The 144179-nt window shown below is 36.7% G+C and overlaps 1 protein-coding gene and 1 pseudogene across 6 annotated transcripts; one reads left to right on the forward strand and one right to left on the reverse strand.

Moving 5' to 3' along the window:
* Positions 1–19507: 19507 nt before the first annotated feature.
* Positions 19508–21054, reverse strand: LOC147917347 (uncharacterized; annotated as a pseudogene). The gene is made up of 2 exons (XR_015552024.1): positions 20532–21054; positions 19508–20244 (listed from the first exon to the last, which is right to left on the reverse strand). The product of XR_015552024.1 is annotated as an uncharacterized LOC147917347 (transcript).
* On the forward strand, positions 20725–89977 carry TMEM161B (transmembrane protein 161B). 5 transcript variants are annotated; one of them, XM_087430074.1, is made up of 14 exons: positions 20727–20836; positions 28332–28477; positions 40731–40834; positions 52752–52835; positions 55015–55112; positions 58891–59047; positions 77445–77596; positions 78133–78193; positions 78695–78835; positions 81515–81628; positions 86121–86295; positions 87368–87464; positions 88284–88336; positions 88666–88814. In XM_087430074.1, exons 2-13 carry the CDS (start codon positions 28427–28429, stop codon positions 88298–88300), a joined length of 1251 nt encoding a protein of 416 aa, XP_087286200.1. In that variant the 5' UTR covers positions 20727–20836; positions 28332–28426; the 3' UTR covers positions 88301–88336; positions 88666–88814. The 5 variants fall into 5 exon arrangements, with proteins under 5 accessions (XP_004420440.2, XP_087286200.1, XP_087286199.1 ...); XM_087430073.1 differs by lacking the exon at positions 88284–88336 and having other exon boundaries at positions 88666–89977; XM_004420383.3 differs by lacking the exons at positions 28332–28477; positions 88284–88336 and having other exon boundaries at positions 20725–20836; positions 88666–89977.
* The last annotated feature ends 54202 nt before the right edge of the window (positions 89978–144179 follow it).

Here is a 144179-nt window from a genome sequence, read left to right on the forward strand (position 1 = left end):
AGCTATGCCACCAGTATTTCAAATACCAGGAGGGTCATCCATGGTGGACAGGTTTCAGCAGAGCTTCCACACTAAGACAGACTAGGAAGAAAGACCAGCCCACCCACTTCTGAAAAACTGGCCATAAAAACCCTATGAATAGCAGCAGAGCATTGTCTGATACAGCACCGGAAGGTGAGAGGATGGCAGGGTGCCACTCTGCTGTATACAGGGTCGATAGGGGTCAGAATCGACTTGAGGCACTAACAACAAAGTGCCAGCCCATCTCAATTAAATGTAATTAACTGTTTTTGTGATTTTTACTAAATATAAGGCCTTACAATGAACATTTTTTATCTCTTTACAAGTCTGTTTCACTCACCAGATTTTAAACTCCTGCAATCAGAGGACAATAACTTAATCATCTTTCTAAAGCCTAACATAGACATTTACACAGAGAAGATGTTCCATAAATTTGTGACTTCTAAATGAGTGAATCAACTTAAAAATCCCTATTTGTTTGTTGGACTCTGCTTATATGGTTACAGACTCCCAAAATCTTATGAATTCTAATTATGACTATCTATAATTTAGCCCAGAGTCAACATCAAGCTATTCTAAGGTTTGTAAAACACATAACCCTTTCCGACTTTGAATCAGGTAAAAATTTGTTAATATGGGTTCTGTATCTTCTCTCAAGTCAATGAAATGTAGTGTTGACCCAGATAGAGACTGTAGTTCTACACTAAAAATCTCTGGAGAGGCTGACTGCCATTCAGGAGTCAGTACCCTTTAGGTGTCAGGTCATTCCCTGAAGGTACTATCATCTAGCCCTTTTTCCTCCCCTACTTACTCATAAGTATATGATGAAAAATGTCAATAATGCCTGTTGGGCACAGATACATATTGTCTACTGCATTTTATTGGTGTACTAGTCTAGCAACCCTGTCAGGAAGAAAATAAAATTAGACAAATTCTGGTTGGTAAACCCATATTGTATTTGACTGATTACTGCTTTCTCTTATAGAAGATCCCAGAGCACCCTTTTAAAAGTTCCTTTTAGATTCTTGCCTAGGATCAGTGTGGTCCTGGTGGGGAATTAGGGGTGTTAGGGACTCTCAATTGAATGAATAAAGTCCCAGTCAAGTAAAGATTGAAGGGAGGCTTTCCAAGTGATATGGATTTCCATTCTGTATCACTGGAACCCCTTAGTTGTCCATGATCCTTTCTCTATTTTTTTTTTTAATTTTTTAAAAAATATTTATTTATTTATTTATTTATTTATTTATTTATTTATTTAGTGTATGTGTGTGTGTGTGAGGAAGATCAGCCCTGAGCTAACATCCATGCCAATCCTCCTCTTTTTGCTGAGGAAGACTGGCCCTGGGCTAACATCAGTGCCCATCTTCCTCCACTTTATATGGTACGCCGCCACAGCATGGCCTGACAAACCGTGTGTCGGTGAGCGCCCGGGATCCGAACCCGGGCCATCAGCAGTGGAGCACGCGCACTTAACCGCTAAGCCACGGGGCCGGCCCCCCTTTCTCTATTTCTGAGGGTTTGAGATTGCCAGGGAATACTGAAAAAGCACTTTTTCCTATGGGTAGTTTGGGTAGGATTGAGTAAAGTATTGGCATCCAGTCAGCTGTTACTCTTGCTACAGATCAAGAAGGTGGGGAGTGGAAAGCATTTGTCAATCAAACAGAAGCTCTCTCTGATGACATGAAATACTCTTTGGAGGCACTTTGAATATTGGATTGACTACCACACTGCCACATGGGGTCCTGGTTCTGGCAGTGCATAGCAACCCTGTCAGATCTCTTTCAAACTCTGACAATCTCTATGAAAACAGAGCCTGTGTGGTCTGTAACTTGCTAACTCCACTCTGGTTCTCCCCTCCAAGGCGTCCCTTAGACCCTCTCCACCCTCCACCATCCATTTCACAATCCCCCATTCCCTCCAACCCAGAAAAACCTAATCTACCAGAGATATTACCAGATTCTCTTTAAACTCTGTGTATTAACTTAGTAGGGCTGCCATAACAAGTGACTACAAATTGGTGGCTTAAACAACAGAAATTTATTATCTTACGGTTCTGAGGCCAGAAGCCTGAAATCAAGGTGTCAGCAGGGCTGCATTTCCTCTGGAGGACCTGGGGGGAATCTGTTTTTGCCTCTTCCAGCTTCTGGTAGCTGTCAGCATTCCTTCACTTGTGGCCTCATTACTCCAATCTTAGCCTCCACACTGCCTCCTTTTCTCTGTGTCTTCTCTTCTTATGTCATATAAGGATACTTGTCATTGCACTTACAGCTCAGCAGACAATCCAGGATGATTGATCTCATCATCTCAAGATCCTTAGCTTAATTACATCTGCAAAGACCCTTTTGCAAATAAGGTAAGATTCACAGGTTCCAGGGATTGGGACATGGACATATCTTTTTTGGGTGCCACCATTCAACCCACTACATCTTGCTTAAGGATACAATTTTTTCCTTCTTCTTTCAAACGTTACCTCTCCAAGCTTTGAAGAAATTCAAGAAACCTGTTCTTTCTTTATCACTCTAGCTTTCAAGACTTGTGTCTTCACTTTAGATACTTCTTTGGAAAATTCAATCTATTCCTTTGTTTCAGTTGCTTTGTTATGGAATTCCCCCTTCCCTGGGCAAATGAATACTATACCAATGGGAGGGAACATCACTAAGTCAAAAAGCAAATAATTCCAGGTTTTAGAGGTCCACTTTTCACCTGAAGGCAGACATTTGCCCATGTTTAGTGTTCTAGCACCTATTCTGTTACCCATAATTCCTCAAAAATGAGGACAGTTGTTCTCAGGTCTCAATTATACTTCCCCTCCCAAAGACTGCAATATAAGCCTTTCATATCAGATGATACAATCTAAATTGGAACTGTTAGGTACTTTCTTAGATTTTCTTCCCCTATTTGGGAAGAGTATTGCTTCCTGTCAATATTTATACTACTCTTTTGAGTAATAAGTTGCTATTTATTGTCACTACTGTGAGCCTGCCTCAGCATTTTGAATGTGTTACTTCCATTACTCAGAAAAATCCTAAGAGAAATATATGGTTATCTTCATTTTACAGATGGGGAAAAGGAGACCCAGGGAAATATAACCACTAAGTGTTGAAACAGAGAATTAAACCCAGGTTTTCCTGACCCCACAAACACACATAGTTCTTTCTATAATGTCAACCTACTTCTCAAGTTTCCTTTCCAGAGAATGAAGCAAAATAATATTCAGCGAGTTCTGCTTTTTCTGTCAGCTCTGACCTTATACCAGAAACTGCAAATGGGCTTTTCCCTTTCCTGATCATCTTCTGGCTCTGGACCGAATTTTAAAAAGCCCGTTCTTTGTCCTCTCTTAGCATTTTTTGCAAGTCTCACCTCATTTGGGGGCTTCAGGTTTCTTGACACTATCCTTTAGGGCCCATGTTACCTTCTTATAATTATCCTTGGTATGTGGTTGTTTTCTCCCAAGGTTTCTGTCACTTCCAATTAGCCAAGCAATTCCTCCTTGTTGGTCAGAATTAGGTTCCCCCAGTTGCTCTGCTGGGACATCAAATCATGAGAAAGGCAAATCAAAAATGTTTTGCTTTTAGCCCAATGAAACTTTTAAAGGTGTCCAGCTATTTGAATTTTCTTTTTTGATTGTTGCATTGCTACAGGAATTGACAGATAGTATACTGTAGGGCACTGTGGTATCAATAATGAATTCTTTTATGAATAATTGCATGTGGCAGTACATGTTTGGAACAAGTTTTAAACCTCTCAAATAAAACACTCTAAAGCAGTTTCAAGCTTCCCATTATCTATATGTACACCTGGTGATTCCAACACATTCCTGTTTCTCATCCCCCACTCAAGTTTACCACGTGGAGAAATACTTTTTATTTCTAATAAACTAATTTATTTGTGTATCTCATTTTGAGTGTAATCGCAAACCAGAAAGTGGGAGGTGGGGTGGGGAATATGACCTCTCAGAAGTAAAATCTGTCATAAAGTCTATGAATTAAGGTCATAAAACAGAGAGCTGTGAATTTCAATGGGAAAAACATTATACCTTAATTTTTGCTAATCTCTAAGTGAAATTTAGTATTTCTTTCAATTGTGAACATAGGCAATAAACGACAGTGTTATTAGAAGTGGTGGTGACTTTTTCACCAATAAAAATCACAGATTTTTCTCATCACATTATTACAGTTGTAGAAATCTCAAGATAAAATTGGTGTTCACTACTCTAAAATTATACGTATTATTAGACCTTCTGCTAGATTTTGTTGTTTGATGCATTAATGAAGAAGCACATATATAGCACACTTCTGATGAACTTACTGTATTTTAGTGTAATTGGTTTCATATATGATCCTATGCATATTTTATGCATTTAAAAAACTTGATTCTAAAAAGAGCTTTATAGACTTCACCACACTGTCAAAGGAATCCACGGCACAAAAAAGATTAAGAATGTTTATTATGGACTTTGGCATTGTGGTTAAGTGCATGTAGTCTGGTGTCACATTGCTTGTGTTCAAATTATCTTCTGTCACTTATGGTATGACTTTGGTTAAGTTACATATACTTTTTGTGCCTCAGATTCTTCATGTGTAAAATGAAGATAATAATACCTACCTAAAAGTCTCGCTATGAAGATGAAGTAATATCTGTAAAGGGCTTAACACAATGCCAGGCACGTGGTATATTATTTATCTCCACATCCACCCAGATGATAAGGGTTTCATTCAAATCCTATTTATATTTGTCCTACATACAGATTTTGTTTTTACTGTGTTGTCACTGGCTAAAATTTACAATTATATTATTAAATATTGGCTAGTTTCAAATGAACAGTTACAAAATACCTGTGTGATATAATGAAAAATGATACAAGGAAGATCCATATGCCCTCAACCTAGATTAAAGGTAAAAAAGTTACTTTAAAAAGGATGAACATAAAATTTATTATCCGAACCAGCGACACTTCTGAGAACGAGAGTGCTATTAGGTACTATACCGGAAAAATAGGCAAATCAGGACTGTTGCAGCTAAACCAACATGTATAGCCACACTTTTATGTTCCTTCTGTGCCCTTTCATTATTCTATCTCCTCTCTGCAGCTAGAGAAAATAACTATCTCGCTTTTGTAGTTACCATTCTTTTGTGTTAATTTACAGATTTACTTTTTATGTTTGTACCTTAAACAAGATATTTACTTTTATTGGTTAATTTATAGAAGTGGAATCCTACTGTAATATTCTTTTGTGAATTGCTTTTTTGCTCAATGTTGTTAGAGATTCATCCATGGCCATGAATTTGTAATTCACTTTTTTCCACTGTCGTATTCTACTGTATGAGTATACACAGTGTATTTAACCACTCTACCGTCGATGGACAGTTGGGTTGTTTCCCATTTTTGCTATTACAAATAATACTGTTATGAGTTTTCTTGCTCATATATCCTGGTATACATTTCTCCTGGGCCATAGAAGATGTGCATCTGCACGTTTATTAGATAATAGCAAATTGTTTTCCAAATTGAATATATCAATTTATACTCCCACCACTAAGGTATAAATGTTCTTGTGATATTGTCTGACTTTTAAATTTTTGCCTATGTGGCGGATGTGAAATGGTATTTCCTTGTGGTTCAACATCTCTTCAGGTTTCCTTCTCTATGAATTACCTGTTTGGGGGGAGGGGTGGAGAGCATTATCTTTTTTTTTAAATTACATTGTAGTAGTTCTTTACACACTCTGCGGTGGCGTAGTGGTTGGGTTTGCGTGCTCTGCTTTGGTGGCCCGGGGTTCACAGGTTCGGATCCCAGGCCCGGACTGACTCACCACTTGTCAAGCCATGCTGTGGTGGCGTCCCATATAAAGTGGAGGAATATGGGCACAGATGTTAGCTCAGGGTTAATCTTTCTCACACACACACAAAAAAAACAAAAAACAAACAAACAAAGAAACAAAAACACACTCTGAATCCTAATCCTTTTGCCAGTATTATGGGTTGTAAAGATCTCCTAGTTTGTGGCTTGTCTTCTACTTGCCTTATGGTGTCTTTTTTTTTGACAAAAAATATTAAAAATATATATAAAAGTATGCAGAATAATGAGCTCCCATTTACCTATTACCCAGCTTCAACAATTATCAACTCATAACCAATTTTGCTTCATTTATACTACCACCCACTTTCCCTACCTCTTATTATTTTGAAGTATATCCCAGACATTATATCATTATATTGCTAAACATTTCAATATGTATCTCTAAAAGATAAGGGATCTTTAAAGATTACTATAACACAAAAAATAATCTACAATATTTTCCTAATATCAAATATTCAATAAGCATTCAAATTTCTATTTATCATAAATGTGCTTTTTTGTGTGTTTGAATCATGATCCAGATAAAGTCCTGTGGTAGCTGGCCTCCAAAATGATACGCAATGATTCCCATTCCTTGGTGTTCACAACCTTGTGTAATCCCCTCTCACATTGTATCTTGGTTGGTATGTGTGATCAACCTGTTGGTCACATATCTGTGTGATGGTATGTCACTTTTGAAGTTAGGTCAAAAAAGACACAAAAGATATGGTGGCTTCTGCCTCTTTCTCGTGGATTACTTGCTTTAGGGAGAGCCAGGCAGCTCTATGGAGAGGCGTATGTGGTAAGGAACTGAGGTACTCTGCTAAATAGCCAGTGAAGAACTGAGGCATCCTGTCAATAGCCATCAGAGTAAACCACTTGGAAGTGGGTCCTCTAGCACCAGTTAAGCCATCAAATGATTGCAGCCCCAGCTGACAAGCTTGAGTGCTACCTCACGAAAGACCCTGAGCCAGAACCACTCAATTAAGATGCTCCCGGACTTCTGACCCTCAGACACTGCATGAGATAAGAAATGTTTGTTGCCTTAAATACTATGTTTTGGAGTAGTTTGTTATAGAGCACTAGAAAATTAATAAAGATTTTGGTACCTGGAAGCAGCTTGCTGACATAACAAAAATCTAAAATGTAAGAGTGGCTTTGGAAGGGGCAGTGGGAAGAAGGTGGAAGGATTTGGAAGAGGGTGTTAGTAAAAGTTTGAAGAGCCTTGAAGAAACTATAGATGCATAACTTTGAGGAGGCTGCACATAAGGTCTTAACAGATGAGAAAAGTCTAATTGGAAATTGGAGGAAACTGGCAGAAAGTTTAGCAAATGTGTTGCCTGCAGTTATGTGCAAAGTAGAAAATATGCCTAAAGAACCGGGTGATCTAGCTCAGGAGATTTCCAGCCAGCATAGTAAGATATCACCTGGATTCTTCTTGCTGTTTATAGTAAAATGTGAGAAGAGAGGTAAGTTAAAGGAAGGACTGTTAAACAAAAAGGAGCCAGAAATTGTGGGATTTGAAGATTCCCAGCCTCTCCAGGTGACAAATGATGTTAAAATTAGGAAATGGCTCAGAACGAAGAACAAATCCAGGGCACTAACAGGAAAATACAAGGTTGAGGGTATAGTTGTAAAGCCCTTTAATACCTCAGAAAGATGTAGTGTGGTGCCTCAGAGTATTTTCATTCAGACACAAAGGGTGTGCCTCACAGAACCTCTCAATCAAATTTCAGGGCTTCTAAGAAGTTTATGGGTGTGGTGCATCAAAATCCCAAGGTAGAGGTTTTATATGGAAGAGATTTACAGGTGTTGCTTTGTCTAATTGTGTGAACTCAAATAAAATTCACAGGAGACCCACAAAGTTTATAAGAGAATTATATTAGCAGAATATAATTTTTTAAAGAGACTTTTTAAAGAGAATTATATTAGCAGGCTGTTTGTCAGCCTGGACCGAAAGGGACAGAGTACCAAATGAAAAGAGGCTTTTGGACATCCAAGCTTCTACTAGCAGAGACAACTACACATTTGTAAACATGGAAATGGAAGGATGACTCAGTGGGTGGATCCAAGAGCCCAACAGGCAGAGTTATGAGCCATGGAGAATTACTCTTGGGCCTTGAATCCTAATCAAGTAACTGCCAACCTGTGCCCAGGTGGATTTCAGAATTTCTGTGAACCTGTGTGCCTTATTTCTCCCTTTTTAAATACACGTCTATAGTGGTTATTGTATCCATTTTATGTTAGGTGTGTGGAGGCAGATACTGTGTGTCTTTAGTTTACAGGTTTTCAGATCAAGAGGAACTCTATTTAAGGAGCTGTGCCTAAGGAAGTACACCTAAAAAGCCTCATCCACACCTGGACTTGATTTAGATTTCTAGACTTTGAGCTAATGCTGTAATAGGATGAGAATTTTGGGGAACTTTGGGAGATGAGTGCATTTTGCATACTGGAAGATCGTGAATCTTTGGAGGCCAAATTGTGGTAGCCAGCCTCTTGGTATTCATGTTTTTGTGTAGTTTCCTTCCACACTGTTATCAGGGATCATCTGTGGGACTAACAGAATACAGGAGAAGTAATGGTGTATCACTTTGAGCCATTTTGGCTTCTGTCTCTTTTGGATCACTTGCTCTGAGGAAAGCCAGATGTCATGTTGTGAGTACACTCAGGCAGCCCCGGGACTGACTTATCTTGGAAGCAGATCATCTATCACCAGTCAAGCCTTCAGAAGACTGCAGTTTAACTGCAAACTCATGAGAAACCCAGGGCCAGAATACCTAACTAAGCCACTCCTGGATTCCGGACCCTCAGAAACTGTGAGACAAATATTTTTTAGTTTTAAGCTGTTAAGTCTTGAGATAGTTTGTTATACAGCAATAGATAACTAATACAAGTTAACACATTGCTTCATACGTATTTTGAGTAAGCCTCTTTTAATCTAGTTTTCTCCATCTTCTCTCTCTCTCCCCTGCAACATATTTGTTGATTTGTCTCATGATTTTCCATAGACCGGATTTTCCTGATTGCATAGCCATGTTGTTTAACATGTTCCCTAAATTTCCTAGTATCAGGTTCAATTTTTGGGGCAAGATTTTTAAACAGGTGATGGCATGTTTTTCCACTAAGAGGCATAAAGTTTCCTTGTTTGTTATGTTAGCAGCTGTTGATGTACAATGAATAAATCTATTTACTCATTAGGAATCTCAAAATAGCAATTTTCTAATTCTATCATTCCTTCTTGATTTATTAATATATGTATGTAGAGAAACTTCCCCTCATTTACTATTTGGTTACCTGTGGTAGAGCTCATATAGGAAAGGAAGGACAAATGCTTGATTAGTTCATTTCTTTATAAACTTGTTTTTGAAATAATGAATTTATTCCATGGCATCCTCTCAGAAGCTTGTTGCTAGTTTTACTATCATTATGAACTCATAGATTTAAGGACATTTGATAATTTGATATGTTCTAATCCACTGCCTTTGATATGTTCCAACCTGTGCTCAGGTTGATTTCAGAATTTCTAGGAACTTGCATATCCTTAGTGATACTCAGATTGTCCCATCTTTGGCCAGTCGGATGTTTTTCAGTTGCCTCCTGAGTCCATTTGGCATGATCCTAGCAGCCTATGATAGGTTCCTTGCTATCTTACACAATAAAAGGTTACAGGCTCATCTTGTACATTTCCTATGCCTAACTGAAATCAACTACTACTCTAAGGGCTTATGGTGTCCTTTGAACAGAGGCTTTTAATGTTTTTGAATATATAATTCCTTTTTTCTGCATAGAGTTTGCATTTCCTTACCATAAGGTCATAAAGATATCTCGCTATCTTGTCTTCTGAAGGTTTAATAGGTTTTCCTATCATATTTCAATCTTTAATTCATCTGGAACTGATTTTTCTGTATGTGTTAAGTAGGAAGACCAATTTCACTTCCTCCCATATGGATATCCAGCACCATTTATTGAAATGCTCTTGCTTTTCCTGCTGGCCTGCAATGCCATCTCTGACTGAAATCAAGATTCTCTATAAGAGTGCATCTATTTCTAGGGTTGTATTCTAGTATAAATCATTTTTTTCCCATCCCTGAGACAATACCACACTATTCTAATTACTATAGCTTTAACAGATTTATTGAGATATAATTCACACACCATACAATTCGCCCCTGAGAGTATATGATGAGATGGTTCTTAACTTGTTCAGATATCTGCAACCATCACCAGTCAATTTTAGAACATTTTCATCACCTTAGAAAAAGACCCCATATCCTTGGGTTTCACTAATGCCCCCATCGTCCTAAACCTCACCATCCCCAAGCAATCACTAATCGACTCTCTCTATAGATTTCCTATTGTGGACATTTTGTATGAATAGAAACATATAATAAGTGGTCTTTTGGGACTCACTTCTTTCACTTAGCATAATGTTTTCAAGGTTCATCCATGTTATAGCAGGTACCAGTACTTCATTCCTTCTTACAGCCAAATAATACTCCACTGTATACATATACATTTTGTTTATTCTTTGATCAGCTGATGGACATTTGTGTTATTTCCACCTTTTGGCTATTACGAACACATAATTAATATAATTTTATAATAATTCTTGCTATTAGACAAGTCAATTCTCTCCATCTTAAATCTTCTGCTTCTCAAGTATCTTGAAATTCTTGACCCTTTGCTCTTTCATATAGACATCAGAATTAGCTTGTCAAGTTTCTGGAAAAACTCATTTGGGATTTTTATTGCAGTTTCTTTCACTGTGTAGGTGAGAACTGCCATCTTAACTCTAGAGTCTCTTAATAGTTGAACATGGTGTATTTTTCTTTTTATTAGATATTCTTTAATGTCTTTCAACAACATTTTGTGATTCTTTTCTCCTAAAAGTCTTCTATAGTTTTAAACTTATTTCTATGTAATTCATATTCCTAAAGCCATCTATAGATTCAATGCAATCCCTATCAAAGTTTCAACAACATTTTTCACAGAAATAGAACAAAGAATCCTAAAATTTATTTGGAACAACAAAAGACCCCAAATAAGTAAAGGAATCCTGAGAAAAAAGAACAAAGCTGGAGGTATCACACTCCCTGATTTCAAAATATACTACAAAGCTATAGTAACCAAAACAGCACGGTACTGGCACAAAAACAGACACACAGATCAATGGAATAGAATCGAAAGCCCAGAAATAAACCCACACATCTATGGACAGCTAATCTTTGACAAAGGAGCCAAGAACATACAATGGGGAAAAGAAAGTCTCTTCAACAAATGGTGTTGGGAAAACTGGATAGCCATATGTGAAAAAACGAAAGTAGACCCTTACCTTACACCATACACAAAAATTAACTCCAAATGGATTAAAGACTTGAATGTAAGACCTGAAACTATGCAACTTCTAGAAGAAAACATAGGCAGTACGCTCTTCGACAATGGTCTTAGCAACATCTTTTCAAGCACCATGTCTGACCGGGCAAGAGAAACAATAGAAAAAATAAACAAATGGGACTACATCAAACTAAAAATCTTCTGCACAGCAAAGGAAACCATCAACAAAAAGAAAAGACAACCTAACAATTGGGAGAAGATATTTGCAAACCATACATCTGATAAGGGCTTAATCTCCAAAATATACAAAGAACTGATGCATCTCAACAACAAAAAAACTAACAACCCAATTAAAAAATGGGCAAAAGACCTGAACAGACATTTCTCCAAAGAAGATACACAGATGGCCAACAGACACATGAAAAGATGTCCAAAATCATTAACTATCAGGGAAATGCAAATCAAAACTACAATGAGACATCACCTCACGCCCGTCAGAATGGCTAGAATTAACAAGACAGGAAACAACATGTGTTGGAGAGGATGTGGAGAGAAGGGAACTCTCATACACTGCTGGTGGGAGTGCAAACTGGTGCAGCCACTATGGAAAACAGTATGGAGATTCCTCAAAAAATCAAGGATAGAACTACTACATGATCCAGCTATTCCACCGCTGGGTATTTATCCAAAGAACTTGAAAACATCAATGCGTAAAGATACATGCACCCCTATGTTCATTGCAGTGTTATTCACAATAGCCAAGACTTGGAAGCAACCTAAGTGCCCATCAAGGGATGAATGGATAAAGAAGATGTGGTATATATACACAATGGAATACTACTCAGCCATAAGAAACGATGAAATCCAGCCATTTGTGACAACATGGATGGACATTGAGGGTATTATGCAAAGTGAAATAAGTCAGAGGGAGAAGGTCAAATACTGTATGATTTCTTTCATTAAGTAGTAGATAACAACAACAATAAACAAACACATAGAGACAGAGATTGGATTGGTGGTTACCAGAGGGGAAGGGGGGAGGGAGGAGGGCGAAAGGGATAATTCGGCACATGTGTGTGGTGATGGCTTGTAATTAGTATATGGGTGGTGAACATGTTGTAATCTATGCAGAAATAGAAGTATAGTGATGTACACCTGAAATTTATACAATGTTATAAACCAATGTTACTGCAATAAACAAAAAACAAAAAAGAAAACAATATGGTAAATCGTATCTTAAAAAAATCATTTTCTCTTTTTTTATTAAAATTGAGGTAAAATTGGTTTATAACATAAATTTTCAGGTGTACATCATCATATTTCGATTTCTGTATAGACTACATCGTGTTCACTATCGAAAGTCTAGTTGCCATTTACATTATTCTGATGTACCCCTTTACCCCTTTCGCCCTCCCTTAATTAAAAACATCATTTTCTAACAGTTCATTTCTGCTGGAGAGATGCAACTCACTTTTGTATATTGTTATTATATCCAGAATCCTTTCAAAGCTCTTATTTTAACAATTTATCTGTAAATTATGTTTATTCATTTCTAATCTTTATATCTATTGTTTTTATTGCCTTACAATGCTGGCTGGGGTCTCCTGATTCTAATGGACTGCTTCAAAAATTTCATCTTTAGATATGTTTGTTGTAGGTTTTATTGACTTAAGGAAGTTCTGCACAATTCCAATTTGGCAAAAAGGTTTTATTCATGTCTATGTTAATATTTTCAGAAGTTTTTTTTTGGCATCTATTCAGATAACCATATGGTTTTTCTCCTTTAATCTTTTCACATGTTAAAATACATTTCTCGATTAAATTCAACCTGATCATATTTATTATCACTTTTATACATTTGCTGAGTTCTGTTTGCTATTTTATTTAGGACTTTTGCCTTTATCTTCACGAATATGATTGGACTTTCTCTTACTGTCCTTATTAAGTTGCAGTGGCGAGGTTACAGAAGCCTAATAAAATGAATAGAAGAGTGTCTTTTCTATTCTATACTCTGAAATGGTTTGTGTAAGATTGAAATGATTTGTTCTTGAAATGTTTGGCAAAACTGGGCAACATGTTTTCTCTTTTGGAAAATTTCTATTGACTTAATTACATAGCAATCAGACTACTCATATTTTCTATTTCTTCTTGAATGACTTTTGAAAAGTTACATTTTTCTAAAAACTGCCTACTTCATTTATATTTTTCCATTTAATATAATACAATTGTTCATGGTATCTCAATCTCTACAGCATTTGTAACAACTTCATTTTCATTTCTAATATTCATTGTTTCTGCTTTCTTTCTTGAGAAATCTTGTCAAAGATTTGTCAATGTTATTATTAAAAGATACAACTTTTGACTTTGTTGCCCCTCTGTATTAAAAATTTGCTTTTCATTGCATTCATTTCATTAATTTTATTTCCATTATACTTTTCCCAATCCTTGAGGTTTAGGACAGATTATTAGCTCCTTAATTTTCAGTCTTCCTTAAGTATTTAAAGTTTTCAATTTCCTTGTAAGTACAGTCATGCATTACTTAACAACAGGCATACATTCTGAGAAATGTGTCTTTAGGCGATTTTGTCATTGTCAGAACATCACAGCATATACGTACACAAATCTAGACGGTATAGCCAACTACACACCTAAGCTACATGGTACTAATCTTATGTGCACCATCATATGTGTGGTCTGTTGTTGACTGAAATGTTATGTGGCACACGACTGTACTGTTTTAGCTACATTTTATAGATGTTGATATATAGTATTTTTGTCATTGTTCATTTCTGAAGACATATTTTCTATTTTTCATTGAGAATCCTTATTTGTTTTTTTTTTTTTCAGTATATATTTTTACCTTAATTAAATATATCTCCTATTTTGGTAGTATGAGTGGGGGGAAGTTTTCCTCTTCCAAATAACCAATACTTCATTCCTTTTTTTAATACCTTTAAATAATAAATATATAGGTACTTTAGAAATGATTTTATTTTATGTGCAAATAATGGACAGATGCTCTAACAATAAATTCTATTTTTCAAAAACAATTAGGGGCTTTTTAAAAGAAAACCACACAACAAATCTTAAAAGGTACTGGGATTCCTCTGCTGCTAAATCATTGCTAAGCTGGAAAAATAAAGCTGGTTTTATCAGGAATCTCAAAATAGAACTGAGTATTTACCACAGTGGAAATTACAGAACATAGTGCCATTTCAGGAACAGAAATTAAGCTCTCACCTCCAGCATCCAAAGTGCCTCTCAGAACAGTTAAACCAGGTCAAACAGTCCAAGATAATGAGGCTTCAATATATGAGGCCATTATGTGAGAATCCTTATGTGAATCTGACCCATCTTACATGGAAATGGGTTTCTTATTTTCCAAATATATGAGGTTTTCTAGATTTCTGTTATTAATTTCTAACTTAATTATACTGTGATTAGAAAATGTGATGTAAATGATACCAATCCTTTGAGATTTTAAAAGACTTTTAATAGTTAAATTTTGTAAATGGTTTATTTACAATAATTATTACTTAAAATATTTTTTATTTCTATTTTTAGTAATAACGAACTAGGTAATTTAGACTAGTCCTTCTTCTGAGAACAACTAGAAAAGTTGGGCAAAATATAAAACAAACATCTGAAGGCATTAGAGAGCTAATGAGGCAGTGGAAAATCCAGAAGAAAAACCAGAGTTGTTGAACCCAGCATTTATGATAGCTTTTCCTCTCAGGTATTTGCTGATTCCTGAGAAGATGGCTGAGAAGCTGAACAGAGCTTCTGACTAACTAATGGAGTTAAAATGACAAAAATTGGAATAAGGCCTGCTCTGGTAAATTCTACAGGCTTCAAGTTGAGACCTTACACGGTATGAACTAGAAGTAGACCTGCTCAGATTCCAATCATCTCGATCACTGTCTAGATTAAGGTGATTTTAGATTACCAGTGCCCAAAGCCCCTGCCAGGAGACATAAACTCTTTCTGCAGAAAACATCATTTTAGACCTCAAACTCTAATTTCTTCATATACTAGTTCTGACACTCAATCAAAAATAACATAACATAAAATAACATAAATCAACAAAATTTTATAAATAAAAATAACATAAGTAATATAAAATAAAAAAATAACATAACAGAAAAGTAAATAAGACAATATGATAAACAGCAACCACAGCAAAGAAGTTTCAGGCAATAACAGACCTCACAGCTACCAGACACAGGTTTTAAAACAATTATGCTTAATATTTTGAGAAAATAAAAGATCAGATTGAGAGACATAACTAGATAGATAACTGGAAACTAAAACAGAACCAAACAGAAATGCTTGAACTGACAACAATCAAAAAGATAATAAACTGCAACAAATGCTCCAACAGATATGTTTAACAGAGGATTAGAGACTATTAAAAAGAAAACAGTGAGCTGAAAGAAAGGTAACAATTATCCAGAATGAACCATGGAGAGACAAATGAACAGAAACATAAGGGATAAAATGAATGATCTAACATACATTTAAGTGGAGTACCAAATAGAAAGGAGAAGGGAGAGAGTGGGGCAGAAGCAATATCTGATGAGATAAGAGCTGAGAATTTTCCAAAACAGAATAAGGACATCAGATCCTAGATTTAAGAAGCATTACAAATCTCAAAGAGAAAACAAACAAACAATAACAACAAAAACAAAGAAAACAACATTTAGTCACATCATAACAAAACTACTTCAAATTTAAGACAAACATCTTAAAGGCAGCCAGAGGAAAAAAGAATTAAAGGGGTAAAAATAAAACTGACGTTATTTCTCAAAAAAAATTATGGAAGCCAGAAGCAATGGAATGTATCTTCAAAACGATAAAACAGTTGTTAATTCAGTAAAAATGTTCTTTGAAAATTAAGGTGAAATAAATAGTTTCAGGACACAAAAACTGAATTCGTCAACAGCAGACATTTACAAAAGGAAATACTAAAGCATGTTCTTCAGAAAGAAGAAATATGAGCCCAGATACAAGCTCAGAAACTCAAGGAGTCATGAACCACAAGAGACAAAGTAAATATCTGAGTAAAATATAAATGCACATTAATTTCATAAAAATAATAATGTCTTGAGGAATTTAAGAAATATATATATTAAGTACACACACCGTATACAACATGGGTGGGGTGGTAAACGAGGTTGATGTGTTCTCAGGTCTTGACATTGTCCAGGAAGAAGTACAATACAAGTTATCAAAATATAGCTGTCAAGCTTATGAGGTGAGAGAAATAAAATAATTGAAAATACTCTAAAAGAAGGCAAAAATCAACATAGAAGAGATGGGATAAATAAAGAGCAAATAATAAGACAGTAGATTTAAATCCAAGTATATTAGTAAATGTGTTACATGTAAGCAGACCAAACACTCTAATTAAAAAGTTATCAGACTTAAGTTTTAAAAATATATTATTTCATATCACTCCTCAGGCAAAGTGCTTTCTCCATGGCACTTAGAATAAAATCCAAACCCTTTCCTGGCTTTCAATGCCAACATAACTTAGCCCTTTCCTACACCCAAACTTATACTTTTCTCTTATCACTATGCTCCAACCAAGCAGGCCTTCTTTTGCTTCCTAAAATAGCCCAAGTTAGCTCATGCCTTAGAGTTTTGTGTTATTGTCCCCTCTGCAAGTAACGGTTTCCCCAATTTTTGTAAAGCTGGATTCTCCTGTCCAACAGCAGCTTAAATGGCACCTCCTTAGAAGCTTTCCTTAGTCACCTAATCTAAAATAATCATCTATTTTAATTTCCTGCCTAGCACTATTACTATCTTATATTTTTCTTGTTTATTTATATACGGTCTATTACCACTAAAACGTAAATTCCCTGATAGTAGGGACAATGTCTGCTCTATTTACCAGTCTTTCCCCAAGTCTAGAACACAGTAGATACTCAATAAATATTTAATGAATGAATAAAGCCAATTTAGGTTTTAAACAGATAGGTACTTTTTTTATGGCTTTGCGTTTATTGCTCTTGGTGGTGGCTGTTTCGACTTTCCTGACACTAAAAGGTATCAAATGATCAAGATCCCATTTATATGCGTTAGTGATCCTTGAAAATGTACATTGTAAATTTGTGTAAAATTTGCAGGAGTTATTCCACCAATTAATCAGATATGTGGTGTAGTCCTAGATATAACTATGGTAACATGTAAATAAAGGAAATATGCAGAAGAAGGATACTGAATTACTAAAGGTTTGCAATATACTTCTGAAGAACCTGTTTGTTCGTTTGTTTTTCCCAAATCAGAAAGATGAGAGTAATATAGATGGATGTTACAAACCATAATTTTGAAAATAAAAACACTCCTTTCATCCATTCTTAAGTAAAAGAAAATAAACTTTTTAAAAATTACCCCCTTACAGAAAGTTTTCGCATGGTAATTCCAGGAATGGTGATTGATATACTTTTGGTTACTTCCTTTTTTACTTTGTTCTATGCTTAGGATATTTTTCTTGTCAAAGCAATCATACTGGTCACAATTTTGTATCCAGCTCTTTTAACTTAGAAAATAAACATTTTCCATTAGAAAGACTAGTCTGATGACTTTTAGAAAATAGATAATATTCCACTAAGTATATGTGATAGAATTTGATCAATCTCCAATTGCTAAAGATTGTTCCTAATTTTTTACCATTATAAGTATTGCTACAACTAATATTTTTGTCCATAAAGCATTTTAAGGGCAATTTAACTGAAGTGATTTTGTCCACAACGTTCATTTATTTAAACGGCATTTCTTATGGGGGAAAGAGCGGGCAACACAAAAAGAAGGTTTCAGCTCTCCAGGTGTTTATGTATAATTGAGAAAATAGGGGCAGGCCAGGTGGCGCAAGCGGGAGCCCGGGGTTTGCCAGTTCGGATCCCGGGTGCACACCGACGCACTGCTTGGCAAGCCATGCTGTGGTGGCGTCCCATATAAAGTGGAGGAAGATGGGCACGGATGTTAGCCCAGGGCCAGTCTTTCTCAGCAAAAAAAGAGGAGTATTGGCAGATGTTAGCACAGGGCTGATCTCCTCACAAAGAAAAAAAAAAAAAAAGAAAAGAAAAGAATATACATTGGGGGGGAAATTACAAAGACATTGTATAATAAAGCATATAATAATCATATTTATTAAAGGTAAGAAAAAGTAGTGGGAATTTCTTAGAGGAGCTAATCAGGAAAACATTTTACAATCTCTATGAGGCTGGACTTTGAAAAAGTGGTAAGTCTTAATGGGTGAAAATGTTCCAGGTCGCTGTGGGTGTTGAAGGAGGAGGTAACTTTTTGCTAGTGTTCTTAAGCACTTGAGAACAGTCTCACTTAGGATATTGCATCTCATCACAAAGCCCTAATAGTAAGCAACCAAGACTTTTATCAAAGATTGGACTCCTAACTCCCTTGCCAAACTTACCAAATTTCTTTTTAATCATCATCCGTATCTTTTTTCCCCTTTCATAATACTCCCCTTTCTCTATACCTATGTCAAAGACTCTCATCTATTTTAAGTAATGGAAATGGGTAAATCCCTCTACTTCAAGGCATGTAACCGATACAAAACATTATTCTGCGGGATAAAAAAGACTGAGATGCTGCCTTAAAACATTTTTGTATGTACTTTAATCTTTAAAAGAACATCACTTATAACAGATTTTTCACACTGTTAATAGAAATAGGGACACTAAAGGGTATTAACAAAGAGTTATTTATCAACTTGCCATATACCAAATAAGAAACATCGAAGCCCATGATCTATTAAAAATAATAAGCAGGTAACAAAATACTGACTACAATTTCCTTTTGTGGTTTTACTCCGGCAGGAATGGATTCCACCCTGATAGTAACTTCAGTCTTACTGTCACATAGGAGATGCTTTGTGAACCTCAAAGAGGCTGCCAGGTTTAGGATGGATGTAAGAACTACAGTGTCAGAAATGAAAGAGTAAGACTTCACAGGATGTGTTGTCACTGACAGACAGATAGCCACTTTCCTTCTCCACCTTTTCTTCCTCAAGGACCGAAACTGCTTCCCACAGGTACACCAGCAGATGACTCCAGTCCCTCTGTACTACACTTAGCATCTGCGGATGCCCTGGGGCTTGTTTATTTACAACCTTGTCCCTATACAGCAGAAGTGGCACCCTCAGGGAAGTTCTGGATTCATCCTCAGCAGGATGTTTCACAAACTACTTCCCAGCTCCATCCCTCCGTTAGCTGTTTTCAATGTCAGTACTCCTTAGGGTTCCCATAACTTCTCCGTCATGCTATTCATCCCCTCCCCCCAACCCGCCCCCAATTTAAAGTAAATCAACTCATACGTTCAGTTTCTAGCCCCCTTTCTAACATAATGCAACTTCCCTGTGCATGCTTCTTTTGGGTGGCTCAGAACTCTGACTCCCAGGGTTTTTCACCATGCGTAGCATGGATGTCATGCTCTCCAGGTACTTTAACAAGGACGGTGAAACTTAACATCTACAGCCACCTCTGCCTGCCCAACCTTCTTAACTTCTTCCGAAGCTTCCTAATTTCCCTTCCCAATTCAAGTTTTATGGTAACACTAGATACCATGGCAAAAAGAGATCCCATAGATGAAACTGCAGATACAGTGACGACTTAAGCAAGGATTCCCAAGTTGTGAGATTAATTTTTGGGTTAAAGTTACTCTGTATATCCACTTCAAGTTTGTCTCCAGTACTATAACTTATTATAGCCAAATAAAAAGGCAGAAAGAGTTAACGGGTACAGATTTTGGAAAAAAACAACCACCCCAAATTAAGACTTATAGGGGAGTTTCACTTTTTTCCAGCTGATGATATATATTTTTTAAACTAAAAGGAATTCGTCCGTTTTGGAACGTATTAAATAGGCAGAATTCTCGTTCTGGTTTCTCTGCTCTTGGTAGATGTCCTTCTGGCTTCAGCTGGCATCTGTGAATAGCGAAGAAACTTCTCACGATCAAATTCCATTGCCCTGAGGAAGGGAAGGGCTGGAGGACCCACTAAAGCAGGAAGCAGAGACGACAGCGGGACAGGTCTGTGGAGATCCGTAAAGTCCCCAAGAAGGGACAGCCAGGAAAACGAGAAGGTAACAAGAGAAAGGGCGTGGCTGAGCTGAGGCAATTACTGTGTTGTCTCAGCACGAGCCCGGCTAACTGTGGTTTTCTCCCCTACTAAATCCGCTCCGTGTGGGGTTGTCTCCCACCCCATTCACCAACCTGCACCTCCACCACCTCCCGGAGCGCCGACGCGCTCCGGCCCAGACCACCCACCTACCTCAGGATCCTCGCAGGCGCGACAAAGGCGCGCAGCCCGCCCACCTACCTGTGCTGCGCCTGCGCCTCCCCGGCGCGCTCTCAAGGTCAGCACCGCCCCCAGACTCTAACCTAGACCCACGGAAGCCGCAATCGAAGACGCCCTGCGTATCCTCACCTCTGCGTGGCGTGGGGTCGCCGGCGTTCAGGAGAGGGCGGGACTTCCTGTCCCGCGCGGGCAGAACTTCCGGCAGAGCCGGAAGATCTTCTCCTTCGCGGTGTCCAGAGGTTCCCGGCAGCGGGGTGGCGCGGGGAGGTCCGGGAAGGTCCCGGCGACTCCAGGCGTGTGGTTCACGACCTGTCCTTGGCGCCATGGTGAGTCCTCCTGTGAGGGCTGGAGTAACAACACTGGGGAGGAAGGGGCCGGGAGGCCAGTCCTGTGAAGGGAGCCGGTCGGGTGCCCAGCTGAGGATGGAGCGGGCGGGAGCAATGAGATGAGCCGCAGGGCAGGACCCACCACCTGCCCCAGAGAGAAGGAGCGCCTGGGCCCCTGAGGAAGCAGCATCTATTCTGTCCAACCGCGAGATCTGTACGGGAGTACGGAGTAGGTAGCCGGAATGTTCGTGGCCCATTCACTGTGTACGGCCCGTGGCTCCAGGTGGTCGCGGAGTTGACCTTGCCCGGTTGAGCCTCTCCTCCCCGCCCTCCTTAGTTACAAGGCAGTGGCCAAGAATTTCGGATCTTAGAGCCCCTGTAGCCTTTCCACATGGACACAACGGATCCTCTTCTTGTGGAAGATAACACCTGTCACTTACTTAAACGGCAAAGCCAGCTTGTCTTTCATACTCAGCCCTTCTGGAATTGGAAAGGGTGTCAGATTAAAAAGTCTGGACTTAGTAAGGAGAGGCTTTATTCGAAAGGAGTATTGCGAGGGCATGGGGAAAGGGACTGTTTCACTAGGGAGACTGTAATAGGGAGATGTTAAGGAGGAGTTGTATGCTGTTTCAAACTGAAGGTGCGCCAAGGTTCAGGGACTTGGAGAAGAGGATCTTAACCAGAATTGGGGTACAAATATTTTGTTCTGATTGATCTGTGGGGACCATCATTTCAGCTAATCGTTTATGAAGCAAAGAATGAATTTTCAGGCTCTATGTCTGGCCTTGTCATAGGTAAACAAGGGGAGCATCCATGAGGCTTACCTAAGTCCAATGGGGACTGGCGGTTCTTTGCAGTAAGCAGTTTCCAGAACACACAAGGGTGGGCATGGCGGGATTTCTTAACTTTTGTTGCTTTCCAAGATCACAGGGGTCCTGTAAAGTTCAACATTGTCAGTTGCTTGACTATAAAAGATTTCAAATCCTTATCTGAAGGGGATTCTGTCTTGGAATTTAGCTTCAGTTTGCCGTGCTTTTTCAGGACCAAATGTTGACATCGTTCAGCTATCGTGTATGATTGAGTTTTGAATGACTTTTAGAAACTTAACTGCATGTGAAACAGAAGAACTTCAAAATAATGTGGTTCCTGGTGCACTCTGCCAGTTAACCTAGGACTCTTTTGAGCACTGTGTGTGTGTTTTTAAACCTCAGTGAATAATACAGGTTGTATTCATTAAGAGGTTTTCTTTTTTTCTTCTCCATTTGTATCAGTGAAATTAGGCAGAGATAGGGAACAGTAGAAGAAGAAGAAACCAAAGATAATAATTAGCCTAACCTCCGCCCACCCTCTAATTTTAGGGAATGAAGAATCTAAGGTCTAGAAATAAGCAGTGATTTACCTAAGGTAACAATAGTTTCGCATAGTAGAGTAAAAGTCAGATCTCCACTTCTTAAATTTAAGCTCAGTCTTTGAATTCTTCAAAGACTTTGAAAAGTTGAATAGACTTTCAACTTTGAAAAGTTGAAAATAAAGTGTAATTAATATCCTTAAATTCATGATAGTCACAGAGAAGTTGAATGTGAACTTATTCCCAGTATTCTGTAATACTAGAAATCCTCTCCCCCGCCTGCTCAAAAGAGGTAGTTTTGTTTTAAGCTAAGGTAAACAAACTCATGCTGTTTCTCAAAATGTCACTTAAGAGAATGTCGCCAGGGGCCAGGTAGTTGACTCTCTCCATTCTGGTATTGCTTATATTTCTGAATTAATTAACTCCACTTTAGATTTCCCAGCTGTGAAATCGACTATGTCTGTACATGCAAGTGTGGTCAATGCTTGGAATCCTTCAAAAGAAAGAGTTTAGCCATTAAATGAAGTGAACAAGGGTTGAATTTATTTAGGATTCAGCTTGCTTGAATTGAGAACTTTTGCACTGCTTACTCCTAATGATATAAAGAAAAGAGTGTAATACTTGAACTCAGAAGACCCGGATTCTGCCCATTATTAGTTGTATGAGTTTGGCAAAATCACCCAACTTAGATAAGTTTCTTCCTAGATAAGAGAAGTGGGACTTGGTGGGGATTAAACACCTTCTAACTCTTTTATTTATGATTCTATGACTTCACTCAGGATTTTTTTCAGCATAAGTACATATTTGTGATTAAATAAAGTTAGTCTGATTTCTACTCTTTTTTCTTTGCCGTTTGATTTAAGTTTGATTTCTTTTATCATTCTCCTTTTCATTTTTTTATACATTATGTAGGTAATACTTGGAATGTTTGTCCATATGTTTGTCCAGGTTTTTCACTACTGTCTTAAATACTACTTTGGAGTGGAAAGCAAAGCCTTGGGACACCTTTATTTTATTTTTGTTTTAATCAATATAAATTCATTCTCCTCTCATTCTCTGATACGTTATGTAGATCAAAACTCAATAAATGCCTGTGCGTGTAATAAGTTTCTCCTATTGTGAGCAAATGACAATAGGATTATGTATTCACTCTTATTTTTTTTGCTTTCATGTTGTTTTGAAAATGGATAGTCCGAAGAAAATTTACTAAAGGAATAAAACTATTTGTTCTATTATACTTTTCTTTTTGAAAATTGCAAATCAACTTTAATCAAATAGCTATTGCCACCATTTAGGCTGATTTGTGGGAGAAAAGTAGATTAGAGCTAGCTCCTGGAATTGCAAGTATCTCATGGCTTGTTTTATATATTTACCATTCTGTGGTAACTTTTGCTACTGGGGTTGAGCTATGGTCTGTTGGAAAAAAATGTTGTAAACGTCTTAGTCAATCAGAGTTAATGAGAAAGTTTTATTTTTAGGGGGCAAAGAAGAGTGTTGGGAAGAGGATGTGGTCAGTGTTATAAGAGAAATACATGTAATGTGCTCAAAGAGTACAGAGGAAAGAAATTAATTCTGACTGGGGGGAGGGGGTCATGTAGTAGGCGACTTCAACTGGGTTTTGAAAAGTGAGTTAGGACACTAGTTCTCAAACTTGAGTTTGTATAGGATTCACTTGTGAGCCTTGCTAAAAATGCTTATCTGGGCTCCATTATTCGGTGGTGGAGTTTCAGAATCTTATTTTTAAGAGTTTTACAGTTAAGTCTGAAACTGGTGATCCTTAAACCACACTTTGAGAGAACTCTAATGCAGACATTAGAGACTTTGATAGAGATATTGGAGGTTTGTTGATGTGGATTACTTTAATTGATTTTTTTTTTTTTTGATAAGGAAGATTAGCCCTGAGCTAACATCTGTTGCCAATCCTCCTCTTTTTTGCTGAGGAAGATTGGCCCTGGGCTAACATCCATGCCCGTCTTCCTCTACTTTATATGTGGGACACCTGCCACAGCATGGTTTCACAAGCAGTGTGTAGGTCTGTGCCTGGGATCCAAACCTGTGAACCCCAGGCCGCCAAAACAGAGCATGCGAACTTAACCACTACACCACAGAGCCGGCCCCTACTTGATTTTTGAATGTTGAATTAGCCTCCTATACCTGAAATAAATCCTACTTGGTTGTGGTTTATAATTATTTTTATACATTGTTGGATTTGATTTGCTAATATTTTGTTTAGGACTTTTGCGTCTGTGTTCATGAGAGATATTGCTCTGTAGTTTTCTTTTCTTGCAATATCTTTGCCTGGTTTAGGTATTAGGATAATGCTGGCCTTATAGAATAAGTTAGGAACTATTCCCTCTGCTTCTGTCTTCTGAAAGAGATTATAGAGAATTGGTATAATTTCTTCCTTAAATATTTGGTAGAATTCACCAATGAACCCATCTGGGCCTGGTGCTTTCTGTTTTGGAAGGTTATTAATTATTGATTCAATTTCTTTAATAGATACAGGCCTGTTAAGATTGTCTATTTCTTGTGTTAGTTTTGGCAGATTGTATCTTTCAAGGAATTGGTCATTTCATCTAGGTTAAAAATTTGTGGGCATAGAGTTGTTTGTTGTGTTTCTTTATTAGCCTTTTAATGTCTGTGGGATCTGTAGTGATGTCTCCTCTTTCATTTCTGATATTAGTAATTTGTGTCCTCTTTTTTTCTTAGTTAGCCTGGCTATAGGCTTATTGATTTTATTGAGCTTTTCAAAGAACCAGCTTTTGGTTTCATTGATTTTCTCTATTGATTTCCTGTTTTCAATTTCATTGATTTCTGCGCTAATTCTTATTATTTATTTTCTGCTGCTTACTTTGTATTTAACTAGTTTCCTAAGATGTAACCTTAGGTGATTGATTTTAGATCTTCTTGTCTAATACAGTCATATATTGCTTAACAATGGGGATACGTTCTGAGAAATGTATCGTTAGGCCATTTTGTCATTGTGTGAAAATCATAAAGTGTACTTCCACAAACCCAGATGGTATAGCCTACTATACACATAGGCTATATGGTACTAGTCTTATGGGACCACCATCATATATGCAGTTTGTCATTGACTGAAACATCGTTATACAGCACATGACTATATATGCATTAAATGCTACAAATTTCCCTCTAAGCACTGCCTTTGCTGCATCCCATAAATTTTGATAAGTTGAGTTTTTGTTTTCATTTAGTTCAAAATATTTTTAATTTCTCTTGAGATTTTCTCTTTGACCTATGTGTTATTCAGAAATGAGTTGTTTAATCTCCACATATTTGGGGATTTTCCAGTTATCTTTCTGTTATTGATTTCTTGTTTAATTCCATTATGATCTAAGGTCAGACATTGTATAATTTCTATTTTTTTAAATTTGTTAAGGTGTTTTTATGGCCCAGAATCTGTTCTATCCTGGTTAATGGACATATGTATCTTGAAGGATGGATTCTGGTCAGGTTTCGTTAGTTAACCACAACTTGGCAGAGATGTGAGCTGCTTCTCAGTTCTCTGACTTTTTGTCTGGCTTCTCTCCCTCACTACTTCTTTCCTAAAGAGTCTTAGTTCAAATAATAGTAGAGACTTGTTCTCTTGGTTAGCATTTGGTTGATTCAAGGTTGATTTTTTAAGACTGGTTTATACTTTGGGCTTCGGCTCACTTTTCAAAATAATTTAGTTCTTTTGTTTGCTCTGGAATAAAAGCTTAAAGCAAATTTAATTGATTTTAGAAAATCAGAAGATTTTCTGAAGTGTTCATTTATAAGAGAGAATTTATTATTTTCTTACTGTTGTGCCATGTTTTTGCCCATGTTGCTAAGTCAAGAATGAACACAACTTGCCACAAAGGAACTTTGAAGAAATAAACTTATCTGTAAATTGCCTTCCTACTTCTTCTATACCGCTTACCGTTGAGTTACAGTAAAATATAATCTTTAAAGTTCTGGTGAAATGAACATTCTCTTGGTTTTGATTGAAATGATTGTACCTTTTGTTTCACCAAACATTTAAAAGTCATGCTCTCATCTCAAAAGCGTTTGTTCAATCATTCATTCACTTTTATTAAGCACCATCTGTAGGTCAGGTACTGTTCTTGGCAACAGGGATATAACTTTTTATAAAACAGAGACAATCTTTCCTTTGTGGAGCTTGTGTTTTATTGGGAGAGTCTGATGATAATCAAATAAGACATAATATATGTTAGTCATGGTAAATGCAACAAAGAAAGTTAAAGCAGAATAAGGGATAGAACGTGATTGGGGTGTTTATTTTAGATAGGGCATTCAGGGAAGGCCTCAGTGAGGAGATGACATTGGAACAAATATGAATTCATATATATGTTCAGCCTATATGCCTGGTACCTATGAGTACATATTTATCAATTGCACCCTAAAAAATTATTGTAGTGTCAGACACAAAGCTCATACTGTCTTTAGCTATATAAATCTTTCAATGAAGTTATATGTTATCATTTTTCTAAACAGTGAAGGGAAAATCAATAAAAATGTGTTTTTGAAAACCCCTATATAGCAGGTGATACTATATTTTATTTAATATATTAATTTTTCTGCCACATATTTTTAGTCTTGTAAATTATTACAGTTCTTGAGAGAATACAACTCATTCACTCAAAATATCCTAATTTTACATGCGTATCTTTTGCTTAAAAAAATAACACAGACTTAGTAATACTCTTGTTAAAGTAAATTAAATATCTTTTGTGTTTTGGCCATAAACAAGATTTAGCTTTTTGATATTGAGACTTAGGATCTTAATGTCTGATTATAATGTTTTGTTTATTTTTTAAAAATCTTTAGATATTATGAAAACCAATCTACCCATACACAGATATCCTTACAAATGACTTTGAGAAAAGTACAATAGATGACTTTGAAAGTCTGCTTGAACTAGAACTAGATGACCTTTATAGTTTGACTCAAGGTTCTGTGATTCTGAATATGTGAATTTGTGAATATTGTAAATGTACATTTAGTTGAATATACATCAAGGGGACAAAGGAGTGAACAGTCTGTTTGTGTGGAGTTCAAGAAGAGTTTCAGAAAGGATTGACTGGACTAGGTCTTTAAGTATATGTCAGATGGATAAGAAATTGAATTGTACTTTTCCTCAATAACAATAATAGCTACATTTACTTAGCAGTTAATGTTTATCTGCTCATATTAACTCATTTAAATCCTTATGAAGTAGTGAAATCTTGGGGTTTTTTTTAACCTCCTAATATTTTTTTACCTTCATTTTTTACCTACTTTTTTTTTAACTTCTGTTTTACAAATGTAGAAATGGAGGCACAGTGAGATTAAAGTAACTTGTCCAAAATCATGCAGCTAGTGGTTTGTGGAATTTGACTTTAACCCAGGCTGTTGGCCACCATACTGTTGTCAGTCTTATTGTTTATCTTTGATCAGTTTCAGATTATGAAGGGATTGAATTTCAAAAACATTTTCCTATAGAAATAATATTATAATTAGTGATTATATTTCTAGGAAATCCTTCCCAACCTAGTTAATACCTAATATTACATCTTATATAGTGTTAGAGAAATTAATTATTACTGTCATGCATAGCACCAATGACTGGCCTTTCTAACTCGGGTGCCAGACACATCTGACACTGCTGCAGTAAGTCACAATAAGGATTCCTTCATATTCTTTCCACCTTAACTGCATCCATTTAAGGCAGACCTTCACACCAAAGTATTAATTTCCCTTAGGCCTGGGGATGGACTTCTAGTAACACTGATGAGGTGAGGAGCAGTTAGAGAACTGGGGATGAGGAGCTGTTGTGAATTGGAATTTCTTATCAGTGTAAGCATTTAGTGTGTCACACTTGTTCCAAGCCTGTCTCACAGTTAGCCCATTTCTTTTCCTGAGGGCTCTAAGGATTGGCTTGCTCCTTTTCCTTTCGCTTGGACTACCTATTGCTTGCAACTAGAACTTGGTTTTCTCCCTGAGTTGCAAAGAAGAGTGTAGGCTTGTGGAATACCTTGCCTTCCCTTCCATGCATTCAGCAAACACAGTAAAGATTTTTACTGCTGGGCGATTTTTAAAAGTCATCTCCCCATGTTACTTCCAGCTAACCATTAACTAACTTTGTATTTATTTATCATAAAGGTCCTTTAGGGAAGATATAGATGCTCTAGATAATGATGAGCCCTTGCAATAAATTCTTGGAAGTAGAGAGGTTTGGATTGTGAAGAAGAGATGAGATGGAGATACTAAAGGCCATTGGAGAGAGAAAGGAAGACATTTCTCCACCGGTAGGCATTACTTATGAAGAAGGAACTTCAACAAGCTGTTGTGCTCCATATTATAAATATGTGATTATAGATTGCCATCAGTTAATGTTATGAATAAGGCACTATAAGGTTATAACTTTTTCTTTCTTAAATAAGCTTAATACTTTTATCTTTGTGATAAGTAATAGAAGGCTTTTGAAATATTAATCTGAATTGCTTATTTTTTATATAGTTATCTATGTCTGCCCTTTACACGGTGCTCAGCTGATTTTTGTTATCTTTTACCTGTTGATTGCCACTGTTTGCCCAAATGCAATGATCCACTTAGAACAAGCAATGCCATAGTTTCCTGCTTTCTTTTCCCGAAAGAAAAAGTCATACGGGAAGATTCTGCTGCACCAAAACTTCATTAACTTGAATGTTTAAGTGTTTCTGTCTTTTCAGATTTTGGCCATTGTTATGATGAGTATAAGTAATTAGGAAATGGTTCCAGTTCTTTATGGTTTATGGGCATATGTGTTTAAGTGTAAGTGTTCCATGACTAGAATCACTTGCTTCTGGATACAGTCTTGCTAAAAAGAGAAGCCATGATGTTTTTTCCTCAAAAGTTTTGCTTGTATTAGTAGTTAAATTTATTAGTAGAATTTACTTCTGTTTAAATTTATGCTTACTGCCTCACCCCTCCCTTTCCTTATTAGATTAATTAACATTAGGACAATGAAGCCTCAGTGTATCATTTATTACTGGACAGCTTAGTTGTTTGAGTAGGTCAGATGTTTCATATTGAATATACCAATCTTTTCCTAATTCAATTTGTAAGACAAAAAAAGGAAGTAGAGAAGAATCTGGATAACTGGAATTAGAATTAATTGCCAACAAAATATGTTTTCTAGTCAGGAGGGACAGATAAGAAAAAAGCTTTGGTAACATTTATTTTAACGTAAGTCATAACTTTGAGACGTTAGTTCATTAAGACTCAAACTATTTTCTAATTTGATTTCAGCTAACATTTATTCAGTGCTTATTCTTGATTTTGATAGAGGGTTTCTCAGTCATTCATATCAGAAGTATTTAAGGTCATCATAGTTCTTTCTCTTAATAATCACTAAAAATTTTTCAGATCATAAAGAAAATGAATCATTTAATAAGAGAGAATTGGCCAGATATCTGAGATAAATTTAAAAAAAAAAAAACACAAAACAAAAAACTATCGCACTATTGGCACTCACAAATCTTCTGAGAGAAATTCTCACAAACCACTAATTGAGGTGAGAATGCTGGGCAGTGGGTTAGGTATATTGCTTTACATTAACTTGAAGCAATGATTTCCTTTCAGGTCTCCTGTAAATGTTAGCTCATTTAATCCTTATGAGGAAGGGATAATTATTTGTTCCCATTAGCAATAACTACACATCACAGGCTTTGATGGTGGTTTAGAAATGGTAAATATGTGAATTCCAGCAATCTATTGTGTATTTAATTAAAATATTGCAGTCGTCAACAATGAGATCTAAGATTTTGGAGATCATTTGCCAACTCTTGTCATTTTGTAGATAAGGAATGAGTCCCAGAGACGGCTTGTCTAATTGCTATATAGCTAGTTAGTGACAGAACTGCTGCGATCCTAGTGTGTTTAATTATTCAACACATTAAAATATTCGCAATGAATGCATCTTTCTAATAGTTAACATTAGGAGTGCACATTAAATTTTCTTGGCTTTTGTATATGCCTTAAAATTTAGAGTTAAGCTGAAATTTTTATTTTAAATTTGTTTAATGAATCTTGATCAGTACAATACCAAAGTTGTAATTTTTAGTTTGTTTAAAAGATTATTTGTAACACAAATACCTATTACATTAAATAGAGAAGATTATCTTGTAAAAATAAATAAACCTCTTCCTTTGAGATATGTAGAAAGCACAATACATTGTCTTTGATTCTAAAGTGAAAAATTTTCTTCTTTATGCTGAAGTTCAGTGTTTGGCACACAGTAGGAACCTGAATGTAGTGAAGAACAGTGGGCAAATTTATGCTTTATCCTTTTATTTCATATAAAAGGTAAATATTCAACTTGTATTGAAAGCTTGCCATGCTAGGTACTTTCCTGGGAGTGGAGTTGGGGCTGAAGAAATATGATGAATATATAGTTTTAGTGGTGGAGAGACCCTTAAGTTGGTGGTTGAGCATGATAAAGGCTATTTTGGAGTTACGCATATGTTTATGTTTTTTTTTTTTTTAATTTTTTGTTTATTGCAGTAACACTGGTTTATAACATTCTAAAAATTTCAGGTGTACATCATTATACTTCTATTTCTGCATAGATTTTATCATGTTCACCACCAAAATACTAATTACAACCCATCACCACACACATGTACCGAATTATCCCTTTCACCCTCCTCCCTCCCCCCTTCCCCTCTGGCATATGTTTTTTAGCAAGGAACGTTTTAGAGGAACTGAATGTTGAGGAATGAGTAGGAATTAGTCTGAATAAGATGATTTGTAAGTGTCAAATGTAAATTTATTAGTTTTGACTAATAGCTTCTTTGAATATAGATCTGTAGGGATATTTCCTATAATGTCAGAAAATACAGTAAAGGAAGGGTGGCAGAATTTAGGGATGCTTTCTTCCATTGAACCTTTTGTTACTTATCAGTACTATAATGAAACATTTATGCATGTCTTGGCTAGAGATAAAGTGGCTTGTTAATATCTTTAAAAATATTTCGTTCTTCATCAACATTTTAATGACTGTGCAGTGTTGCTTTATATGAGATATTGCATAATTTATTCAACCTACTGTAACTGGAAAATTATCTTTTAAAATAAACAACTATTAATTTCAACACTAATATGTTAAAATAGTTTATGAATTATATTTAATTAGATTGCCCTCTATTCTTGTGAAAAAACATCTGTCCTTGCCCTCTGTTTGTTGTTGGTCTTCCACTTTGCCTTATCAATTTATACTGAGGAAAATGTCTTCTCTTAAGTTTATTTCTAAATTTAATCAAATTCCGAGAAATGACTTTATATCATCATTTTCATCAGAAGGTCTGGAGCTGCTGTTTTTGAATATAGTTATGTCAGATAACATGCATTCTACTGTGTTGTCAGTCTAATGAAGATATTTAGGATATACCTAGGCATTTTACTGAGGGTTTATGATTTTTGATCTTAAAGTCCTTTCTTGTATTTTGTGCTGCAAAACATTGATGCTGGCAAACCAAACATCCTACAAAGTTAAATTTGAAAACCTATGTGCTTGAGTTAAAATCATAGTTGTTGATAATTGTGTTTTACTATTCCCTTTCTCTCATTTTACCTTTTTATATATATAATTCTATTTGTAGTAATAATTTGAACTACAGTCATACGCTGCATAATGACATTTTGGTCAATGATGGACTGCATATTCGATGGTGTTTCCATAAGATTAGTACCATGTAGCTTAGGTGTGTAGTAGGCTATACCATCTAGGTTTGTGTAAGTACACTCTATGATGTTCTCACAACGATGAAAATCACCTAACAACACATTTCTCAGAATGTATCTGTGTTGTTAAGTGATGCATGACTGTATGAAATTGCAGTTTTTTAGGTCAAAACAAATATATGATTCAGTCAATAAATATATATTAAATATCAATAGGTGGCCGTACTCATTTTTTAGCTGCTTTCCTATCAAAACCTTTTGTTATTTTTATTTCATTTATTTAGCAAAGTCCTCCTCTTCTTATTTTCAGGCCTGTTTACTGTGTCTGTAAGGGCTGGAGCTAAGTTATAAAACCAGATAAAGGCCAGGATAGCCCGTATAACCAACCCTGGGATTCAAGAGGTGGTCTGTGGGCAGAAATGCGCCTTGCCCTGTCCGTGATTGTTTTATGCTGCTTTTACCTGCTTTGACATTATATGGAAGACTTTATCTTCTGGATTAAATCTAGACAGCCCTCAATCCTATTAAAGAAGCTATTGGAAGTAACCATCTTTAAAAACCCAGCTTGGGTCTGTCAATCATCCACATGTATAAGTTCGTCAGACCTTTCTTCTCAAGTTCTAGACCTCTTCTCAGTCACATTGACAAGATCCTGACTTTGGTGTGGTTATTCTTCAATGTCTCTCAAACTTGATCCACTCAGTTTTTAAATTTAATATGTCCCTATACCTATTTTTGCTTCAGTTCAGTAGGATGAGGTCATAAAGTTGTACTTTCAATTTATGCCTTTGGTCTCATCGATTTCTGATTCTTAAGCAATTGAATTCCCACATTTAACTTCTTTCTAGAATATTCAGTACCCCCAGCATTGGTTCCTTCCCTTTTACCTTAAGCATGTACATTTTCCCCCTTATAAAAATATGTTTTCATGTGTGAACCATTTTAGTAACCATCGGATTTTCCTCTTATTGCTTAGTTTCTCTAAGGAATAATTATGCCCATTATTTCCATCTTATCTTTACATAATCACCTAAGTTTTATCCTTACCTGCTGATACTTTCCTTGCAGAGATAATTACTAATCTCATGCCTAATTCCTTTTTTTCCCCTCTAAAAATCTTCTTAATTCTTTTTGATTTTGCTCTTGTGTTTGAAGCTGTTTTAATTCAGGCTTTTATGGTGTTGGTCGGGCTTTTTCAGCAGATTTCTAATGTAGTTCTTTGCTTCTAATTACTTTTACCCCTTCACTTAATTTTTTCCACTGTAGTGGCAGAGTTATCCTTTCAAAAGATATTTGGTTTGGTCTCTTCCAGGCTTAAGATCCCAGACTTATTTCTAAGTACCTGCAGAAAAGTCCATTGTGTGCAACCCATACCAAAGTCTAGCCCTGTGGAACTGCTTATTATTTTGGATCATGTCATTTCCTCTCTTTGTACACATAGGTCTATCTTCTAAACTTCTCTTCCTTTTCTGACAGTGGGATCCTTCTTTAACTTTGTAAGACTAGTTCATATGTCACCCCTGTGAACCAGTCTTTCCTGGCTCTCCCATGTAGATTTAATTACTCCCTTTCTTGGAGTGTTCCAATAACATTGGCACTGACCTCTACCATACCACTTATCACATGTTATTTGTAGGTGGCCGTAAGGCGTGGTTAACACTTTAAGAGTTTGATAAAATCAACACATGATAGAAGAAATGAGTTGTCCTCTCACCTTGAACTTAGATATGAATTGGTTCCAAGACCTAAGGTAGACTAGACTGTAGCCAAAACAATGGTATTTACATATCAAAACACAGAATAATTTTTAGATAGATTTTTGTCTAAAGAAAGCGTGTATCAATTGGAAAGTAGTTTTATCAGTTGAAAGTCTAGAAAAATAGTTTAAATAGCCAGAGTTGAACGTATTTATCCAGAACTATTTAGGGTTGAGAGTATTTTACACTCTAGAGCTCTATTCTGTGTATTCTTCAGACTTCAGCACTGCCTGAATGAAATATTCCCTCAATGCTGTCTTTTGCTCTAAATCACTACTCACCAAGCAGCCTGCTTATCATTTGAGTTCCACTGTATCATTAAGGCAGTAATCGAATGGAACACTTAGTGAACTTGAACATCTGATCCACTTAGTAGTTATGTTGCACTGTAAATTAATTGATAAAACTGTTACAAGCCTAATTATTGCCAGTCTGTCTTATGTAAATTGATTGTACCAGTAAAGCATGTTTTCTGCATGTTCTGAAAAGCTGAGGATGCAGCCAGGGGGCTGTCCTTGGGAGGCCTGTCTGAGGCTCTTAGGCCCCTTCCCTTGAGTTTCCTTCAGTCTACAAGTTCCTGTCAGTGTCTGTAGGATTCTGCCAATCACCCAAATGAAAACATCCCAGAATAACCTTTGAGACATTCTTCAGTCTTATTCCATGGTTGTTTTCCTTCATGTTCAGTCACACTCAAAGTTTGATTGGTTTTCTTTTGACGTACTTTTATCTTTGTTCTTTCTTTCCTAGTTTCAGCCAAGTCTAGGCTTTCTCTAATTGATCAATATATTGCTGTGTTTAATTTTCTTTATATGTTATTGGCATTATTTCATCCTTCTACCGCTGCCTGTTTAAAAGTCTTCCAAGGTGCTTTTTAAACACCTCAGCTAGATGTGTCCTCTTGGTTTTAAAGACTCACAACAATCTAAAATTCTGTCTTCATCTTATTTCTCAAAATTCTTTGCCATAAACTAAAGTCTGCTTTGGTTGAGCTAGGCTTTTCGCTGTCCTATGGTTACTCTATGTTCACATTTGTCATTTAGCCTGGAATTCCCTTCTCTTTACTCTTCCCTCTGTGTGATTTCAATTTCCATCTTAGGTCTCATCTGCTCTGTGAAGCTTTCATATCCAGTTTTTTGAATTTCTATAACCCTTTGTTCATAGTCCTATGCAATTTTTTGCTCCAATATTGTCTTTTTTTTAATTTTTTGTTTATTGCAGTAACATTGGTTTATAACATTGTAAAAATTTCAGGTGTAACCAATATTGTCTTAATATATTTGTTTTTACCTAATACGATAATCTTGGATTTTAAGTTCTGTTAAGACAAATTCTTCTGCACTAATGGCATTTATTCATTCATTCGACAAATACCAACTGCCCTACTGTGTACCTTGAACTATACTAAACGGCATTGCTCTAAGTATTTGAGATATACCAGTAGTGAAACACAAAAATCCTTTGCCAAATTCCTGATAACAGCCAGCAAGATATTGGATGCATGTTAGGCAGACAGCCTATACTTGTTAGTTAAATTTTTATTTGCTTTTCCTATTTATAGATATAAATCGTTTCTCTAGGGACATAGGACATAATTTGGATTTACAGTGATTTTTAACATTGACCAAGAACCTAACTTATATGTCACATAACATATAGTGATATGTAGTTCTTATCAGCACAGTAAGAGAGGCTGCACCCCTGCTTCCTGCAGTACTGCTGCTACCTTGTGTACAGGTCCTCCTGTCATACCTGGGCAGTTGTCTTAGTGCTGCTGGGCTGTCATCCCTCATCCATTCTTTACACCGTGTCCAGAGAGATTTTCTTAAATACTGATCTGATCGTATTACTTTTTCATGGGTTTCCTGTTGCCTTCAGGTTACATTTAAACCCGTTAGTTTTGCCCTTCAGTATCTGGTTTTGATCTGCTGTCATCCCATCTGAAGTAGATATCACTGATGGTCCACCAAGCTGAGTCCGCTGGGTCTTGACTCATGCTTTACCTTCCAAAATGCCCTTTTCACAGTTTTTTGCTGCTAGTAATTTCTCTCTCCTTTTGCTGTGTTCTCATAGAATCATCTGTCTATCCTCTCATCACTTTGTATTTGAATGATTCATTTACATTCCTAGTGGACTGGCTGCTCATTGATGGCAGGGACTGTACTGTTTCTCCCTGTTGCATGGAAGTAGTCTAGTGCTCAGCATGTGTAGTTTGTTTCTTAATAAATGTTCATCAAATGCACTGAATCAACTTAGTGGAAAAAGCGTTAGGTTGGAAATTAGGGGTCTGGGTTCTGGACAAGTCTGTAACTGGGTAGTTCTGTGATCTTGGTTGTTTGGACCCTGATTTCCTCACTTGTAAATTGTTCAGAGATAGTTTATATAAATGCTCATAGTGTGAATTCTAAATTTTATGTGAATCTAGGTTGAAATAACAAAGTTTACACCTTTAAATTATTTGAGCTTCTCAAAGAAGTCTGTCTCAACATGTCTAGCTATCACTAAAACCTGTAAACAGCTAAGAAACAAAAAATAGGAAGGTCATCAGGTAGTATCCTCTTTCCTTTTTCTCCCTTCTAACTTATTCAGGAAGATGAACTTGAAACCATTTGGGGTGGTCTGAGCCACGAGTATATATGCAAATATGTCTTCTAATCGTGAACAATATATGCTTTGTTTCAGTCTGCTTATCACCAGCAGAGCTAGTTTAATGAAACAAAACAAAATGTCAACTCCACTAAGGTTGACACAATATTCCAAGTTTGAATTTTAAAATTACAGCATGTTTGTATTTAAGTTCTGGGAGTTTTATTTCCAATATTGACAAGCAAGATAAAGTATTATTTGATATATTTTATTTCTTGGAGAGTTGTTTAATTTTCCTTGGTAAGAATTTTTTTAACCTACCCAGGAACAATTATTGACAAAAATTGAAATGATCATTCTTCTAGAGACTAAAGGCAAATAACTTTTTCTTGCTCTTCATGGCCTCAGGTTAATAGATGTGGAAACGTTGAAACCTAAGTTGCTCCAGTGTTTCACCCGTCTTGAGTGCTTATGAGCTATTTCATAAATGACTTTCTGCAGTTCTAGTTATCAAGAGAGTCAGGGCCTAGAGGCGATGAATCTAGACAGAAACCATCTCTTTAGTAAAGTTATTGTTTTGAAGCTTTAATAAAACCATTAAGGCTACTTGAGTCAATGACCCATATGGTTGTATGTTTGAGACTTCAGCCACGATGGACTTTGTAGCTTCACTGCATCTCTGCCCAGTTTAACAGTTTTGTGTTGTAAAATTTATGTTTGTTTATGGTTAAATTTATTTAAGCCTTCTCTTTTAATTAGAAGTAATGAAAAATATTCAGGAAATTTGATTTTTAAATGAAACATTTCAAAAATTCTGCTTTTGTATAAACTGAGACATACATAGACGTTAAGTTGGGCAGTGAAGTCTGGTTATTAGAATGGTTTGTTTTTAAATTTCAAATAGTTGTATCTCTTAGTTAATGAATTGAATACTTTATATTTTAATATGTTAATCCCTGGCATGTGCACTGTAGTTGTCAATTGAATAGTAATGTCTCAAAAGTTGATCTAAGTTTAGTATTAATAATGTATTAAATTGATAACGTATAATTCTGTAATATGATTGTCATTTTGAAAATATATTCCAAGGACTCTTTCCTAAATCCATATAAAAATGATTAACTTTGGTGAAATATTTTTTCACATAATTTAAAAATTACCTCTCCAAAAGATTAGGTAGATTCCTGTATTGGGGTAAAAGTGATATATTTTCTTTCAATAGCATGTGTATACATAGTCATCTAACAGAAGATACATTCTAGAAAGATTTCTTGACTTCTATTAAGAAGTTGGAAGAAGACTTCTATTATATAGTAATATATTTAGCACAGTATGTAGATGAAGTTTTGAGAAAGTACTTCAACTTCATTTAAAAAGCTAGAAATGGCATAGAAAAGTAAAGGAATGGAGTGAGGTTACACTTTTGCATTGAATATTTTCAGTCGAACGTTAACTACAATACTGAGAATGTGCCAGCTATTCTGTGGTGTTTGCCTTTCTCAGGGTTGGTCTCTAATTCCTCGTTTGCCTCCATATTTGATCAGTTTCTGAATTCTGCAACAATATCTTTAGAACCCATTTCTCTTCTGAGTACAGACATACCACTGTAATGTAAAGCTTCATTATTTCTGGTCTGGATTATTGCAGAAACTTAATTGATATTCCTATTTCTAGTCAATCTAGTTTTCTAATTTTTGTTTTTGCCTTCATATGGTTTACATCTTCAATAGTTGGTCTATTAGCAATATCTCATTATGCTTAGTGATTTGGAGTAAGAGGGGAGAGTTCGGCAAAATGCCTGTCTTCCTCAGTTCATCACATTCCATCATATATATCTTCCAGATCAGTCTTTCTGAAATACCATTTAATATCTGTAGCATTTATTAGATGTGACTAAGATATGATTTCTACTATTAAGGAGCTTACACTCTAATAAATTGTTATATGTTTGTGAGAGATTGTACTAGATGACCTTGAAGATTCTATGATACTATGACTTATTTCTTTCAAGGCTAGATTGAGGTTCACTTTGTCCACAGAACTTTCCCTGACTAAAAAATTATCTTTTGCTTTTAAGTCTATAATCTCAAATAGACCAACCTTTTGACATACTTGCTAATATATTTCTTGGCCTTGTTCTGCCTGAAAGAGTTCTTTGTAATGGCATTCATTGTATGGAGATTGCAGAACTTCTATCACAAACTACACAGAAAATAGGATAGTAAATTTAAGTGATAAGAAATGTGAAAGAAAAAAAGGTAAAAATGTAACCTTTGATGTTATGTGAATATACAAGTGGTCTGAACCTTAACCCAATTGGTAGAGTTTAAGGCATTAAAATATCCACAGTAAAACCATAGTTGAGGTAGATTTTGAAGACATTTTAAAAACAGTCCTGTTTAAGAGCCATTTTTTCTTCCTTTTTTGGAGAACTGTCTGTACATATTTGTTCTTCTCTTTCAATTCGGCATTTAGTCTTTTGCTAATTGATTTATAAGAACTCTCTCTGTATATAATGCCTAATAAGTAAAATACCCCTTTGTGATGTGAGTTACAAATGCTTTCTTCCACTTAGTCTTTGGACATTGTCTATATTGTTCTTCTGTGCAGAAATTTGATTTTTTTTAGTTAATAAACTTCATTTTTTGGAACAGTTTTAGGTTCACAGCAAAATTCGTTGGAAAGTACAGAGTTCCCTTACACCCCTGTCCTCACACGCATACAACCTCCCCTACTGTCAACATCCCCCACCACAGTAGTACATTTGTTACAGTGATGAGCAATCACTTGAACAATTTGTTAAAATTAATGAAATTTAATTTTTCAGTTTTTTTTTTATCACCTGGGAAACTGATGTCATTTTTTTGAAAGGCCTTCTCTATTCTTGAAATTAAAAAAAAATGTTATCCTGTAATAGTATTGATAACAATGACAGTAACAACAAATAGTACTAACACCTGTTGACTGCTTAACTCTGTACCAGACACAGTTCCTAACCACAGCTTGATTAGGTAGGTTCAATTCTTACCTTCATTTCATGGAAGAGGAAATAGAGGTACAGAATGTTTAAATAACCTATCCAAAGTCACACAGGTAGTAGATGGCAGATTCCATCCCAGGTAGTTTGGGTCTAGAGTCCATGCTCATAAGCCAGTATGCTATACTGCTTCTTTTTGAACATTTTAATATTTTTTATGTACTTGGTATATTAGGTTTGAGGTAGGAATTCACCCTTGTTTTTGGACTGCTTGGTTAGAGGAGGAGCCAGCAAAGAGGAGTGTGAAGAATTGATCATCGAAGTGGGAGTAAAGCAATGGATGTGGTAGACCTTGTGGGATACTGCTGATTTAAGATAAGGAAAGATAATTTGGCAAAATGAAGTGATCTTGATGGTAGGTGTTTCAATGGAATGGGCTGAAGCAGAGGTCAGATGGGAACTGTGTGGGGATATGAGAAAAGAGAAACAGTGAGAACAAGTCTTTGAAAAGTGGCTGTGAATATGAGGAAGGAGGAGGATTTAGAATAAGGGGAAATTATTATTTTTTAGAAGATGAAAGAGACTTACAGGTGTTACAGTGCTGTTAGGAAGGATTTAAATAGAGAGGGGATTAAAGAAGCTGCAAGAAGGAAGCTCTTCAGTAGTTGAGGTTCCTGAAAATCAGAGAGGTTAGGCTCTGAAGCACAGATGCAAGGATTTGCTTTATATAGAAGGTGCTCTTATTTCTGTAGTATGCAGAAAGACAGGTGCAGACACAAGTGATTGTGAGCTTGTTGGTGGCAAGCGAGAGTTCCTGTTTGATGGTGTTTTTATTTTCTCTGTGAAGTAGAAGATGTCCTCTACTGAGTGGAGAGTTGACAGTTTAAGGGAGGTAGGGGGCGTGAGGATAGAAGGTTTGAGTTAGCTATCATGGAGAACGGGGGAGGGATTGATGAGAACAACTAAGGGGATTTTTGGACATTGTTGAAGGCCCACCCACTGGAAGTTGGTGATAACAGCATGAGTTAAATTTTTTTTCTAGTGACTTTCAGGCCAGTTCTGCCATCACACTTAATATAATTAATACCCTTTAATCATTTACTACCACTCTAGAATTAAAAAATAGTCATACTGCTTTTAAAGTTTGCCAAGCTAGTGTTTTAAGTATGTTGGAAAAGGATGAAAAAAATCACTACTTTTCACTGCATTTTGATATCTTTAAGTAATGGAGAACATTTCTTGGGAATAGATTTTGAATGTGTATGCTAATTTATTTAACATTTGTTCACATGGATGTGACCCTTGGGTAATTTGTAGAGGATTATGAGATGACAGTAAATATTTTAGGTGTAAACATATGTGGTCTTGAATGCCTAAATACTGGAATAATATGTGGTATTTTAATAGTAAACTCGTCTTTCTTAAAAGTGTAATTTTCAAAATATATAGAAAGTTTTGCAGCGATGTCCTCAAATCTAAATCCATTCATTGTTGAACTTGTTTGTTTGTTTTTTTACACAGGGTATAATAGGTATACAGCTGGTCGTTACCATGGTGATGGCCAGTATTATGCAGAAGATTATACCTCACTATTCTCTTGCTCGATGGCTACTCTGTAACGGCAGGTAAGGCAAGGATAGGCTGATTGTGACTGGCACTTTCAAATCTCTATTTAGTTTACCAGGCTGATTAACTTCCTAGAAGTTAAGTGGTAATTCCTGTTTTCTAAAAACATGACAAAGGAAAATTATGAGAAAAATCTAGCTTTCTTATTTCTCTCACTTGAGATATTAGTAGTTTATTGGTTTAGCACAAAGGTGATAGGCTCCTGGTCAATAATTCAGTACCCCTCTTCTTCTTCCCTGTCCCTTTCTGTCCATGGCCACTGAAAATACCACGTCACTTTTCTAGTTACTTTTAAAAGAAGTTGGTCAGTAGGGGGATGAGACTATAAATTGAAGTGCTTAAATATTTTCACCATTGTTGAAAAAAATTACTCAAAGCATGTGTCTTAATATTGGTGACTGTTGCGAGTTTATTTTGAGTTAAGGGTTTTTTGTTTTACTGCAAAGAATGTTAAACTTTAGCAAGGAGGAGGGTATGTTATTTTGTAGGATTTTAATTTTATCTACTGCACTACAAGCCTTACTACTCTCCCTACTCCTTCCACAAAGGAGCTAAGTTGCCTTGCTGAAATTTGTACAATAAAATAATAAAATCAAAAATAAAGTTAAATATAGGAGATATAGTGAGGCAAAGCAGGAAAACTCTACATATAGAAATACATGCCAAAATCCTGTGTAATTATGAAAGGTAAGTTATTGATTTGGTACCATGACTATAGTTTTACTCTAATTATTCATCTCCAATAAATAACCAAATTCTGTTACTGATTTGTATGTCCATTTTCTTTTGTTTAGACCTTTTCAAGTTAGGAAACAATGGATAACTCGCATTCTCATAGTGATTTTATATATTGCAAGATTAATAAGCCTTTAATTTGGGGCCATTCCATCCACAAAGCTTAAATTTCATCCATAGAATTTATTTTCTAGTATTAATTATTTATATTCTTCTTCTCCATGCTTTATATTTTTTCCATAGCAATGTTGAAACGTAGAAAAATATTATTCAGACTGGTTAAAACATTTTTTTTGAACACTGTGATATATATACACGTGTGTGTGTATGGAATGTGTGAGAGAATAGCTGTTTAAAAACATATATTTTATGGGGCTAGCCCTGTAGCCAAGTGGTTAAGTTCAGCGTGCTCTGCTTCGGTGGCTCAGGTTTGGTTCCCGGGCGCGGACCTATACCACTCGTCAGTGGCCATGCTGTGGTGGCAACCCACGTACAAAAAATAGAGGAAGATTGGCAACAGATGTTAGCTCAGGGGGAACCTTGCTCAGCAAAGAAAAAAAAAAAAAAAAAGTGTGTTTTATTAGCAAAATAAAAAATGACTAAAGGCTTCGTAAAGTTGAAAGCCTCTATCAGAGCTATTTGTAAGTAAAAATCAATCATCTGTAGGTTTATGCCCTGTGCAATCTTGTTTACTTTTTTTGCTTAGCAAAATCCTTTTCCGTAGATCCTGAAAGGGTAAACTGGACAAATATCATTAACTCTAAATAAATGGAAACTGAATTAGTAAACCAGATAAAATACATTAAAGTAGCTTATTTTCTACTGAGAATTGTACATCTCTAGACTTTGTTTATAATGAGTCTCCAATGAGACTTCCCAGATCTCTTTTGGCTGTAAAGATCTTGGCAGTCTTGTCCCATTTTAGTCTACGGGCAATTTCCATGTTCTTACATAATCTGCTTTCCATTTGTTTCTATAAAACTTATATTCTCTAGTAAAAACTAAAACTTCAGAGATTGAAAACCTGATTCTCTTCTCTTTGTTAGAATTGGAATAGTATATTTAAAGTCTTTACTTTTTTGACAAGTATATCAGAAGTATACATACTACTAATTTGAGGGAGAGCTCAACCTTTAAAAATAAACATGAAGTTGATATTTTTTGTGGTCTTGATTTGCTTTTATAAACAGATTAACTTCAGTGTTGATTAACGCTGTCTCTAATTTCAAATCAGGTTCCAAGGATACCAATCAGAATTTTCTAGCAGTAGCTAGTTTTCTGCTGTAGTTAGTTTCATTTCCTCTCTGTTTTATATTGTGTTTTTAAGATCATCTACCTTTCTTTAATGTTAATCCTGAAACTTTTAGGTCATGAAGCCAAATTGCTGAATGTTATTGCTTAACTTCGTTGAATAAGATTGTTGACTGTACCCTTTTGGGATAATTATTGTTGTACCAACCTTCTGTGATATGAAGTGATACTCTTTTAATATTGAGAAAATCTAAAATCCCTTCTGAATTGCTGTTGTAAAAATATTATTGATCAGAGATGACAGATGGCATTTGAAACTATATGATGCTCCTGAATTGAAGAAAGAGAGATCTGAGAGCATTCTTTGTTGTCTGTAAAATGCTTAAAGGAATTTAAGGGGAGAGGCTCATGAGGACTTTTAAATTATGAACAGTATAGGGGCTTGGGAGTGACTGTATTGAATAGAACTATTCAAATGAATAGATGTGTAGATACTGTGATAGGGTAATCATGAATATGACAGAAGAAACTTCTTTTTAGTTTCTGTATATATTGTCATTTATTCCACTAGTATCATGTCTTCGAATTGTAAATAAATATCCATATTTTTCTTTTCTTTTCTTTTTTGTGAGGAAGATCAGCCCTGAGCTAACATCCACGCCAATCCTCCTCTTTTTGCTGAGGAAGACTGGCCCTGGGCTAACATCTGTGCCCATCTTCCTCTGCTTTATGTGGGACGCCACCACAGCATGGCCTGACAAGTGGTGCATCGGTGCGTGCCCGGGATCCAAACCCAGGCCAGCAGCAGCAGAGCACGTGCACTTAATCGCTACGCCATGGGGCCGGCCCATCCATATTTTTCTTAAAAGTTATGGCTTTTCTTTTTGTATCATGTACATTAATTTCTGTCCGTATCTCTCATCGGCCTCTGTCTCTTTTGGAATGGAGGGTTTGAAGTGGCACCTGATTCTACTATGTTGACTTAGTGAGGAAGCTTGCCATTTTCCTACAGAAGTCATTACCTTGAAGTAATAAGCAATTTTTGCTTATAAAGTAGCAGCCTGCTGATTTTTAATATAAAAAAATTGACTAGTTTTCTAGCTCTTGTTAAATAACATTTATATATTGCTGTTAGTATTGTAGATCTCTAGTTTTTTAAAAACTGCACAGTCGTTAGCTTGGTTTATTTCCATTAGTATTCCATTAGTATTCCTTTATAATATTATAAAAGTCCTTATTGATAAAATTTTTATTTCTATCTCATTTGGATCTGTACACTCTGAGCTAGGTAGGAAAGGAGATGTGTTGGGGTATGTTATGACCTCAGAAATCTCAGTGTCTGAACTTAATAAAAGTTCTACATTCGGTTTCCTCAGACAGGAGTCAGGGTCAAATGAGGGAATCAGGGGGGCTGGCCAGCTTTCTGGGTAGATCCTTCACAAAATGATGTTTCAAGGATTGAGCTATCCTTCAGGTGGTGACTCAGGGATTCCTGGCTTCTGTCTTATGGTTCCTCTGTTCCTCCTGCTACCTTAGTGTCCTATGTTAGATGCTCTGCCAGTTGGCAAGTAAAGAGAGAGTGGGCTGCGAATCTTTCAGGAGATTCTAGGGGCCAACCTTAGAAGTAGGTATATCATTTCTGCCCACATTACATAAACTGGAGCCCTGTGACTAGTTCAGGCCAAAGTGCAAGGGAGGCTGGGAAGTGTAGTTTTCATTGTACCAAGGAAGTAAAAATGGGAGTGAAGAGTGTCTAGTCCTCTGCTGTGGGCAATATTGTCTCCATTTTTACACATGAGAAACAGGTTTTAACTTTACTCACATTCACATACCGAAAAATAATACAGATTCAGGCCTCTTATCCTAGAAGTCTGATACTCAGTCTAGTATTTATTTGATTTATGGCTGCTCATCAACTCCAGACCTTGTCCTGGAACTGACATACTTGAACAGAGTTTAGAATTTGTTGGAGGTAAACTTTTCTACAACCACTGTGACTCCTGTGGCAGTTTACGGAGTAATTTATTTAATATTTTCTTTTTTCTATCTTTTTTCCCCTAGGTGTACTTATTAGCCTTTTAGAAAATATCCTTCAGGTTATAGGTGGTGTATCGTTTCTCTCTATATTCTTATGGCTTTTCTATGACTACATAGCCACCTTTTATTCTGAGCTACATTAAGATGCGCATCAGCATTGATTTGGATTACCAAAAGCATGCTAGGTATGAAGTAGAGTTTAATAAATATCATCTGTTGTTCAGATTATACCTCTCACTTCGCCATTTGAGATTAAATTTATTCCACATTACTCAATTATATTTTTATTCTATTCTTTCAGTTTTTGAATAGAAAAATATTTTTTCTAGAAAATGTTATTAGTTCTCCTTTTTGTTACATGACTTTTTATATGACTTGCAGATTTCGTTGAAGGGATTTTTGCTTTAACAAGAACTTAAGTGCAAGATTTCTTCTTCCATAAGCTGTGAACATGTATTATTGACCTTGAAAAACTCAACTGGGAAGTGTCTAGTGCTCTCAGATTGCTCTGTTCCCTTCTCCCTTCCCAAAGGGAAGAAAAATCATGGGAAGTTGGTTTCTCTGTACCTTTAATATGAACTGCTTTCCCTAACATAAGGAACACTTGTTCTAACAGTTACTTAGATCACCTAAAGATGTTAGTTCTTTATCATGTCCAGCATACCGCTAATTTATAGCCCAAGTATTCTCTACCTTCTATTGTAATTAAAGTTCCTTTTTGTTTTGAAGTTTGCTTGGCCCCTCTTTTCGTGGAGAGGTAAGTGATAGGTTACATTCTTTGTACATTTGAATAGTGGGTTTTGCATGAGGAGTAGGGTTTTGCTTTTTCTTCATGATAGCTTCCTTGCTGAACTTGCTGTCCATTTTCCTAACCTTATGCATTTTTCTCTACCCCTTTATGTCCCTAGGCTCTCACTTTGGTCTGCTACTTCCCTTCATATGTCCCTCATAGAAAATATATTATGGTCCGATTTATTCTGACTTTGTCTCATCCTAAATTGGGTAAAGAGGGTGTAACAACACCTTCATATTCAATTGTTCTAATTCTTTTTGCTTGTTCTCTTTGCATGTTGCCTGATTCAAGAATTTGCAAGTTCCCTTTGGTGAGAGAAACCTACTATTCAAATGCACAGTAGGTGGGACCTGTGACCTAAGGGAAAGGTTTAAACCCTCAGCTATACCCTTATGGAATGCCTGAGTCCTTGCTCTCCTTGCCTTAGCTGTCTTCCAGTTCCAGAATGTCATAATATTCTTTTAAAATGTCCAGTAAATAACAGTAGAATGTATGTGTATAACAAATGATATTTTGGCTACTTGTACTGAAAGGTTTTCTAGATTTTAAGTGGTATTTACTTTCTCTTAAGTTGGTTTTTTTTTCACTTGTTAAAATTATGGAGATTTAGAGTGGAGAGTAAAGCTGTCTTTAGTGACCTATGTTGTGTATCCTGAAATAGAGTTTTGTATGATTATTTACGTCTTAAAGCTTTTTTAGCTTGCTCTCAGTACTAAGCTTTTCTTTATTTGTTCGTGTTCGGATTTCCATTTTAAATTTCTGAAATTTTTACTTCTGAAAAGTTTTAAAGCAATTTGCTTTAAATGATATTGCTGCTTAAATTTTTTGTAGAGTCTAGGTCAATCCATTCTGTATTTTCTGATACATATTTTTTCAGTGCTATTGAACTGCTTTAGTAAGAAAGATTGTGGTCATTGAAAAGTTATTTCAATAATTTAGTGGAGTATAACACCAGGTTGGCTTTATTATCTGAGACACTGCCGACAATCTGAACATAAGTGAAAAAAGCCATTGAATAGCCAAGGTAAATGTCATAAAATACACTGAAATCAATACATTTAGCTTAAATGCAAGAGGTTCAGTTTTTCAGTAAGATCCTATTCATACTTACTCTTTATTTTTTAAAAAATTTATTTTTTTCTGTTACAAAAACAGTACATGCCTATGATGTAGAAAGAGATGGTAAATTGATAAAAAGGAAAAATACGAGGTAATGGGCTGTATTCCCATCAGCCAAAGGCAATCACTGTAAATTTTGTTGTATTTCCTTCTAATCTTTTCTATTCATATTTTCTCCTCATGGTTGTAATTATACTGTATGTACAATTTTACATCATGTTACTTTTGCTTCACATATTAACATAGAGCATTTTTCTCTAATTGTATTTTTGTAACCATTATTATTAACTGCTACATAGACTCTAAAGCTAATAAACTTTTATATCTGTCTTCCAAGCCCATTTTAGAAAGGCATAGTACAGCAGTTGCAGGCAGATTGCAAGTCATTTTGCTGATATAGACATACCAACTAACAGCAAAGGGAAAGACTGAAAATTGAGACCAGAACTTAAAGTATAGTAGATGGGAACCACATGGTGTGGAATCAAACTGGGTATGAAGCACTGACTGTTGAAGAAAATTGTGCAACTCTGCTTCTAGGTTTTACTTTGAATTCGTGATCTCAGACCTTAGATGGCCACTCCGTGCTGCCTCGTAGTCTTTGCATGCTTCACTTCTCAGACAGCTTTTTCAACCCAAATCCTATCTCAGATTTATGCATGCCTGCTTCAACCTTGCTCTAAGCTCTTGGAACCGGAGCCCATCGGTCTCATCTTCATACTACCAAACCCACAACCTTAGTTACACGTGCAACCCCCACTTTGTGTATTTAAATGTTATATATTTAATTTTGGCCTGTGGAGGAAGTGTCTGTCAGGGCCCAGTTCCTGCATTTGTGCTCTGTACCCCATTCCTTCTACCCTTCACCCAGACTTTGCTTCCTTGGCTGTTTCCTCTCTTCTGTGTCATTAATTTCTTCATTTCTCTTGAATTATTCCTATTAGCGCATACTTTAAAAAAAAAAAATCTCCTGTTAAAAAGAATAACAACAACAAATAAAGAAGAGTCACAACCTTGCCTCCTTTCCTCCTTATAAAACAAGCCCCTCCCATATCCATTCCTTAGTTTTTGGCCTATTTCCCTGTTTTTCTTTTTAGCCAAATCTGTTACATGCATTGTCTCCATAAACTCTACTTTCTCACTTCCTTGTTAATTATTTAGCCTTCTACCATGTTTTATTTTCTCCTTAAGTGATCTTATTAATTCCTGTGGATTTAAATACCACAGTTATGTAATGACCCCAAGTTATCTCTGAGCTCTAGATCCTAATATACCAGTTGCCCTCTTGATATTTTGACTTGATGCCTCATTGGTACTTAAAAACAGCATGTTTAAATTCTTGGTTTATTTCTGCTCTACACCATCATAGAAAATGTACCACCATCTTCCTCAAATCAGAAATGTAGATATCATCCTTCATTTCTTACTTTTTTTACTCCCTACCTTTAGTCCATCAGCAAGACCTGTTGATTTGATATCCAGAAAATATCTCCTTGCTATTCTTGCCTCCCTCGAATTCACGGAGCAGCAAAAGAGATCATAAAATGTGTTGAATTATTTCTCTCTCCAGCTTTGAGACCATTATTTTAGCATAAAACTTAAACTCCATACCATGACCCAGCAGGCTTTGCATGATCTGTTCCCTTCTTAGCTCTTTGGCCTCCCTCATGTGTTTCTCCTTGCACATGGTGCTGCTGCCTTACTGGCCTTTTGCTTACTGCAGTGTTCTGTGTCCTTTCATGCCTTTGTGCTTTTGGACATGCTCTTTTGTGCCTGGACTGCTTTTCCCCTCCATTCTTCTCATCCTTTAGGTTTTCTGGGTAAATGTTGTCTCAGAGAGGTTTTCCTAACCTATTACCTAAGGCTCCTCTCTCTCATTCTCACCACTTGTTTGGTTCTTTTGCATGGTGTCCAATTTATGATTTTTTTGTCATTTTTTTAATTGGTTAAATTCTTCTGGGCTCCATAAATGTCTGATGAATGAATGAATGGATGGATGGATGGATAGATGAGTAACAGACTAGAAGTGGCCCTAAGAGCACCGAGCATCCTTAAATTTCAACTTTGAACAATAATTGTTACTAATGAAGATGACCTGAGTTGTCCAGTAAGAAGTGTAATAAATGTAATCTATTTTAGAAAAATGGCTTCACAGAATAAGATTAAACAAGCTTGAGTATAGTTAAAAAGAAAATGGGTCCTAGAAAATGTAAGGGTCTTAAAATATTTCATTATTATAGGGCTCCAAATGTAACCTAAGTTTTCCTGTTTCTTTCACTGATTATTATTTCTCAAAGGTAGGCAACTAAGTTTAGTCTTTATAAATGAGTTATTGCTTAACTTCTTCTAAATGTTATGCACTCGATTCTCATCATTCGTGGATTCTATATTTGTGATTTGCCTACATGGTAAAATTTATTGTAGCCCCAAAAGCCGTACTTGTGGTGCTTTTGAGTTTGTTTATAGACATATGCAGAGTGGCGAAAAATTTAAGTGGCCCATTTTCCCAGCTGAGGCCTTCTTGTGTCACCTCTCATATTGTAAACAAGTGTCCTTTTCATGGTTTACTTAACGCCACATTTTTCACATTTTTGCTTTTTGTTGGTGACTTCGCTATTGAAAATGGCCCTAAGCATAGTGCTGAAGTGCCGTCTAGTGTTCCTAAGTGCAGGAAAGCTCTGATGTGCCTTATGAAGAAAATTTACTAGAAATATTCACAGAACTCAGGAAAATACTATACTTATAATTACAGTTATTAGGTAAGCTCTATTCAGGCATGAGTTATAGTACTGTGATCCGTGAATTTAATGTTAATGAATCAACACTGTATATTAAATAAGATACCTTTAGATAGAAACACACATAAAACAAGGTTACATATTGAGTGGTTGATGAAAATGTTGTGACCAGAGGCTTGCAGGAATCTAACCCTGTATTTCCCCTAGGAGCAATGGTTCAGTGTTCGCAGCAACTTTATAGAACATTACCGCGAATAATGAGAATCGACTGTAAGTTAAAATTCTGGACTTCAGTTGAAATTTCAGGAAGTGCCTCCTTACCCATGTTAATTCGAGTTTAGGGACTTTTTGGATGGGATATATATTTTATTTTAAAACCCTTAAACTAAGAGGAGAACTGAATTCATTTTGGTTCAGTGATCCTTTTTGAGCACTTACTATATGCCAGTAACTCTACTAATTTTGAAGTATACAAAAACAGGTAAGTCATAAAATCTTCACTCCCAGAATCTTTCAGTTAGGGAACTATTTCATTTTAACCCAACTGGTCTGATACCAACTGCAGTTCAATTTTGACACTAACTACCTTCCATAGTCTTCCATAAGACTAGTCTTCCATAAGAATGCCCAGGCTTCAGATGCCAGCTACAAGTTCTTGGGATCCCTAAGCCACCCGTACTTCTGACACCTGGCTACTGGCTACAAATTAGGGCATGCTTAAGACTGCCCCCCCACCCCCATAGGTTCAATAATTTGCTAGAATGACTAGAACTCAGGAAAGTGCTATAATTATGATTACAGCTTTATTATAAAGGTTGCACACAGGGTGAGGTTTGGGAAGGAACAGAGTTTCCATGCCCTCTCCCTGTGGAGTCAGGGCGTGTTACCTCCAGGCACATCAGTGTGTTGACCAACCAGGAAGCTCCTCTGAGCTTTGATGTTCAGAGATTTTATGGAGCTTCATTATGAAAATATGATTTTAAATCATTGGCCATGTGATTGAATTTAATCTCCAGCCCCCCCTCCCCTTCCTGGAGGTCAGGGGGCTGAAAGTCCCAACTCTAATCACATGGTTGATATTTCTGGTGACCAGCCTTCATCCTGAGGCTATGTGGAGATCCACCATGAGTCCCCTCATTAGCATAACAAAGACACCCTCCTATCACTGAGGAAATTCCCAGGGGTTTTGAAGCTCTGTGCCTAGAACTGGGGACAATGACCAGATATATTCTTTATTATACCACAGAGAGACTGCTTTATAAACAGTAAAAGGTAGATTAGGAGTTTGCCAGATAGGGGCATAGGTGTTTACAAGTAGACAGAAAAATATATGCAAAAACGCCAAGGGATGAAAATTTGTGGAATAAAATGTTCTTTAGTGGGTACAATGTCATGTTCAAAAAGGGGAATAGTTGAAGGTGAGTCTGGTGAAGTAAACAGTAGTCAGATCATGAAAGGCTGTGGAAACAGGAGGTCACAAACCCTATGCACATTTGGGCCTTGTAATGTGTGTTTTAACTTTAATGGAAATTTTCAAACCTATGCAAAGAGTGGACAGAATAATATAATGAATATAATAAGCACCTGTGTACTCATCACAATTAATAGCTGGTGGCAAACTTGTTTCGTCTGTGCTGCTCTTCATCTCTCTTTCCGCCAACATATTATTCTGTAGCAAATATTATTTCATTCTTAGATATTTCGGGGTATATTTCTAAAATGTATGAGCTTTTAAAAAATTACTATAATCCCATTATTACAGCTAAAAAATTTTAACAGTTATTTCTTAACATCATCAAATATCTAGTCATTACTCAAATTGCCAGTTATTCAGTGTTTTTAAAAACAACAAATCAGGGGCTGGCCTTGTGGCATCATGGTTAAGTTTGGCGCATTCCGCTTCAGCGGCCTGGGTTCGGATCCCAGGCACGGACCTGCACCACTCGTCAGCCACGCTGTGGCGGCGACCCACATATAAAGTAGAGGAAGATTGTTACAGATGTTAGCCCAGGGCAAATCTTCCTCAGCAAAACAAACAAACAAAAAACCCAAAAAATGCCCCCAGTACATCAGTTGCTAACATTTTTTAAAAATTGGGATATTTCACTTTAAAAGTTACTCTTCAATTTTTGTAATTGAAAAATTGGAAGGTCTATCAGTACTAGGTATATGTTTCTCTTTTATAACAACAGGACTTTGGTCCAAGTCCTTGCCTAGCTGCCTTACTCACTTCTTTACCCTGTAAGGAGTCTTAGAAAGGATTTAAACAGACATATATCTTGATAAGATTTGCATTATGGAAAAACAACTAAAGATGGAATCAGAATGCATTTAGGAAAGTGTCCAGGGGAAGGCAAGGAGACCAGTTAGAGAGTTTGGCCACAGTCAGAACTAGAGAGGAAGATATGCTAAACTAAGGTCTCAACTCAGATCCCTGCAAGGGAGCAGACAGGTTTAGAATTTTAAGAGTTAAAGAATAGAATTAATGATAACATGTGGAGAGGGCATGTTAAAGATAAAACCTGAATATCAAATTTAGGTGGCTGGTAGATAGGAAGTTCAAGTGAGACAGGAAATTGAAAATGAGCAGGTGGGTGCTTGGGAGGGAATAAATGATTTGTTGGGATGGTTTAACTGTGATGGAGGTGAATACATTCGGTTATTGTTGGAGCCCTAACCGAAGAGGGATAGAGAGAGCCAAGAGTAAAGAGTTTTGTAAATATAGTGATTTCCTATAACTCTTATACACATAAAATTTGAGAATTCTCTAGCAAAATTAAAGGAGGCAAAGAAAGGAAAGGAAAGCAAAGACTACTTGTAGTGTTGAGGGCATTCAAAGGACTCTCTTTTTAAGACAAATGTCAATTCCTTCTGTGTAAGTGAAGTATGGTTGGAGAATTCTAATGTGCTCCTGCCAGCTTGCCTGCAGAGTTCACTCCATTTACTTTTAATAGTAAGCCGATATGATCTTAATATATATTAATACATTGTCAGTTGTAAGAAATATACCTAGACAGCATTGCAGGGTCTGGCATCTAGTAAGTGCTTGGTAAGTGTTTGCTGGATTTGAATCTAAACCCTTTTAACGCTTAAGCAGTGGTATCTGTTTCAGATTAGAGTTTTTCACCTTATACTTCCCTGCAGTGTCTTCACAAATAGGAAACTCAATAAACATTTGTAGAATAGATGAATAATTCTGGTGATTTATAATTGCTTTATATAAAAGGATTCCTTTTTTCTTAGTTTGAGGTGGTATCAACATCCTACAGAAGAGGAGTTAAGAATTCTTGCAGGAAAGCAGCAAAGAGGGAAAAGCAAAAAAGATAGGTAAGTTACATTGTTGAGCTTATAAAGTGTTAAATATTTGACACAATTTATGTAAATATATTTTTATACTTTGGTTAAAGGAGCATTTTCTGATTATGCCATGAACAGTGGATAAATTTGAGATCAAAACCCATGATCTAAAATAATATTGAATCACCCTTTAATAAAATCCAATATATATTATTTTACTTTAATTATTTTACTTAAGAGTGGGTAACTGTATTCTTTGTGTTCAAATTATGAAAACAATATAGCCATCATATTAAAATTTAGTGGAGGGTTGATGGGGGAGAAACCCATAACCCATGTCTTTACCCTGCAACTCATTTAAAGATACTGGTTGATTTGGGTTCTTTTCCAGGTTTTGCTACCACTCACTATTATGATATTGGGCAAATTCACCTGCTTTTGATCTGTTTCCTCATTTTTTAAATACAAGGGGTGGACAGTATAACTTCTTAGGTCCCATTCAGCTGCTGAATAGTATATCAATGTTTAAAATTTATGAAGAAAACTGCCTGCTAATAAACCTCACTGAATGGACCACAGCAGCTTTATCTGTGAAATGGAAGGACCAAACATAGTAATTTTGAAGGATCCTTCAAGCTTTAAAATTTTATATGTCTATTTCAATTGAATTCTCAAGAAAAGTGCATGTTGATTAGTCTCTTTGAATGGGCCTTAATTTCCTCAGCTGGAGAGGACTACTTAGGACCTGAAACTTTGATTCTCATATATTATAAAATGTCAATGACAACAAATTGTCACCGAATTTCTCATATATATCATAAAAGTTATATTAACCTGGGCTAATACATTTGTAGGTGCTAAAAAATTCTTTAAACATTAGTAATTATTTGGCCTCAAATTGGAAATTTGAGAAGATTTTTTCTGATCTTACTTCCATTCTGTTTTTCACTTACGATTACAAATACACCTTGAAGCTCATTGGAATGTTGTCTTAACCTGCCTTCTCTGTATTCCAATAGTTATGTTCTTTAATGAAATATTCCTGCTTATTATTATAATTTCCAAAGCACTTTTACACAGTTTTACATAGTCCACACAACAACCTTGAACATTAGCTATTAATTTAATTTATATTTTACTAATGAGTAAGCTGTTGATCAAAGATGTTAAATGAGTTGCCCAAGTTCTCATAACTATTAAGAGTCAGGCTTTAATCCAGGTTAGTTTTTAGTTTCTACGTTTCTTTTTAACTATTCCACCTTTGCCTGTTCATAGCGACTGTGTTCAACATTTGTAAAATTTAGCTATGTAGTACAATATTTATTTTACAACTATTTGAATTCTTACTATATGCCTTGCAGTCAATAATTTCGTTATTTTTACAATAATTTTTGTATGTTGAAAGTGCTTTCTTTACATTTATGAAAAGATGCACTAACGGCACTGTCTTGTTCCTAGTAGCAGTAATTATTTTTTGATTTATTGACATGAATTCATATTTTTACTGAGGTTTTCAGAGTTTATATTTATTCAAGAATAAATGGAAAATTATTTGTTGGTATTTTAATTAATATTATTGAAACTTAGTTTATTACTTTCTGTATGTGTTTGGTTGTCTTTAAAAATTAAATCTGGGAATGATACACGTGCACCTGAAGAGTTATGTTGTTTTCCTCCATTCATGATTCTTGGTGAAAGCAAATACGAGTTAGCCTTTCATGTTTCTGAATTTCTCATACACATAAATCTTACTATTTTCCTTCAACTTTGGCTTGTTTATAGCTACAGATCTGTTTATATGTATGTATGTGTATATGTGTATAATTTCAAAGAGAAATGCATTTGCTTCATTTGCTTTTACTCTTGTGCCTAAAGAAAGAGATGTTAGACTGTCTTTAAATCTACAGGAGAGAGAGAAAGAGAAATGGGGTTAAATACTACACTAGCAATCCAGATTTTGTTCCTGTCACTAATTTAGGTAACTCTTTCCCTGATAATCTGTATATTCACATAATAATTTACCTCCACATTTTGTAGTCTTCTTTTTAAAAACTATTTTTGAGTACCTTACCTCCTTTTTGATGAAATATTAGAAATTCTGCTTCTTTTTCACTGAAATTTAAAACCTCATTTGTAATTAGTTTGATAGAAGCACTTGGATAACAGTATAGGTAACTTGTTTTTTGTGTCACTTGTCTGATTTTTATAGGAAATATAATGGTCACATTGAAAGTAAGCCACTAACCATTCCAAAGGATATTGACCTCCATCTAGAAACAAAGTCAGTTACAGAAGTGGATACTTTAGGTAAGGGAAATCCTGGTAAAGTAAATCTCAGTTTTATATTATGTTAGTGAAACTACTTTCGTTTTATCTATCTATTGTGGCTAGATTTTTTTGTTTGTTTTTCTAATCATTAAGTCCATTATACAGAATATGAAATCTTTCTAAGAGCTTAGAAGCTCAAAATGACTTCATTTGAATTGAATTTGTCTTTCTATTCACCTGCCTAACTTGTAGTAAGCATTATTTTTCCCATTTTTCAGAAGAGACTGACTTATACAAGTTTGCTACACGTTTTCTCTTTCTGTTGAAATCATGGTCAGTTTTCATTATTTCAAATTCTAGACTTTTTGCCGTCTATACCAGTATACTTCTTTTATAATGTGCCTTGCAGAAATGCATTTCTGTATTTGTATTGAATTGCCTATATTTACAATAATTCAACTTTATGCTCACATTTGGTAGAAAGGAAAACATTTTTAGAATAATGAACTGGATTAAGACTCATAAAACTTGATTCAAGATTCGCTTTTACCCATTGGTTATCTCTGAATAAGTCATCCAGTTTTTTCCCTGTATGCCGATGTTTATAATTATATAATAACTGTAATGATTTTAGATTTAAATGAAGTTTATATGAAATTATTTGAATCCTAGAAGAGGAAGGCACCTAAGGTGATATTATTTAAAACACTGGTTTTCAAACCCAGCTGTAAATCAGACTCACCTGAGCAGCTCTTTAAAAATTCCCTGTACTTACCCTTGGAGATTCAGTAAGTCTAGAGTGGGTTCTGGGAATTTGTATTTTTAAAAATGGTCCAAGTGGTTCTGGTTTTTGACCAGGTTTGAGAACTAATGGTTTACATGATAAGTGAGGAATTAAAGTAACACATTAAAAAAAATAATTTTGGTAATGTTGTATAAAGTATTATTATGTACTTTGGCCCTTCTTGGGTTAAATCACACCACCCCAGAGAAACCTTAATAGATTCGTCTAGCAACTTGTGTAGAATTATTTTATGATACAAGGTGCCTTCAATATATTTGAAAGTTGATTCTAAATCTACAAAGATTGTATATGTGTGTGTGTAGAAAGGGTGTCCTAGAACCCAAAAATGTTAGTGAGGAACTATATAAATCAATTGTCTAGTGTCATTAAGAGTGTTAAGACTGGTTATGTCATATTCTTTTTTTCTTTGTAACTATTTTTCATGCAAAATTTAGAACATTTAAAAGCACTTTGACATTTTTTTGTGTGTGTGTGTGAGGAAGATCAGCCCTGAGCTAACATCCGATGCCAATCCTCCTCTTTTTTGCTGAGGAAGATTGGCCCTGGGCTAACATCTGTGCCCATCTTCCTCTGCTTTATATGGGACGCTGCCACAGCATGGCTTGACAAGCAGTGGGGTCGGTGCGTGCCCGGGATCCAAACCGGCAAACCCTGGGCCTCTGAAGCGGAGCGCATGTACTTAACCGCTGTGCCACCAGGCTGGCCCCACACTTTGACTTTTTGATTAGTTGTCACATTTGTTTTACTAATCCTATATGTATGCTTACTTGTATAAAATGTTCGTAGACGTGTAAATACAAGAATATACACACACTCTCTGATTTCCAGTACAGATTTTTGTCATTTTTACTAATAACTAATGTTTATTGAATAATTATCAGCTAATTGACTTTAATAATAGCTTAAAATTGAGTATTTATCAGACATTATTATAAGTGCTTTACTTGTATTAACTCGCTCGTCCTCACAATTCTATGAGGTATGTAACTATTATCAACCTTTTTTTTCTTAAACTCATTAGATAGAGGAGTTAAATAACTTGGCCAGGGTTATACACTGAATGTAGTGAGAGAGAAAGAGAGCCGGTGAGAACTAGGCTATTTTAATGGACTTAAAAAATTGAAATTAGAGTAATGTGGCTTCAGCACACAGCTTATTCAATATTTTGTTTTTACTTGTACCATTTTGAGAACTAATTGCAAATGGTACTAGTTTAACAACTGGCCACGTAATATCCAGAGCATTTCAGATAATCAGAATAATAGGAAGATGTTTTATGTTTATATTTATGTAATCATTTGTGAATGCATGCTGTGTATATGTGTTTAGGTAAAGGTAGAGAGTTTTCTACCTGAACTTTAGATACTCTCAGGAGCTTAATGCAGACCACTGGGTTTAATGAACTCCAAGTCTTCTTTTGATTCCAATATTCTATTAAAAGGCACATATGTAATTATATTATTGAATACAAAAGAAGAATATAATATGATACTTGGGTTAAATATATAGCCAAGAATATTTATAATTTGTGCTTTTGTTGAATGTGTGTATTACTGATATCCCAATAACTATCTTGAAAGTCTGTCTCAATTTGTATTAGCTATTTATTATAAAAACCTCTTAAAGAACATAAGAACATTTGAATGTCACTTGGCTGTAAGTTTGCTGTAAGTTCCCTGGAGGAAGCCTGTGTAAGTATGGGCAGGCTTGGAGGATTGGAATGCTTACTTCAATTGTTGTTAATAAAAATTGAAAACTTTTAGATAAACGGATGTTTGTCTATTTGTTCTATCCGTTTCCCTGTCCTCCTTCTAGAAAGGCTCAACTGGGTGTTTTAGAGGGGGAGGGGTGACTAGAGGGTTGGAATCCTGCAAGGACTTTAGGGTAAATCTTTCTGACTGATGTTTAGAAGGTTTGGGTCTATCACAAAAAAAGCTAAAGCAGTTAAAATAACTTGAAGCAAATTAGGACTTAAATTAACTTGAAGCAAACAAAAAATTTACCCCATCGTAAAAGGATTTGGAATTTTTGCTGTCACCTCATAGGGATGTAAGTCTGATTAGTTTGTTTTGATATTTTAATTGTCTTACTTTGAGTGGTATTTTTTTTTAAATACTTTTTCTGTAAATGTGTGATTTAAAAATATCCTCTTAGGTATTACATTTTACAACTAAAATTTTTCCAAACCAACGTAGATCATTTTATTATGTGCCAGTGAGAACCTAGGAATTGATGTTTATGTCCGTGATTTATTTCCACATTTTTAGGAGGCCTTCTACAAAATGATGTTGATATTTTGGACTACACTGTGGCAGAAGTAAACCAGGATATCTGAAATGAAAAGGGAGATGGAATCATATTTACTTTCCGAGAAAGCTAATTTTAATGTAACCTTTAAGGATGAAATAGTTTGTTGAAGTGGTATGGTTTTATGGAAAATCAACAGGAATTTTGTCAGCTTTTCTTGCAGAAGCAGAAGAGAGAATAAAAAGTATATTTAATTTATTATTTTAATCTGCAGTAATTCACAAAATTACTGATCCTCCATTAGTGTGGTTAATAACTATAACAAAGTTTAACTCTCTTCACAGAAATGAGTATCAGTAAATCTGTAGTACTCTACATTAAGTTGTCTTTTAAAGTTAAGGTATCATAGCTCAGATTCTTAAAAAAAATTTTGATTAATAATTTCTGTAAAAAATAACTAATCAGCTAAGAAAATACCAACTCATTTTGCAATCATATTTTTAACAATGATCTAAAATAATTTTTGGTAATCATTTCAGGTTTATTTTAATTACTTAATTTATGAAGTATTAAAATTGAGTGTTGGATGCCAACATTCTTGACCTATTTCCTGCATTTGTAGATTCTCATATTTGCAAACTTTACATTGCAAATCACAAATAGAATAAAGTCTAGCATGTTTAAAGTTAATTATAGATAAATCCTCCTAAGCTGTTTATGAAAGTTTAAGTAAAACTTTCTTTTTTAAAAACCTTTATTTTTCAGCATTGCATTACTTTCCAGAATACCAGTGGCTGGTGGATTTCACAGTGGCTGCTACAGTTGTGTATCTAGTAACTGAAGTCTACTACAATTTTATGAAGCCCACACAGGAAATGAATATCAGCTTAGTCTGGTGCCTACTTGTTTTGTCTTTTGCAATGTATCCTTCAAAACATCATTAATATTAATTTATGAATTTGTTTTCCTGTTGCAGCTAACGCCGTTAAATATCATCTCTGATTTGAAAAAGATTTTAGATTATTAGAGAAATTTTCTTTGTTGAAATCCTCTTTATTTAATTGAAAAAAATTTCAAAATAGAGGTAAATAGTTTAAAAAGTGAACTACAAGAAAAGATGCCAGTTCCCTGCCTTTGCTTTTCTGTGTCTCAGGTCACAGAGGAGCCATTTTTCCTCTTTTAGGTATTTCTTTTGGAATTTCCTTCCATATCTTCAAATATTATATGATGATGGTACCTCTTTAATTTTAGATATTATTGCACCCTTCTCCCCTTTCCTTTTCCTTCCCTTCTTCTATTCTTTCAGAATAGTAAGGAGATAGCTTTTTTATTAAATCAGTAGTCATTTTAGTTATGCCTATGTGTTACTGCCCAGCATGGGGCCTTCTGCTCGCTGCAAGACATGCCAATAGTCAAGAGGCAAGGTGGTAGGAGAAAAAGGACTTTATTATTACAGCTTGCTAGCAAGAGGGAAGATGGCCGACTCATGTCCAAAAGAACCATCGTAAGGGGGCATGAAATCTTACAGCAGTTTTATAGCCCATTGTGTTATTGGGGAGGGGGTTAGGAATGTTGACCTTCTGGTGTTACAGACTGGGAATGCCACACCAGATCTTTCAGTTTTCACTGATGATGACTATCAGCATAGGTTCTCTGTTCGGGGGTCATCACATTCCTAAGGAACTCAGAAAAACAAAGTTATCATCTTATCGAAGCTGGGAGGTACATGCGCAAGCAGGGGTCGTAAAACCTACAGAGCAGTTAGATCTCCTGGAGGGTGCATATCCAGCTGGGTTAGTTTGTCAGACGTCATTCAAAGTTACAACAGAGTTTTTCTTTTCTACAACATGGCTTCCCTCATGTCAACCTTGTCTTGAGCCAGTATCATATGGAAATAGTATTTATAATAAGCTAAGCATTATAGTGTCTTGTTACCTTCCTTGAACAATTTTTTATTCTTATAATATAGAAGCTAAACTCTGCTACAGAATTCCAAACCTCAGTGGTTCAGATATATCATTTCTATTTTGTTTTCCAATGGAAATATCCTCCTGGAGGCTTCAGTTCTCTAACTTTCTGCCTAGCTGTTTTCCTGGCAATTTCTTCCCTGTCTTCCTAAGAAGTCCCTGTGCCTCTTTTTGGATCACATCACTCCTCTTCCTTGGTTTACTCTCCTTTTGGCAGAGTCCATTCTTCCATAGTGTCCTTACAAAAGGTGGTACTTTGTTTTTGGAATCTTGCATAGCTAAAGTTATCTTAATTTTTCCCCCATACTCAATTGATAGTTTGGCTCAGTACAAATTCTAAGAAAGAAATAGTTTTTCCTCAGAGTTTTGAAGGCTCTTGAGACATTGGATGCCCTCTTACTTTTAGCGTATGCCTTCCCTTCCCGCTGGTTACATACACCCTGTAGAGGCTTTTCCTGTTTATCCTTTTGGTATTCCGAAGTTTCATTATGAATTATGTTAAGTTCTAGATTTAGCATTTAAATCTGGAAACTTATTTCCTTTACTACTGAGCAATGTTTTTGTTTTCTTTTTTCTTATTTTTATTAAAATTAAACATTCTCTTCTCCATTTCCACCTCTCCAGAGGCAACTTCTTCCAGGTCCTTTCTGTTTGACATTTACATCCGTATTCCATATGCATAAAAAGCCACTGCTTGATTTTAGTTTTAGGCTTTAACTATTGTCCTTTCACTCTGGAAATGAGGACTTAGCACATCTGCCTGGGCTGTCACCTACCGCTGATCATTTCCCATTCACCTCATCTTTCGAATATAGTATGTCATTTTTTAGAAGAATATTGAGTGTTTATGTTATGATCTTGTGGACACTATTCTCAGATGAATACTTCAGTTTTCATTTGCCTTGTTTACTTTGTGCATATCATTAATTGGGTGTGTAAATCTCTCAGTATGTTCAGAAGCATCAGGTGGTATGTCAGTTTGATCTTTCTAGTGAGAGTTCTTCTGGAGCCCTCAGATAGGCCCTGGTTTGGATTAATAAACCTTCCCAACTGATGTACAGCTATCCTCCTGGAAGCGCCAATTATCTTCTTAGGGATTCTCTCTGCACCTCTTGAATTGGAGCTTTTTTTCTTATGTTCCACGTCACCCTCTTACTTGGTTTACTTTCTCATGTTACTGGAGTGTATTCTCCAGTATTATCTTCAGAAAAGTTGCATGGGAAGTGCATTTTTTTGTGACCTTGCACGCCTGAAAATATTTTTATTCTACCTGAAAATTAGTTGATTCTTTGAGAATGAAATTCCAAGTTTAAATTCATTTTCTTGATAATTTTGAAGGCATTATTTTATTGTCTTTGAAGTCCATTTTTGCTCTTTAAGTATTCCAGTTGCCGCTATAATTTCTGATTTTTTGTATGTCATATTTTTTTCTCTGTGGAATTTTTAACATCTTTTCTTTAGCCACTTATGTGTTGAAATTTTATGATGATGTGCCTTGTTGAGGATCTGTTTTTATCCATTGTGCTGGGACTTTACCATTCTGGAAACTCATGTTCTTGACTTCTGGAAAATTTTCTTGAATTATTTTATTTGTGATTTCCTCTTCTCCATTTTCTCTGTTTCTGGAATGCTTATTGTTCAGATATTGGATCTCCTAGACTGGTTCTCTAAGACTCTCATCTTCTTTCTCTCATATATACGTTTATGTTTATATTTTTGTATTTTTAACTTTCTGGGAGATTTTCTCAACCTTTCAAACCTGAGTTTTTTGTTTTTAATTTCTGCTATAATTTAATTTTTAACTTTAAATGTTTTTAATTTTCAAGAGCTATTTTTCTTCTGTTTCTCTCCCACTGTGGAACCCTACTTGGTTTATGATTATGTTATCTTCTTGTGTCTATTTGAGATATTGATAGATTTTGTAAAAGTTTTCTCTCTGCCAAGTATCTTTTTACTCTAAGTTGATTTTTGTTTGGTTGTTTGATTTGGTTGCTGTCTTTCATGTTAATATTTTTCTTAGAGAGATCTGGTGGTCCATATTTGCCAGTTCATATTTAAGTGTGAGGCACTAAAAGGCTGAATGGAAGCTCTGAGTGTGTGGTGAGGCAAGTTGTTGAATCATCTGGATAGGCCAGAGATATCTTTTCTACCCTCTAAAGAACTCTCCAGACTTCTTTCAGGTGGGGACAGTTTGAACTGGTTACTTTTAAAGGTATTTCTTTTTAGTGGTACTTATTTTTAATACCTCCTGTCACCCCTGACACACACATTTACACTTGCACGGCAGTGTGGAGAATTACATGGCATCTGACCAGTTCCTTATCCTTTCTGGGAGTTCTGCAACAAAATTAGATTGCACCTTGGCTTTCTCATTGAGCTTCCTCATTCTGTTTAGTCATTTACCACTTAATCTACCTGCTTTTTAGCTTCCAAAATTTTACTGCTTTTTCTCTTCTCATTCACTGTATTTATTACTTAAAAACAAATTCCTTTACCGTTATTTTGGTGGGGATTAGGGAGAGGCCAAAAGTCAGTCACTGTGCTCAATCTGCTATTTTTATCCAGAAGTTTTATATTGTCTCTTTTTTTGATTCTGTTTTCTGTCTTATTTTTCAAGAACTCTTGTTAGTGAGATGTTTGATTTCTTTGAATGAATCTTCATTTTTCTTATCTCTCCTTTTCCATTTATTTTATACTATTTTCTTGATTTTTCTCTTAATTTTCTGTTTTAGCCCTCTGTTGAATTTTTTATATCAACTGTTATTTTTTTAATTTTTAAGACTTTTTTCCTTTGAGTGTTCCATTTTCATAGCATTCTTGTGTCATGAATGTGTAATATCTTTTTATTTCTAAGGATATTAATATCTTTTAAGTTTTAATTTGAACCTTGCATTGTTTACTTACTGAGTCTCCCTCCTCCTGTTTTTATTTTAATCACAGTCATGTTAAAGATTGTCATCAAATGTCTTGTGATCTTTGAGGATCTGTTTATGTTCAAGAAGGAGGCATTAAAAAATTGGAAGTTTTGTGCAAGTGGCTGGAGCTTGTTGATCGGTACGCCTTTTAGTGGATGATTGAGTGGAGACCTGGCAGTATCCTTGGGAGAACCTCCGAATATCAGTGTCTGCAGGTTGTTGGGCCTATCGTTTGCTCAGAAGAGTTGTCCGTTCTCGCATCTGTGGGGTATAAGTCTGACAGCCAGTGTTGTGGGAGGTGATTGGGAAAGAAGGCTCAGAGACTCAGCATTCACTGTGCAGGCATTAATTTAAATGCGTTGTCTGTGGTCTCCGCCCAGCTCTTATTTTTAGCTCTTCATTGTCACACTTAAGTTTTTCATGGTACTTTCAAGCCCAGTCTTTTCTGGCTTAATATCTTCAGATATTACTTCTGGGTTCTGCCAGAGCTGGGGAAGGGCCATCACCTAATGTGTATGATTAGGCAAGACAGAAGGTCTAGGAATTCTGATTACTACTAATATAGACATTCAACCAATCATCCTATTTTCATCCATTCTGCAATTCTGCCTTCAGAGGTATCTGCTGTCTCCAATTCCTGACTTTTCCAGGACATTTTATGAATGAATTGGCTTTCTTCTTGCTGGGTTCCTCCCCTTGTAGACCCAGCATAGAAGAAACAGCTGAAACCTAAATCAGTTATTGCTTGGACATCTGCTTACTGTCTTCCAAAATTTTGTTGAAATCTCTTTTCTACTGTCATCTCTTTCCCTATTTTTTGCTTTTGATACCTATATGGTTTATTTAGTCAAATTTGGGGAATAGGCAGAGTAAATGTGTGTCTTATGTCTTTTTTTTTGTGTGTGTGAGGAAGATCAGCCCTGAGCTAAGATCCATGCTAATCCTCCTCTTTTTGCTGAGGAAGACCGGCTCTGAGCTAACATCTATTGCCAATCCTCCTCCTTTTTTTTTTTCCCAAAGCCCCAGTAGATAGTTGTATGTCATAGTTGTACATCCTTCTAATTGCTGTATGTGGGACGTGGCCTCAGCATGACCGGAGAAGCGGTGCCTCGGTGCACGCCCGGGGTCCGAACCCCGGCTGCCAGTAGCGGAGCGCGTGCACTTAACCACTAAGCCACAGGGCCGGCCCGTGTCTTATGTCTTTTATAGTCAACCAGAGACTGCTGAACCGTCTTTTAAAGCTATACATGGATACCATTTAAAGTATATGGTATAATTTGACATTCAACGGCACTGTGCTATCTCTCTATTGACTCTTTTGGATTGATTTAGATATAATTTAGACCAGAAGAGCCAGAACAAAGCCTTAAGAGTCGACATCTTCACAAAGTATATATTGTACTGGGTAGAAATACTGATCATATGTGTCATTTGATAAACATCCCCAGATATCCAGTGTTGTACTAATTTCAAGAGCAGATTAAATTCAGGCATTTACAAGATTACTGTTTAGTTCTGTAGTATTAAATATGTGAAAATACCATTTAGTCAGAATAAAGTCCCATCCCTAGACATGAAGTCATATGAAACACACTAAAAATATTTTAACTTGATAATTAGCACCACCTTACTATATGCCATGTTACTTTTTTCATACTTTGAATTTTCATGTTCTCTGAAATATTTTTTTTTTTTTTTTTTTAAAGATTTTATTTATTTATTTTTTCCCCCCAAAGCCCCAGTAGATAGTTGTGTGTCATAGCTGCACATCCTTCTAGTTGCTGTATGTGGGACGCGGCCTCAGCATGGCCGGAGAAGCAGCGCGTCGGTGCGAGCCCAGGATCCGAACTCGGGTCGCCAGCAGTGGAGCGCGCTCACTTAACCACCAAGCCACGGGGCCAGCCCCTGAAATATTTTTTATTATGGAATATTCTTGTCTTCACTTCATTTTCTTCATAGTTTATGGATACAACGTTAAAATAGTATTTATGGTATTTATGTAGAAATGCATATTCTTGATATCCAGTTTTATTTAATGTGATACAGCTCTTAATACCTACCAGAGAAATTTAAACAATGTACTTCTTAATAGCTACTCAAATTATTGTTTATGTGAATAAATTTCATCTTTCATTTCACTCAGTAATGCCTAATAATGTGAGAGCAAAGGTCCCACACAGTCTTTAGCACTGAACTGGGTCTGCTGAGTTTTAAGTAGTGCACTCGTGAAAGGCGCCAAACAATAGCATCTCTGCGGGAATCTAGTATCTGGCTGTCTCCCCATCCCAGAGTAGACAGAAAGTGCTGAAGGGGATTAGAATCCAAGCTATTTTCTGCCAACTGTGACCCTCCACAAAGGGTAGAGAAGAAGAAGGAAACTAGAATCGTGTGCATGCTTGGGTACGTGATTTTCCTTCGAACTTGTAGCATGTGAGAAAAATGACCTACTGCCTTCAATGGCATGCAGGAAACCAGAATTAAATGCCAGCTACCCAGATTAACACCAAGGAGGATTCTGTTTATAGCCTATCTTTGTTATAACATATCTGGTATGCCTTTCACACCCTATGAACAGTCTAGCTACAGTGACCTCTGTCTCAGGCTTCTCTTTATTTTCTTATTGTATGTGCCTACTTATTAGTCAAACACATGTCTCCATTGATTACATAGGACAATAGCTCCACTTAATTGCAGAGTCACACATACATCAGCTGATTCAGAAATTCTCTGCAGTTGTTACTGATGAAATGTCCTCTGTTAAAGTGGTCCCAAAATTAGACACATAACTTAAATAATTGGTTCACTTAAAATTGAGGGAGAAAATTGTATTATTTCCATGGTCATCCCCCTCATCAATTTTATTTGACATGCTTATGTAGGACAACAATTATAATTTTTACAGAATCTTGAAAGTTCTAAAAGCACGAGAATGGCTTTTTCAAATGTGTAGCACTGAAATCTTGAATGCTGGAACCTGAAACGGAGCCATCTCTTGTCATCAGCTCAGCTTACTGCCTCAGCTGAGTTGTACGTGTGTCTCGGCTGTCACACCTGCTTCCAGTCTCACTCCCCAACCCAAACTAATTCTCAGCTCCACTCTCTTGCCCATTGGTAATTCTAACCACCTTACTGGACCAAGTATGTGTGTTCCACTTCCGTTTATACCAGGTTACATGGTATGGGGAAGATAAAGGGTAAACAAAGCCTTACAGTGAGGATGGAACAGTTGTAGTAATTGTCTTTCCTGTATGATGGCCCCGTGAAATCTTTGAGAAAAGATGGAGAAACATCTGATTTTGTATTATGAAGCATATCATTTTCATTTATGAATAAAGGAAAAGTAAAGAGGTGGAAATAGTGCTTGCAAAAAATCCAGAGATCCTTTGGTGAAAGTAAAACTTTTAAAAATTAAATACTCTGCAATCGATGGATTTTTTTTTTTTAAAGAGCCTTTTGTTATGAATAAGCTGTATCACAGAGTAATATTGAGTCAATTACGTGAATTTGAGTGAGAAGAAAGCTATTCTACAAAGAATGATAAAGCTTCTCAGTGGTCCTATTATATTTGGTTAAAAGACTGGATCATTAGTCACATTTCCACAGTGCTTGTATTTTACAATGTGGATGGTTTAAGGTACAAAACCCTATTATGTATGTTTTTAAGGCTATGTTTTAAATTTTTAATTTGCCATGGTTGCCAGACATGCAAATTTTATACAAAGCAAAAAGTTGTGAGTGGTTTAAATTGCAATCAACTCGAAGGTTTTCTGTGTTAAATATTCAGTTCAGTATGTAGATTTGTAAATTAGAGGTCTACAAATTAAATGCCGTATTTGTTTGCTGTAAGAAATAGACAACGACAGCAAGCTAGCACAACTTAGTCACCTTTTCTAAATTCTTTAAAAGATTCTAAATTACTGTATTCTTACTTTACAAAAATGTTCTGCTTTAGGTGAATAACAAAAATGAAACACTAAACCTTGAACTGAACTGCATAAGCTATCATGTCTCCTAGCGAGAAAGAAACAGAGTCAAAGCTGTTGAATCTGAGCCAAGGAAGTTGAAAATTTGTACATAGCGCCTTGTATCAAAGCTTGTTTCTTATGTAGACTTTTGGAGCTCTTCTGTGACATTAATGCTGCCAAATTATTCACCTTTCAGGTCAGAAACCTAGCATTATGTAGGGAACTTACTTGGGAGATAGGATCGTATTTCTGTTTTATTAATTTATAGTTAAGTAGGATTTTTTTTTTCTTTTAGCTGGGAAGTGATAATTTGCCTGCTGACTCTAAAAATTTAAGGGTAACCTTCGTTCTTTTGCTTTATTTTAATCCATAAAAGTAGTTAATAGTTACTTTTGTTTGTTTGCTTTTGCTTTTATTTTTAAATAAGCCTGTGTTTTATGCTTTTGAAAATCTTGACTATTATTTCCTTCCACAGTCTGGCTAGATTGAGGCTGGCTATAAGCTTTTTTGTGGGATGGGTTTTAAACATGCATAATAGTTTTTTGCTTATATCTGAGAGAATTTTAGGTTTTGTTTCTTTTCTCTTTAAAATAAAGTGAGTGAACTTTCATCTCTAAGAAAATAGGAAAAAATATTTTAGTTAAAAATTATCCAAGTTGGTTGTTTGGTTTTGTTTTTTAACATTGGGGGACAGGATTGGATTGTTTATAAAAGGATTTTACTTGATAGATCATAAGGATTAGTGTACTTATTGTTAGTTTTCAATGTACATACTGTAAGCAGCTTCTTGATGTAGTTTCTAGGTTTCTTTGCAGTGAGAATGCAAAGTATAATGTATTTTGAGTATTTTGATTGCCTTTTCTTATGGAAAAATAGATGTGGGAGGTTTAACCATTTGAATAAAAAAAATTAGGGTTTTTTTTTATTGTTAGTAGTCGCAAAAACAAGAATATAATCTTTCACATAATAGAAAAACTTTCAGTTTACGTGAAAATCGCTTAGTTGAGTGGAAATGTGATCTATTTTAAAAAGATATTCATAAATTTTTTTGTGAAAAATTTTTGAGAAGCCTCTGTGTTTATTCCTTAGGATACTATCCATTAGGTTTCTGTATTGGCAACAAAATATTTCTTAGAGTATGATCTCTTTCTGTTTCTTTCCTTCTCAAAAAAACGTTGATAGAATATCTTTGAATAATTTCAAGATGTTAGGGTAGAGAAGACATTTTCTTAATAAGAGAATTTGAGTCTTTAAGGCAATATAAGTACAAACTAAGTTGAAACAGTAGTGCCTTGATAAGTACATGTTATTTAAGTTATCTTAGATCTGAGAGAAATTTATCATTTTAGAACTAAAAAGTAAGCCTGTTCACCATTTGAAAGCTCTTCTCTCCAGCTCAAAGATAGATATATTCAAAATACTTCCTACTGAGTAAATCTTTCCACCTGTCCTTGAATTTTCTTTCCTGTTGTAGTTTTTGCATTTGCATCTATAAATTACGGCCTAATTCCAGTTGTGAAAAAATGTTGATATTAAATTAGAACTTTAAAAATGTCAGCCATGTGGCAGAAAAAAATTTATCCCACACCCGGAGCATTCTCTTTGTTTCAAGGTTGAGATTTTGTAATATAAAGTAAAGTAAATTGGCACTTAAAGTAGGTGGTCCATTCAGCTAAGACTGAGGCTTAAAGAGGAAAAAAAAATTATTAAAAGAAAAAGAAAATGACTATTTGTATCAGTTTTCCAAATGCAGTTTTGAAAATTTACAATATAATATTCTTTATGAAAGTCTAACTTACAAAATGATCTGTTAAAGTAATAATAGTGAGATAAAGGTAGGGGAAGAATGTGAAGGTACTTGACCATTATTTCCATTAAGTAGTAAATAAATAAATGCCATGTTTTTACCTAGTGTGTTTTGTTGTACATGTCTGTAAATATAGAAGCCTAATTTTGGTGTTGTCATAATGTTATTTACATTATAAGGTTGTATTTATGTACAAAAGGGCAAAAATAAGTATATCTAACTTACTTGGAGACCGTGGACAATTTATAAGAAAGAACAGATTCAAAGGAAATAACTCTTAGAAAAATTTTGTTTGAAAGCCGTACAATATTTCAGGTGTAGTTTATTATTTTTCTATATGAATAACTTACTGTTAATAAACATACTCATGGGATTAGAGCATAAAAGAATTTTTCTTCTTATTTCAAAACAATTTGTTATATAGGTATTACAGAAATTTGCTAAAGTAGCTCAAGAAGAAACTTTGTTACTATCTTAGCTAGAACAAAGTCTTCTCTCTGTGATCTCAGTTACTGCAGTTGTGAGTGAGGAACTCTAAATAGAGTAGTACCACAGTGTAGTTATTTCTCCTGTCTCTTAAAAAAAAAGCTAGATTTATATTCTGATATGTCTAATGCTAACCAAATCTGTCTTCTTTTTAGTAGGTTTTTGTTTAGTCTACTACCATGTACTATGGTTTGGGCTTATGTATTAATTGAATAAAATACACATTGCTTTAAAAGTTTGGTAGAACAAGCAGTTGAGTTTTGAGTTGAAACAAATGAAGATTCTACAAAACAGAGTCCCAGAATAGACTTCAGTAGGTCCACCAAACCTTTGTGTAACTTGGCCAGGAATGAACTGTTAGGCACTGAGGTTATTGCTGGAAAATACTCAGATTTTTTTCTTTTGGAGGGAGGGTATAACCTTAGAAAAGCTACCTGTTTACTTCTCTATAAAACAGGTTAAATATTTGTTCTGTTCTGTTCCGGTTGTACATATATCAGGTCTTTGCCAGTGAAGAACTAGATTGTATTGAAATCTTAAGATTTTATGATGATAGTGTTTCACAAGCATGGGAAACATTTCTAACAGTTGGTTAATATTAATCATCATTAATATTTCACTATATTTTAATTCATAGGACATGAAAGTAATCTCAGTGCATGAGATTGAAAAGGTTAAAATATGTGCTTTATGCTGTGAATTTGTATGTAGTTTAGGTTCTATTAAACTCCAGGACGTACTGTGCTTTTTTCCAGAGTAGGGGGTACATTGTAGATCAAGACTTTATCAAAATCTAGATTGAGTTTTCTAAAATGTTAACTTATCAAATATTATGTATACTTTATGTAGACAAAATGTACAAAAAGTGTTGTATTAAAAACCAAGGGTCCACTTCCCTACCCCCTTGCCGCTGCTTCTCGTCCTGTTTTAGCTGTTTATTCTGGCTTTTAAAAATCTTCATATTTCTAAATATAATGCTTATACTACTGACTCTTAATTCATCAATTATGGTAGGTGAGAATTTTCCTTTCTTAAACTTTGCCATCCTCTGTGCTTTCTCTCCTTTATGTTCTTAATGTAGCTACTTTACAATTTTTGCTGAAATCAGTATTCAGTGATTATTACACCTATATATAGTATTCATATGTAAGCATTATAAGGTACTATAGCTTCTTTTGCAGTTTTTTCATTAATTAATTAATTTTTAAAAATTTATTTATTTTTTCTTTGTGTTTATTAGTAATTCCACTAGCTTTTCAGTATAGTTTTCCACAAGGTCGCTTACAACTTGTATTAGTTCCTTTTTTTCCCCCCATGGAGATACCCTTCCTGGAGACCTCCATTCTCTGGCTTTTACCTGGACTGGTTCCCCTTCAGGCCTGCTGCACAACTGACTTATTTTTGTTGTTATCCTCAGAATTCCCGTTGTCTTTCTCTGAAGTTTAATTTCCCAGTTCCAGGATTCAGTGTTTCTCTTGGTTTTTATTCATATGTTTTGGTGGAGCTTTCTACTGGAGTGTGCATGCGAGGTAACTAGTTTTAGACTTTGCAGTTTTGAAAATGTCTTAATGCTGTACTCTCATTTATTTGATTGGTATTTTGATTGGATATAGAATTGTAGGTTGTCAATATTTTTCTTCATAATTTTGAAGACACTGCTTCATTGTCCTTAACCTCCGCAAGTTGCTATTAAGAAGTACGTCATTTAATCTTTTGCGTATGACTTGTTTTGCTTTATTTTTTTCCTGAGGAAGTTTTTACAATCTTTTTTATTTGTCTGGTTTCTGAAGGTTCATGATCACGTACCTTGTTAGGAATCTTTTTTCATTGTTTGTGCTGGGCTTTTGGTAGGCTCTTTTAATTTGGAAACTTCGAGTTTGGAAATTATCTTTTATTATGTCTTTGATAATTTCTTCCCTTCTGTAATCCCTCCACCTTCCTGGATTGATCCTCTCATTTTATCACCTTTTCTGCTTGATGGAACTTTTCTCAACTTTATCTTTCAAACCTATTTTTTAAAATTTATTTTGCTTGTCCTATTTTTAATTTTTATGAGCTTATTTTTGAACTCTAACCATTCTTTTTTCATAGCATCCTGCTCACGTTTCAAAGATGCATTTATCTTTGTTTAGCTTTATGAAATATAGATGTATCTCATATATATATTTATGTATAGAGATGTATATGTGTACCTATTTATATATATATGTAAAACTTTGTTATTCTGCTGTCTGTATCATGTCTCCTTTCTCTAAGTTACTTTTTCTCCATTGTTAATTTTCTATCATGTCTTTTACATAAGATGCTGTGCTCTACTGCATGGGTTGGTAAACTGTGACCTGCTGTATCTGAATTGCATTCTGTTTTTGTACAGCTCTTGAACTGAGAATGGTTTTTAACATTTTTAAAGGGTTTAAAAAATTAAAAAGCAGGCAGAAGAATATGCTACAGAGACTGTATATGGCCCACAAAGCGTTAGTATTTACTGTCTGGTCCTTTACCAAGAAAGTTTCCTGATCCCTGCTCTAATGTCTGGAGATTCTTGTCTTTCTTTTCATATTTAAGAGTCAGACACTAAAAGTGAGTTGGAAACTCTGTATGTAAGTAGGGCTTGGTTAGCTTCACTGAAGACTAACTTGCTAAAGCTGAAGCTGGTTTTGTCAGTATCTATTGTCAGTATCTATTGGTTTTTTCTCTGGGACCTTTTTCTCTAGAGGAGAGTCTCTAATCTCCTGTCTGGAGACATGTTTCAAAGGTGAGTACACGTTTGAGTATGTAGACTTTCACTTAATTTTTCTGTTTTCAGTACAATTACCTTAATTGGAACTCTGTGTACCTCAGATTCGGTTTCTTCAGAGCCTAAAACTTAGTCTTCTGCTGGAGCCAGAGTGGAATTTGTTACCTGCTGCACAGGAAGGTAATGGGAGAGGAGAGTTGGGAGTCCAATTTCTACTTATGTAGAGGTCAACTCATACCTCTATTTTCAGCTCACACCGTACTGCTGTGTTTTGTAGAATCTTGTATCTCCTAGATTAAATTTTCATGGAGAAAGTGAAAAGATTTAAAAATGACTAGGAATTGTATCCAAAGTAAAATTAACTCAGTTTTTTAACATTATGTAATCTATTTGTCCTTATATTACTTTTTGGTATTAGAAGTTCAATATGAGAGAGAACTACAAAGAAATCTTTAGTTTTCAAAACAGCCCTCTGCGGTGGTGGATGTGTAAGTTGCATTTTACAATGAAGAAACTGGAGATACAGTTAATTAACTTCACATGGAGGATCACATAGTAAGAATAGAACCAAGATTCAGCTTGGCAGTCTAGGTCTAGAGAATGCTTTCTTTACATCTATGTCAGCACTATAGTTCAAGATAGCATATGATATACTTGGCAAGTGAATTATAGTAGTGAGTGCTGTGTGTTCAGAAGAGGAAGAGAATGGTCTGGCTGGAGAGGTAATGGACATGGAGCTTGAGTTGAGTCTTGGATTAGGTAGAGGGAAAGGAAGAGGGTAGTTCAGATAATAGGTTATGATCCAAGATGGTATAGCTGTTGTATTTAGGAGATGGTAAATATACCACCCTGATTTAAGTGGAGATTTGGGGACTACTGAATGAAAGCGTGAAGAAATGGGTGTAGCCAGATCATAGTATTACATATCAGAATATTGTATGCGTGTTTTACACTGTGGGTTATGGGAAGGTTTTGTTCTAATATGGACTCAATACATACTTAATTTTAAGATTTATCCTGTATTCAAGACGAATTAAGGGTGCAGGGGTTATAACATTTTAGGTGTCTGTGGTGTAGGATTATATTAGTTTAAAGTATTAATGATGTAAGGAAGATTATGCTTCACACCTGGATTAGGTTGCATCTAATTTTGTTTTTTCCCTTTAGTGTTGACATATTTTTTAATTTATTTAATTGTTCTGTGGTAACAAAGTTTGGTGGTAGGTGTGATCTTGGAGAAATTTCGTTTTGGCCGTTTCATATCTCTTTGGGTTAGGATGTTATTTTGCTTTTAGTGTAAGTGAAGCAGTTGGAAATTGTCTCTTTATAGATTCTAGTGTCCATTTTCAGTGAAAATGAAGCAGTGTTTTTCCAACCTGGGCTTAGGGCCCTCTGGCAATGAGAGAGATCATAGCCGGATCTCAAAAGCAGTTCAGTTGTGGTTTTGGAGTTTTTATATTTTGTTTCTTAACCATATTTCTTTTTCTTTATTCTCTCCCAGTATGTAAGCTCTTCTTTACAGTGCCAAGAAAGAGATGGACCTGTAGTGTTTGATACTGGTAAAAAGGAATCACCAGCTTTGTTTCTTTTATTTTTAAGTTTTAGAGAAAAGATAAATGAGTAAGGAACATGAGATTCTAAGTATCCTGGAGAGAAAAGTTTGAGCATCTGTATCCTAGAATCTCATCATCGTTCTTAAACAGTGTTTTGTGTTTCATAAACTCCATCTTGAATGTTGAAAATTAGATGAAGTTTCTTTTAAGACTTATAAAAAAGACTCATAAAGCTTGATGCTCAGAGATAGATTCTCTACTTCCTTATGAGATAAACTACTATTTGCCTGGGAAAAATCTTTATTAGTCCTAATTATTTAAAAATCAGATCTTTTTTCTTTGTTCTTTGCTTTCATATTTTTCACACTTAACCTGGCTTCAACTCTTGCTAAAGTGATTACTATCACTTACTAATCATAAATATAGTGAGGTTATGCTTTTAAAATTGCATAATTTTAAGAATTATTGTATAATAGACTCATATGTATAATACCTTGTTTTCTCCTATGAGGAGGAGTTAGAAAGTTCAAGCAGAGAAGTCTTAATAATCTTTAAATTCTTACTATAATTTGCAGAGATTATTGGTTTTGCTGATTTATAACACTTGAGGATTTATGTCTCTTGTTTTAAAAATAATTTAGCTTCCTCTTCCCTCTAATGCTCAATATCAAGAAAAACTGACATCCATTATTTTGTGAATTAGCTTTTTTTACTTCAGTAGAGTTTCAAATTTCTATATTGTTCTATAACCAGAGTACTGCAGAGTTAAACTGAGCAAGATAACCTTGTGTTAGGGGACTGAATGTTTGGTGGGAGTAATAATTGTAAACCAGTGGCGTTTGTTTGTTTGTTAGTTTTATTTCTTACTTTAGAGAAGTAATTTGTTCAAATACTTAGCCATTATATATATATAACCTGAGTTATGGTGAATATTAGAAGACATTTAGAAGGGAAGTAACACACTTGGTAAATGTCTTCAGAAGGTGTATGCTGAAGCTATATATGTGTGTTTCTGTTTATATGTATCCTAAAGCATATGTTAATTATAGCAAATATGAAAACATGCAGAGAGATCTTTTTAATCAAAAAGTTCAGAGGTTATCATCTAGCTTTTCATTATCAGGTTTAGTCTTGTCTTAGCAAATCAGATACTTTATAGAATATAGCATTATAAGTAATATCATTATAATCGTCGATAAAGAAATATATTAAAAAGTTGAAATGAATTCCTAGTGTAGCAATTTTTAGATAATACCTCCAACTTAAATGTAGATTGTAATTCTATAATGCTTGAAAATAAAATAATCTTTTTTTAGAGAAATAATGCTATAAATGGCATCCCACCCTCCACTCCCACCCCCACCCTGCCCCAAGATTAGCCCATGAAAGTTCATTTGGTCTGTAATGTAGCATACAAGATCATATTTTTTCCAAAGAAAATAATGCTCTTGCTAATAAGTAATTAGGAAAACAAATTTGAGAAAGTATTTATCTTGAATCATGGTATTTGAGAAAAAGCAGAGAGATTTGTGTGAAAGGGAGAATTAGCTAGAGTGGAATTAACTGAGGTCAGAACAGTGAAAGGCGGGAAAAGGGATGATGTTCACTGAAAAATGAAGTGCTGGACTCAAGGAGATTCATTAGGATACTCCCATCGCACATTGTTTTGAGGGTCCGGTTGCCCCTGGAATAGTGGGTAAAGATGAGCTGTTCCTATACTTTGTTATTTGACATTTTAAAAGGGGAACTATCCTCTAATAAGCCTTAGGACAACAAAGCCTTAGCCTTTATAAAACCCAGAAAATCCTTTAAATTTATAACCATGAATGGTAAATAATTTGTATTTTCGTTAATATTACCAATGATAAAAACAGATCTTAGGCTAAACCCTTTTCTGTATTGTTTTTTACTTTGAGTATATTATCCCGGGGAAAGGGTTGGTTTTGGTATCATTCTTCAGAAGGTCTGCTTACCATAAAAGCATAGAATTAATACTATTTCAGCTTTCCTAAACTACCATGTAAAACCTTATTTCTATGGCAAAATTCATTCACTGATTGAGTCCCTACCATGTGCCAGGCACTTTTCTTGGTGCTCTAACTACATCAGTGAACAAGAGACAAGAATCCTTGATCTTGTGGAGTTTATATTCTAGTACAGATTTATTTCAAGTTCCATTTGAAAGATGCCAACATTTTTTATTACCTTCAAGTTGGCTTACTGAGGGTAGGTGCCTATAGCTAGAGCAGCTGGGACTCTACATTTATATCCAGTATCCTAATAATAGTGAATGGGTAATAACTATATTAGCCATTGTTAAATAGGGCAACAGAGGACAGCTTCCTTTTAAGGAGCCAAACGAGAGTCCTTATCCTTGTCCAACTTTTCCTGAATAAGGATTCTTATGATTGTGAGAATATTTGAACAGTTTGCTTCTGTCATGGCAGCTCTGTTTTTAAGATTTCATGTGTTAACTGCTAAACTACCACCTAACTTAGGTGCTGTATACAGTTTTGTAAAGCCAGTTTAAGTTGTTAAGTGAACAGACTCTGAGTCCAAACTGCCTAGATTTAAATCCCAACTGCCTGTAGTCTAGTTGTGTGATCTTGGGCAAGTTACTTAACCCCCCTGTGCCACAGTTTTTAAAAATCTGTAGTGATAATAGTTGGCTAATGTGAGGATGAAATTAGTTAGTTGGTAATGCCTAGCCTTGGCAAGTACTAAATGACAGCTGTAACTATTTTCCATGCTTGACGTATGGTTTATGTTAAAGTTACTTTTCCAGGTTTTTTTTTGCCCAGCACCTTGTTTTGTTTGGTGAGTTTTGCTTTGAAGGAGAGCAGTTTGGTATAATGGAAATCTGGGTTCTAGCTTTGGATCAGCCACTGATTTGATCTTGATTTGATCAATTAGTGAGGGGGGGTTCAGATAAAATGATCTCTTTAATATTTTCCTATAAAGTTAAAATATTTTAATATTTTTTAATAAGTGAGCATGTTGAACCTTTGGCTGTTTTTGAGTACTCAACTGGAACTTGTTTTCTTTAGAGTTTTTTGTTTAATCATACTGTGAAATGGTGATCCCAGATACTTAGTTTTTGTGCCACAGCTTGCCAGTGGCTATTAGTAATTCTCAACTTTTGAATTATTAGGTTTTTTGCAGATGATTCCTGTAATGTGTTTAATTCTAAATATAAACTACTTGACACACATGCGCATTAAAAGGTGGTTCCCTAAAATAACCTCTGCCTTGGCTTCTCATGTCACTGAGAACCTATTTCATAAACTTATTGTAATCACCTCCTAGTAAAATTTGAGTCAGATAAACTAGAAATACATTCTTTCCCTAATTACAACTTAATTTGTGTTATGTGCGCTTTTCATTAATTTAAAAATGTTATATTGGGCCGGCCCCGTGGCTTAGCGGTTAAGTGCGCGCGCTCAGCTGCTGGCGGCCCGGGTTCGGGGCCCGGGTTCGGATCCCGGGCGCGCACCGACGCACCGCTTCTCTGGCCATGCTGAGGCTGCGTCCCACATACAGCAACTAGAAGGATGTGCAACATGACATACAGCTATCTACTGGGGCTTTGGGGGAAAAATAAATAAATAAAATTTTTAAAAAAATCTTTAAAAAAAAATAAATAAAATAAATAAAAATGTTATAAACTTCACTTAGATTTGTTTTGTTTTTATGTCCTATTTCCTGGAAGACTATTCAGATTTTCATTAGTTTTTCACTTCCTTTCAAAGAGTACCTTATAGATAAGCATGTTGTAGAATCAAAATAAATGTTGTGGTCAAATTTTCTTGGAGTTCAGGTCCTGTAAGGATGGCTGTTTTTAACTCCCACAGAGTTATTTGTGGTTTTTCCTGAACTTTTCCTTCTGCAGCAAAGTTCTATTTTCATTAACTACACACTATTTTAAAGTAGAAGATGGTGGTGAGAGATCAGTCTGTGTTACTTTTGGATTTTTTTTCTTCGTGAAAGCAATGGCGGTCTTGATTGTAACAGAAAACTACCTGGAATTTGGACTCGAAACAGGTAATCGTTTCATACAACTTTAAAAATCAGTATTGCTTTATCTAGCGTTAATATTTTTGACTTCAATATTTAAGTAAGTTTTATATCTGATAAGTTTTTGAAATTAGGTTTGAGGTGTATATTCTGTAATGTTCTAAATAATTTTTTATTATTCTTAAGTAAGATCTTCCTTTTTTTGTTTTTTGTTTTAGCTAAGTTTTTTATTACCTTTTTCCAGAAATACTGTCCCCTCCCCATTTTTTCCTTACAGTTAAATAAGTTTCTGTAATGCTGAGGTGTACTCACATAGATAAAGACACAAATTTTAATGCAAATTTTATGCACAGTCATGAAATGTACAAATATCAAAGGGATGTTTTCAAAGACTGTTCCTACTAATAACCAAATTTTATTGCATTATGGCATATTAATTAGCACATGAAAGAGCTAAGCTAGTCACTTCAAAATTTAAGATGTTCTGTTTTCTAGCATTTTATTTCCAAATAAAGATTCTGTATTTTACCTCTGTGATAAGACTAATTTTTTTTTCCCTACAGGGTTTACAAATTTTTCAGACAGTGCGATGCAGTTTCTTGAAAAGCAAGGTTTAGAATCTCAGTAAGTTTTTTTAAAAATTCAGCATTATTTAAATTTAAATTTTTCCATTTTTAGTAAAACAGCATTTGGTATAAATGGTTCTTTACTTTTAATCAATGAAGAGTTCTTTTTTAAGTAGGACTGTCACTTTTAGAAATAGCCTCACTCATAATTTTTACATTGTATAGTTAATATTTTTTGTAGAATTCTTATTTGGATTTGCTCTTACTTGATTTAATTCCCCTACCACCAGAAGTTAAACTAAATTTATACCTGAGTCACATATCAAATTCTATGTTGAATATGTAGGTTAGATTGTTACAAATGTAGCTAAAGAGATGCCTGATTTTTATAGTTCACTAAAACCCATTATAGATAATTGTATAAGAGCAGTCTTTTGGTAGAAGTTTACTTTTATTACTGTTATTATTGTGGTGTGTAAAGTAATTGGTCAGAAGAAAGGAAATTCCTAGAAAGTCAACCTAAAAAATTTATCAGCTTTTTCAAAAATTTTGTTTTTAGGGGTCCTGTTTCAAAACTTACTTTCAAATTTTTCCTGGCTCTTTTCTGTTCACTCATTGGGGCTTTTTTGACATTTCCTGGATTACGGCTGGCTCAAATGCATCTGGATGCCCTGAATTTGGCCACAGAAAAAGTTACACAGTAAGCGGAAAATGTACATAAGCACATGCAGATAAATATATGTTTTCCATCTTAATGAAGGTATATTATTGAATGAAATCATAAATTATTGTATTGAAAGTTAATAAATAACCATTTGATATCACACTACTTCCTCTTTCTAATATAAGCAAGTTTCTTTTATTCACTTCTAAATTTTAAGTCCTGTGTTAAAAAAATATATGTATATCATCAATTACTGAATTTCTGTTTTACTTGTTAAAATGGAAATATCGATATTTATGTTCTTTTTAACTTAGAGGTCAATGTTTATAATATTGTAATCTCTACGCTTGAACTAAGCGTCTGTGGAAATTTCCTTAAATCAGAACATTTTAATTAAAAATATTGTATTTAAATTTTATATAAATAATTTTATTTAAATAATTTAATGTTTTTTATTTAAAATATTTAAAAATTTTTTGAAGGTGAAATCTGTATACATAAGAGATGTTTGTTTTCCTTAAATTATTGATCTGTTTGTAAGACTCTTGTTAAAATAATACATTATTTTATTTGGGGATAGCTAATATTGTACAGTGTTAGATATCATAGATTACTTTTAACTACCAAATTCTATTTTAGTTCTCAAATGGAGAAATTATATTTGAATCTGTATATATAGTTCAAAGCCCATTTGCTATATTCTTTATGATTGTCAGATTTTTTTTTGTTGATGTAGACACCTTGGCAGAACAGCAGGTTTATATCTCCTTCACCTCATATCCAGATCCAAATTCCCATCTTGTCTTTTTGTTTTGCACTAGAAGCCCTAGTTGAGAGTATTCCATTTTGATTTATGTATTTATAATCATTAAGTTTCTCTGAGTGATCATATTTCCTAACATTTCTGCTCTTTAAAACCCTATGTTTAATGATGCAGATTCTCTAGTCTTTTCACATTCTTATCTCTATGTCATTTTCCTTTATTTTAATTTTGACAGCCTTTTTGTTTTTTTCCTTACCTCCATTTTTCTACATGTGCTTTGTGTGTGTGTTTACTTATTCTCACCTCCCACGACACACTCCCTCATCCCTCTTTTTCCCCTCCTTTTACTCAGCATGCTCTTGGCTACATCCTGCCTTTCTCCCACCATCCTATCTCTAATGGTTTCTTTTAAAACAAAACCTTGTTCTCCCCCTCCTCTCTACACAGACACTTCAGTCCACTAACCCCAGTGTTATGATTTAAATAAGCTGAAAGGGGGGTGGAGGGGAGCCCTTCACCAGCTACTGAAACCGCTGTGGGCTGCTCCTTGATACTAGAGTGTTCCCTAGCAACACTGCATACCTAATACTGCTGCTTTCTTCCCCCGCACCGATGGTTTACCCAGGCTGGGGGATGAAAGAATCACTTGATAAAAATATCTAAAGCGTTTACTGTTGGTTTGGAGTTGGGGGGTCACGTTTTAGTTTCCTTTTCAGGAAAAGGTGGCTTCCTTAAAGATTTTTCCCTTTGGGGATTTGGAGTTTCATTTTATTTTCAGTTTATTGCATTGTGTTGTAGCACTCTGCCTTGATACGAGGGTGTGGGCAAGCTAGTTCTGTTGTGAGAGTAGCATGACTGGCACAAAGAGCAGCATGCTCCTCACCCCCATGGTCAGGCACTGGTACTTTAATACCAGAGCTTACAACCAGAGTTCCACCTTTCTCTGTCGGGTGTTCATGTTTCCCCACCCAGCCCTGTTTCCTCACATAGAGCACTGTCATTTGCATTATCGAGATATTTTAATGTGTGTGTGTATGTGTATTTTAAACCCTCCAGTTTAGCCCTTCAGCCTGGTTGATAAAGCAGTACAGGATAGTAAAGTAGTCTGAAAGATTTGTCTTGTTCTAAAATAAGAAAAATCTTTACCAGTTATCTGTCTCTGTAGGATACAAACTTGGGACAACAATTAGCAATGAAGTTAGAGCTCAGACCTGAAACCTTTTGCTGTGTTAGGTATACTGCCTTGTCAGGAGTAATGTAAATTTCCTTGGTTTGTGTAGGATAGGGAAATTAATTTCAGATATAGTCATAATACTCTTAAGAAGGAATGAAAATATGTGAATCATTTATGATTTTAACAATGTAATTAAAACATTATACATGATCATTGCATATTGAAAGGTTCCTCAGTTATAAGTTGTTGCAGTAGGTTCCATCTGTCATATACCTTCTAATATTATGGACCTTGCTAATCATTCTTTCTTACTTGTAAGTAATAAGAAGGCACTTTATTTCAGCTGCACTGAAAAGTATCAAAAGACAACTAAAAATCCATTGGATTCATTGACTGTGTAAAGTTAGAGAATCATTTAAGTACCTGTGTATTAAATCAGGGATATATTAGGGGATTGTTAGAGAACACTAGAATAGAAATGAACAGAGTTAGATTTTAGTGCTAGATCTGCCCCTAACCTGTAATATTGCCATGAGCAAGTCATTTAACTTGCCTGGATCTAGAAGTTTTCATCTGAAAAACTAAGATAATGAGGTAGTTTTGCTAGGGCTCAAATCAATGTTGAGTGATGTTCGGTATAAAATAATGGTGGCAGTAGTACCTTAATACAGAATACTGAAAATAAATTCCTACTTTCATTTTGTAAATCCCAAGTTTCTGTAGTTTATTAGTGTATTTTGTTTCTGGATTTTTATATTTATTTCTTACATACTTTCAGAACATTACTTCATATCAACTTCTTGGCACCTTTGTTTATGGTTCTGCTCTGGGTAAAACCAATCACCAAAGACTACATTATGAACCCACCATTGGGTAAAGAAAGTGTGCCTTTGTAAGTATGCGTATTTGAGGGCTAATTTTTGTTTCATTATATAATCAAAACTGTTTCCAGAGTATTATATTTAAATTGTATTTAAGTTTTTTAATGATAATATTAGGACATTGTATTTTTTAAACATTATTAGAAATGCTAAAAGATGTGTTACAAAATTGACCAGGTCATCATTTAACCTTTTTGTGATCTTCATTAATGAATGTGAATGATTATTACCCCGCACTAATATTAACTGGTAAGTTTTTGTGCTTTCTCACTTAATGTCCCGTTGTTATGTGACATTTTTCTGTTGTTGTTGGGCGTGTTTTTAAGATATCTTCTGCAGTTCTTTTGCTTTCTCTTAATTGTGAAAGTTAGGGAGGAAAAAATGAGTAGTATAAATGGAAATTCATATATTCAGCCCCTATAAGAGTTGCTGACATTTTCCACATTTGCTTCACCCTTTTTTAGTTTTGTTTTTGATAAAGTAGTTTTTCAAATAAATGAGAGACATAACATTTTTACCCCTGAGTACTTTAGTGTACACCTCTAAAAAATAAGAACATTTTCCTACACAACAGTAGTATCATCACACCTAGGAAAAATAATGCCTTAACATTATTATCTAATATTAGGTCATTTTTCCCCATTTAGCCAACTATATTTTAACAGAAGATAGTAAAGAATGTAAAAACAGTTTATTATAAGGCATTAATAACTGTACTTGATAAGTTAACTGTTAGCCTCGTGGAACTATGTTAGAGTAATAGAAAGATTCAGACAGAGCTGGTTCAAACCCCAGTTCTGATCCTCGCTAACACTGTCACTTGAGGAGGATTATATAACTTCACTGAGCCTCTGTTTCCCCATCTGGAAAATGAAGATAATAGTATCTACCTCACAAAGTTATCATTGGAAATAAATGAAAGAACATGTGTAATGCAACCAGCTGGAAGTAAGTGCTTAATAAATGTTCCTTCCACTGCTTTGCCTCATCAAAATTAAAATAGAAACCCTTGACTAGTCATGGACTCTACAGTGTGCATTTTATATTATGTATTTCTTTTAGATCCTGGTACAAATTTTTCTTGGAATATATAATCAGTGATGACCATGACTTTTTTTTTTTAAGAGTTAATCTTACTGAACTAGGGAAGTATTCGTTGAAGTCACAATGTTTTTTCCTCACACGATTAAGCTTTAATGGTAATTTTAACTTGACAGATTCACTAAGTATTTAAAAGTAATCTTAAGGACCCTAGGGTTCTAGGGCTGCCTGGTGGCACAAGCAAAGGGCGCGCACTCTGCTGCGGCGGCCCGGGGTTGGCTGGTTCGGATCCTGGGCGTTCACCAAGGCACCGCTTGTCAAGCCATGCTGTGGCGGCGTCCCATATAAAGTGGAGGAAGATGGGCACGGATGTTAGCCCAGGGCCAGTCTTCCTCAGCAAAAAAGAGGAGGATTGGCAGATGTTAGCTCAGGGCTGATCTTCCTCACAAAAAAAAAAAAAAAAAAAAAAACGATCCTAGGGTTCTAGACAAAATCTTCTAACTCATGTCTTTGATGCTAAAAGTATTCCCAGTCTTTCCTTGAAGTTTAGCCTTAGAAGTTGGATTTTATACTCTTGTAATTATGTTCTCTGATTTTGTATTTGCCTTAGTTTAATTAGGAAAACAAACTAGCATTTATGATGCATCCATCATACACCAGTTATTATGCTAGGTATTGATACTTCGTGTATTTTATCTCCTTCATTCTTATAGTAATTCTCTATTTGTGATTGTTGTTCTCATCCCATTTTATAGATGAAATAACGGACTCAGAAGTTAAATAATTTGGCTAAGATTATTCAGCCAGAAATGGTATATATAAAGCATTTAGTGGTTATACCAACATTCATTTCCCACTTTCAGCCTGACTAAACTTTGTGCAGATTAGTAGTGAAGACTATGCTAAAGGAAATGGGGATAAGGAATTTTTCCCTTGGGTGTATATTAAATTATAGGAAAAATTTGGTTGTATACAAAGACCTAGGATCCTCTTCCTATAGCTTTATTTCCTTTGTCCCATCCCCATTTCTGACCTGTTTTATAAACAATTCAAACAAAATTACAGTCTTATCTCTGCTCCATCCTATTCTTCTTTATTTGTCAGACCATTACATTAAGTGATGAGACAGAGATAATTTTAAATTTTTGTTTAAAATCCAAAGTCCATGTGGTAGATTGAGAAAGAATGGCTGCCCATCAATCAAAGAGAATGAGATCAAGAAGAAAGCAAGTGACAGGTCTTCATCTGTCACTTGGACTAAATGGTTTGTAGAAAGGTCTCTATTTGTAGTCAGAAGCAAAAATGGTTATAATGCAGTTTCAACCCGGAAGTGTATTTAAATCCATCCATGTGTTCTGATTTGGCATCAAAAAAATAAAATGTAGGCAAACAGAGTCCATATGTGCTCGTGACCTTGTGAGAAGAAAACCAAAAGAGAACATATACAGGGAAACCTAGAATGGCTTTAGGAATTTGGAGAAATTTCCCCTGCCTGTTCTTTATCTATGTATTTTATCCCAGCTCAGGCTCTTTCCTGAGTTACCCATCAGATCAGTTTACCAGATCTTTATGAGGTTAGTTAAATAATCTGAATTAGAAGATACTCTTTAATGACTATTATCCTAAATCCTGAACTCCTTATGAACTGAGTGAATATTTTTTGATTCAGTGCCTTATTCCATTCCCTTCATTCCTATTATCACCCTCAGAGTCTATGTAATAGCTGTCTTCAGGATGCTACCAGTCAGGCATCCCTGCTGCACAGCTCCAGGGAGCGCAGTATTGTCTCTAGGCCCCTGGAAAGGTTCAAGGCTGTGGGTGGCCTTGTGTCCTGTGTGCTGTCAGTCTCACATGGCTGACTCCTTAAGCTCATTGTTCATAATAATGGAAATGTGGATAAAAAGTTAGGCCTTGGGGCCACCCCTGTGGCATAGTGGTTAAGTTCGGCATGCTCCACTTCGGCTGCCTGGGTTCGTGGGTTCAGATTCTGGGTGCAGACTTACACCACTCGTCAGCCATGCTGTGGCAGCGTCCCACATACAAAATAGAGGAACATTGGCACAGATGTTAGCTCAGTGTGAATCTTCCTCAACAGAAAAAAAATGAAAAGTTAGGCCTTTATCCTTCCTAGCCAACAGTGCTTTTCCATTGGAATTTTATGTGAATTTCCTGCACTCATGACCTTGTAAAAAGGAAACCAAAAGAGAGCATACATAATAAAGCATTTGTTCTATGCCCATTTCTAACTTCCATTTCATAAATAGTTCAAACAAAACTGTACACTTTCACATCTGCTCTGCCTTTTCTGTTCCTTGTACTGTCCTTCAGCTGTATTTCCTCTGGCAACTTCTCCTGTATTGTAGTTTTAGTCCCTTTCCTAGGTGCTTAAAGTGCACAGGAGGAAAAGGTGATGATGGAACCTGTGTTGGGGAGAAGTGTTGTAAAGTTTTTATCTTTTCCCATTCATTCTTATTTATAGCCATCCATTCTACCCTCATGGTCTTAAGAATTTGAGGGAGACCCTTTCAGATCCCATCTGGCAGATCACTCCACACATTTCAGCAGTCACATGTTAGGTACCTGATCTCTACTGGAGATTAGACTAGATGCCGAGCATGGTCTAGTCATTACTTTCAAACTACTCACAATGTGATCTTTTATCAAGACCAGAAAACATGGTCTTTTAAAAACATTAAACCCCAGAAGGACATCAGAAATTACCTCTTCTTTCTAAAGTCCTTTAAGGAGCCCTCAACAGTAGTCTAGTTTCTGAAAACAATGGCCTCAGGGTACATCTTCTCACCTGGAATCTCTTGTAGTTTCCTTCTTTCTTTCTCCTAGGTTCCAGTTTAAGAGCACCCAACTTCTCTTTTCATTTCATAGCCAGTTTGTTTCCCATGGAGGAGGGTAGGTAGAGAAAAGGATCCTAAGTATTGCTCTACTTTTTTCTTCTGGATATCTGTTACTACTTTACTTTCATGATACATTTATCTATCTGGTTCTAGTATGCAAGTGAGAGTATTATATGGATAAGTCTATGGCAGAGTGGAATACTTTTGTTTTATATCTCCAAGTATATAGCTAAGTATAGACTTTCTATATCTTTTTTGTGTGTGTGTGAGGAAGATCAGCCCTGAGCTAACATCCATGCCAATCCTCCTCCTTTTTTTTTTCCCCTTTTTCTCCCCTAAGCCCCAGTACATAGTTGTATGTCGTAGTTGCACATCCTGCTTATTGCTGTATGTGGGAAGCCGCCTCAGCATGGCCGGACAAGCGGTGCGCCAGTGCGCGCCCAGGATCCGAACCCGGGCCACCAGTAGAGGAGGGCGCGCACTTAACCGCTAAGCCATGGGGCCGGCCCCTAGACTTCCTATATCTTAAATGGTGAACATTAACACATATAACTAGCCTGCTAGCATATTTTGGTCTTTGAGAGCACCATATCAACTTTTTGATCTGTAGAATGACAGAAGCTACATTCGATACTCTGCGACTCTGGTTAATAATCCTGCTGTGTGCTTTGCGGTTGGCCATGATGCGTAGTCACCTTCAAGCTTACTTAAATTTAGCCCAGAAATGTGTGGATCAGATGAAGAAAGAAGCAGGGCGAATAAGTACGGTTGAGCTACAGAAAATGGTAAGTTTTATACTGTAGTATGAAGAATGGCAAATACTGTGTTGTAAGAAAAGAAAGAATTTGGTTTCCTTTAATAGATAGTAATTTTACTGCATAATATTCTTATTGTAAATAAATGGGATAATCTTAAACTGACAGATATCGGACAGACCTTGATCTGATTTTGGTGCTAAGTGAAGAAAAGGTCTCAATTCTTCCTGCCTGAAGTGGTTTAAGTATCATACAGTTGGGTGGTACAAATCTGTGATATGTCTACTATTGCTAAATGGGACCTCTAATTGATTTGAAAGACATTACGTGTATATTGTCCAGCCTTTATGGCTTAAAGGGTAGGAAATATTAGTTTTAGTGACTATATTTATTCCTTTTAACATTATTGCAAGTACGTGAACATGGAATGTAAATATTTAAGTTAACGGGGCTTCCAGAGAAGGAAAGTGCTAGGAATCCATCCGCCATTATAGTGGACTGGACCTATAATCTGATCATGTCTTTTTAAGAGATTTGGTGTTGAGTCCTCTGTTTTTGACTCTCTTTCATAAGTCAGGAGAGTTTTATCAAGATTTAAACAACTTTTTTTCTGTTTTACTTTTTATGTATTTTCGTACTCTATAATTTGATCTCAGTCAAATATGTTCATATAGCATGGGCATTTAATGTTTTTATTTATGAGGGGTTTATGCTTGTATATGACTCTGCCTGTTGTTATTTAGTTTGATGTTTTAGGTGCCTTGTCTTTAGAGATTTTAGCATTTTATTTTATATTTGAAATGTAAGTGAATACCATTTGAATTTAATGGTTATTTTCTTCAATTTATATTAATCACTTAAGAACTGTTTTTAAAGAATTTATTTTAATATTTTCACATTTTAAAAAACTTATCTTCAAATTGAGCCTTTCTGAAGTCAGTTTGGGGGCATTCATAAAGTGCAAACTTAACTACCATTTAGTTTCCTTCCAAAGAAAGGATAACTTATCTCTTAAGCAACTCAGTTTGACAATTATATGAACGTTTAATTCATTTATAACGTGTCAGCCATATTAGACACTTAAGAATGTTGTTGGTTGCAGGTGGCTCGAGTCTTTTATTACCTTTGTGTCATTGCACTGCAGTATGTGGCACCTCTGGTGATGCTGCTTCACACAACTCTGCTTTTGAAAACACTAGGTAGGCATGCCCTGGCAACTGGGAAACAGGTTTTACTTTCTGCCTGTAATTAATAATGCTTTTTGTTACCTACGGTGAAATATGCCTCTTAAAATCATTTCTCTCTTTAAAAGTTTTAAAAGGAAACATGGGAAACTTTTAGCTGTAGAAGTTGATTCATCATCTTGATTTTGAAAACTCAGAACCATACAGTTTTATAACGTTTTGCTTTACTTATAAGAATTGTTTGCTAAAAATTAATTCCAAATTTACTGAGTCACTTGAGTAAGCACTGTTGATCTTAGTTATTTTGTGCTATAAGAGGATGATTTAAGATTTTGTTAGTGCCTAACATTTAAATTTTCACAAGATACCTGTAAACTTACATGAATTACAGAGTCCTTTGGTGAGTTCTACTTTAGATAACTTATGTTGAAAGAGCAAAGATTTCTCAATGGAAGAACAAAGTTCTCCTATGAGTCTGTTTACTAACCTATCAAGTCCCTGTGTGGTATTATTCAGGAACTATCCATTATTGTATTGATCGTTTCTTTTTGCTTAGATCAAGCAGTCTGCCAATGTGGGGGTTTAAGAAGCCCAAAGGGACTAAAAGTATTATTTGGGTGGGCTTAGTAGATACCATAGAGCTGTTGATAGATGTAAATGTCCTTTAGGAATCTATGGAACATAAAGGAGCAGCACAATTATAAATTATGTGACTCATATCCTATCCAACATAGGAAAGTATATGATGAAAAAACTTCTGGAAGCTATTACTAGTCTCTCACATTGAAATCATAGATAGTTTCTGAGAAAGAAATTTATTCTGATATTCTACAGGTAGAAAAGATTTCTAAGAAGTTATTGAGTCTGTCCCTGTCAATCCAGTAGAGGTAACTGCTTCATGTATTATACAAGGAGAAAACTGTTTTTATTTAGCAGATTTTAGTGCAGTTAATTAAAAGTAAATTAGACTTTTAGCTTTTATGTGTACTTTTAATGATAGAGCCAGATTGTAGTCTGGTCAAGTTAAGTGAATTTTTTACTAGATATGCAGAAAGATTATTATTTTACTTTATTTCAGCATAAAGTAACTTTTTATATCACTAAACTTTTTGTTCTTAATTTCAAATATAAGTTAAGGAATTTAGTATTATTTTTTGAATAAGGAAGTTTGGAATTAGTTATTCTCCAAGTTTTATTTATGTCTTGAATTTTCTAGGTAATCATTCCTGGGGGATTTATCCAGAACCTGTCTCTACCTTGCCAGTGGACCACAGTCTGCCCTCCCATTCTGCTCAGTCTGAATTACCGTCTGCTGATGGGAAGATGAAGGTGACTGTCACACAAATAACGGTGGCACTGAGCAGCTTAAAAAACATTTTCACCCCTCTGCTTTTTCGAGGGCTTCTGTCTTTCCTGACCTGGTGGATCGCTGCTTGTCTCTTTTCTACAAGCCTTTTTGGGCTTTTCTATCACCAGTATCTGACTGTGGCGTGAATCTCAGTTAACACAAAAGGATATCCAAGTCATACTTCGAATTCAAGTGTTGGTGCCCTGGAACGGCTGACGAAAACCAGAAGAAAGCAAATGCAAAGGAAAAAAACCATATCAGAATATCTTGTTTTAAATGCTTCCTCTGTATTCTCAGGGTGAATTAATGGTATAATATTTAAAATTACAGAATAGATTGTTAACTGCTATACTGTGGCATTGGAATTTTAACTCCTTGTATTAACTGATGTGAGAGAGCTATCTACAAGGGTAATACTTCTGATTACCTTGGTTTACAGAAACCTCCAGCAGTCTTTGAAACTTCTCACATGACTCCGGTTATTGATTGATTGCTCTTAATGGTATTAAGGTACTGTTAGTATTCATAATGGCTGCCTATAGAACAATCTTCACACTGAGCCATGCTTTAGGGGAGGGAAAGGAGCTAAAGTCGCTTCTGTTGGTAATTAATATATTAGTCATTCTTCAGACAACAACAATAAAATCCAACAGAAAGGAAGAAATAGCTACTGTATATTACAGTAAAGAAAGCTGAATAGTAATTTTAAATATAATGGAGATGTACATGCTTAATATCTACAAGTACTGCTGCCTGAGAGTAGCAAGAGTATTGTTTTAAAATGTGTTCTATCCAATTTGAGGAATCTTTTAAAATGGTTGACTGTATGAACATTTGCAATCTTGCTGTCAGGTTTGGGCCTCCCATATTTCATTTTATTCTATGATCCTAAATGGTTCTCTTTAATAGTCTAAAAATATTTATCAACATTGATGAGACTTTTAAAAAATTACTTTGTAATCCTGCTGACTACCTGTATGTATTGTGTGTGTGTGTGTATATATATATATATTATATATTAAATATATAATATATTGAGATTATAAAAGATAAAAATATTGAATCCTTATAATATTTTAAGTTGCTGAATGTATGTTAAAATGTGATTGAATGAGGTGTATTTGTATCTAGAAATTTCCTTTCTTTTTGGAATGAGATTAAAATACATTTTGAAAGTTCATCAGAGCAAGAAATTTATTTGTGTTGCCTGTGTGTGAGCATACTTAAAATTTTATAAATACTCAGGTGATTTTTCCCAAATTAAAATTCATTTTCTGTCAAAAATTAGAACCTTTCCCATTCTAAACAAGTCTACGGCTATTATTTAAGCCCATGTTAAATAAGGCTTGTTTTAAATTTGAAGTATTTAGAATTAGAAATATTAAATTTTTATTTTACAGAACAGAAATTGAGGTCATTTGAATGAAAAATTCAAATGAAATGAACAGAAAAAGTAAAATTCTTTTTGATGCTTTTTACATCTAAAACCCAAAATGAAGGATTATAGTTATAAAGGGAACGAATATAAGAGATAACAGGCTTTTTTTTTTTTTTAACAAATAGTAGAATTTATAAATAAATGTTCTTCCATAGAACTGTCTTGAGAGGCTGTATATTATGTTTCAGTGCTATTCTCACTATTGAAGGCAATTTTGAAACTCTTCTTTTGGAATTACTTAAGGCTTGTGGTTCACATTCATTTGAATAATCTCAATACAGCAGATTCCTGTCTTTTGGTGTAGATTAAATATTTTGGAAATAACTGATATTTTAAATAAGACTGAGTGGTAAGTGCTTAAGTTGGATAATACTCTTTGGTTGAAGTGAATTGTGAATATATCCTAATGATAGTTCATGTGTTTTTCCGAAAGAAGCATTCCAAATATATTTTTGAGATACATCAGCATTACTAAAATAAGTATCTTATAACAAGATTACAGCAAAGTAGGACATTTATTTCGTATGTGAAAGTTCTCACATGTTGAACTTGAAAAGAATCTCACCTGGTATTTATAACCGTTCTTATTATAAAAGAGCTACATTTAAAAAATTAAAGTTATTATTTTGAGTTTCAAAAATTGTAGAGTAATATGAGGGGAAAGGACATAGAATTCATTATTGGATGGAATAATGTGTATTTCTAAAATACTATTGATTTATTCTTTTTAAACTTGAATTCTCCCTGAGTATACTGTGAACTTGCACAAACTGCACATTAATGTAAGTAATCGATTTGGTTTAGGTTTTTTTAGCCTTTCAAAGCAAATTTGAAGAGAACGATGGTTATAACTACTAACTGGTTTGTTTAAGCATCTTGTCTTGGTACCACAAATTAAGTGTAAAAGAGTTTATACTTTATGTAAACCAAATATTTTTTTAAATTGAGATATAATTGACATATAACATTGTATTAGTTTTAAGTGTACAACATAATGATTTGATATGTGTATGTATTGTGAAATGATTCCAAATAATATTTTAATATCCTAAATTAGGCCAGTAGAATTCTTTTGTTTTTTGTATTGGACTCTAGTCAATGTAAATGCTTCCAAGGTCATTTATTTGTATTTTAGATTTTTACCAAATTGACTGGGAACCCTTATAATCTTGCTTTGCATGATTTGTGGAACTTTATTTGACAATTTGTTTATTCCTGCCCTCCACCCTACATCCCCTGCCCACTGCAATATAATCAGAGCTCTGTTCGCCCTTCTACCCTCATTGATTTGTCTGAAATGAAAAGCATATCATTTTATCTTAATATTCGTATGCATTTTGATTATCTTTGGTATTTTCCCCAGAATTCCAATGGCTATGCATAAATGACCAATGCATCCAAGCAGAATGGGCTCATTATCTTCTTGTTTCTGACATAAATATCATTGGTAAAATAGTGACGTTTCTTCTTGAGTTATGATTCAAAAGAGATATTCATCCATTAATGGAATCGATAGGTCCAGGAAGCAATAAGTAGAATTCATTATGAAATCTATAATTGGAACATCACTGGATAGATTTTATTCTTTCAAATGAAAGATTAAATTCTCAGTACTGCAAAGCATAGCGTCTCAACATTCTCTGAATTCATACACACTTTCTGAGCCATCTCCTAATTAGAAATTGTCTATCATGGTGTATGGCTCTATTCAGCAAAATAAAACTAAGTGGTTTTTTGAATGTGGATCATCCTGTGTCTTCACAGAGCTTTAGGTGGCTTAAAGAATAAGATTTAAATACACTTCTGATCCTAGAGCTTGAACCCAGTGTCTCAAATAGTCGTACAATCTCATCTTTTAACTCCCACTCATCTCATTATGTCTATATCGTGGGTTTATAGCTGAGTTGGTTGTATGCCATGAAGACTTTGACATGGACACTAAGGATGGTCAAAAAGCTAATGTCAACTTTTCTCTTCAAAATGGTGAACATTTTCACTTATTTTTGTTTCCTTCCTAAGAAAAAAGAAAAACGAGATATAGCCTGTTCAAATGCTTGTCTTCTGTTACTATTGGACTCCTTTTTAGCTACAAACTATTATGTTGGTTGGGCCTATTGATTCAGAGATCGTATATTTTTTCTATCCCATTGTGGATGTTTTTGTTTTTTTTTCTTTTTTTCCTTGTAACTCCCTATGGGTAGTTATTCCCCTCCTTTCTCCCATTTGTCAAAAGACTATTCATTTTCTTAAATGAAGTAGCAGGATAATTTTGTGCAAAGAATATTAATCTAAGATTCAGGAATAGCCTCTTTTCATCCAATTTCTGCTGTAATTAGCTATTTTCTGCACTTATTAGGCATTCAGCCCATACTAATTAAATAAAACTGAATTATTGTCACTTTTGACCTCAGTTTTATCATATGTAAGATAAAGAGTTTACGTTAAATATATGGCTATATATTTCTAAATCTGATATTGACTTCTCTTTGTGTTAGCATGAGAAAAATGAATAGCTATTTTTGGCTTCAGGAATGGTTACAGATCATGTCAATTAGAGGACATTCATTTATTGTTAGCTGGAAATGACTTCACAAAGAGTGTTTTCTCCAGGAATATTTTGGTTTATACTCATTTAATTATTTGTTCAATAAATATTTATTAAGTGCCTACAATATTCCAGAAACTGCCTTACATACAGCATTGAACAAAACATCAAAATCTCTGCCCTCCAGGAGCTTAGAGTCTAGTGGGGGAGTCAAATATAGGATATATTAGGTAGTGATAAGATCCAGTGAGTGGGAGGTAGGGGGAATCAGAGAAGGGAGAATATGAAGTTGGAGGGTAGAGATAAAGTTAAAATTTTAAATACAGCATCGAGGGAAAACCTCACTGAGGTGATTTCTGAGTAAAGACTTGAAGGAAATGAGGCCCATCATAGTGTTTTTTTCTTATAGGACTGTAGTTCGTTGGTAGACAAAACCCCCTGATTGCTTGCACTTTGCTAATTGTGAGGTCACTAAAGGAATTTTTAAAAAGATGGACAATACTGTATATTTCTTATTCAGTTGGTGTATTGTATAGGAAAGATTATAGCCATTGAATTAAATGCTGCTTGTTTGCTCATAAATAGTAAAACATACAACAAATATTATCTCCTGAGTCCACTTTTACAGTTTTTCTGTCAAGTGCTTTTTAACTTAATTTGCATATTTGCATTTTATTTCAGTATAACTTTTAAAGACTCAGAGGGTGTCAAAAGAATTGCAGGACCCTGGAGCAATATGATGTTTCCACTTGGCAGACAAATTTTAACCACTGTTCTTCAATCCGGCAGATGATCTGTTACACAAAAGTAATTACACACAGGGTAACATGGCTGAGGACAAATTTGGATTAATAAAATCAAAATTTTAAATGTATAACTCACTTTGAATATATTGAGTACCCATTGCTGAAGTATTAAAAATGAGGGAGGTGTATTTTTTTAAACAGTACTCTACAAAAATTAGCTTTAACATCTATTTTGTTTATTTGGAATGCATTTTTCTTTCTGTAATTCTACACTGAAACAATTTATACTTATGAATAGAAAATTCCAAAAGACAAATGAAACAATGTTAGTAGAATTACTTTAAATAGGTAGCAATGATAGGATATAGGAATTACTGTAATTGTGTTTATGTGTATATTTACTTGTTCTTTCATATCTACATTTAACAGTTCCTTCGAGTGTGAAATGTAATTTTTTTCCACATAATTTAATTTCTATCATTATAGTAGGTAGTCCCCCTATGTTTTGGATAAGTGGTTGATGTCTAAAGTTGATAGTATGTCAGCTGAATAGTCTGTTGAAATTGAATATCAACCTCAGAAAAAGAACTGAATTCTAGGTATAAAACAAAAAATTTTATTTAAAAAATTTTAATCATTAAAATTCATTCAAGAGGAACCATATACCTCATTGTAAAAGCTAAAACCATAAAGTTTTTAGAGGAAGTCAGAATAGTTTGGTAATTTTAGGGGTGGACAAAGATTTCTTAGGGCACAAGCAGCAAGGACCATAAAATTTGTTTTAATGACAAAATAGATTTCACAGAAATCTATTAAAAACTGCTTATCAAAAAAGCTGTTCAGGGGCCGGCCAGGTGGCATAGTGGTTAAGTTCCTGCACTCCATTTTGGAGGCCCAGGGTTCGCAGGTTCAGATCCTGGGCATGGACCTAGGCACCGCTTATGGAGCCATGCTGTGGCGGCGTCCCATATAAAGTAGAGGAAGATGGGAACGGATGTTAGCCCGGGGCCAGTCTTCCTAAGCAAAAAGAGGAGGATTGGCAACAGATGTTAGCTCAGGGCTAATCTTCCTCACACACACAAACACACACACACACACACACACACACAAACCTGTTAAGAAAATAGACATATCATAGCTTGAGATAAAATATTTGCAAAACATGAGACAAAGGACTGGTATTCAGGATATGGAAAGAACTACAAAAAAAAAAAAAAAAGAAAAGATTAAAGAATAGGCAAGAAATTTAAATAGACACTTCACAGTTGACCAAAAAGCACATGAAAAAGTGCTCAACCTCTAGCAATTGTAATATGATGCATCCTTGCTATAGTTTTCTTATATTTCTTGCACTGAGGTCATTGAGGTTCTTAGATCACTAAGGTTTTTATCTCAGGTCGGATTCAAGACTGACTAATTTTTTCATCCTGAGGAAAGAAGTAGAAATACAGTTGCAATGCATTGTTGGATTTTACAGTAATTTTTTTGACAGGTCTTTGTGCAGAAGAATGTGTTGATAGAAAAGGGTGTTAGATTCTTAATAGTTAGGATGGTTACATAAAATGTTACTTAATAGTACGACCTGGATCAAGCGTAAAAGGCTTTTCAATTACACAATCAAATGTATGCAGTAAATTTGATAATAGTTTTTTTTGCTTTTTTGTGTGTGTGTGTGAGGAAGATCGGCCCTGAGCTAACATCTGCCAATCCTCCTCTTTTTGCTGAAGAAGACTGGCCCTGGGCTAACATCCATGCCCATCTTCCTCCACTTTATATGGGACGCTGCCACAGCATGACTTGCCAAGCGGTGCTTCGGTGCGCGCCCAGGATCCAAACCAGCGAACTCCAGGCCACTGCAGTGGAGCGGGCGCACTTAACCGCTTGTGCCGCTGGGCCGACCCCTTCTTTGCTTCTTTAAGTATTGATTCTGCTTGAAATATTAAAGTTGTTGGTAAAAGTAGTGGATTTCAGTTTTAGCATTTTAAGGGGAAGAGCACTTTCTGGTCTTGTCACTCCATTTGAGAATTTAGAAGTACCATGTTTGTAATAATTCAGCTGTATTTGTTGCTGGCTTGTAACGCAATACATTTTTTGTCTGTTATTTAAAAAAATTGAATTTGTTTCACAACTCATTGACATTCTGTACATTTTTTTCCAGTTTTTTTCTTTCCCCTCTGTGTTTCACCTTGGATAGTTTTTATTGCTATGTCTTGGAGTTCACTAATTTTTTTTTGCAGTGTCTAATCTGGTGTTTAACTCATCTAGTATATTTTTCATCTCAGACCTTTTTTTTAAAATCTCTAGAAGTTCAAGTTGGGTCTTTTTTTTCCCCTCCATGTCTCTCCTTAACATGTTCATGCTTTCCTCTATTTTCTTAAATATATTAAAAATAGCTGACTCAATATCCTTGTCTACTAATGTTATCTTCTGTGTCATTTTGGAACTTGTGTCTGTTGATTGAATTTTCTTCTCATTGTGGGTCATATTTTCCTGCTTGTTTGCATTCCTGAAAATCTTTGACTGGATGCCAGACACTGAATTTTGCCTTGTTGAGTACTGGATGTTTTAGTATTTCTTTAAATATTCCTGAACTTTGTTTTGGAATGCAGCTAAGTTACTAGGAAACCTAGGAAACAGGTTTGATTCTTTTGAGGCTTGCTTTTAAGACAAGAGCAGCCTTTAATTTAGTGCTGATTTTCACTCACAACTGAGGAAATACCCTTCTGAGTACTTCACCAATGCCCCCTGTATTACAAAGTTTTCTGACTTTGGCTGGTGGGAACAGTAACTGTTCTCACCTTTGTTTGAGTCCCGAGGATTTTTCTGCCTGTTCCTTTCTGCTGGTTCTTTCCCCAACATTGGGTAATTTCCTCAAATGCATCTATTGATCAGAACTCAGCTGAGGACGTGAAGGAACTCTGCCAATCTCAAGAGCTCTCTCTCTTTGCAGTTCTCCTTTCTGATACTCTTCTCTCTGGTTTCTGGTTGCCTTTGCCTCACTGGATTCTCAACTCAGGGAGACCATTGGGCTCACTTAGGTTCTTCTTCCCTGTGCTGTGGCTGGGACTTCAGTCAGTAAGCTGGAGAAATCAGAGTTCACCTCATAATTTTCCTTCTTTCAAGGATCACTGTCCTGTGCTGCCTGTTCAGTATCTTAAAACTATTGTTTCATGTATTTTATTCCGTTTTTTAGTTCTGTAAGATGGAAGAGTACATCCGGTCCCTATTAATTTCTCCTTGGCTAGAAGTGGAAGGCCCCAGCTTCCAAGTTTTAATTTCTTACTGGAGACTTTTTGTTCCTAACCAAGAGTCTGTTCAGAGACAGCCTTACATTCACAATTATTTTAAAAGATGTGTCACTCAACATCCTGTGTCATCAGGGAGGTGCTAATTAAAACCAGAATGAGATACCACTATATACCCACTGGAATGGCTAAAATTACAAACTCTGGCACTGCTAAATGGTGACAAGTATATGAAGCACCTGGAACTCATACTTTGTGATATAGCCACGTTGGAAATGATAAAAAGTTTATAAAAAGTTCTAGTAGTTCTTTTTATAAGACTAAAAATACACCTACCCAACAACCCAGCAGTTTTACACTTGTGTTTACCCAAGAGAAGTAAACACACGTCTGCAAAAAATTTAAGTATATTCGTAGCAGCTTTATTTATAATAGCTCCAGATTAGAAACTGCCCAGGTTTCCATCAGTAGGAGAGTAGATAAATACACTGGTGTGTGTGTACAACAGAACACTAGTCAGCATAGTAATGCATAGAAAGAAACTTGACAGTGGAGAAATCTGACAAACATCACCCTAGCCAAGTGATCAAGATTAGTGTCAACAACATGTCGTGTTAATAGTATGTACACTTAATATAATGTGATCAGAATGGCGCTTTACCTCTGTGGCCTTCCTCCCCAAAACCCATAACACCAATCTAATCATGAAAAAACAGAAGAAAAATCCCAATTGAAGGACATTCCACAAAATACCTGACCAGTACTTCTCAAAACTTTCAAGAATATCAAAACAAGGAAATTTTCTGAGAAACTATTAGAGCCAAGAGGAGACTAAGGACACATAATGACTAAATGTAATGTAATTTCCTAGGTGGGATCCTGGAAGTGAAAAAGGACATTAGGTAAAAACTAAGGAAACCTGAACAAAGTGTGGACTTTAGTATCAGTATTGGTTCATTAGTTGTGATAAATGTACGCTACTAACGTAAGATGTTAATAGGAGCACCGGGTATGGGGTACACAGAGGTCTCTCTACTATCTTGGCAATTTTTCTGTAGCTCTAAAACTATTCTAAAATAAAAAGTTTATTTAAAAATAAATATGAAGTTTATCTACAGTTTATTAAAAGTATATAAATATTAGACTCCAGGAATGCCAAGTAAGAATAGAGCTCATAGTCAGGTTTCTGAATGTAATGGGGTGTTTGCTCTTGTGTAGCAAGATAAGGAGAATAGGACAAAGTAATATGTTTTTCATGAAGCTACACTGATAGAATTTAAAGTATTGTTCTTTATTCTAGGAGTGTTTCTAGAGTTTGTGATATTAAATTATCTTTTGCTTTGAAATGATACTAATAGTAGATTTGGTCTACTACTATACTACCACAATAAGTTGATTATTTGTCCCCGAAATAAAAAAGTCTGAGCCGCTGCCTTTACATTCAGTTTCTGAAAACCCTTTCAGAAATTTGCTCCTCTTGCCAGGTGGAACCAAAATACTATTGCTTTATGTTGTTTCTCTTACATCTACCTCTACATATTTTTAAGAGTCTAGATGGGTATCTGATACTTATGGCACCCTTGAGCAAAGGAAATCAAAGCAGAAGAACCAAGTAAAATAAAAGCGAAGATTTCCCACAATCTCATCTGGCATCCAGTGGTAAAAAGAAATACCAGGATCTTCCCAAGTTCAAAATCCAAGAAAAGAACTCTTTTATCAACTTTTTCTTAACAGTAAGGTAGAAAATGAAGACTCTGGAGAGTATGGCACCTCAGGGCAATGGATTCAGAAGGTAAGTGGTAGAAATCTGTCCATAATGGAACCGGAAAATGTTCATCATGGCTTTTTATGTTTTAGGGTGGAGTGAGCTGGGGGGTTTTCTTCCTAGATTACAAGAGTTGGAAGTTCCACTGACTAACCTTTTAAGATTATCTGAAAATAATTTAAACCTCCATCGACTTATACAATGGTTATTGCCTTGTGTGGTAACGGTTACATTACAGAAGCAAAGTGAAGTTCCAAGTGTTCCCATTGATGGTCATACCTCTATAAACTAAGTGCATGTTTTAGTGATGTATATCCTTCATTCAAATGTGCATTAGTTTGCCCAGCAAACATTTAGTGGTTAGTCTTTGCCTCTGTACTGTGTACTGTGTATATAAATGTGAACCAGAGAGTCTTTGCCTTGAAGTGGCTCCTAATCTAGTTGAGAGACATGATTGCCATACAGTATGGTAAGTACTTCATTAAGGTTTGATGTAAATTTGATTTTTAGGAAAACTTTTTAAAGGACAAAAGCCGTCTTGAAAGTTGGAGTTTGGGGGCCGGCCTGGTGGCGCAAGCGGTTAAGAGCGCGCGCTCTGCTGCGGTGGCCCGGGGTTCGCCGGGTTGGATCCCGGGCGCGCACCGGTGCACCATTTGTCAAGCCATGCTGTGGCGGTGTCCCATATAGGGTGGAGGAAGATGGGCATGGATGTTAGCCCAGGGCCAGTCTTCCTCAGCAAAAAAAGAGGAGGATTGGCAGATGTTAGCTCAGGGCAGATCTTCCTCACAAAAAAAAAAAAAGAAGAAAGTTGGAGTTTGTGTGGCTGAACGTTAAGAAAATCAAGATATTAAGAGTTGCCAATACTCTTACTGTCAAGAGCAATCAAGGAAGAAACTTCAAACTTAGCAGTTGGAATCATATTGAAAGGAAAAGATATATTCTAGAATCACAGATATGGGGATAGTAGTATGGAACATTATTCAAACCACTATTTTAGAAGTCTGGGAATCTGAATTATAAACTTGCTTTGAGCAGGATTCCTTATTCATAAGGTGAAGAAAAAAAAATAGATGGTCTATTTCAGAATCCCTTTCCTCAAACTCTTTATTTTTGTAATTGCTAATGAAATCAAAGTCTAAAAACACTAAATGTATAGAGTCTACCTTTATCCAGAGACAAAGCTAGAGGAGGTGAGGTTCAGAGGAGGGACAGTGGAGGAAGGGATGAGAGGAGAGAGGCATCCAACAGCAGCAGAGTGACCTTCCACATTCGTCGCCAAGGCAAAGACCCTGTGATGGTCTCAGACGAAGATAATTATTTGCTACCAGGAAAAATGAAGAAAGTTGTAGCCGCTGTTTTCCTGGATCTCTTCCATTTTAACATTCTCTGCAAAATGTGCAGTTGTTTAAGATGGCTGACTCAAATTGAGACTTCCCCTTGATTGACTGCTCCTGAGGTTGAATGGTATTGGAGTGGCAGGGGCATCCCACTGAGGGGAAGATGAATTGCAGACGTGTCATTCAGGTTTAGTGGGGTATATTTATGTGGTTGTCTGTCACTTCCATGTATAGTTATTGCTGGCCATCCAAGTATAGGACTGGTTTCTAGAATATTCCTAACTCCCGCTGTGCTGACTGGGCCAGAGGCGTGTCACCTAATAAAATATTGTTGTTTTTCTGGATTTTGTGACATTTGTGTTATTTTGAATGGTGTAATAATTGTGATTTGATGTGAATTTTCATTCTAAGTATTCACTTTTTTTAACTTAATTTTGTATACATAATTACATATTTTTCTCAAACAGAGTCCCCCAAATTGTTTATGCTTCGGGATCCACAAAACCTGAATCTACCCATGTTTAATTCATCTATCAGGACTTCAACTCATTCTCCCTTCTGCTCCTATAATCAATCAATCAAACAAACAACAATAATTTGTCCATTTGCCTGCTGATGCATGGAAGTACAAGAAAGTAAAGTTTTTATTTCACATTGAGACATACAAATCTTTAAAAAGTATCTGTGTGGTTGAAGTAGTGTTTTCACCTGCCTGAGTTTCAGTTATGTGTAATCAGTTATTCCAAAACCCTGACTACCATAAAGTTCCTTCTTGTTGAATACTGAGAGAGGATGAAAGGCAGGGGAATGGTTCTAGAGATGAGGATACATTGTCGCCAAGGAGGTAAGCAGGCCAGAAGAAGGAGGTTGAGAATTTAGAAAGCCAAGCCCAGCTACATCCCTATTTATCATTAGCCTGGTAGTTACAAGCAGAAGCTGTGTACAAAGGAACCGTTCCTCACTGAGGAACTTTTAAAAATAGCTCGCAGTGACCCTACAAGCTAGACTCATTTTTAGGAAGCTGCCTCTAGAGACCACATAGCAAGGGGATAACTATTAAAATAATTCTGTGCGCCTCTTGAGAGGTTTGGCAGCTTTTCTAGACTCCGTTTTTCTCAGATGAGTGGGAAAATGGTTAAAAGATTTGGCATGTGGCGGAGGCTGATTGGCTGGATGAAGGCTGACTGTAAGACTCTAGGTTTAGTTGGGTGAGTTTTGAGGACTATTTTGTAGGTAAGAGTATGTAGGTGAAAGGATCTAGGGAAGGCAAGACACATTGATTGAAATCCCAGTTATACCATTTGATATGGCCCAGTTTCCTCTGCTGTATTATGAGGATAACAATACCTTCAGGGTATAGGGTGCAGGGTTGTCATGAAAATAAAATTGAAGTAATCAATGACTGACACATAGAAGATCAGGGGTTTATAATCTGGGTTACATGAATGACCTTGTGAAGGGAGAGTGCTGTGCTCAGCAAACTCCTAAAATTTCATGCAAATGTTTCTGTGAAGATTTTAAATGGGTTGTTATCTGTTACTATCATTATTTATTTTAATGCTCATATTGTCCCAGATGTTGCTAGTGGAAGTTCCTTTAAGCTGGCTCTTATGACCTTTTGACATGTCCCCTTTATTCTTTGAGCTCTTCCTTACTTTCTGGCACAGCAAGATATTCCATACTCATCTTGCACTTTCCCTCCTCTGGAATCAGTCATTTTTCTAAGAAACACTTTTTTTTCTTTTAGTGGAAAATGGCATTTAGAAACCACAAGTTGAGTGTTTAGGTATGTTTATTGCTTTTGGATTGTCATTGTTCCCACACCTTCTCAGTGAGCAGAGCCATGGAATATATGAGTATAATCGCAAACACATGGAAACATACGTACATACATTTACAATTAGATTGACTTTCATATCCAGCAATATATTGACAACCATGGCAATGCCCCTCCCCAGCATGGATGCCTACCATGCTCAGCCCACCTAGTGCCTTTAATGACTGCTTTGTTCAGGAAGAGGAAGGAGTCAAAGGTTAGTTTTTAAACGTCTGAATAAAAACTAACTTAAGATGTTATTGACTTTTGTCTCAAGTTCCTCCAACTGCTTGATGTGTTTTATCTCTTCTTCCAGAAATCTGCATTTCTCTGGATATATGATAGGGAGAGTTCTGCTTTGTTGTAAGAGGAATATAAAAAGAGTCAGTGCTTTCTTATTTTTATTGTAAGTTTTTGTATTTATATGTAGGATTGTCACACACTGCAAGATAATCTGTATCCCTGGCTCCCCACTAACTATCACCAAGAGAGGCTCCCCACTAAAAACTTGGGATAACTAAAAAGAAAAGCAAAGCACGCCTACACATTTCCAGCTGCCTCCTAGGAAGGCAACCTTCCCCTAGTTGAGAACCCCTGGAGCTCTGTGCAGTTTGTATGACAGCTGTTTCCCGATATGGCAGCCTTCCTTATCCCCGGTTTCACTTCCCGCGGTTCCCGTTACCCGTCGTCGCCGCGGTCCGGAAGCTTGTGATCCTCCTCCTGAGCTATCGTCAAAGGTCAGTAGTGGCCTGACGGTCCGTCCCCACGCCCTCACGAGCCTCCGTCTGGAGGCCTCCATCATTCACCTCACTCCATCTCTTCACGTAGACATTTTAATCATCCCACATCTTCACAAGAAGAGTGAGTACGGTACAATAAGTTATTTTGAGAAAGACCACATTCACATAACTTTTATTACAATATATTGTTATAATTGTTTTAGTTACTGTTGTTAATGCCAGCCCGGGTGGTCTGGTGGTTAAGATTGGGTGCTCTCACCGCCCGGCCTGGGTGCGCTTCCCGGTCAGGGAACCACACCGTCCATCTGTGGTTGTCATACTTTGGTGGTTGCTGTTGCTGTGATGCTGAAAGTTATGCCGCCGGCATTTCTTTTTTTTTTTATTTCCTAAATTTTTATTTATTTATTTATTATTTTTTGTTTATTTATTTATTTTTTCCCCAAAGCCCCAGTAGATAGTTGTGTGTCACAGCTGCACATCCTCCTATTTGCTGCATGTGGGCCACGGCCTCAGCATGGCGGGAGAAGCGGTGCGTCGGTGCGCCCCCGGGATCCGAACCCAGGCTGCCAGTAGCAGAGTGCGCGCACTTAATCCCCAAGCCACGGGCTGGCCCAACCCGCCGGTATTTCTAATACCAGCAGGGTCGCCCGTGGTGGACAGGTTTCAGCGGAGCTTCCAGACTAAGGCAGTCTAGGAAGAAGGACCTGGCCACCCACTTCCGAAAAAATTGGCCATGAAAACTCCATGAATAGCAGCGGAGCATTGGTGCAAAAAGACTGAGCAGTGCTCTGCTCTGCTGTACACAGGGGTGCTAGGATTCGGAATCAACTCGATAGCACTAACAACAAAATTTGTTGTTAATCTTTTACTGTGCCTAATTTATAAGTTAAACTTTATCATGGGTATGGATGTATATGAAAAAAGTATATATAGGGTTTGGTACTATCCACGGTTTCAGGCATCCACTGGGGGTCTTGGAACATATTGCCCAACAATAAAGGGGACTACTGTACATTCTTAGGTTCATGCTAATTCACGTAGAAACTCACAGGGAACAGTTTTACTACCTCATTCTGTTCTATATCAAGTGTGTTAGCCTTGTCAAATCAATGCTCTCTTTTTTGATCAAGAAAAATTACATGCTTCTTGGCTTGGTAAATGTCCCTTGTTGGTCCTACTTTGGGTTCTGAGGCCCAAAACTAAATGCTGCTTTGTAAAGAGATTTTCTTCTGTCATTGAAATGTCTCTTAAATTAATTGAAGTATGTAAGCCATAAATACAAACCTGTCTGAAGCAACTGTGTAATCGATGTTTAAATTAACGTCCCAATGCCATATACGAAATGTGTGTGATCGGCTTTTTAGTTAAATATTTTCATAGGAATGGTAGATTGGGTTTAGTCAGGGCTACACTCTGCAGGCTCATAAATAGAGAGGGAGTGGGGGCTCTCTCTCCTGGGAGCCCGAGCCTGAGCCTGTTACCCCTGCTGATGTGCTGAAGGCCAAGCTGCTCTTCCTTGATTGGACAAGGAAGGGCCACATTTTCTCAGGGCCCACAGGCTGTTGAAACAATTCATCCCCCTTCTTCACCACTGATGTGTATAGCAGCCTACCTGCAGTGGGAAGAAGCCATATCCTTCAGCTGGAGATCTGTTTCTTTCCCACCCTTGTCTTAGTCCGTTCAGGCTGCTATAACAGAATAGCATAGACTAGGGGGCTTATATATAAACAACAGAAATTTATGTCTCCTGGCTCTGGAGACTGGAAGTCTGAGGTCAGAGTGCCAGCACAGTCGGGTTCTGATGAGGGCCCTCTTCTGGGCTGCAGACTGCTGTCCTCAGTGTGTCCTCACGTAGTGGAAAGAGGGACGAGAGAGCTCTCTGGAGCTTCTTTTATAAGGGCACGAATTCCATTCCTGAGGGCTTCACCTCATGACCTAATTATCTCCCAAAGGCCCCCACCTCCCAAAGCCATCTCATTGGAGATTAGGATTTCAACATGTAATTGGGGCAGTGGGAGGATGCAAACATTCTGTCCATTACACATGGAGACTCAAAAGAATAAGAGCTTGCTCGTGCTTTGCCTTTATGAATTTGAGTTCTTGTTTATAGGAGAAAAAATCTGCTCCGAGTTCCACCAACTATACAAATATAGGAAGTTGGGCCGGCCCCGTGGCTTAGCGGTTAAGTGCACGCGCTCCGCTGCTGGCGGCCCGGGTTTGGATCCCGGGCACGCACTGATGCACCGCTTCTCCGGCCATGCTGAGGCCATGTCCCACATACAGCAACTAGAAGGATGTGCAGCTATGACATACAACAATCTACTGGGGCTTTGGGGGGAAAATAAATAAATAAATAAAATCTTAAAAAAAAAAAAACAAATATAGGAAGGGGAAATAAGGTTCAACCCATGCTATATTTGAAAAAAATGATCCCCCTAGACTTGAGAGTAAGCTCTGTATGAACACATGGTATGATTTAAAAAAATTAGTAGGGGGCATCTGCTGTGTTTTGAGTAGAACCTGTGGCAAAGATACATACTGCTTACCAAATACGTATGTGCTCCCTGATGCTTCCCAGCTCTCTTGCAGTTAGGCAGGGCCATGTGGCCAGTTCTGCCAACTAGGGTGAGCGAGAGCTGTGAGAAGTGATGTGTGTCATCGCAACCTCAAATTTGTAAGGATATGTTCATTTTTTATGCATGCTTTCAAGTGAACCAAGTTTGACTTGTGCTTTCTGGACACAGAATGTTTCTAAGATAATTTCCAGCTGTCCCAGGAAATGGAAGGTATTATTACACTAGTCTGGTGCAACACCCTGTTTAGAAAGTAATGTGTGGTTTTATTTGGTTTGGTTGTGAACGAATTTGAACTAGGGTTGATATGATCCATCGGCTAGAAGGATTTAATCTGAATGGGATCAATTCAATAATTTAAAGACAAAAGCACACTAAAAAATTGTGTCAACATGACAGTGTTTTAGTGCTCTTCAGTTAGTGGTTTAAGCCATACAAAATTTATTTTAACTCAAAAAGAAACTCATACGCTATCAAATGCATGACCCATTTCATTTGCCATCCCTTCTCTTCCTTTCCCTGACAACATGCTACATGTTACTTCAAGGGCATCCCCAAACACTTGCATCAGCCGAGTCTTCTTTGCACCTATGAATGGCCTCTCTCGGTTCATTTAGGATCCTGGACAGATGTAACACACACACACACACCCTTTAGGGTATCTTATCTGAAATCAAATTTCTTTATCTGAGAACTTTTTAAAATTTTGATTTCTTGGTGCTGTTGAAAAACGGAGATTTTGTACGTTGTGTCCTTATGACCGTTTTTTTTTTTTTTTTTTTTGCACTTGGTGAACAACAAAAACAAGGAGAAAAAACACAGAACAATTTCACACCTAAAATTGAAGGAGTTGATTACTGTCATTTTGATGATGTGCCTTTTATATGTTTGCAGTGGTTAAGAAAGACTTTATGGTTTGGAGCATGAGCACTTTAAAGTGATTCAAAATTATTGAAGAGCTACAAATTTTATAAAGTGCTTCAATTTGTTACTGACTAGAGCAGCAGTGGAATGATCCGGCAGAGCTTTCAGTACTATGCAGGGCCTGCAAATGCTCTCATAATCTTCGCAGGTGCCGCTCCTGTACACGTGGGGGCTCTGAATGTTCCTGCCCAGAGACACTTCATCGCTAACAGTAGCAGAGTCTCTGTTTTGGAAATCTGCATACCACAAAAGTAGCGCTCACGCATGGGTGCAATTTTGGCAATGCTGCACACTCCAAAGCGGCCTTCTATTGTTATTTGGCTTTGCCAGAATTAAGAACTATTGGTCTAAAAAAACGACTGGACTATTGGTCACTTAATTTGGTATCTGGATGGGCATAGGCATACAGGGAGTGGAAAATAAGTGGGATAAGAGTGGGCAACGTGGCTTAGACACTGCAAAATGAGAAGATGACATTTTAGTAACTTTGAGACACACAGAGACTAATATTAAAAAAGTTGGTACTTTTGAGAGAGACTGAAACTTTGTAAAAGCAGGTTTTAATGATTTCTTTCTGCTCTGCCATTAGCTTGCATTATTTTCCTGGGCGTTGATTTGCATGTTTTAGAGCAACAGTAAGCCTTGCTTATGAAAAATAGGAAAAATAACACATAATCTTTGAAATTTAAAATGACCAGGTGGTTTAAATATTGACTTGTAATGTAGGGTTCCACTAAAGCACATATGTAATTTTGCCTTTTAAAATGGATTTACACAGCTGAGATGTCCTGAAAAGTACATGGCTCCTCCATGTGATGGCTGTAAATGGCACATTTTATTTCTTTAGAACTGGAGTTGTAGAGCTCAGCTAGTTCGTTAGGAAGAAGGCGATCTTAAATCAGAACAAAGCTACAAGCCTAAAAGTCAGTTTGAGGCATAACCAATTAGGCAGTGGGAGTGGCAGTGAGAATTTAGCAGGTCCCTAGTATGTGAGTGCCTGGCACCGTTAAGAGTGTCTGGAAAACCTTGTTCCATGTGGTTACCTCACAGAGATGATTCTTGCCAGAGCTGAGGTTAGAGTCCACATTGCCAAGACACTTACCAGTTTGCTGTTTACTGCCATGCTGTTGATCATTCATTCTATTTAAGAGCATAATGGCGCTTTTAGAAGAGGACTTATGTTACAATATAGCTTATAAATAGTTTTTAAAAACAACATGTTATTCCAGTTTTTATGCATAAAAATATAGAATTTGCATTGAGATTTATTAATTCAATTAATTTGCGTGCCTACCACCCCCAAATGTAAGGGCACTAAGCATTTCTCCCCATGTGGCTGTCTTGGTGGAGTCGCCAGTAAATACCTCTGTGAATGCCTCTTTTATCACATAAAATGTGAAGCAAGATTGATTTCTGGCAAGATCCAAGACTTTAGGACCGAAGGTGAGGAAGACAATCCAGTTCATCATACTTCCTCAAGGACAATAGTGGGACCACTGTATGTCATTTTACGACCAGAACTTTCTAGGAAAATAAATTTATTTTCCCCCCTCTCTGCTTTCCTCCTTCTTCTCGTCTCTCCTTAAATGAATTAATACATGTGAAGACCCCAGAGTGCTTGACTATTATGACTATTTTATCATTCGTTTTTTTATTTCCTCCTCTTCTTTCCTTGCTTACATTCTTTTTCCAAATAGTCATGTGTATCCCTTTCTTTTTTGAGATGCTGCTTTCTCTTACCAGGAAAATTGGAATTGATGGTTACTCTCAACTCTGCTCTGAAGGGGGCCCCAGATACCACTATTGCAAGTGTGTGCACCGACCCACCCTGAGTGTCACAATCTGTCCCTGGCAGGGCTCTGTTGGGGAATTTCAGCCAGATTCATTTAGTTCTGCCTGACCACTTTGTGGTTTGATTAAAGTGCAAGCACCTGGGTATTTGTAAACAGAACATTGAAATATCCAGTCATTCTGTTTTCATTAAGAAAATCTAATAGCTACGAGTTGAAATTGCCAAAACTAAGTAAAATAATCAGGAATGAGAGATATTTGTCCCTATTTCCTAAGCAATCAACCGTAAGTAAAGGACATTTGCATATTGAATTAGTAGTGTATTTTAATTCAGCTCCAAAGCCAAGCAGATATGGTATGAAACTTTCTAACCTTGCCTCAAGAATGTGATTTTACATACCAAGAGAATTATGTCTAATGTCCATTCAGTACCTTTATAGAGTTGATTTAAGAAAAAAATCTGATCTACCTTCAGTGCTTCTTTATGAAACTGTTACTTTTGAATTCTGTAGGTCAGGCTTTTGTTTTTAAGTGAAATATATTGAATACGTGCAAACATTTTATAAGATGGATATTATTTTGACTTAAACCCTGTATGCCATGTAAAGCTCTTCCCTTCTCATTTCTACCTATCAAAACCCTATCCCTCATTTTCTGCTGGATGTTGCAATGATCTTGGCTTAAAGCAATCTTCCCCTCCTTTGAATGCCTATTATTGCACTTGCTCAGGTGACCCCTATGACATTTATCACACACTGCAGACTCTTATTCCTAATACGTCTTAATACATCTAATTTCCCAAACCTGACTGTCAGTTTCAGAACCCTGCCTGGACACATAGTTCATTCAGCATTTACTCGATGCACCGCAATGTGCAAGAGCTATGCTAGGCACTAGAAATACAGTGGTGAAAACAGAAATGACCACAGACCCTGTGGAGCTAATCTGTAAGGTGAATAGATGAATTAGGGTCAAAGAATGTGTAGCATTTACGGTATCAATGGTCAATGCTGTGACCATTGTGAGGGTACTGAAGACACTTTTGAGGAAAAATCTAAGCTTTCATGTTCGTAGGTAAGCAAACTTACATCTAGTAATGGAATGCCAACTGTTGGGGTGTGTGCTTTTGCTGCAAGTAGGATTTTCTAGTTTCTTTAAGTAGCTTTTGAAAAGATGTGTGATATAAATAAATTTCAGTAAACCCAACATTGTCTTTTCTAGGCTCTTAGCACTGACATATGATCCCCTAGAAATAAACATTTCATATCCATTTCACATTATAAAGCATAAGTTTGAAAAAAAAAAAGAGTTATGTTTAGTCTTTTATATCATCAAAGACTGTGTCTTAGAACTATCTTTCTTTCGAATTTACACTGTAAATTAAATTCAGGTTCATGATTGAGTAGAAACTGCCAATAAAAAGCAATAAATCAGATGTAGCATATATAAAGTATAAACAATATAAAAAGGTTTTTAATTTTTTAAACATAAGCTTCTGGTTCAATATGGCAGTCTGACCTTCATAAAACATTAATAAGTTATAGAAAACTATCTTTAAAGGTATAAAACAAAGAATATAACAAGAATCTAATGGCAAAAGAGAGATTTTGAAAAGTTCTGGAGGTTGAAAAATGGATGGAGGTGTGGCAACTGATGAACCAAGTAAGAAAGAGCCATTACCTACAATACTTGCAGAGGTGACCTGAGGCAAAGAGGGGACCAGACTGCCATATGGAATGCTGGAAGTCTCATAATTCAGAAATAGCAGGTATGGGGAGGGATAGAAGTAAGATATGTGGCTAAAAACAAGCATTTAATCAATTGTATATGAAACTATCAAGGCCCCCACCCAGTGTGTAGAGTAGAGGCATTGTAGCATAGAGGCAAATATAATGAAGGGCCTTATCTAGAGAAATTGTCAAAATGGGTCCAGAGAAGCTTGTGCAGGCACTGACACCCCAGAACAAAGACCTCTGAATTAAGGCAAGTATGTGTTCTTCAATAAAATGGCCAGTTTCCCAATCACATTTCATTAACTGAACTGCCGGTAAATAAGACCCTACCCATGTTCAGAGAGCTACCAGTCGGCCATTTTACTATTTCTTAGATATAAACAGAAACCAAGTATCTCTAATCATTTGAGGAAAGCCAGCAATATGAATGAGAAAGGCCAGGAAAACCAGTCATGAAAAGAAAGAAAGAAAGAAAGAAAGAAAGAAAGAAAGAAAGGAAGGAAGGAAGGAAGGAAGGAAGGAAGGAAGGAAGGAAGGAAGGAAGGAAGGAAGGAAGGAAGGAAGGAAGGAAGGAAGGAAGGAAGGAAGGAAGGAAGGAAGGAAGGGAAGGAAGGAAGAAAGAAACAGACAGAGAAAGGGCAAAACCCTGAAGAAAAAAATAATATAGGGACACCAAAAACAAAATCCTTAAAAATTCTAATTCATACTACAGAAATATTAGAAAACATAATGCATCAGGAAAATAAGAATAGACTGCTAAAAAAGGATAGGATGCTATGAAAAAGAAATTATAAATCAAGTAAGTGCTCTTGGTATTTAAAAATGTGATTATCAGACTAAAAAAGTCAACTGAACGGTTGAACAATAAAATTAAGTAAATTTCAAAGAAAGTAAAATAAATATAAAAATAAATGGAAAATACAACAGAAGTGCAAGGGAGAAAAGATTAATCTCGGAGGCCCAGTCCCAACTAATAGGAATTCAGAAACAGAGAAAAAAAGATAACTAAAGAGAGGAACTAGAGTTGAAGGGCATAAGTAATTAGAAAGTATCCATTGAATATTCAGAACAATGAATAAATGAAGACCCACATTAGATATATCACTTAAACTTACAGGACTTAAACTAAGGATAAAGAGAAGACTCTAAAAGCTTCCAGAGGGGGGAAAAAACCTGAACTTTTACAGAGGAGTGAAAATCAGATTTGATCAGTCTTCTCATCAGCCATAGCAAAAAATAGTGGATCAATGTCTGAAAATTTCTGAGGGAAAACATTTTAGACCTAGAATTCTACACCCAGCCAAATTATCAATAAAGTGTGAAAAATGAATAAAGATCATTTTTAGACAAGAGAGGACTCAGAAAAATTGTCTCCCACATGCTTAACCTTAGGAGTTTACTTGAGCAAAATGGGAAGAGGAGAGAGGAGTGATCTAAAAAAGAATGACACAGGGCCGGCCCCGTGGCTTAGCGGTTAAGTGTGCGGGCTCCGCTGCCAGCGGCCCGGGGTTCAGATCCCGGGTGCGCACCAATGTGCCGCTCCTCCGGCCATGCTGAGGCCGTGTCCCACATACAGCAACTGGAAGGATGTGCAGCTATGACAGACAACTATCTACTGGGACTTTGGGGGAAAAATAAATAAATAAAATCTTTAAAAAAAAAAAAAAAAAAAAAGAATGACACAAGATCCAATGCAGAAAATACTGGCTGTAATCCAGAAAAGTAATCTACCCTATCTGTTGTGCAGACAACTTGAGGGAAAATCTGTCAAGATTGAAGCAGAAAATGAGAAGGCTCATGGAGGGAGGTTTCAGACAAATAGTAGATTCCAAAGATTTGATACCATCCTTGAGAATCTGCAAAACTTATGGAGGCAACAAAGATAGCTAATTCAAGAAAAAAGAAAGGCAATAGGAAACTCCAGGAAAAACAAAAAGCTGTACAAGAGGAAATATAAGTATTGTTGTGCAATAAATAATATTTACATTGTCACAATTTAAAAACTTGATTGATTTTCCATTTTATATTCAACTTATAAAAAAGTACATACAGCTAATTTTTAAAAAAGCAAAATATAATGTCATCAATTTTAGTAAGGTAAATACAAAATACAAAGAATATTATTCGGGTGATGAAAGATGGGAGGAGAGCTAAACTGTGAAATCAAAGAATATTATCTGTGGTTGATGCATCAAGAAATACATGTGAAAATGTATTATTTAAAATTAAAAAGGCAAATGATATAGAAACAAGAAAAAATAGTGATGAAACTATATTAGGAAAAGGTATGTGAAGTGGTACAGGTAAGCTATATCTGCATTTCTCATGGCAGGAAGTTTATGGCAATGTTTAAATTAATAAACAAAAAATAGATATATAAATATATTATTTAGCAATATGGTGGTAATTCCCAGAAAAAGGAAAATCAGAGACAGTTTTAAACATTTAAAGTGATTCTTTATGAAGGGTTATAAGTGGAAAGTAGAGAAAGTTAGAGCAGGAGACTGTACCTGTCTGTACTATTTTTAAACCATGTATATGCTTTACTTTGATAAAAATTAAAAATATTATGTAAATATGTAATTAAATAAATATAACACATAATAAATAAATACATACATACAAAAATAAATATCAGAAAGAACTCCTCTTACAAGAAAATTAATGACCAGATTACAAAGACTGTTTCCTCTCATTTCAAGCTCTCTCATGCCCCTGTACAAGTCTTCCTCATGTTTTAGGCCTCCTCCAGATGAGACATTCTTAATACTTGCAAGACAATACTTTTGGTGGGGGCAGGGAGATGGTTTGCAAATTTATCTCTGAAATACAAAGAGCATAACTGTTTGGTTTCATATTAAGTGTAATAGAAACGTTCTCTGAAAATAACAGGATGGGAAAAACAAGAGTGGGGATGTTGTGGAAGTAGCTAGGAGATCTAACCTAACTGAATATTGGCATTTCAATTTTCAAATCGAGTCAATGCTGTAATTAGGATGCAGTTTAATCCTATAATCTATATCTCACATAATAATAACTGATACTTATTATATACTTATTTTATATCAAGTACTTTGTATCCATTATATTTAATCATTACAATTCTTTGGGGTTAGTATTCTTATTGCCAATTTACAGCCACAGAACTGAGGCTCAGAGGGGTTAGGTAACTTGCACCAAATCTCACAATTTAAAAATGGAGAGTTAAGGATGTGAACCCAGCTCAACTGACTCTACAGGCCATGCTATGCTGCCATTTTATTTATTTACTTATTTATTCATTTATTCATTCATTCATTTATTCATTCACTCATTCATTTGACATTAGCAATATGAGTGTAGTCTTTAGATTCTTGGAAGCACTTGCTATTTTTCTGAATATTTCTTTTTTTTTTAAATTTTTTGTTTATTGCAGTAACATTGGTTTATAACATTGTAAAAATTTCAGGTGTACATCATTGTACTTCTATTTCTGCATAGATTACATCATGTTCACCACCAAAATACTAATTACAACCCATCACCACATACATGTACCGAATTATCCCTTTCACCCTCCTCCCTCCCCCCTTCCCCTCTGGTAACCACCAATCCAATCTCGGTCCCTATGTGTTTGTTTATTGTTGTTATTACCTACTACTTAATGAAGGAAATCATACGGTATTTGACCTTCTCCCTCTGACTTATTTCACTTTGCATTATACCCTCAATGTCCATCCATGTTGTCACAAATGGCTGGATTTCATCGTTTCTTATGGCTGAGTAGTATTCCATTGTGTATATACACCACATCTTCTTTATCCATTCGTCCCTTGATGGGTGCTTAGGTTGCTTCCAAGTCTTGGCTATTGTGAATAACGCTGCAATGAACACAGGGGTGCATGTCTCTTTACGCATTGGTGTTTTCAAGTTCTTTGGATAAATACCCAACAGTGGAATAGCTGGATCATATGGTAGTTCTATCCTTGATTTTTTGAGGAATCTCCATACTGTTTTCCATAGTGGCTGCACCAGTTTGCACTCCCACCAGCAGTGTTTGAGAGTTCCCTTCTCTCCACATCCTCTCCAACACATGTTGTTTCCTGTCTTGTTAATTATAGCCATTCTGACGGGCATGAGGTGATATCTCATTGTAGTTTTGATTTGCATTTCCCTGATAGTTAGTGATTTTGAACATCTTTTCATGTGTCTGTTGGCCATCTGTATATCTTCTTTGGAGAAATGTCTGTTCAGGTCTTTTGCCCAGTTTTTAATTGGGTTGGTAGTTGTTTTGTTGGTGAGATGCATGAGTTCTTTATATATTTTGGAGATTAAGCCCTTATCAGAAGTATGGTTTGCAAATATCTTCTCCCAATTGTTAGGTTGTCTTTTCGTTTTGTTGATGGTTTCCTTTGCTGTGCAGAAGCTTTTTAGTTTGATGTAGTCCCATTTGTTTATTTTTTCTATTGTTTCTCTTGCCCGGTCAGACGTGGTGTTTGAAAAGATGTTGCTAAGACCGATGTCGAAGAGCATACTGCCTATGTTTTCTTCTAGAAGTTTCACAGTTTCAGGTCTTACATTCAAGTCTCTAATCCATTTGGAGTTAATTTTTGTGTATGGTGTAAGGTAAGGGTCTACTTTCATTTTTTTGCATGTGGCTATCCAGTTTTCCCAACACCATTTGTTGAAGAGACTTTCTTTTCCCCACTGTATGTTCTTGGCTCCTTTGTCAAAGATTAGCTGTCCATAGATGTGTGGGTTTATTTCTGGGCTTTCAATTCTATTCCATTGATCTCTGTGTCTGTTTTTGTGCCAGTACCATGCTGTTTTGGTTACTATAGCTTTGTAGTATATTTTGAAATCAGGGAGTGTGATACCTCCAGCTTTGTTCTTTTTTCTCAGGATTCCTTTAGCTATTCGGGGTCTTTTGTTGTTCCAAATAAATTTTAGGATTCCTTGTTCTATTTCTGTGAAAAATGTTGTTGGAACTTTAATAGGTATTGCATTGAATCTATAGATGGCTTTAGGAAGTATGGACATCTTAACTATGTTAATTCTTCCAATCCAAGAGCACGGAATATCTTTCCATTTCTTTGTGTCTTCTTCGATTTCTTTCAGCAATGTTTTATGGTTTTTGGTGTACAGATCTTTCACCTCTTTGGTTAAGTTTGTTCCTAGGTATTTTATTCTTTTTGTTGCAATTGTAAATGGGATGGCATTCTTAATTTCTCTTTCTGCTACTTCGTTGTTAGTGTACAGAAATGCAACTGATTTTTGTATGTTGATTTTGTATCCTGCAACTTTACCATATTCGTTTATTACTTCTAAAAGTTTTCTGGTGGATTCTTTAGGGTTTTCTATATATAAAATCATGTCATCTGCAAATAGTGACAGTTTCACTTCTTCCTTTCCAATTTGGATGCCGTTTATTTCTTTCTCTTGCCTGATTGCTCTGGCTAGGACTTCCAGTACTATGTTAAATAGGAGTGGTGACAGTGGGCATCTTTGTCTGCTTCCTGTTCTTAGAGGGATGGCTTTCAGTTTTTCACCATTGAGGATGATATTAGCTGTGGGTTTCTCATATATGGTCTTTATTATGTTGAGGTACTTTCCTTCTATACCCATTTTCTTCAGAGTTTTTATCATAAATGGATGCTGTATCTTGTCAAATGCTTTCTCTGCATCTATTGAGATGATCATGTGGTTTTTATTCTTCATTTTATTAATGTGGCGTATTACGTTGATTGATTTGCGAATGTTAAACCATCCCTGCAACCCTGGAATAAATCCCACTTGATCATGGTGTATAATCTTTTTAACGTATTGTTGTATGCAATTTGCTAGTATTTTGTTGAGGATTTTTGCATCGATGTTCATCAGTGATATTGGCCTGTAATTTTCATTTTTTCTGTTGTCCTTGTCTGGTTTTGGTATCAGGGTAATGTCAGCTTTGTAGAATGAGTTAGGGAGCTTCCCACCCTCCTCCATTTTTTGGAAGAGTTTGAGAAGGATAGGTATTAAGTCTTCTTTGAATGTTTGGTAGAATTCACCAGGGAAGCCGTCTGGTCCTGGACTTTTATATTTGGGGAGGTTTGTGATTACTGTTTCGATCTCCTTACTGGTGATCGGTCTATTCAAATTCTCTACTTCTTCTTGATCCAATTTTGGAAGGTTGTATGATTCTAAGAATTTATCCATTTCTTCCAGATTGTCGAATTGGTTGGCATATAGCTTTTCATAGTATTCTCTTATAATCTTTTGTATTTCTGAGGTGTCTGTTGTAACCTCTCCTCTTTCATTTCTGATTTTACTTATTTGTGCCTTCTCTCTTTTTTTTTCTTGGTGAGTCTAGCTAAAGGTTTGTCAATTTTGTTGATCTTTTCAAAGAACCAGCTCTTGGTTTTATTAATTTTTTCTATTTTTTTGGTCTCTATTTCATTTATTTCTGCTCTGATTTTTATTATTTCCCTTCTTCCACTGATTTTGGGCTTTGTTTGTTCTTCTTTTTCCAGTTCCTTTAGGTGCATTGTTAGATTGTTTATTTGAGATTTTTCTTGTTTGTTGAGATAGGCCTGTATCGCTATAAACTTCCCTCTTAGAACCGCTTTTGCTGTATCCCATAAATTCTGGCATGTCGTATTTTCATTTTCATTTGTCTCCAGGTATTTTTTGATTTCTTCTTTGATTTCTTCGTTAACCCAGTCGTTGTTCAGTAGCATTTTGTTTGATCTCCACGTATTTGTGGCTTTTCTGATTTTCTTCCTATAGTTGATTTCTAGTTTCATACCGTTATGGTCAGAAAAGATGCTTGGTATTATTTCAATCTTCTTAAATTGATGGAAACTTGTTTTGTGGCCTAATATGTGATCAATCCTGGAGAATGTTTCATGTGCATTTGAAAAGAACGTGTAGAGAGTTAAGGATGTGAACCCAGCTCAACTGACTCTACAGGCCATGCTATGCTGCCATTTTATTTATTTATTTATTTATTTATTTATTTATTTATTTATTTATTTATTTATTTATTTATTTATTCATTCATGTATTTATTCATGTATTTATTCATTCATTCATTTATTCATTCACTCATTCATTTGCCATTAGCAATATGAGTGTAGTCTTTAGATTCTTGGAAGCACTTGCTATTTTTCTGAATATTTCTTTAATTCCTGTGTTCTTCTACTTCTTTCAACAAATTATATGATAAAAACAAAAACCTCAAATTATATGAGCATCAATTTAACACTGTTTTGTGTGAAGTACTGCCTCATGGCTAAGAACTCTGTCTCTAGAACCAGGTTCCTCCATTTGAATCTTGGCTCCACTAGTCAGCAGCATCATATGTTCTGAACAGTGAGTTAACCTCTCTCGGCCTTGGTGTCCTTATCTGTAAAATGGACGTAACAGTCCATGCCTCAGAGGGTTTTCCTGGGAGATTGAATGAGATAAGCCACATAAAGCACTAAGAACAGTGCCTGACACTCTAATCTTCTGGTCTTTCCAATGAAATTTAGGTGTTTTTCTGTTTGTTTTTTTGCTGAGGAAGATTATCCCTGAGCTAACATCCATGCCAATCTTCCTCTACTTTGTATGTGGGTCACCACCACAGCATAGCTGATAAGTAGTGTAGGTCTGCTTCCAGGATCCGAACCTGTGAGCCTGGGCTGCCAAAGTGGAGCATGCCAAACTTAACCACTACACCACAGGGTCGGCCCCAGGAAGTTTAGTTTTTATTTCCCCTATTTCCATCAGTTGGAAGACTTTTAAAAAGAATTTTATGATAATAGCCTGCTTAACAATTTTATCTCAGATTTATGATATGTATTTAGTATTTTATTGTGTTCATATTATGTTTTTCATTTAAAAGCACTTATAATATAGGAACCATGATAGGAATCACTAAAAAGCTGTCACTTCTTCCATGGTTCCAAATAGTCAAATAGACATTTGGTTCCCTGCATATTTATTTATTCACTTATTAATTCACTCATTCTCTCAGCCATGTGCCAGGTATGCTGAAAGGAATGAAGTGAAGACATACCAGTGTTCTAACTCTGTCTACAAAAAAGCAGACAAAACATGGTGCCCAAATTGGTATTTGATCTTCTGTCTTGTGTGAATGCTAGCTGTGGTAGGAATTAAGATAATGGTGTCTGGAATTCTGAATGTGCCTCTGTTAAGTCATTTGTAATCTGTTAACATTTAATAATTAAATGGTTGTGGACTAGTGCAGCAGAATGGTGCCAAAAATCCTGTCAATGAATGCAAGAGGATCTTAAGCAGCTTACTGAAATAAAAAAAAGGTAAAGTTTCAAAAATGGTATTCAGCCTTTATTCAGTGATGAGAAGAAAAATGTCAGTGCTTAATTGCAAACATGATTTCCTAAAGCATTCCAAGTTTTCCTTAGAGACTTTCAGGGCCAGGGATTGACTATCCTTGTGCCTGCTTGGGTAGAGAAGGGCTTGATAGAAGTGCTGTGTCTGCCGGCACAGTTTAATCACTTAATACCTTGTTTCAATTGAAAATGTAACCCAACCCCGTTCAGATGATAGAGCACCTACACTTGATCTGCCTATGGCTTGTGCAGTCACTGATATTTCCAAGGGAAGTCTTGTGATTGTCGAAATGGAAATTAATTTCATAGACTTGGGGCTGAACTGAAAAAAACAAAATGTTCGTTGTAATCTGCTGATGATGATTCCTGAAAATGTTGCTCAAACCAAATAAGCTCGGTGTCAGGCTGGAACGATGGGCCCAGAGGGAACTGGGTATTCACCAACTTCAATAGCTGGAGGAAAAATTTAAGCTCTTTTTAGGGGCATAAAATTCTCATAGATAACACCATTCCTGAGATCTTCATTTCCTACAGCTAAACAGGGTGCTATTGGAGAAGTTCACATAGCATTTGGTGCCCTTAGATACTTTAAGAACCAACCATTTCATCCATGCAAAGGAATGTAAATGCAGTGATTGCTGGCATTGTTGTGTTTTTGCTTATGAATGCTTTCTGTACAGGTCAATGGTTCTTAAACTTTTTTTAACCATGAATCTCATTGGGAATCTAGTGAAAGATACAACCTCATTTACAGAAAAGTAGATATATGCATAAAGATACACAATTCTGTGTAAACTTTCCTGTATATTCATGGACCTTTAGACTGTTAGGGGTGATGGATCAGGGTGGGAAGTCCTCCTAGACAGTTAAAACATAGAGTATTACAGAAAGTAGACAATTAAAATAGAGATAAATTGTATAAAATAGCCAGGAAAATGTTTACTTTGATATTAATATTGTCTGTCTTTCTGTAACTGCAAAATACATCGAAGTAAAATATTTCGTAAAACTTGACAATTTTTGAACTATGGATTATTTAGTTCAATCTCCAAAATTAACAAAGCTGAGACCCAGTAAGGAGAAAAGACTTAAGTTCACCCAGCTAGTTTATAGCGGAGCAAAGACTATATTAAGTTCTATGCATGTACATATGTGTATTAAACTTTCAAACTGCTATATGAAAAGAGTAGATTTAGAGGACAAATTTAGTTTTTAAAAGGGTACCATTGTTGTCATTTCTACCCCAACATATTAGGGCATTATGTAGCAAAAGGAGGAATTAAATTCAGAAATGCTTGTATCTAAAAACTTATTAGCATAAATATTCTTAATATCTACATTTTTTAAACATCACCTATTTCTAACTCAACTGTGTAAAAATACAGTATATTTGCTTTTCAAAGAATTTTGGAAGCAATTAAGCTTTAAATTCAAGAAGAAATTTCAACATTACTTTCCAGAGATTATTTGAAAATAGAAATACTTTTTGAATAGTTAAGTCGATCAATTTGTTAAAAATCAAATGGTTTCAGTTCATGAATCAGATACAAACAAGCAGAACAAATAGGAAATAAATTAGGTGCTATTAGGAAGGATTTTAACGCTGCAATATTATCATAGCTGTGTTCGAGAACCTTCTGTCAAGAATCTCCTGGGGGTGGAGGGGGGCCCTGGCACCTGCCTCTGCTTGCGTGGAGGTTGGTCTGTGGCTCACACTCGGAGAAACCCAGACGTTGGTCCTCAGCTTGTCCTGTTGAGGCGTTGCTGCCTCCTCTGGAACTGTTACTGTTTTGAAACAACAGTGGCACGTCTGAGACAAGAAGCCTCCTGACTTCTGCCTCGTCCTCCACCCTCAGGAGCTTTGGGGAGGGAATGTTGTTTTGACCTTAAGCTCCTTCCTGAAGACTGGGTTCTGAAGGGGGTTACTGCCAGGTGATTAATTCCCACTCTGGAGGCTGTCAGCCCCCTCGGGACAGCTGGTGTCCTCTCGTGGGCCGCAGGACGACTTCCCGCCTCCCTCGGTGCACCCTGTCACTGTGGGCCCAGGGCTCGGCTCAGTGTACCATCCCTCCCCGCCCTCCACGCCCCGCCAGGGCTTTCAGGGTTCAGGTTCTAGGTGTTTGGCTTCGAGCACAACTCACTTCCAGAGAACTTGGGCCGCGTGGCCACAGGGATCAAAGGCTCAGGACGCACCCAGCGCCTGTAGGCAGCGCAGGGACTGGCTCTTCGCTTCCTGGAAGTTCTGCCAACTTTGCTTTTGTCCGTTTCCGCACCGGCTCTCTTCGGGCTCTCTCCCGAGAGCTGGGGAGGATAAAATTGCCCCTCAAATCGCAGTGCTGGGAGGGGCAGGCTGGGTGGGAAGGGAAAGAGGCGCGGGAGCCAGCCACTCCTGCATGCGACCCTTGCTCCCGGCCTCCCCCGGCCCGCGCTCGCCCGGTGGGAACGTGGGAATTGGTTGAGAAGTGGCGCCCCGAGTTCTGCATTCTTGCTTCGGGTCTATTTTCTGTTTTGTTTTACTTCTTTTGATTTCTACTTTTCGCATTCTATTTGGAAACATATACCTGCTTTTACTTACCCCTTTCCCCCAACACATCCTCTTTGCCCTTTTTCTGCACCCCTAACCCCCAAGATGAGCGCATGTGTCGGTAGCTATCCTGACTTCCTCCAGTGACCCGAGCCCGCCGCCTCAGACCGCCACCCCTGACCCGCCGGGAGCCCTGGGGTCATACAACTCGATTCCAGGAATGGGGTCCCTCCATCTCTGGGCACTACTTTTGGGACTTTTTTCCTCCCACTGCGATGGAAGTCAGATAGGAACCACTATCAAGGGCGCAACAGCAGTGAGAAGCCGGGGAAAGCCTGGGCCAACCTCCACCCAAATCCTCTCGTTTGGTCTCAGAAAGACTTTTAAGGACCCTAGTCCCTCTTCTTCATCGGAGCTTTACACTTTACTTCGGTTATGAATTCCCAAAAGGAAGGCAGGCGGTGGGGGAGGGACCATGAAGTAAAAAAGAGCGAACAGGAGACACTCGGATTATATGTTTATTTTATATAAGAAAAACATACGTATGTAATTTTAGATTTTCATCCGAATTAGAGTTCTGAGGCTAGAGAAAATCTATTTTTTAACACCCCCTTCTCTCATAACGGCCTTGATTGCTTAAATTGCTTCTAATTGGGTGGCACACATTACTGGAGACGAAGGACGCATGACAAGCAGCCTTCATTCTTTCGCAGATTTAGATAATGTCTCTGGATGAATATCTTTTCCGATCAGGAAAAACTAGAAAACTCTTAAACCGCCAGTGGTTTTCCTGAGGGGTTCGTGCAATAGGGGAGAAATGTCCTGACCGTCATGCAGATAGATGGCATTTTACAGGATACACTGCATAAGAATCTGGTGCCAACGTTTTCCTCCCGGGTCTGGAATGGCACAAAGAGTAAACATACTTTTTTTTTTTTTTTTAACTCAGCCTTCCCTCCTTCTCTTGTTTGACATCTGTACAAGTTTTCAGCAAACCTCTTTAAAACATACACGTTAGCCACTCCCTCCTCTCTTCTTCCCCATGCCCAGGGCTTAGGCGGCCCCGAGCGCCCCTGGCGCCGCGTGCCAGCCCCGACAGCCGCGAGCAAAGGTCATCGTGGCGCAGACCGGTGCGTTTCAGCACCTCGGGAGAGTCAGCGGCGGGCGGATGCCCCGGGGCGAGGAGTTCTTGGACCACTGAGAGATGTAACCCCAACTTGAGTGCGCTGAGGGCTAGGCTCCCAGGCGAGGGCTGGGTTTTCTCAGGTGCTCTTCGCCGCTGGTGGGTAGGGCGCCGCAGGAGAACAGATGGTGAGAGTTGAACTATTATGGTCAACTGAAGAAATCTGACGTGGAGACAAACATGTCATCTCGCCAGACTGCAGTTTCACTTTTTGCATCACCTCGAAACAAACAAATACAAACGTAAATAAAGTAATTATTTGAGGCCAGAGGAAACGTGCCAAGAGGAAGTGCCCCTTTCTGTGGCAACTTTAGAGGCACCGGATTTTCCTTGCCATTCTTTTCTTTACGAAAAGAAAACCCCAGAAAGGCGAGGGGAAGCCCTTTAGGGGAGCTTAAATTGTGTCACAGCGGAGTCTTGGGGGAGGCCGGAACACCCCAGAGTGAGGGTGCTTGTGGGTCCTTCGAAGGGAAGCCTACCAAGGTCACCTGCCTGGAGAGTAGGGCGTGGGCAGTGCCCGTGCCCCCAGCGGGTCGCCTGCACCTTTCCCGCTGTGCCCACGCACAACTTTTCTTTTCTCTTTATGCATCAAAGTGAGAACACCTGGATTTTGGATTCGTCTAACGCTTTTGCTGCATTAAAGGCCCACTGCCTTTACACTGGCCCTCAGAATGAGATTACTAGCCCCATGAAGAAGGATTTGGGCAGTAAGAAATTCTCAACGGGGGCATTTCAAACTGGTTCCTGCAATAGGCGTGTGCCTCAGCCCTGGCCTTGGTTGGGTCTCCAAATCCTTCCGAAACTTGCTGGCTGTTTGTAGAAGGTCCTCACTTATGCAGTTGCCCCTCTACTAGTTCCTTGACGGACAGGCGGTGTCATGCGGAGGAAAACATCACGGAGTAGGGGCACTGGTAACTCTAAAGGGTCAGGAAAATCCCTTCTGTTTAGGAGATGCCTTTCGGCAGCAGTGTGAAAACTGAGGCAACGTCAAGGCTTCTCCTTTAAAAAACGTAGCCCTGGTGATTCAAACTCCATCTTTTGGCTGGCAAAGAAGCAATTGCCTGGAAACGAAATTGGCATTCAAACAGGGTTAGGTAAAGCCCAGCGCCCCTGGCCAGATTTTGGACCCCAGAAGGGCACTTCCCATCCCCACCGCTTTTAGAAAGAGAAAGGAAAAGGAGGAGAGAGGGCTGAAAGGGGGAGAGGAGAGAGCGCAGGAGAGAAAGAAAGCGAGAAGAGGAGGATATTTAGCAAGTTAAGAGGTTAAATATTTGAACAGATTTGTAAATATATAGACAGCCCTTGTTATTTGGAATGTGTAATAATGCCTTTTGTGGTGCCGTCTGGCTGGGTGGCTGCGGAGAGGACCGCTCCCCAGCACCTTCCTCCTTGGGAAATCAACTGGAAAGCTCATGAGCTGGCAAAACAAAAACAGGGGCTACCCTCCTTTGGGGAAGGGGGATTCTCCCTCTCTCCTGTCCTAAAAAAAAAAAAAAAAAAAAAAAGGAAAGGAGAAAAAAAAGAAAAGAAAGACAAAGCAGAATAAATGAAAGTGTTTTATTTTTTTAGGTAGGATTTTTCAGGAGCATCCCAGAAACCAGTCTTCAGGCTGAAGTAATTTCAAAGTATTGTTTAAGCTGATGACATACTCAAGCTCTCAGTTATCTATTGCGAATCCATTATTTCTTGGAACTCAACTCTCTTGTCTGACAAGCGTGCGTTCTTGTGTGTGTGTGTGTGTGTGTGTGTGTGTTTAGAAAACCTGGGTTCACTAATGGTGCTTCCGTGGCTGAGCTGGATTTCTTTTCTCGAGTTAGTGTTTTCTGGAAAACTGCTCTGTTGATGGCATCTGTGCTCTGCTTGTGCCCATGGGCAGATGACACAGGCTGTGGTTGTGTCCCGCCCACAGTCGCGCGTGCGTGTGCCTGTATGTGGATACACGCATTCTCTGGTGTGTGCCTCAAATGGAGCCATTTTTTGTGCCCGTGTCTGCGTCCTGCGTATATCAGTATTATGCAAATAGAATCATTCCGCTTGACTATTTTTTGGAGGGGGAGGGGATGAGCCATTTAAATTCTCCTCTCATTTTCTCGGTTGTCTTTCCACTGCGTGTGAATTCACTTGGATGCCTTTTCTGAGGTCCGTGTGTGTGTATGGGGGTGGGGGTGGGGGTGTGCTGGTCAGTGGGTGTGTTCCTCGGTGTGTGGGAGAGTGTGTACAGCCTACGAGCACCTTGTGAGTGATGTGTGTTCTCCCGGGGTGTCCTGTCTGTCTCTGCCTCCCCCCATGCTTTGTGTTCTCAGGGTGATTATGTGCGTATTTACATATGTGTGCCTATTCCCTTGCCTACATGTATTGTCTTTCTCTATAATCCACACATTTCATATATATTCTCTTATCTTTTGGCAGAGTGCCTTTTTTATTCCTCGAAGAATATTTATTGATGTGATAATCTGAAATGAAAAGTGGTCTCCCATGAAGGAGATGGAAGAGAAAGGAGTGTTCATCTTTCTTAATAGACGGGGCAGAGCCAGTTGACTGGATCACAGGGTTTCTCTGCACTTTCCGCGTGTGTCTGTGTGTGTGGGGGGTGGGGGCAGGGACCGGGGGTGGGGTAGGGAGGAGAGAAAAAGAGCCTTTAACCAGAACAAAGATGGGACATCGCGCCCCCTAGCGGCCAGGCTTCATATTGAGCAGACCTGGCCCTCCCTGGCTCCCTTGAGCCAAACGAATCCTGTAATTTCCTCCGTTAAACCATTCAGGAGCTGCCTCTCAGACCCAGCCCCCGGCTATCAGCCAATCACCAGGCGCCATGCAAATCACCTCTTCCGTTCTCCAAACCTGCGTCGGCCTTAGAGGCTGCTCTTGCCGCCCCGCCCCCGCCTCTTTCCTCCTTCCCTACCCCCTCCCTCCTCCGCCCCCGCCCGAGCAGCTGCCGGGGAAGAGGGCAGTGCTGGGTGCCTCATGCATATGCAGATGATCTTCCTCCTCCCCGCCCCATCGTGCCCTGCCCCCCTCCCTCCTGCCTCACCTCACCCTCCCCTGCCCCCGCCTCCCGCCGGTGCCTCCGCCGGTTTCCCCGCCGCGTCCGCGCGCCTGGACGTGCAGTTCTCCGAGCTCTGGTCCCAGGCAGCTGGTTCCCGAAAGGAGGCCTACGCGCGCTCTTGAACAGGCGAGGGAAAGGGAGGAAGGCACTACCCTTGAAACCCTTTCGAAGGTCAAATTTAAGGCTTGCTGAGCAGAGACGAAAGGCGTCGAAAATGCCTCTGCAGGGTCTGCAGGAAGGTTCTGCACGCAGACTGATTTTGAAATGCCTTTATTCTCCTAAACACCAGATTAATTTCTCTGCAACACACAATGTCCCGGTCGCGTCCAAAGGCAGGATGATGATAGATGATTTTGTAAGCCCAGAGCTACAGTGTGTATTTGTCTTGTACATCAAGGCTACACAGCTCCTTAAATTGCAAAGAATTGCAGATGAGCTCCAACAGCATTAGAGCTACTTAGTAGTATCAGAGAGAGTGAGAAGTGGGGACGAGGGGAGGGGCGAATGGTGGCGCAAGAGCGGCTAAAGGTGTACAGTTTGATGTTTAATGAACGGCACAGGTGAGCAGACTCAGCACAAACGGGGACCCGTGAAAAGAAAAACCAAATCCTCAAAGAAAAAACAAGACCTGGGAATAGTAGGTTGTTACTGTCATTTACATCCAGACTCTGGTTTCCCGGCCTTTTATAGCCACCGGTAAAGGGTGTTCAAGCTTTAAATACTGCTTTGAACTGACCTTGAGGCGCACTGAGGGGAAAAATGTCACTGGAGAAAATCACGGTTTGTATAGTGCTTTGAGATCCTCCAATGAGAAAGCAGGAAAATTGTGAAGTGACCTTGTTTCATCAATGTCTACTTCAACACAGGAATATTTAAAAGACTTTCTAGTGAGAATTGAGTCAGTTCCCCCTCAAATCTTACACCATAGAAGAGTGAGTAGCGAGCACAAGATTTGAAATAATATTTTGTCAGCATTTATTCATTCAACACATTTTTATGGAGTGCTTATTTCGTGCCAGGTACACAGCATCACCTTCCATGCAAAGCGCATTGTATGCACGGTGATTCTCGGGTGTACTGGAAATTAGGGAGAGGAACAGGAATCTGGACAGTTTCTGCCCTGGAGTTGCTCATCGAAGACAGGTGACAGATCACTGTGGTACAGTGTAACATGGAGCATAGAAATAGTCTAAATATCTGTCAGGAGTACAATGAGTTAATATATTGGCATATTCCTACAGTGAAATATTCTGCAGCAGTTAAAAATGAATGGACTGTCTTGAAAACAACGTCGGGTGAAAACAACAAATTGAAAAAATACACGTGATATCAATGTAATGTTAATCTTTATTAAAATGTAAAATTTTTAAAAAGCTCCCCCGGTACAAAAGTTGTTAGTACATAACTATGTAGTAAAATTATAAGAATATGTCAGGGAAAGATGCATGCCAACTTCAGGATGGAGGTTACCCCAGGGGGGAGAGGGAGCCTTTAACCATACGGGTTTTAGCTATATGAATAATGTTTGTTTCCTTAAAAAAAAAAAAAAGAATTAGAAAGATGAGAGAACGTAGAGAAGCATGGGAAAGCTTTATAGAAGAAGTGACATTGAAGCTAAGTTCTTGAAGTCATAAGCAAGTTTAATAGGAATATTCAAAAGACATACTGAAATGCTGAATCTTTTACACTTTTTGTGTAATTTTAAATCTACATATAGGAAAATTCACTTTTTTTGGTGGTATACGATTCTAGGAGTTTTACATATGCAAAGAATCATGTAATCACTCCCACAAGCAGGAAACAGTGCAGTTTCATCCTGTCCTCCCCAAATTCCTGTGTGCTCTCCTTTGTAGTCACCCTTTGCTCTTTGTAGTCAACTCCCCCATAAGCTTCAACTCTGGAAACTACTGATCTGTTCTCCATCTCTATAGTTTTGCCTTTTCCAGAATGTAATATAAATGGAATCATGCAGTATGTAGACTTTTTTTTGCATCTGGCTTCTTTCACTTAATGAACTGATCTTCTTCTATGTTGTTGGGTGTATCAGTAGTCTGTTTCTTTTGACTGCTGAGCAGTATGTCGTTACATGGACATGCCACAGAATGTTTATCCTTTTACCAGTTGAAGGCCATTTGCATTATTTCTGGTGTAGAGTTTCTTGATTCCAGGAATGGACTCATTGTTGTCCAGGGTGTTGTCATGTATAATGTGGATCTGTGAATGGTTATTGTATTACATTGATAAATGTGTTCGGTTATTTGCCCCCAGAGGCCAACTCTATAATCTGATGTTAAATACTGTGCAGTGTTGGGCTAGGTAAAACCTACCCAGCCAAATGTAGAGAAAAACACGCATGTTCACAGTCATTTGGAAGTTGCTGTCTAATTTAGTTACCTTGAATGCAATAGGACAGACTAACTAGAGAGGCGGATGATCTGCATGTGAGAATTTACAGGTCTGTGGCTGATGACTTAGATTTCTAACTCTTTGAGCATCCGTATATTTCCAAGTGTGGAACAATGGCTTGTTTCTAAATATTTCCCAAATCCTTGTTGAAAGATTGACCTTTGCTCTTTGAGGTCTACGTTGAGGCTTACTGGCAGAATGAGTTTCCCACACATCTGATACAGGATGACAACTTTACGTCATCAGTCTAGGAGTTCTAAACATTTTAAGGATTCAGAGTAATTCCAGATCTTGGTCTAGCCTGTCAACCCTCAAGGGCTTGGTTTCTTCTTGTTTGGTTTCCTCTTGTTTATATCTCACCTGGACCCTGAGAAGCCATCAGCTGGACTGGACAGAGTAGGTGCTAAGTTCAGGAACAGAGTATGTAAACCTGTGTGGGCATACAAGCATTTCTTAATGTATGTCTCAGAATTCCAAAGTCAAATATCAATTGTTTGTGAATTACCTACTACTTAAAGCCTTATTTATTTTAAACACTTATAGTCCTCTCATAGCTATTTGAAAGCTGTCTTTGTCAAGGCCAGCTGTCCCAGTATTAATGTGCAAGATGGGAAGGAGAGAAGTAAGCAAATGTTCGTAGACTACTTTCTGGGCGTGGTTAGAGTAGAGAAGACGACAATCCCAGCTGTAAAGAGTGATCACAGTGTTGTGATCACAGGAGTGCTGTTTTTAATCCTAGTTCTGTTGCTAAAACAGGGTGTTTTTTCTAGGTTAAAATTTTATCCAGTTGCTACATATGAGACTTCACATGACATTCTTAGTTTTAGTTCTATAATCAGCATCACCCTCTGGCAAATGACTCGAGAAACAAAAGTTTCATTTAACTAGACAACTAAAAGAATAGTTAGTAACATAGGCGCTTGGAATTCACTTTGGATAAGTTCTTAAGTAAAGGTTAGAGAAGTTATAAATCAAGGGATGTAGATGCCACATTTTAGCTTTGTTAAGGCTCTGTGAGACCTTGGGAAAAAGTCTCCCTTTTTGTACCACAATTTTCTCACTTATAAAAGGGCAAAGGAGTAAACATGTTGCTACTTACAATTTTAAGATTCCGCCAGCAAGAAGCACTTTATGAACCCTGGGCTTTGCTGTTATAGATTTCTTTCATTAATCATGCAAAATTGCGTTGATGGAGGCATCTACCATTTTCCTGCTTAAGTTAATTACAGCACACCTAAGCTTCATGTTTTCTGGTGCACTTTGAAGATTTTGAGCAGGTGGCCATTTCCCCCAAATAAGCTAATTTGCAGCCCTTTATTCAAATTAGATAATTTAGAAGCGTGCACTCATAACTTTTGTCGTTACTGCTGCAAATGTATTTAGTAAACACGTCCAAGCTAAGAAGTGCTGGACTGTGACGATCAGCAGCCCAGTGACTTAGCAGCTGTTCTCCCACTAAGAGAAGATCACCTTCGTGCTTTGTGCTACAAATAAATTGGTGCTGCCTTAATATCGAGTGTGATTTCTAATGAAAATGCAACTACTGATGGTAAACAAAGAAGAGACACCTTTCAAATGACCACCAATTCCATGATTGTGGATTAAGATTATGGATTAAGCCTTTTTCTCTTCCAGGCACTGTTTTTTAAAATGAGATTCTGTTCAAGAGTGTCACAGTAGCATAATATAAATTGGTGGCTCTGGCTTTTTAAACTTTGGTTCTCTCTCCTGTAAAGCAGCATAAGTGAGTGCCTTATCATAATGTTGGAATAATGACATCTCAAGGCCTGTGTGCTGCATTCACAAGCAAGGAAAGTCCCAGAATGGGGTTGACTCAGCAGTACCTGATCGGGCTGCTTAATGCACTGATGAATACCATTGCCCCTAGGAATTAAATATAGAGGTGCCTGGAGCTTGTGTAAAGTTCTCTGTGCCATTTGAAAAAGGTACTCAGAGAAAAGATAGGCTGATTTTTAATTTTAATGTTTTACTCATCGGTTTAAGTACATTTATGGTTTGCTTTGCAAAATGTCAACAGACATCCCAAGTGGATAACATTTAAAAAAGATTGAATTTCCTGTATTTACTCTAATATCATCTCAAAAATGTGGTCATCAATGCCTACAGGTTCATCAGTAAAGACAACCCACTCAAATGATTATTAAAAAACATCCATCAATGCTTTTTGTTATTTTCCACATTATCCCAAATTCTCATTGATTAGAATTCCAGTAAAATAGATCTAAAGGTTTCATTCTAGTTTTGATTCACTTAGGAAGGACTCCAAGCGAAGTTCCCATTTACAAGATGGCCAAAGGGCACTCCAAGAAGGAAATACCTATTACCTAACGGTATTAGTGTTCATCTGTATTATAAACAACATTGTAAATTTCTATGTTATAAACTCAACAATTGATAAAACACTTTCACATAAATCATCTCATTTCATGTATATTATCTCACAACGATCTTATAAGATAGATTGGTGATGACAATTATTTATCCTCATTTTATAGTAAAGGATACTGAAGTTCAGAAATATTGAAAATAACTCACTTTACGGAGTACTTTCTTTGTGCCAGGCAGTGTTCTAAGAACTTTACTTGTTTTTAATTCATTTGATCTAGATAGGAGCTATGGGAAGTGGATGTTATTATTGTCATCTTCACTTTATAGATTGAACCACAGATGTACAGAGGGGTAAAGGAACCTGTCCAAAGCTGCAGAATGAGTAAATAGTGGAGTCAGATGAGACTCCACCTGTCTGGTTCCAGATTCAAGTGCTTAACCATCACACCTCTCTGCCCAGCCAAAGTTCAGCAACTTGCCCCAGGAAATTTGGCCACTAAGTGTTGGATCCTAAATTAGAACATGGGTCTTCTGAGTCTTAGCGAAGTGCTCCTCTATTTTGCATTTGGTTGTAACTTCTCTCATTATCTTCCACACTACATTTTACTACCTGATGTACTTCTCATCTTCCTCCTAATGGATTGTGAACTTCCGTAGTGCAGGCAAAAGAGGATGATTCGTTTTATACAGGGATTATCCCGTGCCATGTCTGGAAATTCTAATATAAGAAGGATCCAGTTAAAAGGTATTGAATTAAATCAAAGTTATGGAACTCCTTGAACGTTTTAGGCCTACAGATTTACAATTGGAATTTCGGTGACATAAAAGTAGTTGACAATGGGAAGGGAATGGTGATTAAATCAGAGAAAAGAGAGAAAGGGTTGATATGATAGGAAAGAGTGAGATAATGTTTGTATAGCCCTTGCTGTGTGCCAGACACTTTTAATATATCAACCCATTTAATCCTTACAACATTCTATTATTATCTCCTTTTTATGAATAGGGAGACTAATGTCCAGAGGTTATATCACCAACCCATAACTATACCTATTTGTGGGTGTGTATGTATGTAAAAGAGGGAGAAAGAAAGTGATATAGATTGTCTGGCTTCCCCAGCTCCCACACCAATAATTCCCAAAGATTTCCCTGGTATATTTATTTAATTTTCCTCAGAGCTTTTCTGTCCTGGATGTCCTACCCTACTGACTTTTCCTCCTCTATTCCAGTCTCTGCATAGCACCACAATTATCTTTCTAAAATAATATATCTAATTCTGCTCCTCCTTGGTTTAAAACATTTGATGGTTCCTCACTGCTTACAGGTTATGTGGCCTGCTACACCACAACCCTGTTTTACATTTTCATCATCATTTCAGCCTCCTCCCCGACTTTTTATTATGGTTACATTTAAATGCTCTTTTATCCCTGGATGGATCATGTACTTCATTCTCTCGTGACTTTATCCGTGTTGTCCTCTCTGCCTGGAATCCTGTTCGCCTCCTTTTTACCTGGAGAATCACACTCATCCTGCAGGATAAAATTCAAATATATTTCTTGATGAAGACTTTTATGGATAGAATTAATATATCACTCCATTAATATATACTTTAATTTAACAACAACAATAACAACTCACATCTACTGAATGCTTAGGTGCTATAATTCTATTATTATTGATGAAGAAAAGGAAATTAAGATGCTTTGTGTAATTTGCTCAGATCACTTGGATAGTGAATCTTCAGACAGATCTGTCTGACCCCCAAACCCATAAATTCAACCACTTTGCTTTGCTTTCTCCACTGATATCACATATTAGGTTGCATGGTTATGTATGTCTTTTTCTTCAATAGTATGAACTCCAGAAAAGCAGTTATTTGCTTTGGATTCTTTGTGCCTGGCCCAGTGTCTGTACTATAGAAGGAGCTCTGTGAACACAGTTAAAGGACTGAATGGATCTCTATGTTCCCTATCCCCTGGGCTACATTTCTCTCCCTGGCCCATCATGTCCCACGCCACAGTTGAGGACCGTGCTACTTCACTCTGCTCTCCCACATTACTGACTTCTAAAGTGGTAGTTCCCAAATTGACCATCTGGACACCTGTTGCCTGTGAGGGCCTTTACTTAATATCTTTAGTAACTATGGCCAGAAATTAATGGCATGCATATGATCTGCTCTACAACTCTTGGACTGCAGGCACTATCGTTTAGTTTTATATTTCTGAGTTGAATCAGGACTGGCTTGAATCTTATCTTTTCGGTAGGCATTAACTTCAATATCACACCCTCAGAAGGCCCCTTCCCCTCTTCTGGATTATCCAAGGAGTCTACAGGTTTAGAGTCCCCAAAGAAGTCCCCGGGCCACTCTGGTCCCAGGAGAACCCTCATGCCCCGTGTTGTCTGGGGCCATCGTGGCATTGCTTCCTGTTGTTACTGCACAAAATTGGGGTTCTCTTGCCCAGTGCACATAAATAAAAACCGATTAATTACAGCATCAGCTTTTGGGAGAAAAATCAGCTTTATTCTGTGAGATCAATCTGCAGGGAGAGAGGGGGGCATGTGCTGTCAGATCTGTCTCCCTGATTCAGGATTTGGGCAAAATTTAAGAGGTTAGGGAGAACAGGCTGGCACATGGAAGTGCTGATGGGACAGGTTTTGATTGGTGAGCTTTCAAGCATTTATGGTAAGGTTTTAAACATTTGTGACCGAGTTGTAAACATTTATGACAGAGTTCTAAATATTTATGATGAGGTTCTAAACTTTTGTGATAGGGTTCTAAACATTTTTGATGAGATGGGGAAGGAGTTTTAACGCCAGATCTTCCTGGATGAGGGACGCCTTGCTTCTGATAAGAGTCCGACTTTCAAGTTCTGGTCGTGTCCTGGTCCTTGGGTTCCGTGGAAAGGAGGATCTTTGTTTCCGAGGTCATTTCAGGTCACGATTTCTTCTTTTGTGCATGCTCTGGCTACATGACTTTGCAGTTTTTCTGAAAGACAATCCTTATTCACTTGTTGATAAGAGAGGTGGTCTGTTCGAACGGGCTCTAACTGGGCCCATGGTTACATTGTCACCACACTGCACTGCACAGAGCTCTAGGCCAGGATTCTGCTTTGAATGAAGGTGATTTCCCCAGAACTCAGATCTTGGCACCCATCCTTTGAGTTCGTACAGCATCCAAGGACCCACCAGTAAAATGCCATGCTAGATGGTATCCACTGTCCCACATTCGGCCGCTGGCGATTCACATACAGGGGTCAGCAGTCTTCCCTTTCCCTGGCCCCAAGCAAAGGATCCATTTCCCTTCTGTCTCTGACAATAGAGCTCTGCATAAAAACACAAATGTCTGTTTACTTCCACAAACATTTCCCTTCCTTTTTGAAAATTCCCTCTCCCAAGGACAGATTGGGAGACCTCATGGCATCTTCTTGCTAAAGGTCAATAACAAAGCACCACTTAGATCTTCAGCAGGTTATCCTGTTAATTAGTTAAGTCTTCAGTGGGGTGCCCAGTTTAAAAAACAGAAATGCCAGAACTTAATGGTACACATAAGTGAGAGTTGCCCTTTTGAAAGGAGTCACTTGTTATACGTTATTACAATATGCTGCCATTGTTTAAACATTTTTTTTGAATTCATCTTCAGGTTTTCAGAGCCTACAGCCCAATCTTTTTCATTACTCCCAAAGAGAGCAAATATTTATATTTGAAAATGGATTTTATTTTGGAAAGAGCCCAATGTTATTTGGCTTAGTTTTATGAATAAAATCAGTGTGAAAAGCTGCTTTTGGTCCAAAAGGAGGCGAAACTATAAAGTAATGACACTGATTTTGTGAGTCTTACCAAGTCCAAAAGGGAATTTCCTTTATAGTGTCAGGATGGCGTGTCAGGGAAATAAGTGTATAGCTTCCAAATGTGACTACCTAAGCATGACGCAAACCTGAATACAAATGTTCTGGTATATTTATTGCCAACTACTCTCATTACTGTATGAAGGTACAGCTTGCATATTATGTTCAAAATTCTTGCTGAAAATATCTAGCAGTACACTGGTGCTTCTCAAGTTCAGTGTAAACATGAATCCTCTAAGGTTGTTAAAGTGAGGTTTCTGATTTAAGAGCTCTGGTGTGGGCCCTGAGACTCAGCATTTCTAAACAGCTCCCAGATGATGGTCCAGGGGTCTTTCCTTAGGTAGCACTACTCTAGACTCTCTGAATAGCCCTGTTAAGCAAGTTAAATCTTGGTTTGCACATGGATATTGCTATCCACATGAAACTACATGTGAGTTGGTTTGTTCCTTAGCAAAATATTTGTTTGTGCTCATGTACATATGAACTTTGCCTCAGAACAGAGAATTTTCTGTGTACTTTATCAATGAAGCAGCAGCAATGACCCTGTGCCATTTTCCTTAGATTGGATGTTTTCTTTATTACAGAACACAACAGAAATTTCTATGGAAAAAAATGATAAAATATTTTAACTGTTCAATCTCACTAATTATTACATGGCAGCTATCATCACATAAGAAAAAGAAAGGTACATTTTGATGTATTTAAAGCTGTTGTTTCTGATTTGACAATTTTTGAAACTGATGTACAAAAAGTTCTCTTGCTAGGTAGCTAAAAACGAAATCCTATTTCACAGCTAAAATATAAACAGCTAAGATGTAATCGGAGGACTAAATTTCACAGCTATAAAAACACAGATGTGAAACAAAACTTTAGAGTGTAATAAAGCCAAATAGCTTTGCATGCTAATAATCGATGTTACAAATAAAGATGAGAATGACTTTGTTAGAATTTTTTAGTGTTTACCTGTGGACTGAGGATGTTCTCACTAATGTTACCTGTTTAACTGAGAGTGTTCTCAAGTTACCTACCACATATGCATCTATTAAATGCCTACTATGTGTATCTTGTTAGGAACTAGTGATATAGAGTTGAATGTAACATTAAGTCATTCTTTCAAGGAGCTATTCTTTATTACATAATATGACCTGTGTCAAGTAATTTCTTTGAGTTAATTTTTTTCGGATTATAAAACTAGTGTATGCAAATTGGAAAAAATGTTAGAATATACAGACAAAAATTACAAAAAGTAAAATGTACATTATTAAAAATCCCATCACTGTTAGCATTTTAATGTTGTAATTTAAGTTTCCATTGACCTAACCCTAAGTATTATTATTTCTGGCATCTTGGTGTACTTTATTATTATTATTTTTAATTGTGGAAATAACTCTTGCTGGCCAGTGTCAAGGTATATTTCAGTTGAATTTTTATGCCTATTTTGGTTTGGGCTGAATTGTGGAAACCCACAATAACTGTGTATATGACGTGTGTGTGTTTGTGTGTATGTTAGGGTGGAGATTGGGAGTTTCTCTGGGATCAGCTCTTCCCTAATAGAGTAAGGAACAGGAGAAGTAGCTGGACTTCCATCCGCCTCTGTAGGTATTCATAGGCCAGAGACCCTTTATGATATAACTGATACGGTTTATATCCCCAGAGTTATCATGTGTACATTATGTTTTGCTTTGTCAATTTTGTGATAAGTTTCTTGGATTGTGATAATTTTGGATTAGGGGTCAGTGGACCTGTTCCTTTACTAAAATCTGTGCACATTTTTATCATCTGTAAGATAAGGTACATGAACTACATGTTCTCAGTTTTCTCGAAGTCTTGAATTTTGAAATTCTGTGGCTATTTTCTTTATTCATATCTTGCATGTAAATAGGTCTATCCTGGTAGATACCTTCATATACCTTTGATAATCATCTTTGAATCAATGTAAACCTGATGTCTCTTAAAATCTACAATCTAGCATAATAATCTAGAATAGACCTTGGCAAATTACTGGCTGCACACTAAATCTGGCCCACTGCCTATTTTTGTAAACAAAGTTTTATTGGAACACAGCCATGCCTGTTCATTTACGTATTGTCTGTGGTTGCTTTCAAGCTACAATGGCAGAGTTAAATAGTTGTAGAAAAAAATTGTTGCCCTCTATCTAGATTAATAATCTCCTGGATCAATAAACATGCTTTTCTTCAGATACTTAGAGTGAGTATGAATAAGTATGATATCACAGTTATGATAAGAGGAGGTGTGGATGTGGAAGATGTGCATGGGTTGTACAAACCAGCTTCTGTTTTTTTTAAGGGTTATTCCTAAATAGAATTTACTTGAGCTTGATTTCCAGAGGTCAGCTAGATCTGCATTAGGTAAATGTCACCTCTGCTGTCATTAGAGAAACTAGGATGTCAGAGTGACACTCTTTGAGCCTGGCAACATTCATCATGAACGGCTCAGGCAGGAGCATTTTCAGTTAATGTGGGGACCCTCTGTAATAAAAACCAAGCCAGGAAAGCCAAGAGCTTTTAATAGCGTAAGGTTAGAGGTATTATTTTGCGAGGAATAGGGGTCAAAGTCATGTTCATAGCTGATATACATATTCCTCATGAAGATTAGATGGGGCCTTGCTCAAGGAGACCAGACCTTGGAGTCTTTGGAAGAAAATGAACCATCTCTGTGATAAGGGGTACAAACCTTCAAGTATTTAGGAGGGAAACGAGTTGCAACATTAGTGGTGAAGAGTGTCCTAAAAGATGTTGAAATACCCACCCTTTTCATGGACCACTGATTCAGAGGAAGCTTAAGCAGAGACAGACCTCTGTGATTTCCCAACAAAGTCTGAGATGGCAGAGTTTGCAAAACAGAAGATGAGACGAGGCCCAGGTCTCAGGTCTCCTGAGGGGAAGAGTGTTGCGTCCTGTGCTGAGAGGGCCTGAAGAGTAGAACCTTTGGGTTAAGGGAACCCAAAGATGATTGGAAGAAAGCTAAGAGAAAGGGAGGGAGAGTGTCCTCAGGGAATACCCTCCAAAGGCCTAGATAGGGAGACCTCGCCCCTCTTAGGTGCTGCAAAAGGTCTAGATAAGTGTAGACTTTAATGACCTTGAAGTATTGGATCTTATGCTGCTTCGGGACACCCCTTGAGCCTTTGGTAAAAGAATGCTAAAATATCCATCAGTCTGGTTTGTATCATTCTAGTGAGAGCTCTAGAATGAAGATCAGTCTGGATCTGAATGATTCCAGTCTGCCCCTTTGTAGACCACCAGCAAACGGCCACCCAGCCTGAGCGATTGGGAGGCCCCTTCCCCTGATTTCTCCCTCTACTACTGGACAGAAAGGAGACTCCTGCTCTCTCTTCTAGAGAGCCTTAAAACTGTTAACTCGATGGAAATTATCAGGTATTTGAGATGATTGGAACTGAATTGAAGTTTTCTTTTCTTATTATTGTTATTTTATTGGCTTATAACATTGTATGAATTTCAGGTGTACCTTGTTATATTCCAGTTTCTGTATAGACTGTATTGTGTTGACCGCCAATAGTCTAGTTTTTATCTGTCACCATACCTATGTGTCCCTTTACCCCTTTTACCCTCCCCCCAACCCCTTCCCCTCTGGTAACCACCAACCTGTTCTCCCATCTATGTGTTTGTTTATCTTCCGCATATGACTGAAATCATATGGTCTTTCTCTGTCTGACTTATTTTGCTTAGCATAATACCCTCAAGGTCCATCCATGTTGTCACAAATGGCATGATTTTGTCTTTTTTATGGCTGAGTAGTAGTCCATTGTGTATATATACACCACATCTTCTTTATCCATTCATCCATTGATGGGCATTTAGGTTGCTTCCACATCTTGGCTATTGTGAATAGTGCTATGATGAACATAAGGATGCATAAATTTCTTTGAATTGTTGATTTCATGTTCTTTGGATAAATACCCAGTATTTATGGTATTTCTATTTTTAGTTTCTTTTTTTTGTGAGGAAGATTAGCCCTGAGTTAACATCTGTGCCCACATTCCTCCATTTTATATGTGGGATGCCTGCCACAGCATGGCTTGATGAGCGGTGCATAAGTCCACGCCCAGGATCCGAACCCATGAACCTTGGGCCACCGAAGTGGAGCCCGCAAACTTAACCACTACACTGCTAGGCTGGCCCCTATTTTTAGTTTTTTTGAGAAATCTCCATTCTGTTTTCCCTAGTGGCTGCACCAGGTTGCATTCCTACCAGCAGTATATGAGAGTTCCCTTTTCTCCACATCCTCTCCAACATTTCTTAATTTTTGTCTTGGTGTTTATAGCCATTCTAATGGGTGTAAGGTGATATCTCAATGTAGTTTTGATTTGCATTTCTCTGATGATTAGTGATGTTGAACATCTTTTCATGTGCCTATTGGCCATCTGTATGTCTTCTTTGGAAGAATATCTTTTCATATCCTCTGCTCATTTTTTTTTTTTGAGGAAGATTAGCCCCCAGCTAACATCCGATGCCCATCCTCCTCATTTTGCTGAGGAAGATTGGCTCTGGGCTCACATCCGTGCCCATCTTCCTCCATTTTATATGGGATGCCGCCACAGCATAGCTTAACAAGCGGTGCAGCAGTGTGCGGCTGGGATCTGAACCTGTGAACCCAAGGCTGCCAAAGTGGAGCGCGCACACTTAACCACTATGCCACCGGGCTGGCCTTTCCTCTGCCCATTTTCTGATCAGGTTGTTTGTTTTTTCGTTGTTGAGTTGTGTGAGTTCTTTATATATTTTGGAGATTAACCCCTTGTCGGATATATGATTTGCAATTATTTTCTCCTAGTTGGTGGGTTGTCTTTTCATTTTTTTTTCCTGGTTTCCTTTGCCTTACAGAAGCTCTTTAGTCTGATGAAGTCCCATTTTTTAATTTTTTCTTTTGTTTCCCTCACCCGAGTAGACATGATATTCGAGAAGATCCTTCTAAGACTGATGTCAAAGAGTGTACTGCCTGTATTTTCTTCTAGGAGTTCTGTGGTTTCATGTCTTACCTTCAAGTCTTTAATCCATTTTGAGTTAATTTTTGTGTATGGTATAAGATAATGGTCTACTTTCATTCTTTGGCATGCAACTGTCCAGTTTTCCCAACACCATTTATTGAGGAGACTTTCCCTTCTTCATTGTATGTTCTTAACTCCTTTGTCAAAGATTTCTGTCCGTAGATATGTGGCTTTATTTCTGGGCTTTCAGTTCTGTTCCATTGGTCTGTATGTCTGTTTTTGTGCTAGTACCATGCTGTTTTGATTACTATAGCTTTGTAGTATATTTTGAAGTCAAGGATTGTGATGCCTCCAGCTTTTTTCTTTTTTCTCAGGATTGCTATAGCTATTCGGGGTCTTTTGTTGCCCCATATGAATTTTAGGATTCTTTGTTCTATTTCCATGAAGAATGTCATTGGGATTCTGATTGGGATTGCACTGAATCTGTAGATTGCTTTAGGTAATATGGATGTTTTAACTGTGTTTATTCTTCCAATCCATGAGCATGGACTATCTTTCCATTTCTTTATGTCGTCTTTGATTTCTTTCAATAATGTCTTATAGTTTTCAGTGTATAGGTCTTTCACCTCTTTAGTTAAATTTGTTCCTCCGTATTTTACTCTATTTGTTGTGATTGTAAATAGGATGGTATTCTTGACTTCTCTTTCTGCTAGTTCGTTATTAGTGTATAGAAATGCAACTGATTTTTGTATGTTGATTTTGTATCTGGCAACTCCACTGTATTTGTTGATTATTTCTAATAGTTTTTTGGTAGATTATTTAGGTTTTCTATACAGAGAGGTTTTCTTTTTGAAGTACATAAAAGATTTTAAAGATTATTGAAAATAATTTAATTTTCAAGAGAAGCCAAGCATCTTGTATCAGCAACAAATAGAAAAATTAATTTCTCTTTTTATTTCTTTCTTTCAGCCTTTTGCCTATTATCATGGCATTAATTACTCTGATGTTATCAGAGAAACTGGGCAACATGCTGACATTTTCTGGGCATTTTAACTATTTTCTTTTACAACAATGGGCAGAATATTTATTATTGGGACTGTTCTAGGAAATCCAAGAAATATAGTGGTCATAATCATGTTGACTCAAATTTTCTGTCTGATTCTCTTTGAATGTAGTGGTGGTATAGAGACAGCTTATTGTTATCCTTATTCATTTTTCAACCTTTTATATTTTTGGAGAAGGCATTCCTTGTTTATTGGCATAAAAGGTAGTTATATAGGTGGGTATGACATAGGGGGCATCTTGAAGGTGTCTGGACAAAGAGATGTCCCCCACTGTTTCCTTAAACTCTAACTTAAGTGATTCATTTCCACATGTTGAATATTTTGTTTTTCCTGCTGTTGTCCTCTCTTAACAGCTCAGTGTGAATAATTTTTATCAGATTCCTTTATTACTATTTTGAACAGATTCAACCAATATCAAAGATGTTCAAAGCAGTCAGTCTAACAAAAGAGGAGAGAAGAAGACAGAAAGGGAAAGAGAGAGGGATACTTATCATGTTACTTTACTATATAAATGTTTCAGACACCTGCATTAGAGGCCTCATGGGTCTTCTCTCTTAAAAAGAAACTGAAAAATTGTGCTAAAACCAATTTCTAGTGTGGCATGAGTTAATCATGGAACATCGTTTTTTTGTTACTACATGGACTCTTTTATTGGAGTTTAAAGAGAGTTTTTCTTTGATTGTAAAGATGGAGACCACTTTTGGTGTGAAATATCTCTAGAGTATTTATCAATAACTTGGCTACATCTTTCGATATCTGCATGATGAACATATTCACAGAATCCTGCTCTTATCTTGACATTCTTAACTCCTCTAAAATTTTTTATTGTTGTTTGTTCAACTATTTTCTTGCCTCCCCAGCTTTATTGAGATATAATTGACATGTAACATTGTGTAAGTTTAAGGTGTACAACATGTTGATTTGATACACGTATATATTGTGAAATGATTACCAACATAGCATTAGCTAACACCTCCATCTCATCACACAATTACCATTTTTTTTTTGTGGTAAGTACATTTAAGATCTACTCTCTTAGCAACTTTCAAGTATATAATACAGTATTGTCGACTATAGATACCATGCTGTACATTAGATCCCCAGAACTTACTCATCTTACAACCGGAAGTTTGTACTCTTTGACCAACCTCTCCCCATTTCCCCCCCACCTCAGCCCCTGCTAACCACCATTCTACTCTCTGTTTCTATGTGTTAGGCTTTTTTACATTCCACATATAAGTGAAATCATACGGTATTTCTCTTTCTCTGTCTGACTTATTTCATTTAGCATAATACTCTCAGGGCCCATCCATGTTGTTGCAAATGGCAAGACTTCCTTCTTTCTCATGGCTGAATCATGTGTTCAACTATTCTCTAATTTCTCCCTTTCAGATTTCCTGGTCTCACATTTGTACATATTTGAATGCTTGTTTCTATCCTTAGAAGTTAAGTGGATGCATTTCAATCAAAAAATACACCACCATGTTCATTAAGGATTAATCAAAAATATTGTCTTAACATTAAGGATTAATCAAAAATATTGTCTTAACATGGCAAGTTTTTTTTCTCGTATAATTTTCTTTATCTTAGTCTGTTGGAAAATATACCAAAAGATTTTGGTTTTCTACAATGAGGAGAATTTAGTTTAGCATCTCATTAATATTGGTTCCAAATATTGCCATTTCCTTCGATCATTTTTTTTTAAGCATGTTGAAATGTGTGTTTAGTGGAAATGTACCTTTCACTGTAAACTGTGAAGTATGTTTCCAGTGAGCAGTTGGGTTAACTGTCTAGCTTGTGTTCTCCCTATGATATTGTAAGCCCCTCGGGAGTAAGAACAATGCTCTACTCATCTTCCTAGCTCCAGAACCCTGCACAATGTCTAGCATACTTTAGGTGCATATCTCCTGACACGTTGAGTCAATGACTTAGTGGTGATGTAATAAGAATAAATAGGCATGATTAGGTAAGTAAACATGGCATGGGTGAAAGCAAACACCCCATGAAAACTTCTGAATTTTTATAAATAAATTAAACTATTTACTGTGAAAATACTGCATGCGAACATAATACAGATTTGAGTATACTTAGCGAAGTTTATTATTAAACATCTTGGTCTTCAGTGACTTATTTATGGAGAACAATCTAAAACAAAGAGAGATTTTTTTGGAAGATAATTATTTAAAAATGTGGCTATCTGACTCCAATAGTTTATCTTATGTTATCTGGTATTGTAGTGTTAGTTTTCCTATGTATATATGAATCATCTTTCCAACTATATTGTAAGTTTGTTGAGGGTGCCTGGGCTATTAGTAGCTTTCATTCCTCACATATGGTAAGGAGTCAATAACATTTATTGGATGTTAGTTTTGGGTTCGTGATCACTGAGTGGTTTTGTACATGACCTTTTGCATGTTTCCGCAAAAGTAAAATTGGAAGAATAATACCTTTTCTGTGCTATTCATATGAACTTTATATTTATGCTTTGAGTTCTGTAAGAATGATTTTGTAATGGTAAAATTTAAATAAGAATACGCATTTTAGCAGTTTTACAATTAAGTGTTCTAACACATGCGTTTGAAGGAGTAAGGTACAAGGGCTTCCAGTTTTTGACTGGCATTGAAATCCTGGTTGTGCTAACCCTTGTAACTTGGGAATGATGCAAAAGTTCTTTGAGCCCCTATTTGCTCTCCTATAAATGGAATTTGTAGTTTTCCTTAGAGTGTCGTTGTGAGGTTAAATTTGATAACACATGTATCTCTTAATGGTGTGCCCAGTATGTGGTAGATGATCAGCAAACATGAGCATTGTCCCCTACTCTGGCTTTCTGTCTCGTTCTCTTGGCAATTTGACTGATTTCATAGCCTCAAGTAAAATGGGTCTGCCTTTAGTCAGCATTTCCCCATAAGCTCCAAACCTGCGTTTCCAGTCACCTTCCGGAGATCCATACATTTGTATCCCTGCTTGCCCCTAAAATGTGACATGGCCAAAACCAAATTAAATTTTTCAGCCCGTTTTTTTTCCCTTCCGGAATTCTCCGTTTGTTACTGAAATCACCATTCTATAGTAATCAGTCCAAAGACTATGGGCTAGGTTTTACTCACTTTCTTTTTCTTGTTCTCTATATTTAATTTGTTGAAGTTGGGAAGAACTGATTTAGTGTATCAGTGTAGAAAGCAACTGTCTCCCCCAACCCCCAAACAGTGCCTAACGGTGAGGCCAATTGCTTGGTGAGGTCAACATCTTGCCATTCTGGCCCTAAATCTGTCCACAGCCTCCAGGTCTGGGACTTTCTCCTCAGATAGTGCTGGGTAAACACTGACTCATTAGTCTCTGGCTTTCTGATGTAGACTCCTGGCTATGCACTCCAATTTGGGAACAATTTTTAAATTCAGACAGGCATAATACAATTGATTAAATTACAACTTTCTTTGTAGTGATCATATTTCAAGTCTGCCACCTGGGTTAACACCTGGGTTAGACTTTGTTGCACCCATGTCTCCTTAGCAACACGTTTGCATACACTTATTTTACTTGCCAAGATTAAAAACAAAACTCATCTGTTATGGGCTGATGACTCCTAGTTTTACTATGAAAGAACTTGTTATACACAATGTTGCCAATCAGTCCATGGGATTTTTATTTTACCCCATATCTTTCTCTTGCTACATCCTGTTACTTCCAGATCCATTGACAGCATCCTGGCGATCATTACCTTTCACCACCATCATTGTGGTGACCTCTGGTATCAGGCCGCTTTTGGCTAAAACTAATGGAAAAACTAATAGGAAACTAACAGAAAAACAAACTTAAAGTAGCTTAAATGTTAGGGACTTAATTTTCCTCCCATATTCAAGAAGATCCTAAGTAGGAGCCTCCAGGTTGCTTTAATAGTTCAGCAATATCAGGGCTCTGGGTTGCCATTCTGTGACTCCCTTGACTTCCCCCAATGGCCACAATATAGCTATGCAGCAGATCCAAGCATCAGGTCCTCACAAAAGAGCATTTAACAGCAGGAAAGGAGGGGGAGAATTTCTCCTCCTGTGTCTTTCTTATCAAGGGAGAAAAGCTTTCTCAGATAACTCTTGGCAGACTTCCCTTTATATCTTACTAGCTAGGACTGGATCAGTTTCCTCTGTGCTAGTGCAAGTGTAGCCAGGATGGTGAATATCTGCTGTTTTCAGTCTTTATATTTGTTAGTGAGAAAAAGGAAGATTGAGAAAGCTCTCAGAGAGATATTTAAATCCATCCTGCACTTCTGCCAAATATGCTTCCTTGAGTACATTTCTAAAGAAAATGTCATCATTCCAGTCTTAAACTTTCAGTAACTTCTATTGCTAGTGAATACAGTACAATCCAGGTCCTTCTTTTTTTCCTCCTACTTTACTCTCCCATGGCTATTTAGTGAGTTCAGAACAGACTCAGCTCATCCCTGTGTTCACACCTTTGCTCATGACATTTCCTCCTCTTGGAATCTCTTCTCCACCATCTCCCACTGAATGCCGGCTTAGACGTCAATGCTCAGCTCTCAGGCCGCCTTCTCCGTGAAGCCTTCCCAGTTTCCCTCCATTAGCTGTGATTTCTCTTTTCTCTCAACTTCCTCAGCACTTTCTATATGCTGTAGAACCTGACCACTCATGGAACTAACATTTGAATTTTGATTACTCACAAGACCCCACAAAGGTCCAGTTCAAAGGCATTTTCAACATTGCTGAGGTACAATCCAAATCTCTTCTGCTGCAAAGCTGGGTGTACAGTAGTAAATCTTCTCCCCGGGAAGTGAGCCACATGCTGCCTAGTATCTAGATCTCAGCGAGGCTTCATTGTTTTTTCTTTGCTGTAATATAGACAGTAAGTTTTGTGAACTCGTTACAAGCAGTGCTCCATTGTGGAAAATGGCTGTTAATCGAGAGATAAAACTTTAGATGAAAGTTGAAAAGGTAGTTAACTTTTGGTTTGAGGAGAGGCACTGGAAAAGGATAATTCTCCAGAAAGTGTGATATATGAGATAGCCAGGAGCTTGGGAAAATACTTGCA

Source organism: Ceratotherium simum, chromosome 4, assembly GCF_057802395.1.
Source record: "Ceratotherium simum simum isolate JZ-2026a chromosome 4, ASM5780239v1, whole genome shotgun sequence".
NCBI lineage: Eukaryota > Metazoa > Chordata > Mammalia > Perissodactyla > Rhinocerotidae > Ceratotherium > Ceratotherium simum.

What these genes read in the sequence shown, in the direction of transcription:
- TMEM161B (XM_087430073.1), top strand. Translation starts at nt 28,427, where the DNA reads ATGGAGATACTAAAGGCCATTGGAGAGAGAAAGGAAGACATTTCTCCA. An exon ending in GGGAAAAGCAAAAAAGATAG is followed by an intron (nt 52,836 to 55,014) that starts GTAAGTTACATT and finishes TGATTTTTATAG; the next exon opens with GAAATATAATGGTCACATTG. An exon ending in GCCACAGAAAAAGTTACACA is followed by an intron (nt 78,836 to 81,514) that starts GTAAGCGGAAAA and finishes ACATACTTTCAG; the next exon opens with AACATTACTTCATATCAACT.